Below are 116,930 nucleotides of genomic sequence, written 5' to 3'. Positions count from 1 at the left end.
CTGAGTACCTAGTAAACTCCAGGTAGGCCCATTTTTTTTCTCCTAAGACAGAGAAGTCTCTGACTCCTAGTCTACAATGGCTGATGTTCTACTGTTGTATTGGCGATGGGGGCAGACAGACATTCTGCACTGTGCTGCTGATCATTGCAGCTGTATGTGGTTGGCTCCCACCAGAAACAGGATTGTCACGCATATTGGGTGGTCAGAGACTACATCTCCCAGCATGCCCTGGGAACTCAACCCTCTAAAGTAGATGAGCGACGGGGTTACTATTATTATTATCATTATTATTATAATTTATTTATATGGCGCCACAAATGTTCCGCAGCGCCTTACAAGTAGATAAACAATTAAGTTGACCAGTGATACAGGACAAGGAACATGGATAATATACATTGCTACATTAGCGACCATAATACACAGATAAGCAACAGAGCAAAGCAGCCAAGTATTTGGTGCCTTAGTGGGGGGTAAGAAGTAGATGAAAGTAGAGAAGGAGAAGCACAAGAGGGTAGAGTATATGTGACTGTTGCTGCTACCATCCACTCTCCTCTGGTCTAAGGCCGCAGTAAATATGGCAGCTGCTTTGGGTACCGTATGCTGAATTCCTGGCTGTCCGTTGTAATTTCGAACGGGTGGTAACCATAGCTGCAATACACAAATTGGCAAATGTCAATATTTAGTTCAGCTAAACTAATTTTCATGTAGATGCAATTTCAGGATGGCACATTGTACAACGCAATCCTATTTACATACTGTCTTGCCTCTCTGACCTGTGTACTATATATACAAATACATGGTATCATGCAATTCTGAAAATAACACATTCAGCAGGGACACACAAGTAACATTGCAGCTGCAGGAAGAAGACATACATTAGAAATTTTTGCATGAGAGATGCAAAGATTGTATTAGTTAAAGCTGCAGAAACCTACATTTGTTCCAATTTCTCCTCTGTCCAGAGCCCTACCTGACCCACATGTCATGCACATTTTGTCACTCACTCACCTCTCCCAGCCTTCAGCAATAGCAGGGACAGGGGAAACCGCAGGATTTCTAGAGAGGGTTTTGTGAGTGCTTACAGCGAGTCTGGCCAGTCCATGAAGAGGGCATAATTAGCATTTAATCAGCTTTAGAATGAGTCATACAAAATGTATTGTGTGTTATAATTCCAACATATACAGGACCAGAGATCACTGTAAGCCATTGGATGTCTGGGGGAGCAGCAGAGGAGGCTAGAACTGCCCTGGACATATATGTACATATTGGTCTCTTTATGCACTGGCTGATAGTATTAATAATTAACCATATAGATGGACTATAACAATGCACCCCTAACAGTGCATGTTTTCCAGATCTCCTAGTTGGTGCACAGGAGTTTTCATTACTGTTTGACACATGTGGTGATAATTATTTCATTTTGTCATACTGAGGAGAACATGCAGTACTAGCAAAATTGTATTCTACAGTATTTCTAGTCTGGGCTGGAGAGGGGGGCTTCCAGGCAACCAGGTTGCAGCTTAGTTAATAAACCTGTCAAATTCTGAGATCAGATGCAGTAGCTGTGGTGTTAGTAGGAAACATTTACGTTTTACGGACATATTCAATTAGGTGCGAAAAGCCGTTTTCGGCAAAAAAGTTTCGCTGGTGACGTTATTTCGTCAGGCGAAACTTATCCCCGTATTAAATTGTGGCGACTTTTCGCCGGTGCGGAAAGTCAAGCTATAGGCGAGAACAAAATTCGCCCATGAAATCAGGCTGAAAAAAAGTGTAGAATTGTGGTTTTGGTGTGCAAAGGTGGGGAAACCACCCTGCACCCTTGGGACAGGTTCCCAAAGGTTACCTCCGTCAAATAAATCCTAAACATTTTTTAAGAACACCCCAAAAATTAACTTTGAAAAAGGGGTAAAAAAAAATCAAAGTTGGGGTGCAAACTTAAAAACTAGCGAAATAGACTTTGGGGGGGTCTGCAAGTATGGGGGAGATTCTTTTTTATTACAGGTGCTTGCTGAAGGTGCATTTTTCATGTTTTCTACAAGCTCACTTTTGCAAATTTTTTAACCATGCTTTCACCCATTTTCAAGTACCCCAAAATTTGCTGGGACTAGTTATTTTCATCAAAAAACCCTGCTAAATGCTATTCTTCACCACTTGTGCAAAGATGCTAATGAGAGCATTTAAGTACCCCAAATAGCTTCAGCAGTGCTATTCGGGGGCATCTACAATGATCCCCAATGTTAGTGCATCTTTTGGGGGGTAAATATTGTGGGGACCTCCAGAGAAAGGTGCATTGACTGATGTGAAAATGATCCTACTCTATCTGGATCAGCACCATGCAGACATGTATCATTGTTTGATAAGCAGAATGACAGGTAATTGGGTACTCACACACACATGCGCACACATGAGTTCACACCAGTGTCAGACTTGTGGATTTCCTCCTTGCGAGCACAACCTGCGCCATGCATCTTGCCGCCAGCACAACAAAAAGAGCATTGTAGGAAAAGCCCAAAAACAAATGGGGAAGTTGGTAGCAAAGAAATGGTCCAACAACCTCTATATGTACCCTTTACTGAGTTTGGTTTGGAAAGTATCCAATGGATTGGGGGCCGGAAGGGAGGGCCCTTTATATTTCATCTTTACTAGGACCCACAATTTCTGATGGCAGCTCTGGTAGACTCGCTTGAGAGAACATTTTATAAAGAAGACTAGACCTGAAATTTGTTCCTGCTCATTACTAGAAGTTCCAATTTAATTGAAGGCTAAGGGCTAGATTTATTTAGCAATAAAATTGTGGCAATAATACTCAATCCAGCAAAACGGCACTAATATTGTCTGGGTTGACATGTTGCATGGTGACATTATAAACATGTCGACATTCTGACCGAATATGTCAACATTCTGAATGTTCATATTCTAAACCTTTCAACATTAGTGTCAACATTCTGAATATTGAAATAGTATGTATATACCAAAATTAATATTAAATGCCTAATAAATGCCAATATATGTGATTGCACAAATTAATATACTGTACAACTTCACAATAGTTTACAAATGAATGTAAGAATCCTTACCAAAATTATATTAACAACTCCCTTGAAAATAATTAGTACTCACAAGGATCCAGTTGTTCTACAGACAGGTACAGGCAGGGGGGATTTATGAGAGGAGGTGTCAGTGTGTGCAATCTCCATGTGTTCTGTTCATGCGCATAGCTCCAGGCAATGGAAGGTGCAGGTTTGTCCCTAAACTCGCAATTATAATAAGGTGTGTGTCAGGATGCGGCCTGGGACCGGCCTTACTCACCACTGAGCTGGTGTCTTTAGGCTCCGAGGTGTTCAGACGCCAGTTGTAGTGATGGGTTAGGGCTGAGAATTCTCCCCGGGGTCCGCTAGGACTTCCATGCGTGCGTCCTGACTTCCGTGTTAGCGGGCATGTTGGTTCATTCACCTGATCAGTCTCCTCCAATGGCAGCCCTGCTGTCTCCCAGCTGATCTCATGATCCAATGACCAGCTGCCTAAGGGTATTTAGGTCCGACTCCTGCAACAGGAAGTTGCTGATCAACATCGCTGTATGACTGCACGTAGTCATTCCCTGTGACAACCGTCTCATGTTCCAGAGGCCGTATTACTTTCTTTGGTGTTCCTGGCTTCCTGTGTTTTCTCTGTGACCTCCGTGTATCCAGTTACTGTGTTCAATACAATTCATCCTGTGTGTCTCAAGTTGCACCTCCATGTATTCAAGTACCCGTGTTCAGTACAAGTTACCCTGTGTGTCTCAAGTCGTACCTCCGTGTATTCAAGTACCCGTGTTCAGTACAAGTTCTTCCTGTGTGTACAGGTACACACCACTGTGCATCCTTTCAAGTCCTCTGCCGGTGCGTCCGGAGTCACACTTTTGTATACAATATACACATCCTTGTGTACTATTTCAAGGTCATCTGTTTAAATTAATATATATAAGTGTTTTCTCAAATTTATTATGAATGCTTACTGGCTAAAACAACTACTGGTCATGAACAGAATCACGTCTTGCAGACAACATAAATACTAATATATGTTACACGCCATTGTTATGGATAAATATTGATATTTAGGATTTATACGTGGTGTGATAACGCTATTGATTACCATAAATGGGTACACAAAGGAAAGAAGTGTAAAGAAACCTTTATATGTATTGTAGACACCAGTGGATGTAAGCTTTATTGTGAGCGTCCTATGCTGAATTTGCACTTGTGGGTGACCTGCTATCAATAGATCAACACTAAACCCCATTCTCTATATGTGGAAGGGATCATTTTTGTGACTTTATATATGGACTTTTAAGATCACAGAAATACTACACTATTAGCTTTTCCTGTTCTCTATTATTTCTTCTTTTCATATATGGAAAAATCTATTTGAGAACATCAGAGAAAGAGATAAGAATTAAGAAGAATTACGGACAATACCAATCATAAGTATATATATTAATCCAATATTGAAGCGCTCGTTTCTATTTGCTTGTAAAATATTGAAACTGTAGCAACTTGAAAGACAGGAGATTATCACAGAGACTCTGCTATATATATATATATATATATATATAATAAATATATTGAAGAGAGTGTAACTCATAGATATCGGAGACATCCATGTAATACAATATGGACTGCAGACAACCTGACTAATTGATTATATATTATTAATCCCACTGACCAGCAGCAACAGGAATTGTTTTAAACCACTTATTTCAGACATTTCTTTCACATCTTTTCTCTATAAAACGTTTTTAATATTTCGCCAGAATAACTGTACACCATATTTTAAAGAGACTAATAAAGGTTATATTTTATTAATTTGTTCAGAGATTATAACATCAAGATGATAGATCTATGAATGTGCACCGGACCCCGTTTCTTAACTTTTTCTCTTGGAAATGATACATTGCTACACTTACAGTAAATAAGATGGTCTGGTGGCACCTCCATTTATACACACATATATATATATATATATATATATATATATATAATAAAATACCCTTTTAGGAGTTGAAAATAAAGAGGAGCATCATAGTGAATGAATGAGGATCAATAAATAATTCTCTGATAAGGAAAAAAATGTAATACAAAATAATATTGTCAGTGCGTTATCACCACAATTGTTTTCTTTTTCTTTACAAAAGAACCACAAAGTATTTCTTGGTGGTGGGTAAAAAAATAAACATAAAAAAAAATGCATTTGCTTTTCGTTCACTTTTTTGCAATTTCTTGACCATTTTGGGTACATTTGCTTTGCCATGTGAAACAATATTTACAAACTTAAATATAATTTATCTGGGTACAACAAAAATACTGATGTTGATGTGACCAGCCCCAAAAGTGCAAAGGAGTTAAATGGCTTTGCATGTTAGTAAAACTGTTTTATATTGCACTGTGTAAGGTCATTGTAGATTGCATGAGAAAATAAAAGGAATGTAGAGAAAGTCTTAGTGGGTAAATGATTTAACAGATTGTCATGATTGCTTCACCTCAGCCTGTCATTGGCAGATCTGCACGAAAGAGCATACTTTGCCCGCTGTCATAGAGAACACGGTTCCTTGTCTCTATTCTGTTTATGGTTATATGATACTGTGGCCTGGAGCACAATTACCTTCTTTTTCAGGAACGCTTGTATTTTATTACTTGTTTATCCAGGGCCTAATTCAGTGGTGCATGCAGTTGCGGCTGCTGCTGCTGCGTATTCTGCTGGAATCACGGGAGCGATAATATGGAAATGCTAGTTTCAGCCATATGTGTACTAGCGTGCGCCGGTATGTGCAAGCCCAGGGATTCCCACTTACAGTGCCTGCGCACACTGTATCACAGCCGGTGGTACTGAACAATCCACCATCGGCGCACCATTGCATGCACCATCGACACGTACACCTGTCCTATGGCAGGTGCAGTTTCTCTGTCTATACATTGCCTCTATGGCTGCGGCTGTGCGTCACTGACATGCTCACATGACAGATTGTATTGCATTCACTTCAGGCCACCTCCCAGTCACCAGACAGGAACACCCATCGCTTTGCCTGTCTGTTTCTGATACAAAACCACACAAATAAATCTCTTTATATATAATATATAATTAAATATCCTTTAAATATCAAAACCAATGAAACACTTTCCACAGTAATAGATGAGTAAACTATATAGAAATAGGTTTCGTGCCGGTAGATTTTTCTATCTGCTCGGTCTGTCCAGAACGTCACCTCCGGTTTACATTTATACGTTCCAGCGGGTGGAACGTATTGTAGCAATTGACTATGGGACTCTAATCCTTATGTAAGTAAGGTTTTTACGTTTCTTAATGCTGCTGATTAGAGAATATATGTCTGTTAAGACGGACGCTGTTCTTTAATTGATTGTTCCCCGCCCACAAGGGAAATTAAAGCCCCTTACACTTCTTTTGACCCCCTTTTGGTGAGGGAGCACAAGAGTTGAGGCTTTGAAGGGTGTTCTTTCCGTACACTAAGGATAAAGATACCTCTGTGTGTTTTTCTCACCTATATTTCTAGTGAGTGAGTTGGGTGTCCGACTACTATATTTGAATTTTCATCAAAATGGTACGACCCATTGTTCCTTTTTTTTTTTTGCTTTTTTTATATATATACACACGGACGGTACTGGGTCAAGAGAGAAACTCTGGAAGACTTTTCGGTAGAACATCATTTCATTATGAACATTGGGACTGTTGTACTATTTATTGGTGGATTTTTAGCGCCAGCCTCTGGTTACCAAATTGTAGCTTATTGTATGTTTTGGGGAGTTAGGTGACTCCCTGTGTTTCCTGTTGAGGCGGCTGCTTCACAGTGCACATTGGTGTGGTTCCCATTTTTCTTTGGTTCAATTATACAGAAATAGCAGCTACTTCCAATGATAGATTTGGGAATAAAATCCAAGAAATAAAATCAATTACAAATGAATAGAGAACTTTGCTCATAAAAAGTACCACATTGATTGGTATGGCAGAAACAGAATGGCAAGACACGCTATTTATGAGTTAAACAATGTAATGAATATGTTGTATCATACATGTCAAATCTAAAATTTGCAATAATCATTACAAATATATATTAACCTAAGAAAATCACAGTTGAGGTAATTAATACGGTTGATACACCTTTAAAAGGGTATGTAGTTGGCATCCCAGCATGCGGAATGCCGACGGTCTTAATACAAGCGCCGAAATCCCGACAGGTCAGGATCCCGGCACCAGTATCCCGACCGTCAGCATCCCGAAGGTAAGTATCAGGAGCAGGGGGAGGGTACCGTTAGCTAGTGGGGTTAGGCACTAGGGGGAGGGTTAGACACCGGGGAGGGAGGGTTAGCATTAGGGGGAGGGGAGTGGGAGGTTAGGTTTAGGGTTTTGGGAGGTTAGTTTTACGCACTAGGGGGGGAGGGTTAGGGTAGGGATTAGAAAATGACTCACCATTCACTCCTATGGATGTCGGGATTCTTGTTGTCGGGATGCCGCTGTCGGTATTCTGACTAGCGACATCCCAATAGCCGGGATATCATACCCAACCCCTTTAAAAGTAAAGCACGCTGCCAAAATTATTTAGCAATATAGAAAACGATTAACGGGGGGTGATTCAGCACTGGAAGGAATTGCAAAGCTGCACGCAGACAATGCAATTCTGTCCTTGCAAATGCAGCAGGAAGTGTATGACACCCCCTGCTGCATTTGCGATCCCAGCACTGTGACTGAGCTTGAAGGCTGGGATCACCATTGCGAACATTGGTGGTCGACGGCCACGATGGTGTGCCTCGGCTTACTCTGACTGGCCGGCTTGCGAGGCCAGGAAACTGCGTGCATCGATGCAGTCCCTGGCCTTGCCACTAATGGAAAAAAGGGATGGACACGCCCCCCGTTTTCGGGAACACCGGTTGACCCCGCTCCTGCACCACCCCTTAAATGCCTTTACCTGTCAATCAAGCAGAGGCATCGAAGGGAAACAGAAAATAAATATGCCCACGCTCGGTTTTACCCGTATTATACATGGTATCATCACTGATTATGAGAAAACGCTTCTATAATTGTCTCTCAGTGCTCATCAATCCATACCCGTGGTCAGGGGCTAATTAGTGCTGTATTTGCTGTTTTGTTTATTTTGTTTTATTTTAAGAAGATTTCCTTGTCATTGAAAGCAAATATTGAATTTCATCTGGCTGCACTGATAAATACTGATATTGTTAGCGAGTGTCTCCTCGGGTACCTTCCTTACTACATCTGGGCTCCTATATCCAATAAGTCCATGTGCCACATAAGGATGCAGTTCTTATATAGGTAGCTCTTGGTGGTCATAGGCAAAAGCAGGGGGGGTTTCCATCTGCCTGGAAACCCCCCTCCCCAGCCCACACCATGACCCCAATAGAGATAGTAATATAATAGATTGTTGCATGTTCTCAGTATAACAAATGAAATAATTAGCACCACCTGTGGATCTTTTGACATGTATCAGCCAGTAATAAATAACCTGAGCACCAACTAGAAGATCTGGAAAACATGCACTGTTAGAAATGCACTGCTATAGAGTCCAATATGTACATTATGTCCAGGGCAGTGCTAGGTTCTTCTGCTGCTTCTCCAGGCTCCCGGACATGCTCCAATAGTCTGGAATGATGCCCACATCTAAAATAAAAACATTCACCTCAGGCAGGATGGCTAATGGTGCATACACACGATCAGATTTTTCCTTCAGATATGAACGATAACGATTTAAAAATCGTTCAGTCGTTCATATCTGAAGGAAAATCGTTCATATCTGACATGCCTGAACGATGGACGATCAACGATGCGCGTTCCCGTTTGTCAGATAACGATATCTGACATCTGATGGGTTTGCAGTCAGACTAATGGAGCGTACACACGGTCAGATTTGTCAGACTTGTCAGATTTGTCAGATGAACGACTGAACGATTAAACAATTTGAACGATTTGGACGATTTGACCAAAGTTTTGAACGATTTGAACGATTGAACGATTGAACGATTTTTGACTGCATTAAAATGAATGGAATCGTCCAAGTCTGACTGCAAACCCATCAGATGTCAGATATCGTTATCTGACAAACGGGAACGCGTATTGTTGATCGTCCATCGTTCAGGCATGTCAGATATGAACGATTTTCCATCAGATATGAACGACTGAACGATTTTTAAATCGTTATCGTCCATATCTGAAGAAAAAATCTGATCGTGTGTATGCACCATTAGACGATTCCATTCATTTTAATGTAGTAAAAAATCGTTCAATCGTTCAAATCGTTCAAAACTTTGGTAAAATCGTTCAATCGTTCAAAACTTTGGTAAATCGTTCAAATCGTTTAATCGTTCAATCGTTCATCTGACAAATCTGACAAATCTGACCGTGTGTACGCTCCATTACTGACGCATCTAATGGCTTACTGTGATCACTGGTCCTGTATATGCTGGAATTATGACACAATACACTTTGTATGACGCTTATTAAAGCTGGATAAGTACTAATTCTGGCCTCTTCATGGACTGGCCACACTCACTCTAAAATTAAGCATTTGGAAACCCCCCTCTGGAAATCCTGTGTTTGCCACTGATGGTGGTGACTGCTTCTTTGCATTTCAGCTCATACAATCCACCAGTGACTTTTGTACTTCAAGAGAGTGACTTCCATATGTGATTATGCAGCTGTAACCCTAAACAATAACATTACCTTCAATTATTATGTTTATTTTCTGACAACAGATTGTTTTTTGTTTGTTTTTTAAACTGTGCATATAGAACAGAGTCAGAGTTGTTCGTTATTCTCATCGCTGCTGCGTCTTTGGACTTCTCTGGATCCACCAGTAGAAGTTGGTGGCTCAGTCCTAGGCCCACTGCTCTTCTCTATCTGTCATGTGCCAAATTGGTGGAATTAAAGAATATATTGGAAAGATAAATTGCCCTCTTCCTAATATAGGCAGGGGGAGCCCCTGCACCCGGTCCGGGACCTGCACAATTCTCACATTGGGCCTCATTCACAGATGTACAGCGGCTGTGCTAAAATATGTAAAAGATGCCCACTGCCAGCTTTTGTGATCCAATGGCTGTGTCCAAAGACGCAACAGCAAATCAAGTGCGTGGCCATTGGTTACTTAGGATGTCTGACAAAATAATGCAGCCAGGGGCCAATGAAGTTGCATCCAAGCACGCAGCCACTGGCTTTGGCATACCCAGAAAAAGGAGCAGGTTTTCTGGTTCTTCTGCCCGACTTGTTTTGGGGCTCTCCAAACAAAATTGCAGGATCAGATCTGCACATGTGCAGTGCGGCTCCTGGGCATGCGCAGATCTTCAATCATCAGAGATTTGCGTGAACATCGGAGTTCTGTAAATCTCTGAATCAGCTCCATTGTACGTGTGCTTTGAACTCAAATAAGCCTGGACTCCCAAACAGATTATTAAAGTATTAAACCCTTTCAGCTAATTTATATGTTAAAAATAACACCATATACACAACTTGCATAGTAAAGGATTGCTCAGATAATAAAATGAGAATCCAACCTCATCAATATCATGAACTAAATAAATTGCAATAAGGCTAGGCTCTAGAGAGCAAAGTAAGGAATCTAAATGGAAAAACTAACTCCAAAGTGTTCCAAATGTGAAATATACCATAGAGGGTCATAGATCAATTTAAAATGTCATATATAGCCCACTGGCACTGGTTAATTTGGATCCTTTGATGTACAGAACATGTTTATAAATCAATGTATGGGGATGACTAATAGCAAAAGCAGAGTTGGACTGGCACACAGGGGTACAGGGGAAATCCCCAGGTGGCCCCACTGCCTGAGTGCCCCACCTACTCTTTTAATGTCAGGTAATAGATAGTACAGTTGAATTATACATTGTTACACTATTACAGAGTCAGTTACCTGGTAGAGCAGGGACATGGATGAACAGATCATGCAGTGTACTATCCATGTTGTCTCCAGGCTACATCCTCTATAATGGTTAGCCAAGCCTCTGTGGTGGCTGGCAACACACCTCTAGAGGCTGGCCACACCCTTTAAGCATGGGCCCCTACCACTGCCTTCCCCCAGTGGGCCCTTCCTGTCTCAGTCCCACACTGAGCAGAAGTATTCAAAGACATATTAAGACAGCACACCATGAAAATTCAAACCATAGCAAGACCACAAACCAGGAAAATCAGAACCATGACAAGACAGAAAAATCAAAGCAGCGATTACCTAATAATATTATCAGTTATTTTGGTGTTATATGAAGTAGGTGAACTAAATTATTTCTGTAGTGGAGTAATTCAATCCCACAGAATACTCATTGGACAAGTCACTAAAATTTCATCTGGCCTTTTATCAATAAAAACTAGATTGTAAATTCAGTTGTTCAGTTTTGTAAAGAAAATGCTCCTGAGATTTATGAGTATTTATTATATAATAATAGTAAGTGAAGTTGAAGTGGAATCCGATAAGGTGTGTTAATAGTAGGGATGTGTGCCGACCCCCGTGATTTGGTTTTGGATCTGTATCTCCTACATGTTTTTGATCTGGATAGGTTTTGCCAAAACTGCCCTTGCGTGTTTTGGTTGTGGATCTGTATTTTTTCTAAAATATTATAAAAATAGCTGAAATCACATAATTTGACCTGTTTTTGTCCCTAGAGTATTATTACCCTCAATAACATTTATTTCCAGTCATTTCCAGTCAATTTTGACCACCTTACAGCTCACAATATTGATTTCATCCAGTTTAGGCCAAAAGGTTGCATCGAGCTAGCTGGCTGACTAAGCTAAACGACAGTAGTGGGCGGCACTAACATGTGGCAGTTCAGCTTCCAACATGGCACATCAGAAAACAAATGTTTTGTATTAATCAAGACTGAGGCAGTTGTAGTTGAAGGCAGGAAAAGGAAGGGTTGATTCGTAGTAAATTGAATCTAAACTTTGGATTCCGAAGCAAATTTATGAGGGATGAGGGGGGAGCATGGGTGAACAATATGACCCATGTTTTGCCCACAAAATCAACTTGGTGGATCAGAATATTATTTTAAATTAAAGGGGCACGCAGGAGATGCTGTCTGTGGCCATAAAAATTTCTGGACATTTTCAGCATTCAGCAACCGCATGTCGAAGACTTCAGTGGCTGTGGCAGTTAAATTACCAACATGGCACATCTAGGAAAGAGAATAGCACTGCAGTGGCAGACAGGATAGCAGTTTAATAAACTTTCTACTTCAGGGTCCATAGGGTATCCACAGGATACCTTAGGGTATAGGTGTGACGTCAGTTATCGGGCACCATAGAGTTAAGCTTTCAGCCTCCCAGGATGCACTAGGGTCCCCCTCCTATACCCCGCCCCCGAGCCAAGGCACCTCAGTTTAGTTTGGTGCCCGGCCGGAGTCGGGTGCACCTGTTGGAGTGGGGGCTAAGAAGAGCCCCTGAAGTTTTCCTGCATGCAGCTGTGGCTGCACATCTGGATGTACAGCATGGACAGTCAGTCCTGATGTCCATGCTGTCTTCCCTACACCCCCGCCGGTAACAGAACGCTGGTACTGATCCGGGGATGCTGGTGAGCATCTGGGGTCACAGCTAGCGGTGACCCCAGATGTTCCGGACCATGGCCGGAATCAAGGGGGACAGCAAGGTAAGCAGCGGGGTCCCGCGGTGGGTCCCCGCTGTTACATGGTCCAAAGTCCCCAGGCAGGGGGCTCCCTGGGGACTGGCTGCAGCGTGGAGCCAGGTATATAACCTGCGCTTCCACTATCCCCCTGGGACAGCGGACCGCAGCAGAGCGGTAGCGCTGCGGCGTCCCGGGGGTTAAATGCATGCCAGGGGAGCGCGCCTTCCCTGTCTCACAGCCGGCGCCTCCCCCGCTGCACACAGCCCTCTCTGCAACACACCGACTGGCCCTGTGGCAGCGCTTCTCCCCCAGGCCAGCCTCCTCTCTGCTCCTCGGCGGCCATCTTCCTGAACGCATGGTGAACGCTGCTGGAAGCCTGGACGGAGGCATCGTGGTCTGGGTCCCCCCGCATACCTCTCCTCCGCTGTGGTCAGGTCTGTGTATGCAGCGCTGTGTCCTACCAGACTCTGTGTTTGTGTAGTTGATTGATCAGCGCTGGTTAGTGCAGGAATTGATTTTCTTTGCATTGTATGTGACTGTGCTAGCGCTGCTACCTGTATCTTCTATTCTGTCAGCTTTATTACTGTCCCTGTTCTTTCTGCTAAGCCCTTGCGGTGCGGTGCTGCAGGGTGGTCTCTCGCCTCTTTAAAAAAACAATTGGTGAGAGGGGTCACATACTTTGTACCATCATGTCTGAAAGTGATTTTCCTCTCCGGCTACAGTGTACTACGTGTAAAGTACCTTTAGCGGAGGGGGAGGGTAGCGCAGAGGGCCTCTGCCGGCAGTGTTTGTCAATGGCGCGGCCTATTACGGTTACAGCACCGGTACAGGAGCCGCCCTGGGCTTGTTTCGCTCAGGCGCTTACAACCTTAGTGGGCCAGTTAGCTCCGCAGCCCGCGTTTACGCAGATGGGTTTGTCCCAGCAGTCAGTGGTGTCATCACCCATGCAGGGTTTCCCAAGACAATTGGTGGTACCCCGCAGTCTCCCTATTTCCCCTCTCCCGGTTTCTCAGGAGACGGCGTGGGTTAACTCCCTGACAAGTTCTGTACAGCACTTGTCGGATGTGTTGCAGGGGGAGGCTGTGATGCGGCCACATAAATGGCCGGTGGCGTCTCTGTCGGCTCCTTATGAGGATGACGAAGGGACGTCTGATGATGGGGAGATTCTGGATCCTTACGATCAGGAACCTCTCCATACTAAGGACGCTGATGCTAGGTCCAAGGTGTATATTCCTGGACTTATTCGGGCAGTCCGCACAGCCTTGGTGATTGAGGACGAAGTTCCCCCAGCGGCTAAATCCAAGTATGCCTTTTTTAAGGATGTGAAGGGTGACGCCACAGTCTTTCCTCTTTCGGGTCAGTTGGTGGACCATTTAGAGGAGGCTTGGAAACAGCCTGGCAAGCGATACCAGCCGCAGAGGCGCCTGGCGGTGGCTTATCCGTTCGCGGATAATTATTTTGCTAAGTGGGAATCCCCTCCACAGGTGGATTCTGATGTTACACGTCTTGTCCGTAGTGCCACATTGCCGATGCCATCCATGTCCTCCCTTAAGGATGCTACGGACCGCAAGGTGGAGATCTGCCTGAAGTCCGCTTATTCCCTTGCGGGGGGGGGCAGCGCAGCCGGCTATGGCCATTTGCTGGGTTGCCAGAGCGATGGAGCGCTGGGCGGATTCATTGGAGGCGTCTTTGATTCCGACTGTCCGGCCGATCAGGCGGAGTTGATTGGTAATCTCCGTGATTCGGCCACTTATATCAACGAGGCGGCCTTAGATATTAGTACCCTGGTGTCTCGAATTTCTTCAGCAGCGGTGGCTGCTCGTCGCACCTTTGCAACCTTTGGTTGCGATCCTGGAAGGCGGACGCTGATTTCAAAAAGGGTTTGGAGGCGTTTACCTTTAACGGAGAAGTTCTCTTCGGTCCAGATCTGGACAAGATTGTGGCCACGCTGGCGGCAGCCAAATCGGCATGTCTCCCGTCGGCCGCTGTTCCTTCTGGTTCAGGACCATCGTCCTTTCGGTCTTATAGGGCCCAGGGCAGGCCCAAACCACAGTCTTTTCCCCGACAGGCTGGACCCAAGAAATCGGCCAAGCCCCGGAAGCAGGCATGGAGTACCAGACATCCGGCCCCTAAGCCAGATGACAAGCCTGCTGCCTGATGGTCCGGGCCTCCCTTTGGGGGATCCCAAAGTGGGAGGCCGCCTGCTGCAGTTTGCCCAGTGTTGGTCGGTCACCACGACAGACACTTGGGTTCTCGAGGTGGTCTCCCACGGGTACGCCCTCTCTTTCCGGCACAGACCCCCGGCTCGATTTTTCACCACGGGTCTACCATCAGACCGGAACAAGGCACCGGAGCTGCGGAAGTTCTTGCACACTATGCTCCAGGCTGGAGTTATAGTGCCTGTTCCATTCTCCCAGAGGGGCCAGGGTTTCTATTCCAATCTCTTTTTGGTGCAGAAACCCAATGGGTCGTATCGTCCGATTCTCAACCTCAAAGCTCTCAACAAGTCTTTGCGGGTGCCGAAGTTTCGGATGGAGACCCTACGGTCCATCATTCTGGCGCTGGAACCTGGGGACTACATGGTGTCATTGGACATACAGGACGCTTACCTGCATGTCCCTATTCTTTGGCGCCATCAACAGTTCCTCAGGTTTGCAATCTGCAGCGACCACTTTCAGTTTCGGGCATTGCCTTTTGGCCTGGCGACAGCACCGCGTGTGTTCACCAAGGTGATGGCGGTCATGGCGACTTCTCTGCGGCTGCAGGGAGTCCGCATGTTGCCATACTTGGACGACCTTTTATTAGTGGCAGGATCTCTGGAGCTCCTTCTGCACCACTTGGACCTGACCATTGCGCTACTGCAACGGCACGGCTGGTTAATAAACTGGCAGAAGTCCACTCTGATCCCATCTCGGCGGATTCTGCACTTTGGAGCCTTATTGGACTCGGGACAGCAAAGGATCTTTGTGATGGGGAAAAGATCTCTGCTTTACAGTCGAGGGTGCGCAGTTGTCTGCACAGCCGCCGGGTGTCTCTACACTCGGCGATGAGGTTACTGGGCTCCATGGTGTCGGTGTTCGACATGGTGGAATATGCCCAGTTTCACTCCAGACCGATGCAGCACCTGATCCTGTCCAAATGGAGCGGGCTGCCTCAGTCTCTAAAGTCCCAGACGATGGTGCTCACCCCGGAGGTTCGCCTGTCCCTTGCCTTGTGGTTACAGACGACCCATCTCAGCAAGGGACGTCCGTTCTGGGTACCAAATTGGGTCCTGTTGACAACGGACGCCAGTCTTCGGGGCTGGGGAGCAGTTTCGGGTCCACACTTGTTCCAGGGCAGGTGGACTCCGACAGAAGCGGAGCTTCCAATAAATATCTTGGAACTCCGTGCAGTCTTCAATGCCCTCCAGCAGGCATATCGGGTTCTCCAGGGTCGCCCAGTGCAGGTCCAGTCGGACAACGCTACCACCATGGCCTACATAAACCAGCAAGGAGGAACCCGAAGTCGGGCGGCTCTCGTAGAGGTGTCTCGGATCCTGGTATGGGCGGAGCGCAATCTTCCGGCCATATCAGCTGTCTTCATCCCGGGAGTGCTAAATTGGGAGGCGGACTTTCTAAGTCGCCAGGACGTTCATCCGGAGGAATGGTCCCTGCACCCGGACGTTTTTCAACTACTGGTGGACAAGTGGGGTCTTCCAGAGATCGACCTCATGGCGCCCCAGCACAACAACAAGTTGCCGGTGTACGGGTCTCGCACAAGAGATGAAGAGGCATCTCTGGTGGATGCTCTGTCCGTCCGGTGGACGTTCCGGTTCGCTTACCTGTTTCCTCCGGTTTCCCTTCTTCCACGGGTAATCCGGAAATTCAAACAGGAAGGAGGGACACTCCTGTTGATAGCTCCCGCGTGGCCCAGACGGCACTGGTTCTCAGACCTTCAGGGTCTGTCCGTGGACAGTCCTCTGCGGTTGCCGCTACGACCGGACCTTCTGTCGCAGGGTCCTTGTCTTCACCCGGACCTGACTCGGCTGTCTTTGACGGCGTGGCTGTTGAGACAGCCATGTTGAGGGCCAGGGGGTTTTCCAGCTCTGTAGTGCGTACCATGTTACGAGCTCGGAAACCGTCTTCCACGAGAATATACCATCGCATGTGGCATACGTTCTTCCAGTGGTGTCGACCGAGAGGTTATGCACCGCGGGAGTTTCGTCTGTCTCGGATACTCGCCTTCCTACAAGCGGGACTAGACCATGGGCTTCGCCTTGCTTCTTTGAAGGTACAGGTTTCGGCCCTGTCTGTCTGGTTTCACCGTAGGATTGCTACAATCCCCGATGTGCGCACCTTTATGCAAGGTGTTCTCCGCATTCAGCCGCCCTTTGTTCCACCTGTGGCGCCTTGGGATTTGGCTGTGGTCCTGAGGGCTCTCCAGGGACCGCCGTTTGAACCACTGGGCTCAGTGGATCTTAAATGGCTAACAGCTAAGACTGTTTTCCTTCTGGCCATTGCTTCGGCCAGACGTGTTTCTGATTTAGGGGCTCTTTCTTGTAGACCCCCTTTCTTGATTTTTCATGGGAACAGGGCAGTGCTCCACACTCGGCCTGAATTTCTTCCCAAAGTTGTTTCCCAGTTTCATGTTAACGAGGAAATAGTTGTTCCGCCCTTTAACTCACCTGGCCTTTCAGTGAGTGAGGCCACTTTGGATGTTGTGCGGGCCTTAAGGACTTATGTTGACCGCACTTCATCGTTTAGGAAGTCGGACGCCTTGTTTGTCCTCTATGGCTTCCGTAAAAAGGGTTGGTCTGCTTCAAAACAAACTTTGGCAGCCTGGATCCGTATGGCTATTTTTGAAGCGTATCTTCATGAAGGTCTGCCGGTTCCTCCTTCTTTGAAGGCTCATTCCACTAGGTCTGTGGGTCCTTCGTGGGCAGCTCGACGTGGTGCCTCTGCAGTCCAGATCTGCAAGGCTGCTACGTGGTCCTCTGTCCATACCTTCGTGAGGTATTACAGGTTTGACACCTTCGCCTCTCAGGATGCTTCCTTCGGGTGGCGGATTCTCCTTTCAGCACAGGAGTGTCCCCACCCTTAAAGGATACTGCTTTGGGACATCCCCAAGGTATCCTGTGGATACCCTATGGACCCTGAAGTAGAAAATATGAGATATGGTAAGAACTTACCTTTGTTATCTCTATTTCTACGAAGTCCATAGGGTTCCACAGGACTTCCGCCCTGTCGCACCTGTGCTGCAGATGGGCTTTGTTCTGGTCACCGGTTTTTCCATCTCCCTCTGGTGAGAGTGTGATTCTTGTGTGTATCCAGATCTTCTTTCTCTCTCTTCCTTCTCCTCCTCCGGCCTATGGCTTGGTAACTAACTGAGGTGCCTTGGCTCGGGGGCGGGGTATAGGAGGGGGACCCTAGTGCATCCTGGGAGGCTGAAAGGTTAACTCTATGGTGCCCGATGACTGACGTCACACCTATACCCCAAGGTATCCTGTGGAACCCATGGACTTCGTAGAAATAGAGATAACAAAGGTAAGTTCTTACCATATCTCATATTATAAACTTAAAAATGTGTGGCAGCAATGCCTCAAACAGCACAAAATGCAAAGAAAAGAGGTGCAAGATGGAATTGTCCTTGGGTCCTTCCACCCACCCTTATGTTGTATATAGTAAACAGGACATGCACAGTTTAACAAACCAATCACTTCAGCGACAGGGACTGCCATTTGTGGCTGAAGCAATTGGTTTGTTTGAGCCCCCACAAAACAAGCTACCAATGGGCAGCTGACATTACTTGCAACGATCTCTCCATGCACAAACATTCTTCACAGAGGCAAGATGTTGTCGCCATCATTTGATTCTTCACTCTTAGTGTGTACATCATCTTCACACAATATTAATTTGTCCCCACTGGAATCCATCTTTACAGCCTCAGATACCTCTGTAATTTTTGGACGTAATTGGCGGTAATTTGGAATTTGTAGTTAATTTTGATGAACATCATCTTTTCCACATTTTGAGGAAGTAGCCTCCTATGTCGATCGCTGACAAGATTCCCAGGTGTGCTGAAATCTCTTTGAGTACACACTGGTGGGTAGGCAGCTCAAGTAAAGCAAAGCCAGTTTGTGTAAGGGCCTCCAAATTGCCTTTTTTTCTTGTCAGTAGTTAAATGGACTGTCTGACATGCCTATCTGGAGGCTATCATTAAAATAGTCCTCAACCATTTGAATGGTGACCATATCAGAATGAGTCATGGTAGAGGTCTCATTAATGGTAGGCAATTCTTTTAGATACGACGAGATGTCAAAACTTGACTCACCTGCATCACCAATGAGTCTTTTGGGAAAGTTTCGTTTTTTTCTGGCAGCTGCACTTGAAACTGAAGGAGGAACAATCGCTGCATCACATGCCGCTTGTAATTACAATTTGCTTACCAATGGCTCTTTGCATCTCTTCAGATCTGTGTCCATTGGTAAGAAAGACACAACGTATTACTTAAACCTAGGCTCTAGCACGGTCGCCAAAATGTATTGCTTTTATTGGAAGATCCTGATAACCCTTGGATCCTGGCGAAGCGAATAAAGGACTTGATCTACAAGTCCAACATACAAGGCACATTCTCCCTCCTTTTCTTATGTAATATTTCGTTGTGTAGCTTTGGATGGATTTTTGCTGTTCCTCCATCCGCTGAAGCATAGAAAGGGTGGAGTTCCACCTCGTAACTACCTCTTGCTTCAGCTGGTAACAGGGCAAATTCAAAAATGTTTCCAGGTGCTGCAATCTTTTACATACACCTGCTGAATGGCAAAAATGCCCAGAAATTTTGTGGGCCACAGAGAGACTACACGGCCCTGTCATTTAAAAAAAAAAAAATTGCACCACCAAGTTAATAGTGTGAGAAAAACATGGGACGTGTTGGAATTCACCCAACTGTAATGCTCTCACAATATTAGTGGCATTGTCAGAAATCACAAATCCCGAGGAGAGTCCAAGCGGGGTAAGTAATTTTGTAATGACTTCCCTCAGTTATTCTAAGAGGTTGTCAGCGGTATGCTTCTTAGTGAAACTGGTGATACACAGAGTAGCCTGCCTCTGAATGAGCTGCTTTTTCTTAGATGATGCTGCTGCTGTTGGTGCTGCTGATGTGGGCTGTTACTGTCATGTAATCTTGTGTTTGCCCTGTTCCACTTGTCCACATATCTGTGGTTAAGTGGACAGTGGGTACAACGGCATTTTGGTGGACACTAATTATGTTTTTTAATGTCCCTGTACAGGCTGGGAATTGCTTTTCTAGTGAAGTGGAACCTAGATGGGATTTGGTAACTGGGACACAGTACCTCAATTAATTGTCTAAAACCCACTGCACTAATGGTGGATAACGGACGCACATGTAATACTAGCATAGATGTTATGGTGTCAGTGACCCCCTGTGCAACTGGGTGACCACTGTTGTCATACTTGCTCCTCCTTGCAAAGGATTTTTTATGAACTACTACCATTAGTCTTCCTGGTCCCCTTCTTGAATGAAGATCCACTCCCAGCAGCAGCAGCAGGTGTACTGCTTAAGGATTCTTCTGAGGAATCCAGGATATGGGAGGACTGAGTTAGCCTTATCAAATTTGATGCACGACTACTGATCATGATTGAGGATATTGTTGATGAAGATGTTGGTAGTAAAGATGGCAGGTGCTTGGATCTAGCAGGGAGAAGGGAGATAACTGACGCGGGACTGTTTGTTGCTAGTTTTTTCACCAAAGTTTCTGAATTTCGCAAACAAATTTGATGGATGCGCTGTAGATGACGTAACAGGGAAGAGGTTCCTAGATAGTTAAGGTCCCTACCTCTACTTGCTCTGGTACAGATGGCTTGACAATTGTTGTCTGGATTTTGGGTAGAAATTATTCCACACATAAGTGGATTTTTTTTTTTATGTCCAAGCATGACAATGGTCTTTTCCTTATCATGGGCAACAACTGTTTCCACTGGGGCCTGATTTACACAAACAACATCCTCATCAACAAAATCCTCATCATCAGCATCCTCATTATGAACATCCTTATTAGCATCAGCTACACAAATATCTTCCTCATCCTGGTGCACTGCCACAGAAGCATTCTTGATTTCTATGTCAACATGTTGACTTTTGCTGCTCATCCCCACATTTGCAGAGGACGCACAAGTGATGGAAGGAGTCTCCTCTTTGAGTACAGTTTTGGAAAGGTCAGGCTTACACATGGCACCCGTCAACACACACATACTCTCCACAGGGATTTGTGACATTTCTGAGCGCACAGTTGGTTCGGTTGCCTTAATGATTTACATTTTTTTGAAATGTCTACAGGGAGAATGGCTTACATCATCATAAGAGGCAGAACCACCAGTCATAAATAAAGGCTAAGGCCTTAGCCTTTCCTTGCCACTTCGTGTAGTGAAAGGCATATTGCCAATTTTATGTCTTTCTGAAGCTAACTTTCCCTTTGATATTTTTTTTTTACCACTGTAAAAGATTGGTTCTTGTGACACTGTGCTACCACTTAGTGTCACAATATTGTTTATGAGTAAAACACTGCGCTACCACTTACAGTGTCTCAAGATTTTTTATGAATAAGAAAATAATAACACACTGCACTACCACTTACAGTCACAATATTTTTATGAATAAGAATAACACACTGTGCTATGACTTATAGTGTCACAATACGTGCATAATTCTGGCCGACAGTGTCACCGAACAATCATTTTTTTCCACTGGGGAAAAGCACCCCTGGATGAGGCAGCAGTCCGTTGATGAACAACACAGCACTCCTTTATGAACAACAAGGCACCCCTGCGGAGTGCGGACAGACCACCTGCAGAGTCCGAATTATGTGGATGATAGATTATGGTCTGGCCAGCAGTGTCATCGAACAATAATATCGTAGCTAGTACACACACAAAAAAATGGGAAAAAAATAATTTTTTTTTCTATTTGCTGGAATGATAAATATTATCAAATTTTAATTTTTTTTTATACTGAGGAAGAGCACCCCTGGCTTGATAGAGCACCCCCCCTGGACAACATAGCACCCCTTTATGAACTGCAGCTTTAGCCCCTCGATGGACAGGACAACACAGCAGCACCCCTTTATGGACAACACAGCAACAGCCCTTTATATACTGAGGCCCCAGCCCCTTGATTGACAGGACAACAGTAACACAGCAGCACACCTGATTACTAAAGCCCCAGCCCCTTTATGGACAACACAGCAGCAGCCCTTTATTAACTGCAGCCAGGGGCATTTTAAGAGAGGAGGGGGCCTGTGTGTAGGCCCCCTCCTCTCTCTGGTGGTGGCATGGTGCAGTAGATTCTGGCTTAGTGCCAGAATCTACTGTGCATGCGTGGATCTCACGCATGTGCAGTACTGCTGTCCCCTGGAAAATGGCATGAGCGCCATTTTCCAGGGGACAGCAGTACTGCACATGTGTGAGTCACCGGGATAATGACGCCGCCTTTTTACCAGTAATTTTTGCTGCTCTTCAGACTATGGACAGGTAAGTATAAGACTATATGGGTGCAGTATGTGCGGTGTGGGCCCCCCTGGACCCAGGGGCATGTGTGCCCTGCACACCCTGCACCCATTATATATACGCCCCTGACTGCAGCCCCAGCCCCTCAATTGACAGGTCAATAGTAATCACAACAAAACCATAGTGTTCCACACCGGCGCACAGGCACGTGTTCCACAAAGTTTTTATATGTGGATTCTTGTAATTTCCTACATAAATATATTCCACTTCAATAGCTCTTTCATAAGTGTGTTCCTCCAAGAGATATTTCTCAGGAATAAAATTGAAAGACAAGAAAAGCAAAATAGTGTAATTCTAAATGGTGATTAATTCCAATATTGTGCTCACATTTAATAGAATTTAAGCTTGCATATATCACCATATCCAAGGTGTATCCTTTATTGGAGCTTTAGAGTGACTTTATTGGTTCTTCTGATTTTCAATATTCATTTGGGATCTCAAAAAAAATAGAGACTAAAATAGTCCAATATTGTTTCAAAATAATAAAACAAATTAATTGTACATCACACTCACATTAGATAAAATAAAACATGCATATATCACCATGTCCATGGTAGCAGCAAGTGGTAATATTGAGACCTTCAGATTAGGGGTGTGCACCGGCCACTTTTCGTGTTTTGGTTTTGGATCTGGATCTTTCTTCGTGTTTTGGATCTGGATTGGTTTTGCCAAAACCACCCTTCCGTGTTTTGGGTTCTGGGTTTTGTGTTTTGGATCTGTATTTTTTTGAAAAAAAGCATAAAAACAGCTAAAATCACAGAATTTGTGGGTTTTTCTGCTCCTATGCTATTATTAACCTCAATAACATTAATTTCCAGTCTATTCTGAACACCTCACAATATTGTTTTTAGGCCAAAAGGTTGCACCGAGGTAGCTGGATGACTATGCTAAGCGACACGAGTGGGCGGCACAAACACGTGGCCCATCTAGGAGTGACACTGCAGTGGCAGACAGGATGGCAGTTTGAAAAACTAGGCCCCAAACAGTACATAATGCAAAAAAAAAAAAGAGATGCAAGATGGAATTGTCCTTGGGCCCTCCCACCCACCCTTATGTTGTATAAACAGGACATGCACACTTTAACAAACCAATCATTTCAGCGCCAGGGTCTGCCACATGACTGTGGCTGAAATGATTGGTTCGTTTGGGCCCCCACAAAACAAGCTGGCAATTAATCTGTCCCTGCACAAACTCTGGCTCTACGGAGGCAAGTTGTCATCCTCATCCTCCTCATCCACCGATTCCTCACCCTCTTCAGTGTTGTGTACATCCTCATCCTCACAGAGTATTAATTTGTCCCCACTGGAATCCACCACCACATGTCCCTCTGTACGTTCTGGAGGCTGGTCTACCTGGAAAAGTTGATAATTGATTTTGATGAACATCATCTCCACATTTTGTGGAAGCAACCTCCTACGCCTTTCACTGACAAGGTTCCCAGCTGTACTAAACACTCTTTGGAGTACACACTGGAGGGGGGGCAACTCAGGTAAAATAGAGCCAGTTTGTGCAGGGACCTCCAAATTGCCTCTTTTTCCTGCCAGTACAGGTACGGACTGTCTGACATGCCTACTTGGATGCTGTCACCGATGTAATCCTCCACCATTCTGTCAATGGTGACAGTATCATATGCAGTGACAGTAGACATGTCAGAAATTGTTGCCAGGTCCTTCAGTCCAGACCAGATGTCCAAACTTGGTCCTGCCTACTCTGCATCACCGCCAGCGTGTTGCTTAGGTTACCTAAGTTGTTTCCTGGCAGCCCCAGTTGCGGGGAAAATTAAGAAGGAGCTGTTGACATGTCACGTTCCACTTCACCTGACAGTGTTTTCACCAGCAGGTCTTTGCACCTCTGCTGGCTTGTGTCGGCCAGAAAGAGAGACATCACGTAGGCTTTAAACCTAGGATCACGCACGGTGGCCAAAATGTAGTGGTCTGATTGCAACAGATTGACCACCCTGGAATCCTGGCAAAGCGAATGAAGGACTTCATCCACAAGTCCCACATGCCAAGTAGAATCGCTCCGTCTTAGCTCCTCCTTCACTTTCTCCAGCTGCTTCTGCAAAAGCCTGATGAGAGGAATGACCTGACTCAAGCTGGCAGTGTCTGAACTGACTTCATGTGTAGCAAGTTCGAAGGGCTGGAGAACCTTGCACAACACGGAAATCATTCTCCACTGCGCTTGAGTTAGGTGCATACCCCCTTCTTTGTCATAGGTGGATGTATAGGCTTGAATGGCCTTTTGCTGCTCCTTCATCCTCTGAAGCATATAGAAGGTTGAGTTCCACCGCATCACAACCTCTTGCTTCAGGTGATGGCGGGGCAGGTTCAAGAGTGTTTGCTGGCGCTTCCGTCTTCGGCACACAGTCGCTGAATGGCTAAGTGGGCAAAAAATTTTCGGGCCACCCAAAGCATCTCCTGCATGCCCCTGATGTTTTTCAGAAAATTCAGCACCACCAAATTTATTGTGTAAGCAAAACATGGGATGTGCTGGAATTTGCCCAGATATAAAGCCCGCACAATATTGGTGGCGTTGTCAGATATCACAAATCCCCAGGAGAGAGTCTAAGTGGGGTAAGCCACTTGGCGATGATTTCCCTCAGTTTCTCTAAGAGGTTGTCGGTGGTGTGCCTCTTACTGAAATTGGTGATACACAGCGTAGCCTGCCTTGGAGCAAGCTGGCGTTTCTGAGATGCTGCTACTGGTGACACTGCTGTTGTTGCTGTCGAAGGTGATACATCTACCCAGTGGGCTGTTACAGTCATATAGTCCTTAGTCTGCCCTGTTCCACTTATCCACATGTCCGTGGTTAAGTGGACATTGGGTACAACTGCATTTTTTAGGACACTGAGGACACTTTTTCTGACGTTTCTGTACAGTCTCGGTATTACCTGCCTAGTGAAGTGGAATCTAGATGGGATTTGGTACCGGGGACACACTACCTCCATCAATTGTCTAAATCCCACTGCACTAATGTCGGATACTGGACGCATATCTAACACCAACATAGCAGTCAAGGCCTCAGTTATCTGTTTTGCTTCAGGATGCCTGCTGTCGTACTTCATCCTCCTCACTAAGGACTGTTTTAGGGTCAATTGTTTAGAAAAAGTAGTGGTGTTCCTACTTCCTCTCTGGGATGATGAATGACTCCCAACAGCAGCAGCAGCAGTAGGCATAGCAATGCAGGATCCTCCGGAGGAATCCCGGATAGAAGAGTCAGTCATGCCAGTGACATGGCCTGCAGGACTACTTCCGATTCTGATTAAGGATGAAATTGACGAGGAGGGAGTTGACGGTGTGGTTTGCAGGCGCTTGTATACAACAGGACAAAGGGATTTAGGTGTCCCTGGACTGCTTACAGTCTTAGCCAAAGTTTCTGAACTTGACAGTAACTTTTTATGAACGCGCTGCAGGTGACGTATAAGGGAGGATGTTCCTAGGTGGTTAACGTCCCTACCCCTACTTATTTCACCTTTACATATGGTACATATGGCAAGACAGTTGTCGGGATTTGGATAGAAATATTGCCAGACCAAAGAGGTGGAATGTTTGATCTTCTGCCCAGGCATGACCGTGATAGGCTTTGTCGAAGCTGAGACAAGATCAGCTTAAATTTAGATCGAAACGATGCCATCTTGCGAATGGAAGCCAGACTCCATCTTAAAAATAAGAATCTGCATTACGCCATTTTGCGAATTGCCGCCCAGCGCCATTTTAAGTTACAATTCACGAGCTCAGTACATATGGCAATGTTTTAATAATCATTTCAGAAACCATACCCTGATGTATCTTAGGACAACCTTGCATAAAAAATACCATAACAAACACAGTATTCACGCAGAGTCTAGAAAAACAGCTTCCTAAGAAAAGACAATACACCAGGAACTGTGGGTGTTTTTGGATGTAAAGGGAGAGACCCCACATGTGGACAGGTGTAGCTGTGGCAATTGTAATATGGCCCAGACACTTGAATTTGACTGAATGAACAATGGTAAGAAATCTGCTTGAAAATAACTGACACAGGTATCCTAATTAGGCAGAAGAAAGCTTTTAAACTCACTCTCAGACAGGATGGCACCAGCAATCGGCAGGGGGTCTCCACCCTGTTTGAGAGTGAAGCTCACTGCCCATAACACATTGCATTGCAGTTTAAAAATGTTAGTAAGGAGTGTATATATATATATATATATTAAATCCATCATAAATAGAATCACATGCATAAACACTGCACATTATGCACAGTTGCGCTGTTAACATGTCGCACATTAGCGAATGCATAATACCCCGCATGCGAACGCTGTTTATTAGCTTCATGCGTACGCATCTGCCCCAAGTTAACTAGCGTCTTTTCCCAAACCCCTAACACTTACACACTGCACATTCACGTAAAAGGTTCCATAGCTTCAAAGTATAAGATTCAAGTTTTATCCATTTATTACTAATGCTGTGAAATAAAAGATTATTTGGTATCTAAGGTTTAGTACATGATAAGCAAACAGTGTTTGGTGTTGTACTGATCTGCACTTTCTCAACAGCTTTCCGGTATCATTGGTGAGAAGATCGCAACCTGCATTCTCAACTTATGAACAGTAGAGAGTTAAAACGCTAAAATGTACTTTGTAAAATTAACAGCTTAGATTTGATTGCAGGGGGAATAGAGGAGACAATAGGCTGTCGGAAGCTGATCTGTGTCCATTTGAATCGACCTGTTAAATGTCCTGTAACAGAAGCACCATGATGGAGAACCAATAGGATCGCAACAAACCTCTCTATTGTATAGTCTATTTCTGTAAGGGTATATATATGTGTGTTCTGACCCCAGTCTTCAGTCTTCATGCTGATGCTGTTGATGGAGGTTTCTTGTTGATGCCGGAATGTGGTCCCAGAGCGCGTGCGTATGTATAACTGTACCTTGGGTCTGTATAATTTCTTTGTGCTAAATTGTACTTAGATCACAGCGTGTAACTATCTGTACTTTGCTTGAATAATACTTTGTGCTTTGGAAACACATGTTCAAGGTCTGAAGGCTTTTATTTTACTGTATGACTGCGTACGCAAATAGCGTCAATTTTAGAAGGTATAGGCAGGTTTTTAGAAGGTATAGGCAGGAGTGTATAGAGGTTTAAATTAAGTATCCTTAGTTGGGGGCTCATCGAGTGAGGTCACTTACCAATTCACACGATAAACATACGGTTATCCATCTCTCACCAAAGGGTGGAGTGGCCACACGCAGGGTTTACCTGCAACCACTTGATGCTGAGAGATCGCTATCCGTTATCGTGTGAGTCAAAGTATGCTGACTAGAATCCAGGGACAAGAAAGGAAAAAGTTTGTTTTCCTTTATTGATAGAATTTCACGCTAAAAAGGGTGCCGCAGTAGAAAGTGTGGAACTGTGAGTATTTGTTTAGGGTGTAACAACGGACCTAAATGTTAAGGGTATCGTAGGACCCTTAAGTGCTAGGCGCAGGAGTTGGCCTAGTAACTCGGTAGCAGCTTACCGTTTACTTTACACAAGGCAGGTGTATGGGTTGTTATTTTTGTTAGGGTTCGGCTCCCAGTGTGATTATAGTATTCAGTAATCAATGTGTGTGATCTGTTAGGCTTATTTGAGCACTATAATTGAACCGCATAGTTTTGGGATAAACTATGATTGTGAACTGGTGAGAGGGTGGACGAAATCAACTGCCCCCTTGCAGTTGGAAAGTACTCAAAAAGGGATTACTGCGTGGAAGCGGCCTTTCTTCCATAGGTGAGTGGAGGCATCTTGAGGTCTTCCATAGGGTTCGTGGATACATCCTTTTTCCAAGGCATCCGCAGGTAAGTGAAAGTATCTTGATTGTCTTTCACCAGTTTAAATCTTTATTGAAAAACGTAGGAGTTGTCCCAAAATGGGAGCCATGCAAACAATAGAGATGTTAGACAATGATGTGCTGCTAATGGAAGCGCCGCTTGGATTGGCCCGTGGTATTATGCATACTAAGGGCCTGATTCAGAGCCGGATGCTATTTGCGCTCGCTCGTTCAGAAAAAGGGGCCGGATATTTAAATAGAGCGCTCGCTCTTTGCGGTCTGTTGACGCCTCTATGTCTGAATGAGCGAACGAAACATGCGCTCGCTATTTTTTTAAAACGCCCACTGGCCGCTCGCATCCTACGTCATCTCCGCTATTTATTAGATTAATCGAGTACATCGAAAGGCGTCTGAACTGCTCGCAGTGCTTGTGGTTGGATTTTCCTACCGCAATCATGCGAACAGTTCAGGCTAAGAAACAACCAAGTGACGTGGTCGATGACGCTGCTTTGTTATGCACACCCTTAAAACACCTGTTTTGACCGTTTGGCACGCCTGCGTTCGGATCTCCACTCCCCGTTTTCAAGCACCTTCCCCTGTTACCACCCACAAACGCCTCATTCTGTCACTCAAATTAGCAGGCATTCGCTATTTTGCGAGCACACAATTTCCGACCGCAATGACTGGTTCGCACATGCGTATTACAACCCATACACATGCGCAGTTGTGCGAACATCGCCCAGAGCGAACGAGCGGCTGCTTACGAGCGGCTCTGAATCAGGCCCTAAGTACGGTGCTTATGCAATAAGGTATTGTGACGTATGGTTTAAGATAACGATGAAGAGTGTTAGGCCGTTCCCCAGAATTGGTAGTTTTGATAAAGATGTATTGAATAATGTCTGGGATCACATCAGCCTGATGCGTTCTCGAGCTAAAAAGGTAAAACATGCCGCCCGTAATGAATGTTTAAAGTTGTGGCAGCATGAAGGGGATGCATGGTTTAAAAATGTGCAAGTGACGCAAACTAGCGTTGCGAACGCATTGCCAGAAAGTACACCCACAGCTCTAAATTGCAATGCGTGCGAGCCGCAAAATGTCATGCACGTGTGGCAAGGTAGCGTTGCGGAAGGTATTGCCAGTAGTTCACGCACACCACCATCACCTTATGTGGATGGGGGTGCAGGTACAGTTATTGATAAAACCCATAAACATGTAAAAAGCAATTTGTACCCTCTCTTAAGTTACCATAAGGAAAATGTTTATGCTGTAAACATGTTAGATGCTGCACCACGACAAGCACAAATGGTGCCACTATCTCCATCAGTAACAGCACGGGAAGTGTTATCATCCTCTGCACCCGTAGAGGAAGTTGTTAATACTATACGTTGCAGCAACAGACTAAACCCCCAGCCAGGTAATAAGGTCAAAGGTAGCAGTGCGGCCGGTCTGCATCCCATCCGGACAATAACTGTTCCGAATGGGAATGCGGATGCGAACAGAGTAGTGCCCACAAGGGAAGTAGTAATGCACTGTCCTTGGACAAGAGCAGAGCTAAATTCCATCATAAATGATTTCCCCGATCCCAAAAAGGAATTAGCCAAATGTCAAGATTTTTGAGAAATTTGGGTAGTTCCCACGAGCCAACTAACAAAGATTGGTAAGTAGTGTTAAGGGCTTGTCTTCCACGCAATATCGACGTGAGAAAATTTAACACAGATTGTGTATTGCTAATAATTAAATAGTTTGAAGCTGATTGAGAGGTGCTTGTGTGTGTAGTTTGAGAGGTGTTTGTTTGAAGTTGATTGAGAGGTGCTTGTGTGTGTAGTTTGAGATGTGTTTGAAGTTGATTGAGAGGTGCTTGTGTGTGTAGTTTGAGAGGTTTTTGTTTGAAGTTGATTGAGAGGTGCTTGTGTGTGTAGTTTGAGAGGTGTTTGTTTGAAGTTGATTGAGAGGTGCTTGTGTTTTTTTTGTTATTTTTTTTTTGTTTTGAATTTATTTTGGTAGTGGTTTTTTATTTTTATTATTATTTTTTGTTGTTTTATTTTTTAGGCTTGGTTTTTTTTTTGTGTTCCTTTCTTTTTGGTTGTTTTTTTTGTGTTCCTTTCTTTTTGGTGGTTCTTTTTTTTGTGTTCCTTTTTTTTGGTGTTTGTTTTTTGTGTTCCTTTTTGTTTGGTTTGTTTCTTGTGTTCCTTTTTTTTGGTGGTTCTTTTTGGTGTTCCTTTTTATTTTTTTGTGGTGTTGGTTTTTGTGTTCCTTTTTTTGTGTGTGTTTTGTTTTTGGTGGTGGTTTTGGTTTGACAAATTTGATTGCTTTGGACTTTGAAAAACCCCGTTAATTTTTGTGCTTGATCCGGTGACTTGATTGGTTTGGTTGGCCGGGCTTTTGTCTTCTTCCTAAATCCAACGTTATTCAAAGAATCAAGTAAGTGTGCCAGCCTACTGCATTTTTTTGGGGGGGGATCAACAATCCTAAAAATCGTTCATTTTTTGTTAATTTTTTTAAAAAAAATTTAAATATTTATTAAAGGTGTTTAACACTCCATTTTGGACTTGAATTAGGTAAGTGTCTATTTATTCCAACCTACACTTATTTATATTTTTTTAGGAATTTTTTAAAAAAAAATTTGGGGAATTTTGTTTATTGATCTATTTTTAAAATGTAAGTTTGTACATTTAACAACAATTCATATTTGCGAGTTTAAAAATTAAGCATGGTTTTAACACTAAAAGTAGTAATATTGGTTTGACCTCAAAAATTTTTATATTTTTTTGTTATTCCCTCTCATTTTAAAATCGTACAACAAATACACATGTAGTGATTTCCGAAGATGGCACTGCCCGACCCTGTAAGAATATGCACCATTATTATAAAGCTAAGTATTTTTGCACAAAATATCAAAATACTCTGCAGAACCAATTAAAAATATTAATTTAACTTTACAGAGCGATGTTGGACAGCTAATAGTGGCCATGTTGACCCCCACCAACCTTCCTCAGCCTCCTCCTGGGCATAGGCATAGGAGGCGTGCAAGGGCCAAGATATATAGAACACATGTCACCCTTTTTGGAATGCCTGATGATGTGGTTGTAACAACTTATCGCCTGCCTCCAAATATTATCCTAGACACTCTTTCAATAATAAAGAATGATCTAGAAAGTCAGATTAACATTCCTACAGCAATCTCACCATTTACACAGTTGTTGGCGGTGTTACATTTCTGTGCCTCAGGGTCCTTCCAAACCACTGTGGGGCTGGTGGGTGGCCTCTCCCAGCCCTCATTTTCATGGATCCTGAGGCGTGTGCTAGATGCATTTTTCAATCATCTAGCACATTTTATTAGTATGCCTTTGGATACGAAAGCCCTTGATGTGGTAAAGCAGAAGTTTTTTGAAATTGCAGGCTTTCCACACGTCATAGGGGTAGTGGATGGCACTCAGATAGCACTTCAGCCCCTGCATGCAGGGAACAAATATATAGGAACCGCAAACATTACCATTCCCTAAATGTAATGATGCTATGTGATGCCTCCCTCCAGATCCTCTCCCTGAATGCCAAATTCCCAGGCTGCAGCCATGATGCATATGTGATCCAGCATTCAGGGATTTGGCCCAAATTAAGCACACTGCAAGCTGGTGACACGTGGATTCTTGGTAAGTAAAAATCCAGTATGTATTTCTAGTAATAGTGTAAACAGGTTCTCATGGTAAATGTATGTATCTTTTGGTGTCCCATTTCCATCAGGTGACAGTGGATATCCTTGCACGCCCTGGCTGCTGACTCCTTATTTGACTCCCACACCAGGGCCCCAAACTCAATATAATGCCGCGTTTACTGCCACCAGGCAGATGGTGGAGCACTGTATCAGCCTTTTAAAGGGCCGGTTCCGGTGTCTCCATCTCTCCGGTGGTGCACTCATGTACTCGTCGGATATGGTTTCTCGCATTGTGGTCCTGTGTGGGATTTTACACAACATTGCAATAAGGAGTCAAGTACCCATGCAGCCAGAGGAGGCCTTGCCAGAGGATGGCCCCCCAGAAGAAGGTGTTGTGATGCTGTCGGGGGGGCCAGACGCGATGATGTCGTTTCACATTTTTTTAGGTATGCATATTTACATTTTTTGGAAAAGAAAATACAATTTTGCAAAATGTATTTTAATGTGTACCTTTTTCTTTTGTTTTCTTTTCCTACCAACAAAATCACAACACTTTCCAAAACCTGCTAAAAAATGCAACCCATTGCCAATACCCTGTATGTTTTTGGACAACTAACACATTTTGCACGGATATCCCCCAACATGTTTAGTTAATTTGCCTTTTGTTTTAGTAATTGATGTTTTCCATTCCAAAATCTGTTTGTTTTTTACTATAGTTGTTTATGTTCGACTAAGCCAGATGTTTAATTTGCACAAACCATGAGGACATTTGTTATGTGTGAATCTGTTATGATTTTTTTGTTACCATTAAAAGCCTGTTGGCAACATGTTTGTTATGTAATAAATGTTTTAAATGAATTAAAAATGTTGTTGTTTGTTTGTTTTAAAAAATTGTAAGCCATTTTGAGGTGTATAATGTATGCCAACACATAATTGAAAAATAAATAACATTACTGCAAATGTTCTTAAGGTTTACTAATACATTTGTTTTAAGTTCTTACACTATGGAAAGGCACCCACCTTTGGTCCTAAATTTTTTGACATGCAGAATTACACCCTTTAATGTGTGGCAAAAAAGAGGACAAATGTTGGAAATAACAAAACTTTACTATTATTTTTTTAAGTGTCATAAAAATTTAAAAAACAAAAATAAAAAAACTACACATCCTCCAAACGCCCCACTAATCTTTGTAGGCAGCAGTCGGCCTGCAATAAATAGCCCAAGGTCTCTCACAGCTCCTCCCGAATTTCCCTCAGGATGTGGGTTAGATCTGTGGAAAATATAAAAATTTTGAGGATTAAATACTTCATTACAATTAGAAACATTTGAACATTACACATTATTCAATGTACCAAAAAGTGTTTAAACACACTGATGTTACGGTGTGCTTGAAAGTATCAGACACACAACATTATTAATAGGTTTGTACTTTTCTGTTGTTCAACTAATTTGAAACCCTAACTATGTGGCATAAGCCATTATCCACTATGATGATGTTACAAATAATGGGAGGTGTATTCTTAAGTCATGATGGCCAGATCCTTAAAACACAATGCACGTATTCACTTCTAGAATGATGTTGATAAACCAAAAATAGAATGTGTTGGTTTGCTATGTAAAACATCACTTTGCCTAAGTACATTAGTACATTTTAAACATAGTGTACACAACATCAACAAGGGTAGTCTGGTTCCTAGCACCTTGCCAAGTTTGGTGACAGATTTTTTTACATTGTAAAATACTAATCCAAATGTAATCATTATTTCCTAAAACTCCAAAACATTTTTGAAAAAACAAAAAACCTATATTTTTGAGATCCCCAAATCAAAAAAAGGGCCAGCCACTAAACATAAGGTCGTAATTCTGAAAAACAGCATTACTGCGCAATGATGTTGAACCCCATACAGCAAATTTTCAAAACAACAAAAAAAGGTCAGAAATTTGTACAAATACATGGATAACAACAACACCCCAAAAAATGTAATTATAAAAACATACCCTGAGAGTGTTCCGACACAGCAACAGATGGTGCCGGAGATCCTTCGGGTGAGGGAGAATATTCGGGAGTGGGGGGAATGGTTGAAGGGGAAATGGAGAAGGAAAGATCACAGGGAGGGGAGATTTGCAACATTTGGGATGAGTGGGCAGGGGAGGGAGGAAGACTTGGGGAGGATTGGTAGAGGGAGGGAGGGTTACTGGGGGAGTATGGTGGTGGGGAGGGAGGGCTGGGTTGAAGAGATGCAGGTGAGGGCTGCTGGTTTACAGTAGCATGCCTTTGCACTCGGCGTGCCCTTCTCTGTCTCCGCTGGGCTTCTAAAATGTAAACATAAAATCAAAAAAATTAAGTTTCGAATTTTGGTTACACCATACAAGTACACATTCTGTACAATAGAGACAACATACAGGAGGGTTTTTTAACATTGACTAAAATAATTGGCAAAGGAACATACATTTTTAACAGTCCACTAATTAATACTTTTAAACAAACGCATACTTACGTCTGCGTATTTGCGCCCGCAAATTCATGAGGAGCACAGGCGACCGGCGGCCCAGGTCCGACCAGCGCCTCTCTAATTGGGCAATGTTTCGCCTATACCCCGCAGATCGGAGGGCTCGCCTCACCTCCGCATAGGCCGCCCGCTTTGTGCGATTCGAAAGAGCAACACAGCCTGGGTAATACGCCTGTCCATGATGTTTACCAGGACAAGCAATTCTCTCCTGGTAAACGCTGCGGCTCTCATGATGGCAATGGGCGATTTTACAGAAAACATGAAATATACATGGGGTACAAAAAAGATGATTGGCTAAAATATTTACACTTTCCTCAAAAAAAACACTATTGGCCAATCCTTTAAACATGTGTCCCGAAAAATAAGGTCACTTTTGATTGGCTACAACACGCAGTGTGCAATTGCAAACATAAGAGTGCTAATGATCCTAACGCAAAATGCACATGCATTTATAAAGTTAACACAATTAGCAAACGGACATTCATAGTTAATAAACCTTACTTTGTTTTTAAAATTGTGTGAAAAAATATGAACGGAGAAAACAACCACAAAATGAACAATAAAGTTTATTGACACATGAGAAAAAACTCGTTTGAAAGAACAGCACTTAATTAGATAATTGCCAACAAGCTAATAACAAGCTGATCGATAGTCCATGTAAACATGACATGTGACCATCAAAACAGCACATACGGCCGCAAACATCAGAACATAATTAGCATACAGCAACTGACAGCGCCTGACTACAATTGACTCGATCGTTCGTTCAGATCAGTCGGTGCTAGAGGAGGTGCAGTGCTAACGAATGGGCGTCACTTTGTTTATGATCGCCCTGCCGTACGATCGGATTTTGTGGTCGTTGATCGTACGACCGTGCGGCCGCAACGACCGACTCTGAATGAGGTCCTTAGTCTCTTCCTCAAAGCCCGATCGTGTCATACACACAGAGGAATCAGTGCAGGCTTTCCTTAAGCTTAAGGATAGTCTGTCAAAAGCACCTGCATTGGGAATACCTGATTATGAAAAACCTTTTGATTTGTATTGTACGGAAGCCGATGGTTGTGCTGCAGGTGTCCTCACACAAAAACACGGTGATGCCAGTAGGCCCGTAGCATACTACAGTGCCCAATTGGACACTGTGGCAAGATCACTCCCAACGTGTTTAAGAAGTGTGGCAGCAACGGCTCTATTGGTGAGTAAAAGTGAGGACGTAGTATTGGGCCATGATATGATTGTCTATACTCCCCATGCTGAACTCTGCCAAAACCAGACATGTTTCTTCAGCTAGGTTTACCAAATGGGAACTAGCTCTAATTGCACCTGCAAACATCACTGTTAAACGATGCAATACGCTGAATCCAGCAACGTATTTACCATATGTACAGCATGATGTACAAAGGGTGGAAGGAGACTAGTTGCTGGCGGGAAGTGAGTTCATTGGACATAATGATACACACGATTGTATGGAATATCTGAATCAGACCTTTACTGCTAGACCTGACATATGTGACACACCTTTAGAGAATGTGGATGTGACATTTTACACGGATGGGAGTTGTCATAGACAGACAGACACAGGTGAATTATGTACAGGTTATGCTGTTGTAAATGACACAGACATCATAGAAGCTGAACCCCTTGGTCCTCCTCACTCAGCCTAGGTGGCAGAGTTGGTAGCACTAAAAAGAGCGTGTGAACTGGCAGCAGGCAAATCTGCTAACATTTACATGGACTCTAGGTATGTGTTCGGAGTGGTACACGATTTTGGAGCTCTATGGCGTCTGAGAAATTTTATGTCAGCAGCATTCCAGACATATAAAACAAAAACTAAAAGCAATCCAACTGCCCAAAACGGTGGCAGTAATTAAGTGTAAAGCCCATACATGTGAGGATGATCCGGTGTCACTGGGCAACAACAGAGCAGATGAAGCTGCAAAATGGGCAGCAGGGTTAAAAATAAACATACCAACGGAACAAATTATGTAGTTTCAAACAATTGATATGCTGAAATTAATTGCAATGCAAAGTTTGTGTTCAATACTGGAAAAGTCAGTCTGGAAGTCCAAGGGATGTGGGCAAGAGTCCTTCGGGCTCTGGAGGGACGGACAAGGTAAGCCAGTAGCCCCCAAGGCATATTACCCCAGCCTGGCTGAGGCAGCACACGGTCTGACTCATCTGGGAAAGCAAGGTATGTGCAAATTCATAAGAGCATACTGGTGTGCACCGGGTTTTTCTTCACAAGCAAGAGAGCAATGTCCTGTCTGACCTGCTTGAGGAAGAACATAGGGAAAGCGATCTCTACCGAACCATCCCACATTCCACCGACTGACGGACCTTTCCAGGTAATACAAATTGATTTCATCCAATTACCACCCTGCAGGAATCTCAAGTATGTATTAGTGTGCACTGATGTGTTTTCCAATTGGGTTGAGGCCTACCCAGCGGCCACTAATACTGCTGCGTTTACTGCCAAGAAAATTGTACAGGAGTTTGCATGCAGCTATGGTATCCCTAAAATTATCGAGAATGACAGGGGTACTCATTCAACAGGTGATGTTTTTCAAAATATGTGTAAACTGATGGCTATTAATAGTCAACTTCACACCACTTACCTACCGCAGGCCAGCGCCAAGGTAGAGAGGATGAACGAGACTATTAAAAATAAGTTAAGTAAAACCATGGCAGAGACGGGACTTGGATAGCCAGAAGCATTACTGTGGTCCTACATAGTATAAGGACCACTCCTAGACCCCCTCTAAATCTGTCCCCCTTTGAAACACTGTTTGGTAGACAACCTCATTTGATTATAAGTCCACAGGAAGACTTGAAGGGTAACAACGAGGTAACTGTAAGGTATCTTATATCAATGAGTAAACAGTTAAAACAGCAACAGCAGAAACTGAAATTGCTGTCCCATGATATGCCTGAAACTAACTGTCATGATGTTGAACCTAGAGAATATGTTATGATCAGAAATTTCTTGCATTCAGGTTGTTTGACTGATCGGTGGGAAGGCCCGTACCAGATGTTGCTGACAAGTACCACATCCTTGAAGGTGGCTGAGAGAGATACCTGGGTCCATTCCACTCACTGCAAAAAGGTCAACCAACCGGTGGAGAAACAAGGTGGAGACAAGGCTGATAACGTGGACCTGTCGATCGCGAGCTTGTTCCGGGAGGATTAAAAGGTTGTAGTGAGATACCTGAACTAAAAGAAATTTGCAGATCTTTGTTGTGGCAATGGACTGGCCTGCTGTGTTCATTTTCATATTCTCTTACAGAGTTTTCACCATTCTGGTTGGTTCGGGGATGTCCGGTTTCCGTGACGGGGGACCGATAAAGGAGATGGTAGCTGATAGCAGTGCTGATGGAGTGGAGTCAGAAGGAGGAGTGCTATGCCAATCAGGGGAGTGTCTGACCAATCTTAGTACTGTAATTGTTAAGAGAGCTGCTATTCCGGATACTCGGGGACGGTGGAGGTTTATCGTCTGAAGATTCCTGTATTTGTGAGCTTTGTGGGTCCCTAGTTGATAAGAACTGTATCCAACGGTGCCAGCCTAAATATAACCCGTACTGGGGTGGGTATCCTTTAGAGGATTATCATAGCATGGTAGGCAAAGTATTAAACCAGACTGATTGTTGGGTGTGCTCACACATGCCACAAGGTCAGCATAATGTAGGGTTGGTCCCATTTCCACTGAATATCATGGAAATTTTAGAATTGCAAAAAGGGAAAACATTGGATGGAAAATTCCTCTCATCCAAACCACCTCATTTCAAACTCTTTCAATTCCAAGTAGATAGATCACTTTTGTGCTTAAACATAACCAACCCCAATAAAGCCGGGAGTTGGGAAGTGACGTGGAATAATCAGGCGATGACCTTCTCACTGAGAGCTGATAATGAGTCTATGAATCATTATCTGTTACGCTCAATTAGATCTAATGGGAGACATTTTAGGTATCGGTATACATTAAGTTCCACCAAAGAAATTATTGGTAAGGTACCAGATGGATATTGTGCTAAGATAATACAACCAGAAACTTGCATGTACCAGATGGAAGAGCCTGAGATAGGATTATTTGCAAGGGAAATGTGTTTAATGATAATGATGCATACTATTCCTTATGTTCTCCCCGATAATGTATATTTTATATGTGGAAGAAAAGCGTATAAGTGGCTCTCCCCGAGTTCCGAAGGTTTGTGTTACCTGGGAAGAGTAGTCCCAGGGGTTATGACCCTCACACATGTTGAAATGCTTGGTATTCATAAAAACACACCATCACCATATCTTCACACGCAGTATGAACACAGAGGCAAAAGAAATATGATACCTGGTGACGTGCATAAAGCCACTCAGTTAATTAGTGAGACAACTGGCTTTCAAGTTTTAGTAGTGTCGAAGCTGAGTAATGGGCTCAGACAAGTTCAGTTTAAAATTGAATCGCAGTGATGCCATCTTGTGACGCAGCTAAAGGTTGTCATACAGTTGTGTGGTAGTCGCATTATTGTGTATGCGTCTGGTCGCACAATAGCGTATACGTACTTCCAGTTGTGCTGCCACGTGTTTGAACAAAGCCGTTGAGGTTTACATTTTTCAGTTATTATCAATATCTGGGTTAACGTGTATTTTTCTGCACAGGAAAAAGTGTGTAACAGTGAGTGTTTTGTTGGTAGGGGAACCTTGTTCCCTGCAGTTAAAGGTACCGTATGACCATTAAGGGCTAAGTGCTAGTCACTCGGTAAGCAGCTTTACCGTTCCATACACAGTAGCAGGTGTACATGTTGTCTTTGTTGTAGAGAGGTGCATGGAAGTGGCCGACATATAAACTTCCATAGGTGTGGAAGCTGCCTTACTAAATCTTATCAGGGTGTGGAAGTTGCCTTTTTCAAATCTTATCCAGGTGTGTGGGCGCCGCCGACTTAAATCATCCACAGGTAAGTGAAAGTATCTTCATTGTCTGTCACCAGTTTAAATCTTCATTGAAAAGCGTAGGATTTTGTCTCAGAATGGGAGCCGCGCAAACAGTAGAGATGTTAGACAATGATGTGCTGCTAATGGAGGCGCCGATCGGATCGGCTCGTCATATTATGCATACTAAGCACGGTACTTATGCAATAAGGTATTGTGATGTATGGTTTAAAATGACGATGGAGTGTTAGACCGTTTCCCAGAATTGGTAGTTTTGATAAAAATGTATTAGATAATGTCCGGGATCACATCAGTCTGATGCGCTCCTGAGAGAAAAAGGTTAAATATTATGAATGTCTAAAACTGTGGCAGCATGAAGGGGATGCATGGCATAAAAATGTGCAAACGACGCAAACTAGCGTCGCGAGCACATTGCCAGAGAATACATCCACGACACTAAATTGCAATACGGGCGAGCCGCTAAATGGCGCGCACATGCGGCAAGGTAGTGTTGTGGAGAGTATTGCCAGCAGTTCACGCTCACCTCCCCCACCTTATGTGGATGGAGGTGCAAGTACAGTTACCAAAAATACTCATAAAAATGTAACAAACAATTTGTACCCTCTCTTAAGCAACCATAAAGAAAATGTTTATGATGTGGATGATGAGCCTATTGTAATATCCGCCATTTCCCATGCTGTGCAGATGATAGATGCTGCATCACCACAATCACGGGTGGTGCCGCCATCTCCATCGGTAACAGCAAGCGAAGTGTTAACACCCGCTGCACCCGTAGAGGAAGTTGTTCATACCATATGTAGCAGCAGCAGACTACACCCCCAGCCAGGTAACCAGGTCAAAGGTAGCAGCGCTACCGGTCTGCATCCCATTTGGACAATAACCATTCCAAATGGAAATGCAGATGCGAACGGTATAGTGCCCACGAGGGAAGTAGTATTCCCTTGTCCATTGTCCTTGGACAAGAGCAGAACTAAATTCCATCATAAATGATTTCCCCGATCCCAAAAAGGAACTAGCCAAATGTCAAAGATTTTTGTGAAATTTGGGTAGTTCACATGAGCCAACTAATAAAGATTGGCGTGTGGTGTTAAGGGCCTGTCTGCCATGCAATACCGACGTGACAAAATGTATCACGGATTGTGTATTGGATGGTGACGTTCCCTTAACCGACCAATTAAATCAACGTAACATTTCCCGCATTGTAACTCAATTGGGTATATATTTTCCGGTAGTAGTTAACTGGAATAAAATTTTCAATATTAAGCAAAAGGAGAGTGAAACTGCAGAAGATTATTGCGATCGGGCTCTGCAGGCTATCACCCAGTACACTGGGATAGAGGATATTAAAGATAGCACTCACCACAGGGGAATGATAGTCACGGTACTCGTGGACGGTCTGAAAGAGAGTTTAAAAACTCGGGTTCAGACCTCACAGCCTGGCTGGCAGGGACTCACAATAGATGCCCTCATAGAAACCGCCATCGAACATGATAAAAACATCTCAAAGAAGAGAGAAGCCCAGAGAGAAAAAACTTATGGCTGTCAGTATCCAAGCTCTGGAGGGAATGACGGTAACATCACAGCCAACAGACACACTTGCACTTGCACACACACTCACATCTGAACAAGTATGTGCCCTCACTAACCCCACACATCAACAAACACAACTCTATCCCACTAACCTGACACAACCACAGGTCCCATACTACTCACAAACTTCTTATCCCCCACAATACCCTTACCCTCCCTATCCTTACTCATATCCACCACCTTTACCCTCTGCTCAAACTTCACAACAACATGTCTTCACTCGATTCACGAACATGTTTTAACTGTAAACAACCAGGACATTTAAGTAGAAACTGTACAGTAAAAGAGTAGGAACCCCAAATCAGAGACCTGGATATCCCCATTAGGGATATGCAGAGAGGCCAGCAAATGTCCAGCAGGCACCAGCTCCAATTGTGGCCGTAAATGCTTTATTGGAGAATGGTAGCCAACGCTAGGGGTCAGGTCATACCTGTAATCTACAGATAGTCAGGTTAACGGGAAGTACTAGGAAAGAACCGGTCATGATGGTTGATGTAGCTGGTACTGAATATCCTTTTCTTGTAGACACAGGGGCGACCAGGTCAGTGATAAAATCTCCCGTTAATTTACAGGTGACCAACGAGACAGTACCAACAATGGGTGTAACAGGTAAAGTGGAACATTATCCTTTAACAAAGTCCACAGAGGTTACTATAGGGCCGTTGCATACCAGGCATTCTTTCCTCCTGGCTGCTGCGGCTCCTACTAACCTGCTGGGCAGAGACTTGTTATGTAAGATGGGATGTGTTATATATTGCACCCCTGATGGTGTATTTTTAGATATCCCAGAGAGAGTTGCACATGAGGTGCGGGATATATTGAACACTCCCCAAAGGATAATGTATCACTCTACAAGTTTAAATGAAAATCCATCTCAGATAAATGAAATGTTGTCCCTAATTCCAGATTCCCTTTGGACTAAAGATGGACAGGACACTTGATGAATGGCAAACGTAAGCCCCGTAATGGTAAATTTAAAAAGCAGTAGGCAAGCTCCAAAAATTTGCCAGTACCCACTAAAACAGGAGGTAGAATTAGGGGTTTTCCCAATAATCGAGCCATTATTGCAACAGGGAATTTTAGTTCGTACAGCTAGTGTAGCCAACAGTCCCATCTTTCCGGTAAAAAAAGAGTGGTGGGAGGGGTTATAGGCTGGTACAAGACCTTAGAGGTGTTAATAAGGTAGTAGAGAGCCAATTCCCTGTAGTGCCAAATCCAGCTGTCATTCTGATGCAGATCCCACCAAATGCAACCCACTTCACTGTCATTGACCTCTGTTCTGCTTTCTTCTCTGTGCCTCTCCATCCTGACTGTCAGTATCTATTCGCATTTACATACAGAGGTTTACAATACACATGGACAAGGTTTCATAGACAGCCCCAGTATCTTCTCCCAGGCATTGCACGACTGTTTACAATCTTTTCAACCTGCCAATGGATTTGTTCTAATTCAATATGTGGATGGTTTATTGCTATGTTCTGACTCGTTTATGTCATGTTTGAATGATACTAAACTTTTGTTACTTCATCTCTCGCAAACAGGACACAAGGTGGCTAAGGACAAACTACAGCCGTGCCAATCCAGAGTAAAATATTTGGGACACTGCCTAACCCAGGGGTTACGACATCTTACAACAGATAGAATCCAGGCCATACAAAACATGACACTGCCGCAGAATCAACAGCAAATTCGTACCTTCTTGGGAATGTGTGGATACTGTAGAATGTGGATCCCAGGTTTTCTATTTTGGCCTTACCTTTACAGGAATTAGTCTCTTCCTCAAAGCCCGATCGTGTCATACACACAGAGGAATCAGAGCAGGCTTTCCTTAATCTGAAGGATAGTCTGACAAAAGCTCCTGCATTGGGAATACCTGATTATGAAAAACCTTTTGATTTGTATTGTACGGAAGCCGATGGTTGTGCTGCAGGTGTCCTTACACAAAAACATGGTGATGCCAGTAGGCTCGTAGCATACTACAGTGCCCAATTGGACACTGTGGCAAGATCACTCCCCACTTGTTTAAGAAGTGTAGCAGCTACCGCTCAATTGGTGAGTAAAAGTGAGGACGTAGTATTGGGTCATGATATGATTGTCTACACTCCCCATGCTGTATCTGCTCTGTTGAACTCAGCTCAAACCAGACACGTCTCTTCAGCTAGGTTTACCAAATGGGAACTAGCACTAATCGCTCCTGCAAATATTACTGTTAAACATTGCACTACGCTGAATCCAGCAACATATCTACCATATGTACAACATGATGTACAAAGGGTGGAAGGAGAGGAGTTGCTGGCGGGCAGTGAGTTCAGTCTACATAATGATACGCACGATTGTATGACATATCTGAACCAGACCTTTACTGCTAGACCTGACATACATAACACACCTTTAGAGAATGTGGATGTGACCTTTTATACGGATGGGAGTTGTCATAGACAAACAGACACAGGTGAATTATGTACAGGTTATGCTGTTGTAAATGACACAGACATCATAGAAGCTAAACCTCTTGGTCCTCCTCACTCAGCCCAGGTGGCAGAGTTGGTAGCACTAACTAGAGCGTGTGAACTGGCAGCAGGCAAATCTGCTAACATTTACACTGACTCGAGGTATGTGTTCGGGGTGGTGCACGATTTTGGGGCTCTATGGCGTCTGAGAAATTTTATGACAGCAGCAGGCACACCAGTTGCACATTCCCGACACATAAAACATCTTTTAAAAGCAATCCAACTGCCCAAAGCGGTGGCAGTAATTAAATGCAAAGCCCATACATGTGAGGATGACCCGGTGTCACTGGGCAACAACAGAGCTGATGAAGCTGCAAAATTGGCAGCAGGGTTAAAAATGTTTTCTCCAACTGAAACAATTATGTCATTCCAAACAATTGATATGCTGAAATTAATTGAGATGCAAAATTTGTGTTCAACTCAGGAAAAATCCATCTGGAAGTCCAAGGGATGTGGGCAAGAGTCCTCCGGGCTCTGGAGGGACGGACAAGGTAAGCCAGTAGCCCCCAAGGCATATTACCCCAGCCTGGCTGAGGCAGCACACGGTCTGACTCATCTGGGCAAACAAGGTATGTGCAAGTTGGTGAGGGCATACTGGTGCGCACCAGGTTTTTCTTCACAAGCAGAAAAGATATCAATGTACTGTCTGAGCTGCTTGAGAAAGAGCATAGGGAAAGCGATCCCTACCGAACCGTCCCACATTCCACCGACTGATGGACCTTTCCAGGTGATACAAATTGATTTCATCCAATTACCACCCTGCAGGAACCTTAAGTATGTATTAGTGTGCACAGACGTATTTTCTAACTGGGTTGAGGCCTACCCAGCGGCCACTAATACTGCTGCGTTTACTGCCAAGAAAATAGTCAGGAATTTATATACAGGTACGGCATCCCTAGAATCATTGAAAGTGACAGGGGTACTCATTTCACCAGTGATGTTTTTCAAAATATGTGTAAGCTGATGGGTATTAATAGCCGACTTCATACCCCCTACCGACCGCAAGCCAGTTCTAAGGTAGAGAGGATGAACGGGACTATTAAAAATAAGCTAAGTAAAATCATGGCAGAGACTGGACTAGGATGGCCAGAGGCGTTACCTTTGGTTCTACATAGCATAAGGACCACTCCTAGACCTCCTCTGAATCTGTCCCCATTTGAAATATTGTTCGGTAGACAACCTCATTTGATTATAAGTCCACAGGGAGATCTGAAGGGTAACAACAAGGTAACTGTAAAGTAATTTATATATATGAGTAAGCAGTTAAAGCAGCAGCAGCAGAAACTGAAATTGTTGTCTAATGATATGCCTGAAACTAAGTGTCATGATGTTGAACCAGGAGAATATGTAATGATCAGAAATTTCTTGCGTTCAGGTTGTTTGACTGATCGGTGGGAAGGTCCGTACCAGGTGCTGCTGACAAGTACTACATCTTTGAAGGTGGCCGAAAGAGATACCTGGGTCCATTCCACTCACTGCAAAAAGGTCAATCAACCGGTGGAGAAACAAGTCAGAGACAAGACTTATAGTGTGGACCTGTCGCTCGCGAGCTTGTTCCGGGAGGATTGAAAAGGTTGTAGTGAGATACCTGAACTAAAAGAAACTTGCAGGTTTTGTTGTGACAATGGTTGGGCCTGCTGTGTTCATTTTCATATTCTCTTTTAGAGTGTTCACCATCTTGGTCGGTTCAGGAATATCCCGTTTCTGTGATGGGAGACCGATCGAGGAAATGGGAGCTGATGGCAGTGCTGATGGAGTGGAGTCAGGAGTGCAATGCCAATCAGGGGAGTGTCTGACCAATCTTAGTACTGTTATTGTTAAGAGAGCTGTCATTCCGGATACTCGGGGACGGTGTGGAGGTCTATCGTCTGAAGATTCCTGTATTTGTGAGCTATGTGGGTCCCTAGTTGATGAAAACTGTATCCAACGGTGCCATCCTAAATATAACCCGTACTGGGGTGGGTATCCTTTAAAGGATTACCATAGCATGGTAGGCAAAGTGTTAAATCAAACTGATTGCTGGGTGTGTTCACATGTGCCACAGGGATAGCATAATGTAGGGTTGGTGCCATTTCCGCTGAATATCACGGAAATTTTAGAATTACAAAAAGGGAAAACATTGGATGGAAAATTCCTCTCATCCAAACCACCTCATTTCAAACTCTATCAATTCCAAGTAGATAGATCACTTTTGTGTTTAAACATAACCAACCCCAATAAACCCGGGAGTTGGGAAGTGGGGGAATAATCAGACGATGACCTTCTCACAAAGAGCTGATAATGAGTCCATAAACCATGATCTGCTGCGCTCCATTATGTCTGGTGGGAAACATTTTAGGTATCGGTATACATTGAGTTTCATCAAAGAAATTATTGATAAGGTGCCAAATGGATATTGTACTAAGATAATGCAACCAGAAACTTGCATGTACCAGATGGAAGACCCAGAAATAGGATTGTTTGCAAGGGAAATGTGCTTAATGATAATGATGCATACCATTCCTTATGTTCTCCCTGATAATGTATATTTCATATGTGGAAGAAAAGCGTGTAAATGGCTCTCCCAGAGTTCCGAAGGTTTGTGTTACCTGGGAAGAGTAGTACCAGAAGTTATGACCCTCACACATGTTGAAATGCTGGGTATACATAAAAACACACCGTCACCTTACCTTCACACACAATATGAACACAGAGGCAAAAGAAATATGATACCTGGTGACGTGCATAAAGCCACTCAGTTAATCAGTGAGACAACTGGCTTTCAAGTTTTAGTCGCATTGGATCCCACCAGGATCGCTCGGGGTACATAAAATTTTAGATATATCCAGGAACTTGCTAAATTGATAGATAATATCACCGAGATGTACAATGACACATTCAGGTATACAGGGAGAGAATTACAAGCGTACAAGAAAGTGGTGCAACACAGGCTAGTGTTGAATTATTTAACTGCTGTCACTGGAGGGTACTGCGTAACTTTGGCCACCCAATTTGGAGTGAAGTGTTGCACCTATGTCACCAATGATACCAGCGACCCCAAGGAGGTGATAGACCGAAAGATGGATGAAATTCTGCAGCTAAAATGGGAAGTTTGGAAGAACCATAATGCTTCATTGGCTGAAGTGGAGAAGGTAGAGGAGTGGGTTTCATGGTTGAACCCAGCGAAATGGTTCTCAGGCCTAGGGAAATGGGTCCAGGAAATGATCGCATGCATAGATAAACTCCTGATCCTCATACTGGTTGTCATCATAGTAATTGGCATATGTGTCCGGTGTGTTCCTACTGTGGTGAAGTGTGTAAAATGTAAAGATAAGGTAAAATGAAAGAACAAAATTATGATGGTGGTCAGCAATGACAATATGAATACTGGGGTGAATATAGAACTGCATTACAACCCTGAACTAGGAAATACCATCATATAATGTATTATATTTAGACGTGCATAAAATGTATTATTAAAATATTTTAAAAACACCTCAAATAATGTAAGTCCCTATTCCCCCTCAAGACTGCCTTTATAGGATGGATGCATCCCCACATCACTCCCATGATTTTCCAAGATCCGTGGTGTGCGTATAATGGTAGTTTTATGTCCCCTCCCAGAGACACATTATTGATGGATTCAGAACCACCTTGTGCCATCCCATAATAACATTAAATAATATATCAAAATGTAAGCCTAAATATTTGTAAAACCAGAATGTGATAGCATGTTGTTCGCTATCAAAGGGTGGACTGTCGAAGCTGGATAATTGGCTGAAACAAGATCAGCTTAAAATTAGATTGAAACGACGCCATCTTGCAAATGGAAACCAGACTCCATCTTAAAAATAAGAATCTACATGATGCCATTTTGCGAATGGCCGCCCAGCGCCATTTTAAGTTACAATTCACGAGCTCAGTACATATGGAAATGTTTTAATAATCCTTTCAGAAACCATACCCTGATGTATCTTAGGACAACCTTGCATAAAAAATACTATAAAAAACACAGTATTCACGCAGAGTCTAGAAAAACAGCTTCCTGAGAAAAGTAATTAGAAAAGACAATACACCAGGAACTGTGGGTGTTTTTGCATGTAAAGGGAGAGACCCCCACATGTGGATAGGTGTAGCTGTGGCAATTGTAATATGGCCCAGACACTTGAATTTGACTGAATGAACAATGGTAAGAAATCTGCTTTAAAAGAACTGACACAGGTATCCTAATTAGGCAGAAGAAAGCTTTTAAACTCACTCTCAGACAGGATGGTACCAGCAATCGGCAGGGTGTCTCCACCCTGTTTGAGAGTGAAGCTCACTGCCCATAACACATTGCATTGCAGTTTAAAAATGTTAGTAAGGAGTGTATATATATATATATATATTTTAAATACATCATAAATAGAATCACATGCATAAACACTGCACATTATGCACAGTTGCACTGTTAACATGTCGCACATTAGCGAATGCATACTACCCCGCATGCGAACGCTATTTATTAGCTTCGTGCATATGCATCTGCCCCAAGTTAACTAGCGTCTTTTCCCAAACCCCTAATACTTACACACTGCACATTCACGTAAAAGGTTCCATAGCTTCAAAATATAAGATTCAAGTTTTATACATTTATTACTAATGCTGTGAAATAAAATATTATTTCGTATCTGAGGTTTAGTACATGATAAGCAAACAGTGTTTGGTGTTGTACTGATCGACTCTTTCTCAACAGCTTTCCGGTATCATTGGTGAGAAGATCGCAACCTGCATTCTCAACTTATGAACAGTAGAGAGTTAAAACACTAAAATGTACTTTGTAAAATTAACAGCTTAGATTTGCATGCAGGGGAAAAAAGGAGACAATAGGCTGTCGGAGGCTGATCTGTGTCCATTTGAATCGACCTGTTAAATGTCCTGTAACAGAAGCACTGTGATGGAGAACCAATAGGATCGCAACAAACCTCTCTATTGTATAGTCTATTTCTGTAAGGGTATACATATGTGTGTTCTGACCCCAGTCTTCATGCTGATGCTGTTGATGGAGGTTTCTTGTTGATGCCGGTCCCAGAGCGCGTGCGTATGTATAACTGTACCTTGGGTCTGTATAATTTCTTTGTGCTAAATTGTACTTAGATCACAGCGTGTAACTATCTGTACTTTGCTTGAATAATACTTTGTGCTTTGTAAACACATGTTCAAGGTCTGAAGGCTTTTATTTTACTGTATGACTGCCTATGCAAATAGCATCAATTTTAGAAGGTATAGGCAGGTTTTTAGAAGGTATAGGCAGGAGCGTATAGAGGTTTAAATTCAGTATCCTTAGCTTTTTCATCCCACGGACAATAACTGTCTCCCCCGAAGCCTGATTTAAACAAACCACATCACCTTCAGAATCCTCCTCGCCAACTTCCTCCTCAGCGCCAGCTACACCAGAATCCTCATCCTGTTGTACTTCAACAGTGACATCTTCAATTTGCATATCAGCAAGTAGACTGTGGGTGCTCCTTCCAGCACTCGCAGAGGACGTGCAAATGGTGGAAAGAGCCACCTCTTCCCGTCCAGTGTTGAGAAGGTCAGGCATCGCAACCGCCACCACACTTGGGACCTCATTCAGAGTCGGCCGTAAGCGGCCACTCGGTCGTACCATCCAATGTTTCCAAACCACGCATGCGCACGGTTAGTTGTGCGCATGTGCGTACGAGGCTTTGAGATCCAAAATGCTGTAGATCGTATGGCTTATGAGCAGGAAGTGGCTTCCGAGAGTTGAATGACATGAAAGGCCGTTTGTGGGTGTTGACGGGGGTGGTCGTCTGAAAACGCAGACGTGCCTCAGCGTTTTGAGGGCGTTTTAGGGGCGTACATAATTTACCTGCTACGACTGACATAGAAGGCCGGAAGTAGTAAAACGTCACTCTGCGAGCAGGTTCGAGGCCTGGCTGATCGTACAGCTTGAGGTTGGGTACGTGCTCTCGCAAGCCCCAGAGTACAATCGATACTATCGAATGTTATTGATGTTAGGATTGATATTTCTATTTTGAGCCACACAATGCAAGCAGCTAATAATAGTTTGTTGAAGCTAATAACACTTCTAATTGGCTTGTAATTGATTCAGCTGCGTTAGCATTAGCGAATAATAAGAATAAATAAATTTCATGGGGATGGCTTATTCTATGCGTTTTTTTGTTAATTATAACATACATTTAACAACAACACAACATTATTATTCCAAAATCCGGGTTTAAAATCTTTTTAATTTACAAACGCACTACCAGTAAAACATCAGCATGAACTAAATGACATTTGAACAATACAACACAAGCGGCCGCAACCATTAGAAGAAAATTAACATACAGCGACTGACAATGACTGATAACGATTGACTTGATCGCTAGCTGCTATCACTCACTAGCTAGAGGAGGTGCATTGTTCATGTATGGGCGTCACTTTGGTGGCGACCGACCGGCCGTGCGATTCTTTCCTTTTTCAGTTTCTCGGTCGTTAGGCGTACGACCGAGCGGCCGCTTACGACCGACTCTGAATGAGGTCCTTGGATTCTCCTTGGGTATTTCTGATATCTTCTTAGAACGCACAGTTCTTTGCTGTGCTTTTGCCAGCTAAACTCGTTTGATGATTGTAATGGGAGGAGGGCTTCCATCGTCATGTGAAGCTGAACCACTAGTCATGAACATAGGGAAAGACCTTAGCCGTTCCTTGCCACTCAGTGTCGTAAATGGCATATTGGCAAGTTTACATTTCTCCTCAGATGATTTAAATGTTTTTTTGGGGAGCGCACTTTGGGGGTTACACCACCCTTTAGCAGACTTATGACATAGGTGCAAGCTTGGCACTGCTCCTTTGTTGATGCACGTGCAGCTACAGTGCGCACAATTCACAACACAGAGAAGAATTTTTTATTTTTTTTTAAGTGCACTTTGGGGGTTACACCACCCTTTAACAGATGAGCCAGCTGGCCCTTTACTTATGACACAGATGCACGCTTGGCGCTGCTCAGTTGTTGATGCATGTGCGGCTACAGCGCATACAATTCACAACACAGCAAAGAAGAATTTTTTATTTTTTTGTAAGTGCACCACCCTTTAACAGACGAGCCAGCCGGCCGTTTACTTATAACACAGGCGCATGCTTGGCGCTGCTCCTTTGTTGATGCACGTGCGGCTACTGCGCATACATTTCACACACAAACACAGAAAAAAAAAGAATTGTTTATTTTTTGTGGAGTGCACTTTGGGGGTTACAACACCCTTTAACAGACTTATGACACAGGCGCACGCTCGGTGCTGCTTCTTTGTTGATGCACATGCAGCTACTGCGCATACATTTCAAACAAATACACAGAAAAAAAGAATTGTTTATTTTTTGTGGAGCGCACTTTGGGGGATATACCACCCTTTAACAGACGAGCCAGCCGGCCCTTTACTTATGACAAAGGTGCACGCTTGGCGCAGCTCCTTTGTTGATGCATGTGCGGCTACAGCGCACACAATTCACAACACAGAAAAGAAGAATTTATAATTTTTTTTGGAGTGCACTTTGGGGGTTACACCATCCTTTAACAGACGAGCCAGCTGGCCCTTTACTTATGACACAGGCGCACGCTTGGCACTGCTCCTTTGTTGATGCACGTGCACACAGGGCCTGATTCAGAGCCGCACGTAAGCGGCCGCTCGTTCGCTTCGAGCGATGTTCGCACATCTGTGCATGCGTACGGGTCATAATGCGCATGCGCCAACCAGTCATTGCGGTCGTAAATTGTGTGTTCGCAAAATAGTGTGTGCCTGCTAATTTGAGTGACAGGATGAGGCATTTGTGGGTGGTAACAGGGGAAGGTGCTTGAAAATGGGGAGTGGAGATCCGAACGCAGGCGTGCCAAACGGTCAAAACGGGCGTTTTAAGGGTGTGCATAATTAACAAAGCAGCGTCATCGGCCACGTCATTTGGTTGTCTCTTAGCCTGAACTGTTCACATGATTGCGGTAGGAAAATCCTACCACAAGCACTGCGAGCAGTTCAGACGCCTTTTCGATGTACTCGATTAATCTAATAAATAGCGGAGATGACGTATGATGCGAACGGCCAGGGGGGCGTTTTTACAAAATAGCGAGCGCATATTTTGTTTGCTCGCTCAGACATAGAGGCGTCAACAGACCGCAAAGAGCGAGCGCACTATTTGAATATCCGGCCCCTTTTTCTGAACGAGTGAGCGCAAATAGCGTCCGGCTCTGAATCAGGCCCACAATTCACAACACAGAAAAGAAGAATTTTTTTTTTTTTTTTAAGTGCACTTTGGGGGTTACACCACCCTTTAACAGACGAGCCAGCTGGCCCTTTACTTATGACACAGACGCACACTTGGCGCTGCTACTTTGTTGATGCACATGTGGCTGCTGCGGATACACTTCACACAAAAACACAGAAAAAAAGAATTGTTTATTTTTTGTGGAGCGCACTTTGGGGGTTATGCCACCCTTTAACAGACGAGCCAGCCGGCCCTTTACTTATGACACAGGCGCATGCTTGGCGTTGCCCCTTTGTTGATGCATGTGCGGCTACAGTGCATACAATTCACAACACAGAAAAGAAGAATTATTTATTTATTTTTTAAGTGCACCACCCTTTAACAGACGAGCCAGCCGGCCCTTTACTTATCACACAGGCGCATGCTTGGTGCTGCTCCTTTGTTGATGCACGTGCGGCTACTGCGCATACATTTCACACACAAACACAGAAAAAAAAAGAATTGTTTATTTTTTGTGGAGCGCACTTTGGGGTTACAACACCCTTTAACAGACTTATGACACAGGCGCACGCTTGGTGCTGCTCCTTTGTTGAAGCACGTCACACAAAAACATAGAAAATAATTGTTTATTTTTTGTGGAGCGCATTTTGGGGTTACGCCACCCTTTAACAGACTAGCCAGCCGGCCCTTTACTCATGACACAGGCGCACGCTTGGTGCTGCTCCTTTGTTGATGGACGTGCGGCTACAGCGCACACAATTCACAACACAGAAAAGAAGAATTTTTTTATTTTTTTTGGAGTGCACTTTGGGAGTTACACCACCATTTAAGAGACTTATGACACAGGCGAATGCTTGCCGCTGCTCCTTTGTTGATGCACGTGCGGCTACAGCGCACACAATTCTCAACACTGAAAAGAAGAATTTTTTAATTTTTTTTAAGTGCACTTTGGGGGTTACACCACCCTTTAAGAGATGAGCTAGCCGGCCCTTTACTTATGACACAGGCGCACACTTGGCACTGCTCTTTTGTTGATGCACGTACAGCTACAGTGCACACAATTCACAAACACAGAAATAAATGTTTTTTTTGCACTTGAGGGGAGCACCCCTGATGGACAGATCACCCCCTGGACAACACTACAGCACCCCTTTAGGACTACAGCCTTAATGGGACACTGCACAACACAGTCCAGCCAGCCCCTATAGACTTTGGAGTGGACACAGCCCCTATGGACAACTGACTGCACAACACAGCCCAGCCAGCCCCTATGGACAACAGCAGCACAACACAGTACAGCCAGCCCCTATGGACAACAGCAGCACAACACAGCCCAGCCAGCCCCTATGGACTTTGGAGGAGTGGACACAGCCCCTATGGAAAACAGCAGCACAACACAACACAGCCCAGCCAGCCCTAATTCCCACTCTCCCTCTTCACTGTCCACAGCCGGAGTGAGAAATGGTGCCGACGTGGGGACATTTTATAGAATCCAAAACCCGCGAGATCCGGAAGGCGGGATGATGACGTTTTGCCTCGATTTCAGTTCCGAGTCAGGCGGGAAAATCCGAGCCGGACTCGGTTCCCGGGTCAGATCGTGGGGGCTCGGGGGGGTTGGATTCCAGAAATCCGAACCCACTCATGCCTACTTCAGATGGAGGTCCTAGAAATTGGAGTTCACAAGTCCTGGAAACCTGTTTCTCCAATCTCAAAAAAATGGATGCCACACTACCACTGATAAATCCTACAGGAAACCTCAGCTTAACGCGTTTCAGACTCTTAATGGTCCTTCTTCAGAAGCAGATCCCAAATGAATATTGAAAATCGGAAGAAATGATTTACAAGAATCCACATATAAAAACTTTGGGGAACACGTGTCTTTGCGCCAGTGAGGGACACTATTGTTTTGTTGTGATTATTGTTGAAGTTTGGTGAAGGCTTTATTTTTGTGTTACACAGGCAGCTTGGTACTTTTTGTTTGCGCACTTTGGATCTTATTATTGAAATTGACAGGACAACAGTGACACAGCAGCACACCTTTATGTACTGATTTCCGAGGCCCCCCTTTATGTACTGCAGCCCCAGCCCCTTAATGGACAACACAGCTGCAGCCTCAGCCCCTGACAGGACAGCACAGTGACACAGCAACACGTGCACAGACAGAGCACGTCTGTTCTGTGCTCTCTCCACAGCCAGAATGAAAATGGCGCCAATCACCGGGACCTTTATAGAATCCAAAGCCCGAGAGACTGTGAGAGCGGGAGGATGATGTTTTGTCTCGTTTTCGGATCTGAATCAGGTGGGAAAACCCGAGCCAGACTCGGATCCTGGCTCGTATCGCAAACATCAGGTGGGTCTGGTTCTCTGAGAACCGGGCCCGCTCATCTCTAGTTAATAGCTGCATGCATGCTTGGTCGCCAACCTGGATTTAAAGAATGATAGTCATGGCCTTTTATGCAACAAAGTTCCTTTTCATGTTTGGTACTAATCTTATTATCTATTTAACTCTCCAAGCTTCATAAGATAAGATTTGCTGAAAAGTATTTGTTTAAGTTGTGAAAAAAGTACTTTGTAACTAAGTTAAATCAACATGATCTGATATGAATTGCAGTGGTCCAAGGTCTGCCTGTTGTGTTACACATAACATACGTAGATGCTTCATCTTAGCAACAGAGGGTACCTGGAAGTTCATTTTAATGTAGGCATGTATGTGGATGTAGTGCAGCTTAGATACAGTTTTGGAGGCAACTAAAAGAATAAATGTAGGGGTCACTTTAATTTCAATGTGCCGCAATATTTGGCAGTTACAACAGCCACTACATCCTACGCACCTAGCTATTGTGATCGGGACTGCGATCTCAGAGACTACGCAGACCCCTTGCAGAGTGACAGGAAGCACCATTTGTGGGTGGTAACGGGTTGATCGGGGAAACGCAGGCATGCCAGTGCGTTTGCATGCCGTTTCAGGGGTGTGCATATTTTAGCCACTATGATGCCATACGCAGTGTGAGGTCTCATAGCATGCGTGGTTGTTAGTAATTTATGAGCCTTGGGTCAGGCATTGTGCAAGTGTGCGTGAGGCTGCGATGGTACTTGATTGTACGGATGGTTTCACTATTCTGCTAAACATTACAGATGTGTGTAAGGTAAAGTGGACGTCCTAATGTTGTGCTGAGTTTGCAATGCGATCGCAGTGGATTAGCTTGCTGTCACAGTTGAACTGCGAGCATATGCAATATATCGATCCGTAGTGAAACAGGCCCTCTGTCAGCTTCTCTACCATTCCTGTGTATGAGCCTCCACTTATGAAAATATCTACCAGGGTTGGTGTTAAAAAACATTGGTGTTTACTAGAGATATGTGCGGACCCCACACAATCAAACGCAATCTTGGCAAAGCTCATAATAAAAAGTTGTGCACAATAGAATTGTCCTGTGCCCTCCTGACCACCTTCATGTTGTATATTAAAAAGGACATGCAGTTTAACAAACCAAGCACTTCAGCGACACGAACTGCCACTTTTGTGGCTGAAGTGGGCTTAAGGTGGCTAACAGCATTTTTATCATCTTTACAGTTGGAAGGGGATACAGGCCGCAATGGCGGACCTGATATTACCGGCGCCGAAATCCTGACGCCTCTCACAATATCGACTGTCGGGATGCCAACAGTAAGTAGTGGGGTGGAGGGGTTAGGTTTAGGGGTTAGGGTTAGGCACTAGGGGGAGGGTTAGGCACTAAGGGGGGAGGGTTAGGTTCAGAGAGTTGGGAGAGGGAGATTAGGTTTAGGCAATAGGGGGGAGGTTAGGGCTAGGCACCAAAGAGGGAGGGTTAGGGTAGGAAAAGGGTTAGCATACCGAACAACAAGGGATTCTGACAGCCAGGATCCCGACTTCCGACATTCGATACTAGGGATGAGCGGCTTTGGATTTCCAAAACACCCTGAGCCCCCCGATCTGAGCTGGGAACCAAGTCAGGCTCGGGTTTTTTCCATCTGGCTTGAATCTGAAATCGAGGCAAAACATCATCATCCCGCTGTCGGGTTTTTGATTCTATAAAGGTCCCGCGATCGCCCCGATTTTTTTCATTCCAGCTGTGGAGTGTGCATGCAGAGGGAGGGAGCTATTGGCTAGTGTTGTGTGATACATTACATACTGGGCTGGATGGCTACTGTGAAGAGGGAGGGAGCTGGGAGCTGTTGCTGACACTGGCTGGCTACTGTTGTCCATATACATAGGGGCTGGCTGGCTACTGTTGTCCATATACATAGGGGCTGGCTGGCTACTGTTGTCCATATAGGGGCTGGCTATTCTCCTGTCCATAGGGGCTGGCAGAGGCAGGGAGATGTTGGCTACTGTACCGTTGCTGACACTGGCTGGATGGCTACTGTTGTCCATATACATAGGGGCTGGCTACTGTTGTCCATATAGGGGCTGGCTGTTGTCCTGTCAATAGGGGCTGGCTGGCTGTAGTGGTGTGTTCAGTGGGAGCTCGTCCTTAAGGGGTGCTCTCTTCAGCTACCACCAGTGTTAAAAAAATATATATATTTTCTGTGTGCGTGCTGTGTTAGCCAGCCACACCTGTCATCGGTGTAGGTAGGTGCGCAGAGGTGCTGTGCTTCTATCAAGGGGCTGCTGCCCAAAAATACAAATTATTTTTGCAGGGGCTGTCCTGTGCGGAGCAGGGCTATGCTGCCCAAAAATACAAATCATTTTTACAGGGGCAGTCTTGTGTGGTGCAAGGGTACGCTGCCCAAAATACAAATAATTTTTACAGGGGCTGTCCTGTGTGGTGCAGGGGTACGTTGACCAAAAATACAAATAATTTTTACTGGGGCTGTCCTGTGTGGTGCAGGGCACGCTGCCCAAAATAAAAATAAGTTTTACAGGGGCTGTCCTGTGTGGTTCAGGGCTATGCTGCCCAGAATACAAATAACTTTTACAGGGGCTGTCCTGTGTGGTGCAGGGGTACGCTGCCCAAACTACAAATAACTTTTACAGGGGCTGTCCTGTGTGGTGCCGGGCTATGTTGCCCAAAATACAAATAACTTTTACAGGGGCTGTCCTGTGTGGTGCAGAGCTATGTTGCCCAAAATACAAATAACTTTTACAGGGGCTGTCCTGTGTGGTGCAGGGCTATGCTACCCAAAATACAAATTATTTTTACAGGGGCTGTCCTGTGTGGTGCAGGGGTATGCTGCCCTTCAAAAAAAAAAAAACCTTTTACAGGGGCTGTCATGTGTGTTGTGGTATAGGCCGCTGCCCTTCTTCAATTTTGTACAGGTGCTGTCCTGTGTGATGCAGGGGTATGCTGCCCCTCAAAAAAAATAAACTTTTACAGGGGTTATTCACTCCTTAAAAATAATGCACTCCATAAAAATAACGGAGGATAAAATAGGGGAAGATCAAGAACCACTTCCTCCTAGTGCTGAAGCTGCTGCCACTAGTCATGACATAGACGATGAAATGCCATCAACGTCATCTGCCAAGGCCGATGCCCAATGTCATAGTAGAGGGCATGTAAAATCCAAAAGGCCAAAGTTCAGTAAAATGACCTTAAAAAATTAATTGAAATCGTCTGAGGAGAAACGTAAACTTGCCAATATGCCATTTATGACATGGAGTGGCAAGGAACGGTTAAGGTCCTTCCCTATGTTCATGACTTCAGGTTCAGCTTCACATGATGATGGAAGCCCTCCTCTTCCCACTAGGAAAATGAAACGAGTTAAGCTAGCAAAAGCACAGCAAAGAACTCTGCATTCTAAGAAGATATCACAAATCCCCAAGGAGAGTCCAAGTGTGGCGTCAGTTGCGATGCCTGACCTCAACACTGGATGAGAAGAGGTGGCTCCTTCCACCATTTGCACGCCCTCTGCAAGTGCTGGAAGGAGCACCCACAGTCCAGTTGCTGATATTCAAATTGAAGATGTCACTGTTGAAGTACAACAGGATGAGGATATTGGTGTAGCTGGCGCTGAGGAGATGTCACACTCTGCTCAAATTGTGTGACTTTCATTACCATTTGCTGCAGGTCAGTATTTCTGCCTGACCTTGTTCAAGAACCATGACATCACTGACATCACCATCATGCATTATGTCAGCTGCTAGCATTCCTCCAGTGGGAGTGCTCCTGCCTCAGCTGACCTAACCAGCCTATCAGGGACTGGCAGCAGATTCATATCCCCTGTGAGAACTCACACTGGTGTCAGAGCAGAGTTGCTTCCTAGAGTTCAGTTCTTCTAACCTGTGGCTCCTTTGTGCAGAATACCATCACTGCTATCTGGCTCATTATCTACAGTTCCTGTGTCCTGATCTATGTGCTGCTGTATTCCAGATTAGGAATCTCAAGCTGTTCCTGTGAACTTACTCAGAAAACATCAGTTTCAGCCTGTTATCCAGTTCAGTGCAATCACCAGCTGCACTGATTAGAGGATTCCTGCAATCAGCCTTTGCAAGTTTTCTTCTGACCCTGGCTTTGTTTTTGACCTGCTTCTGTCTAATCCCTGGTACTGCATTTGGTAATCTGGTTTGACCTCGGCTATCCTCTGCGACCTGCACACATCTGCTCCCTGGTACCTTGTTGTCCGTTTGGTTCTGACCCGGCCTATTCACTACGCTGAAAGTCTTCTCGACTCCATCAAGAATTCATCAGTGCCTATATAAGGGAACCTATTCTGAGGGCCACGACCTGTGTGTCGGACGCAGCCAAGCCCATACCCTCTTGCGAGGGTCCCTGGTGAACACTGCCGGCACATTAGACTCCGCGCCTCAGAAATAGGTCACGCCAATCCCCAAATACGGGTTGCATCCATTTACCATCCGAGAGTTGTGACAGGAGGAAGTTGCCGAGGAGGATTCTGATGGTGATGTGGTTTGTTTAAATCGGGCACCGGGGGAGACAGTTGCTGTCTGTGGGATGAAAAAGCCCATCATCATGCCTGAGCAGAAGACCAAACATTCCACCTCTTTGGTCTGGAAATATTTCTATCGTAGGGGCGTTAACCACCTAGGAACATCCTCCCTTATACGTCACCTGCAGTGCATTCATAAAAAGTTACAGTTCAGAAACTGTGGTTAAGATAATAAGCAGTCCAGGGACATCTAAATCCCTTTGTCTTGTTGTATCCAAGCACCTGCAAACCACACCGTCAACTCCCTCCTCGTCAATTTCCTCCTCAATCAGGATCGGAAGTAGTCCTGCAGGCCATGTCACTGGCATGAATGTCTCCTCTCCTATCCAGGATTCCTCCGGAGGATCCTGCATTGCTACGCCAACTGCTGCCGCTGCTGCTGTTGCTGCTGGGAGTTGTTCATCATCCCATAGAAGAAGTTGGAACACCACTACTTCTTTTACTAAGCAATTGACCCTCCAACAGTCCTTAGCGAGGAGGATGAAGTACGACAGCAGTCATCCAAAGCGGATACATCAGAAAGTGTCCTCAGTGTCCTGAAAAATGTGGTTGTACCCAATGTCCACTTAACCATGGACATGTGGACAAGTGGAACAGGGCAGACTAATGACTATATGACTGTGACAGCCCACTGGGTAGATGTATCACCTTACGCAGTAACAACAGCAGCGTCACCAGTAGCAGCATCTCAGAAATGCCAGCTCGTTCCAAGGCAGGCTACGCTGTGTATCACCGGTTTCAGTTAGAGGAACACCACCAACAACCTCTTAGAGAAACTGAGGGAAATCATCGCCCAATGGCTTACCCCACTTAGACTCTCCTGCGGATTTGTGATATCTGACAATGCCACCAATATTGTGCGGGCATTATATCTGGGCAAATTCCAGCACATCCCATGTTTTGCTCACACAATAAATTTGGTGGTGCAGAATTTCTTTAAAAATGACAGGGGTGTGCAGGAGACGCTTTGGGACTTTCACCATTCAGCGACTGTGTGCCGAAGACTGGAGTGCCAGCAAACACTCTTGAACCTGCCCCACCATCACCTTAAGCAAGAGGTTGTAACGTGGTGGAACTTAACCCTCTATATGCTTCAGAGGATGGAGGAGCAGCAAAAGACCATTCAAGCCTATACATCCACCTATGACATAGGCAAATGAAGGGGTATGCACCTGACTCAAGCACAGTGGAGAATGATTTCCATGTTGTGCAAGGTTCTCCAGCCCTTCGAATTTGCCACACGTGAAGTCAGTTCAGACACTGCCATCTTGAGTCAGGTAATTCCCCTCATCAGGCTTTTGCAGAAGCAGCTGGAGAAAGTGAAGGAGGAGCTAAGATGGAGCGATTCCGCTCAGTATGTGGGACTTGTGAATGAAGCCCTTCATTCGCTTTCCCAGGATTCAAGGGTGGTCAATCTGTTGCAATCAGACCACTACATTTTGGCCACCGTGCTCGATCCTCGGTTTAAAGCCTATGTGGTGTCTCTCTTTCTGGTGGACACAAGCCTGCAGAGTGGCAAAGACCTGCTGGTGAAAACACTGTCAGCTGAAGCGGAATGTGACACGGCAACAGCTCCTTCTTCATTTTCTCCCGCAACTGGGTCTGCCAGGAATCAACTTAGATATCCTAACCTACCCACTGGTGGTGATGCAGGGCAGGCAGGACCAAGTTTGGACATCTGGTCCATACTGAAGGACCTGCCAACAATTTCTGACATATCTACTGTCACTGCATATGATACTGTCACCATTGACAGAATGGTGGAGGATTACATCGGTGACAGCATCCAAGTAGGCATGTCAGACAGTCCGTACCTGTACTGGCAGGAAAAAGAGGCAATTTGGAGGCCCCTGTACAAACTGGCTAAGTTGCCCCCCCTTCAGTGTGTACTCCAAAGAGTTTTTAGTGCAGCCGGGAAACTTGTCAGAGAAAGGTGTAGGAGGTTGTTTCCATAAAATGTGGAGAAGATGATGTTCATCAAAATGAATTATCAATTTTTCCGGGAAGACCAGCCTCCAGAAAATACAGAGGGACCTGTGGGGATGGATTCCAGCAGGGACGAATTAATACTCTGTGAGGATGAGGATGTACACAACACTGACGAGGGTGAGGAATCGGTGGATGAAGATGAGGATGACATCTTGCCTCTGTAGAGCCAGTTTGTGCAGGGACAGATTAATTGCCAGCTTGTTTTGTGGGGGCCCAAACGAACCAATCATTTCATCCACAGTCGTGTGGCAGTCCCTGGCACTGAAATGATTGGTTTGTTAAAGTGTGCATGTCCTGTTTATACAACATAATGGTGGGTGACAATTCCATCTTGCACCTCTTTTTGTTTTTTGCATTATGTACTCTTTGGGGCCTAGTTTTTCAAACTGCCATCCTGTCTGCCACTGCAGTGCCACTCCTAGATGGGCTACGTGTTTGTGCTGCCCTATTGTGTCACTTAGCATAGTCATCCAGCTACCTCAGTGCAACCTTTTGGCCTAAAATCAATATTGTGAGGTGTTCAGAATAGACTGGAAATTAATGTTATTGAGGTTAATAATAGCGTAGGAACAAAAAAACCCAAATTCTGTGATTTTAGTTGTTTTTATGCTTTTTTTCCAAAAAAATACAGATCCAAAACCCAAAACACGGAAGGGTGGTTTTGGCAAAACCAGTCCGGATCCAAAACACGAAGAAAGATCCAGATCCAAAACCAAAACACGAAAAGTGGCCGACGCACACATATTCCATACCCAACCCTTTGGAAGATGTTATTATCATCCTCAGCCTTAACCTCATAAGTGTTAATATTATCATCATACAATAGTAGCTCATCCCTAATGGAATCCACCATTATCAAAGTCTCTGTACGTTGTTGTAATTGGTGGCAAAGGTCTTCCTCATAGAATTTGTAGTTCATTTTTATGAACATACATTTTTAGGAAGTAGCCTCCTATACCAATACTCCAAGGTTCCCGAAGGTGCTAAACACTCTTTCCGAGTACACACTGGAGGATAGGCAGCTTAAGTAAAGCAAAGATAATTTGCACAAGGGGCTCCAAATTCCAATTTTTACCTCCCACTATTCAAAGGGACTATGTAACATGCTAATTTGTGCACTCTCATTGAAATAACCCTTCACCATTCTATTGATGCTTTCTGTATCAGATTGAGGTCATGGTCGCGGTGTCAACATTTTTGGGCAATTCTTTTAAAACTGACCAGATATGATAATGGTGTTTCACTCTGGTGACTCATCATTATCATCAGTGGGTCTTGGAAAAGGTCAGTTTTTTACTGGCAGCTGCATTTGCAGAAGAAACTGAAGCAGGAGGCGGCATCCTGTCATGTGTTACTTAAATTGATTAATTGCTTGCAAGGAGCTCTTTGCATCTCTTAAAGGTGTGCACACACTAGACGATGTGCTCACGATGTCATATCATGAGAGATTTCCCTTGAACTCTCCCTGGCAGCTCCCCGTCACTCCAGGACATGATATGGTGGTAAAAAGTGTACAATCTGACCAACGACCTAGCCATCTATTGTGCATTGTTAATGTTCTCCAAATCATTAGATTGTGCATGATATATCGTTAGCTTGCCAAACACTTGATGATGACTTTCAAGATTTCAGCAACATTTAACTAGTTGGCGGGCCTAACTAGGGGATATATAAAGCAGACTTCATTTTAGCTCTGTGCACTTCTGCTCTGTGACTAGTGAGGCTTGGTTTATACCTGCTGAATGCTGTATATTGTTATTGTGCTCTACCAGAGCCACCGCTGCTGCTTCTACACAGCAGTGATCACTAGTGTCCAGAGCTGCTGCTGCTGCTTCTTATGGAAGGGGGTGGGGCCGGTTGCCCAATCACTGCTGGCCACAGTGATAGGGCCACAGCAGCAGCTGTGGCTACATGAGCCCCAGCTACTTCCTCTATGGAAGTGGGCCGGGAGGGGGGTGACGACGGTGCCTGATCACTGTGGCCAGCAGTGAACGGGACACAAAGGAGGGGGAGCCGCTGGTGTAGAGGGACCAGAAGGTCCCTCTGATATAGGGGGCTGTGGGCAGATTAACTTCCCATAGCCGCCTAGTGGCAATTTTATGATAGGTCGTATCACGACCATGTCAGGGAAAGCCCAGTCTGGTATGGTCGTATCTGATATGACCGTGCCAGGCAAGTGGTTAACAAAGTGTGTTTTTGCTGCATTCTTTCCTGTATTCTATGGTGATGGATCCCTATCGCTATAGAGTTTTGCTAGCCTATGCTGGGGATAAGGTGGTGAAGGAGAGGGCCCAGCAGAAGAGGAGAGCATGCTGGAAGAAGGAGTGGCTGCTGGGATACTCGCTCTCACATGTCCCTGCTGATGGAGATTCTGGAGAACAATCCGGACTACTACAGCAACTTCCTGCGCATGGATGATGCCTCCTTCCAGGAGTTGCTGCATCTGGTGACCCCCTATATCCAGAGGCAGGCTACTAAGGTGTGGAGGGCCATCCCTGCTGAGGAGAGGCTGGTGGCTACCCTGAGGTACCTGGCTACAGGAAGGTTCCTGGCTGACTTGAAGTTTGGGTCGCTCATCTCCCCTCAGGCTTTGGGTGTCATAATCCAGGAGACCAGCAAGGCTTTTGTCAAAGTTCTGCAGTACCAGTTTTGCAAGGTAAGAAAAAACACACTACCCATAAAATTTCTTTCGAAAAAAATTTTTTATATTATTTTTGGAAATGTAGAAAACAAGTGTAAAATACACTTTAAAAACAGTGTAAAAGTTGTTGCCAACATGTCTTTATGACAACATTATAAAATTGGCATTCCAAACATGGAAAAAAACAACTGAAAATGCATTTTTTTACTGTATATGCATTTATAATGTAAAAGGCAATTATCAACAAGTTTTATCAGTACCAAAACTATTCTACTCTATGAAATATGGTGAAATACTTTCCACTTTGACTGGTATCTTTCCCGCAGTGATGTGCGATGATGTCTATGGCTGGGGAGGAACCCATGTATTATATTACACACAGGTTTTATATCAAAACTCTGGAGCATGACAGGGAGTATGCACGTCCCCGCTGTCCAGGTTCTCACAGTTTCCCCACAATCCTCTCCAGAATCAGTCAAAAGGAGAAAAGGAAAAATAACAATGTATAAGTAGGGTAAAATGTGGTGGACAAATAGAAGTAATCACTACATAACATAACACCCCTAGAGACAGGGCCGGATTAACAATGGGGCGGGTGGAGCTGCAGTTCCAAGCCCCACCCATGAAAATAGGCCTATGCCCAGGAGCAGACAGGATCGGGTGACTTGTAAATGATTTGGTGGTTTTGGATGCGGCCACATGCTGCATCATTTATTTGCCGCATTTGGCCAATGCATCAGCTGTGTGTGGCTACGTCCAAGACTGTGCTGTAGGGAAACTCTATTAGCTGGCAGTGCACCCAACTGTCACCAGGGGGCGCTGTACAGATTTTTGTTTTATTTTTATTTATAGTTTAAAATTAAAGTAAAATTGGTTCGGGCGCACTTATGTCATGATCCGCGCTAGCAACCCGATGCCCACTATATTTTTGGATCTCTTCAGCTGCAGAGGGGGTTATGCAGTGGTTTTCATGACCCCACCTCCACTCCTGCACAACTAGCCTGCAGCGTCTAATTACACTCCTGTACTCCCCTGCGCATTGAACAAGGCAAAGGTAAGTATGTGACAGCTGTAGCTTCCTTCCCCTTTTCTATTTCTCTCCTTTCTCTCTCAGCACCTCTGCCCCTTTCCAGCATGTTAAACTTTCTACAATTTTCTAGACTATGGGCCTGATTCAGAGCCGCTCGTAAGCGGCCGCTCGTTCGTTCTGACCGATGTTCGCACATCTGCGCATGCGTACGGATTGTAATACGCATGCGCGAACCAGTCAGTGCGGCCGAAAATCGTTTGTTCGCTATATAGCGAATGCCTGCTACTTTGAGTGACAGGAGGCGTATGTGGGTGGTAACAGGGGAAGGTGCTTGAAAACGGGGAGTGGAGAACAGAACGCAGGCGTGCTTAAAGGTCAAAACGGGTGTTTTAAGGGAGTGCATAATTAATCCAGCAGCGTCATTGACCACGTCACTTGTTTTTTTTTAACTCAGAACTGCTCGCAAAATAGCGGTTGAAAAAAACAACCACAAGAATAGCGAGCAGTTCATACGCTGTACGATGTACTCGATTAATCTAATAAATAGCGGACATGACGTATGGTGCGAGCGGCAAGGGGGCGTTTTTTCAAAATTACAACCGCAAGTTTTGCTCGTTCAGACATAGAGGCGTGAACAGACCGCAAAGTGCGAACGGTTCATTTGAATAGCCACCCCTTTTTATAAAACGAACGACCGCAAATAGCGAGCGGCTCTGAATCAGGCCCTATGCCAGCCCCCTGCCCTTTTCCTGCCTACGCCAGCCTCCTGCCCTTTTCCTGTCTATGCAAGCCTTTCTGCTCTTTTCCTGTCTATACCAGTCTCTCTGCCCTTCTCCTGCTTATGCTAGCCCTTCTTACTTTGCCTAAGCCAACCTCACTGCCCATTTCCAACCTATGCCAGTCCCATTGCCCTTTCCCTACCCATGCCAACCTCTGCCATTTTCTTGCATATGCCAGTCTCTGTCCTTTTCCTGCCTATGTCAGCCTCCTGTCCTTTTCCTGCCTATGACAGTCTCTCTGCCCTTTTCCTGCCTATGCCAGTCTCTCTGCCCTTTTCCTGCATATGCCAGCCTCTCTGCTATTTTCCTGTCTATACCAGTCTCTCTGCCCTTCTCCTGCTTATGCTAGCCCTTCTTACTTTGCCTAAGTCAACCTCACTGCCCATTTCCAACCTATGCCAGTCCCATTGCCCTTTCCCTTCCCATGCCAACCTCTCTGCCATTTTCTTGCATATGCCAGTCTGTCCTTTTCCTGCCTATGTCAGCCTCCTGTCCTTTTCCTGCCTATGCCAGTCTCTCTGCCCTTTTTCTGCCTATGCCAGTCTCTCTGCCCTTTTCCTGCATATGCCAGTCTCTCTGCCATTTTCCTGCATATGCCAGCCTCTCTACCCTTTTCCTGCATATGACAGCCTCTGCCATTTTACTACATATGCCAGCTTCTCTGCCCTTTTCCTGTATATGACAGCCTCTGACTTTTTCCTGCATATGCCAGCCTCTCTGCCCTTTTATTGCCTGTCCAGACTCCCTGCCTTTCTGTCTGCACCAACCTCTCTGGGCATCCTTTCTGTTGCTCTGTCTGAACCAGCCATTATGATCCTATAATGTCTGTATTAGCCTTTATGCCAGGTACCCTTCTGCACCAGCCTCCCTGCCCTTACCTGTCTGTGCCCATCTCTTTATACTTCAACTGTCTATGCTAATCCTTGTTTGTGCAAGCCATTCTGTTCTTCTCTGCTGTTATTCTCCCATCTGTGCTTGCATCTCTGCCATTCCCTTGTCTGTGCCAGCCTCTCTGTTCTTGATCTGGCTTTGTCAGACTTTCTGCCCTTGCACCGTCTGTGCCCACCTTTCTGTTTTGTCCCATTATTGTATCTATTTCTCCCAACCACATGTTCTGCCACTTGCCCAACCACACATTATTCACCTATACCCCTCATACTTTTTCTCTTGCCCTGCACCTTCTTCTTTCACCCCTTCTTCCCACCTTCTTTCACTTATGCTGAAGTCATCCTGCTAGTGGCTGATCGGAAGCCAAGTAGACGAATGGAGCGACAATCGTGTCCAATGCTACATTACTGAACTTGATGATGACAGGTAAGCGCAATTTTATGAGTGTTATAGTTTTTATTGAGCAACTGAAGCAAGTGATTAGAACATTTTTAATCTAAGTGGTTGATTGAAATAACTCGCTCCCGCAAGTTCAGGAAGTATGCCGCAACCCACAGGGCTGCATACAAAAATTGCAGAGTCCAGGGCGAGATCAGGCCACAAGGGGAGTAAGTATGGCGGTTGTTGCTGGTGTTCTTCTCCGTTGCAACAGCAACTTGCCCCCCTCATATATAATTAAATTGCAGCTGAGTGATACTGGGCAGAATAAAAAAAAAGTTTTATTATTTATTTATTTTATTTTTTAAAGCACCCTTTTTATTTTGTAAATTATATTGAAAAAAACCAAAACAACTTTTCTTTCCATTTTTTTTGTGTGAATCTGCTACTGGAAACCCAAGCCCTGTGTTACCCAACACAGCCAGATTAACCATACCTAGAGGAAACCTGGGGGCTTATGTAATAGGTAACGAGCTGTAGCCCCTGCAGGAACTTCTGCAAGTCTTACCATTTTTTAAAGCAGCAATAATTTTGAAGACAAAACCAGCTTGGTTTTGCCTTTAGAATGATTGCCGCTTTGAAAATATTGGAAGACTCGCAGGGGTTCCTGTAGTGGCTGCTTGCAACCTATTAGATAAGCCCCCTAGAATGACTGACGAGGTGGTAGGAGGTGGTATTTACTAGGGATGGCCATTAACCATCGATGGTTAACAACCATCAGTGGTTAAACACCAAATAGTCAATGGTTTTGTCATCGCAGAGCAGAGGGCAATGTTTTCTTTTTTTCCTGTACGGCATAGGGCCATGAAGCTTATCACCTGCCCCCTGGCCATGCCACTAATCCCAGCCCCCTTTTCTGATTGGTCTGCTATTGGGGCCACCTCTAACAGGTGTCCCTAAGAACATCCAGAGAGATGACTGAGCCGCGACAGTGGGGGGAGGAGGAGGACAGCAGGGAAGGGTGGAGACTGAGGAGACCGGGTCCGTTAAACTAGTTTGTGTGTGTGTGTTGCCCCTGTGCAAGCCACACCCCCATATCACTAATCAAACTCTCCACAATGCTGTGTGGATAATCTGTCCCTGAGAGAAGTGGCTTCTTTGCTGCCCTTCTTGACACCAGGCTATCCTCCTGTGTCATGCCAACAGTAAAGCATCCTGAGAAAATTCATGTGTGGGATTGCTTCTCAGCCAAGGGAGTGGGCTCACTCACAATAATGCCTAAGAACACAGTCATGAATAAAGAATGGTACCAAAGCATCCTCCAAGAGCAACTTCTCCCAACCATCCAAGAACAGTTTGGTGATGAACAATGCCTTTTCCAGCATGATGGAGCACCTTGCCATAAGGCAAAAGTGATAACTAAGTGGCTCGGGGAAACATAAGAAGTCACTAATTTAGTTCTATTGGACAATTCTCGTTAGTGTTCTGCTATAGTCTGCAGTTGTGGGACTACTCTATTGTTTGTTTTAAATTGATTCTTAAGGTTTGGTGTACCTGGCATTAGGACCGAGTCGCAGACTGAGGCGCAGGATACTTCCTAAACCTTTGTATGACAGATGATTGCGCCCTTTTCACTTTTGTTAATGTATTAATGTTTCTTGATTATAAACCTACCAGAAACCCTATAGAACACTGCTATAGGAGAGGCAGCCATTGGTTTTTGATTTATGTTTTCTTTTTTTATGGAATATTTTTTACTTAGGGTATTAATGTGTGGCAGCTGTTGCGGAGTCATCTGATGAAGCGGTTCCTGTGGTGAGTACGTTACCCCTAAACCTAACCCTCCTTCTAGTGCTTAACCAACTCTCCTGCTGCCTAGCTCTTCCCCTAGTGCCTAACCCTAAGACACCCTCCCGCAATCAGGGCCCTAGAGAGCCGGGCCGGTCCCAGGTACAGAGGGGGTGTGGTCTATCGTGGAAGGTGTGGCCACGCCCCCTTGAGAAAAAAATAAACACACTTTTGCAGCACTGTGCGCTGGGGAGGGGGGCGCTGTGAGCCCTTCAGCCTGGCGCAAAGCCAAAGCTCCCCCCCACAGGCATAGGAGACTGCTGTGGTTGCTGCTCAGCAGCCATGAGCAGTCTCCCACTGCAGCTCAGCACACGCCGTGTGCTGGGCTGCTGTGATGGAGAGAGAAGGGAGGGGTGCGTGGCCGGACCCGGGCCCCCGCCGGGCTCCTCATGAATCCCGCGCCTGGGTAAATAGTACTCACTTCCCCCCCATCTCGGTGCACCTGCCCGCAACCTAATGTTAACCCTCTGCTGCTGTAGCCTAACCCTAATGTCTGCATTATGCATAATGTCAACATTTCAGATATCGACATTATAACTGTCAACATTTTGTGAAGAAAATAGAAATAACACTTTAATGCCTGGATGTGAATTTTGCTGTCACTCTTCTCTCTTCAAACAAAGGCAGGCTGCTGTATGAGCCTCAAGTGACTTCATGGAAATTAAACTGATTATGAGCCCAAACTAGAGGAGAGCCAATCCAAAGGGAGGAGCATGTGAGCAACCTCACGTGTAGTGCTGCCTGCATGCCCTCCCTCATTATGTAATAACTACGCCACGAAGCCAGGTGGCCAATCAGGAGCCGAACTGGGCAGAACATAAACAGTGTCCACAAATGTCCAGGGCGCCGGGTCCATTTGAGAGCACAGACCACCAGTAGTGCGTGAGAACAGCAGCTGGCGGTGGTCACCCCTATCCCACTTCCCCCGAGTCACTGTGTCAGCTCTGTGTTGTGGTAGTTTTTTTGACATTTTCAGGTTAGCTATATCAAAGCATTTATTATGGTTTTTGTCGATTTTTTTTTTTTTCATCAAATTTTATAGTTTTATTCCAAATTCTACAATTTATTGCTGATTGAATCTGTCGCCAAAGAATCACATTAATATCTTAATTAGTTTTTGAGATATTCAAATTCAAAGAGCATTTAGGCAAAAAGGGACTAAGCAAATTGCATATATATCATCATCATGCTGATATAATGTTGGACCTGTTTTATATGGAGGCCTGGGGCTGTAGAACCATCTGCTCCATTTTAAATCTGTTCCTGTATGCTGGATAGAAACAAATATGTTTATCATAGAAAATATAAACCTCCAAATGATATTTATTCACATGCCCTGTACTTGTAATAGTAAACAATCCCTTGTTATTCTAACTATTCTTTAGGCCTTTCATGCAGATAACTATTGTTGACCATGTTAACCAATGCTAAGTTTGACATTAATTCAGTAAATATGATTGCCTTCTAAATAACATATTTATGTTATTTTTATATACGGCTTGGTTAATTAAATGCTCCCATGAGCTACAGCTGTTTCCTGTTTGGTTAATCATTCGGGTATATAAGGCCACAATGTTCAGTGTACTGACATACGCTTCTGATAAATTGTGGGACCCTACCACAGCGAAACAAATTAAGCAAGTCCTAATTGGTCACCTTGGACGCGTTGGACCCACAAATAATTACTATCCGGTTCAGTTTACATCACGGATTTCATATTCCAGCAACATATACCATCAGCCACCACCTTACTGCGAGACCATCTTGCTAAATAAGGCTGTAATGACATTCTTCGTCATCAAGCTGGTAATATCTCGGCTGGTTATTTATCTGGATCAGTTTTCACATTATGCAAAATTTAGACAGTTTTAAACTGTCCCATTGGCGACAAGTTCTATACAGACTATTTGATTCAATAGTGGTCCTGACCTGTATCTTGGTGTCCTCCTGTTTATAAATTCCATTTATAATAGGGTTGGGTTTGATATACCAGCTGTCGGGATGCCGCTGTTCAGAATACCGACAGCGGCATCCCGATAGCCAGAATCCCGACACCCATAGCCACACAAGGTATGTATTTTCCCTACCCTAACCCTCCCTCCCCGGTGTATAAACCTAACCTCCCCCCCTCCCTGCACCCTAAACCTGACCTCCCCCTCCCTGCACCCTAATCCTAACCCTCCCTCCCCGGTGCATAAACCTAACCTCCCCGCACCCTAAACCTGACCTCCCCCTCCCCGCACCCTAATCCTAACCCTCCCTCCCCGGTGCCTAACCCTAACCCTTCCCCTAATGCCTAAACCTAACCCCGTTACCTAACGCTACCCTCCCCGTGCAGCCCGATACTTACGGGATACTGGTACTTGTGGGGATTTTGGCACCGGTATTTACATTGTTGGCATCCTGCACGCCGCGAGGCCGACTACATCTCTTATAATATTGCCTTTAGCATCTATTTTACACCCATTTGAGTATTTTAGCATTAAAAGATTTACATTTTATTTAATGAAGCCATATACATTTTTTATACTATTTATCATTTGAATTATCATTGGAATATAATATACAGATTATTTATTAGTGCTGTTCTTCCTTTACCCTATTATTTATGATTTATTTTTTTTTGGAGTCTGACATCCGCCATTTGAACAGTTGCTTGCTCTGACAGCACCAATCTGGTCACTTTTGTACACCAATTTTCTTTAAAAAAAAACTCAAGTTTTTATCAGATTTTATTTTTTTATCACCATCCTGAAATGATGAAGCACAGCAAATCTTACCCCAGTGACATTATCAATGGTGATACACTCTTTTTTATCAAACATTTTGTAATGACCCAGTATGCCCTGTGTTTGTATACATAGATCTCTGTATCATTAAGATTGTGCAATGCTTTATCTAAGCAGCAATTGCACAGATTCTTAAAATGGAAAGAAAAAAATAACATATAATATTGTATGTGCCATATGTAAAACATGGATTTGTATCGCTGCAATACCTGTAAAATTATTGCCACCCATGCTATAACCGGCGGTGACCCCTTGATGTATAGAATAAAGCCATATCGCTGGTGACAACATCTGTTTTCACCAGAGATGAGGTTCAACCTTTAACAGATAGACTACTCGGTTGCTATGTTGTGATTTATCTCAGGATGATGATAACTGGAGAAAACTTATGAAAAATGCTTTATTTATTTATTTATTTTTAAAAAGCATTTTTAATTCTGTAATAGTTTTTCAATATATTTTTATTGCTAAGTGGAACTGAACTGGGAGCACATGTCTGGGGTTGCTCAGCTGCCTTGAGAGATTTTAATGTTAATGTTTATATTAAAAAAATTGCATTATTAATAAGTGCTTTTCTATAGTTTCTTTAGAGGTCTCTTTTTAAAGAGACCTCTAAAGCTGCTACCTTGTGTGAAAGCAGCCCGGTGCCAGGAACATCTTAGGGGGGTCAGGGGCAGAACTATGGGAGACAATGAAGGCATCTGCCCCTGGGCTCCAGCATTGAAGGGGCACCTCCTCCATTGCCCTCAATATATTCACCCCACTTAGGGCTGTAGCTATGTACCCGGAGTGTACTGTTATGGCCGCTTAATACATGGCACCTCTTCCTGGCTGTGATGGGGGGGGGGTACCAAATTATAACTTGCCTCCGGGTGTCTGGGATGAACTTACGCCACTGGGGGGGGTATTCAATTAGTTGCAAGAATAGCAAAAATCCTGCACCTACGCACTTCCAGAGTATGACAAATTTTTCCTAAAATCATTATTTTTAGGAAAAATGGTCGGGAATTGCTCTGGGACCCCTGCGGCACACCCCTAATGACTAATAAACTATTGGAAGTTTCCAAATAGCTTAATTAGTCATTAATTACTTTCCATCCGAGGCAGTGTCTTCTCCCTCCAGTGTTGGGACCCAGTCTTCTGCAGCAGCAGGTTGTGTGTGTGTGTGTGTGACTCCCGTTTGTGTGTGAGCCCACCTGGAGGCAGCAGCAGAGAGAACTACATCTCCCAGCAGCCACCTCCCCTCCCAGCAGCCCCCTGTCCTCCCAGCAACCCCGCCGACTCCCAGCAGCCACCTCCCCTGTGTAAAGATAGATGGGAGATCAGTGGCAAACACAGGATTTTGAAAGGGGGTTTTCCAAATAATTGGTTACAGAACCAATGACAAAAACGTCTAACCAGAATAAGCCAGCAACATTCACTTTCTTGTGTACTTCAAGTGTTTTAATATAAATAACAATAAATAATATATATAACAAGGCATCTTGGCATAAAACTTGCTTATGCACAATGTGTAACAGTATGTCTGAACAAACTTAACGTACCAGTGCAATTTACGCCACACAGTAGTCCCTTATTCATGTTATGATACACAGTAGTGCCCCTTTTACACAATGTAGTAGTGCCTCTTATACAATGCCCACAGCAGTAGTGCCCCTTATACAATGCCCACAGCAGTGGTGCCCCTTATACAATGCCCCCAGTGGTAATGCCCTCCATTAGTAGTGCCTGCATTAGTAATGAACCTAGTAGTAGTGCCCCCAGTAGTAATTACTCCAGTAGTAATGTCCCCATTAGTAATGAACCTAGTAGTAGTGCCCCCAGTAGTAATTCCCCCAGTAGTAATGTCCCCATTAGTAGTGCCCTCAGTAGTAATGCCCCCATTGGTAGTGGCTCTAAAAAAAAAATACAATTAAAAATACAAACACAAAACTTATATTAAGCCCCGCTCCTGCGTCCGCTGCCATCCGGTCCAACCACTCGTCGGATCTATGGGAGAGACGCCATGATGTCTCTCCCATAGTGCCCACTGCGGGAGCCGGAAGCAGGAGCTCAGGAGTGAGCTCCAGCCTCCGGCTGCCGCTGCGGGAACGGAGCCGGGTTCCCGCTGGTAACAAAATCTCAGCGGGCGCACGGCAAATTGACCGTCCCTGCAGTGGCTGGAGGGGGGTGCGGGTAGATGGAGTTAAGGGCAGGGGGGGTTCTAGGTACTCCAAAACCCCCCCAGCGTGCACGTATGGAGATGACCGGGAGCCGTGTAGACCACAGGAGACCACCTTAGAAGTAAGTAGGGTATTTTTTTTTCTCGCGCCATGTGGTGTTTAGTGCTGAAAACCCAGCGTGCATTTTATTTTAATTGAATACTGCAGGTATTGGGACCGCGCATACCTGTTGTATTACAAGATTGGGAGCGAAGTCTGCGTGATTTTTTGCGGAGGAAACCACGCTCCCAATTAAATACCCCTCTTAGTGTTTCACCGATTGCTGAGAAAAGGATAACTTTCCTATTTTGAAATAGTGCACTGTGTATAGACATACATACATAAAAAAATTGTCCTCAAACATACATCATATAGAATTTTTTTTACTTTTGAATGCCATCTCAGTAATAGATCATATAAATATCACATTGTACATAGGGGCTGGGTACGAGATTCGACTCCCTTCCTGGTGCCTAAACCTAACCTCCCTCCTAGTGCCTAAACCTAACCTCCCGCACCCTAAACCTAACCCTCTCCCCTTAGTGCCTAACCCTAACCCTACTCCTAGTGCCTAAACTTAACCCTCCCCCTATCCCCAGTACTTACCATCGGGATGCCGGCGGTCGGGATTGTGACCGGATCCCGTACATAGGAATGACTCTATGTCTACAATGTTGCATATCTATGCCCATTTTAGTAAATTTAAATAACAAACCTATATGTACTGAATAATGTCAGACATAGGGGGGTATTCAGTATTGGAGCGAAAAGTCTGTGTTGGACTTTTCGCTCCACATCGGAGGTTTTACGGGGATAAAGTATCCCCGTATTCAATTTGAAAGCTGCGAAAACGGAACATGGCGGAAAGGTAAGTATCAGGGAAAATTCGGGAAAGCATCCAGGGACCCCCCTAATGATGTCCTGACATGGGGGATCATTATGGGTACCCCCGTTTTGGCCTGAGGAAGGTAAGTATGGTTTTTTAAATAGCCGCAGCAGGTGTTTTTTTTCCGACAGGGAAGAAGGGGTGAAGAAGAGCACTTAGCTTTTTTTTTTACAAAAAAAAAACTAGGTGAATCAAATTTGGGGTACATGAAAATGGGTGCAAGCCTATTTTTAAGTTCCTAAGGTGCATTTTTTAAATTCTACTACTTCTACTACTAAAAACTACTTCCCGCAATGAAGAAAACACATGCCGCATACTTGGGAACCCTCCCTGAATTTCGTTAGTTTCAAACTTGTTCCCCATATTTAATGTTTTTTTTCACCCCAAATTTAAACTTTATTTTTGGGGGTGTCCCAATTTTTTAAAAAACTTTTTTGGACACAGATCTTTTTTAGGGGACTCTCCCAAGGGTGCAGGGTATTTTTTTTAAGCCTGCACCCCTAAACCCCAATTCTGAACTTTTTTTTCGCCACCTATTCACTGGTGAAAAGTTATCCTAATTTTTTTTCAAAGACTTTTTGCACCGGCGAAACGTCTTTGAAATTGAATACGGGGATATTGAAAATAGGCGGAGATAACGGCTGTTTCGCTTCAAATTGAATATGGCCCAATGTGAACATACTGGATGGCCCATTGTACAACCTTTTTCCCCTCTGTGTCACCCCTGTCTGTCTTTTTGGCCCAAACCCTTTATAGGGGTTGGGTACGGGATGCCGGCGCACGGGATCCCGGCAGTCAGAATCCCAACACCGGCAACCATACCCCAAACCCTAACCCTCCATCCCCAGTGCCTAAACCTAACCCTCCCCCTTTAGTGCCTAAACCTATCATCCCCTGCACGCACCCTAAACCTAACCCTCCCCCTTCGTACTTAATCCTAACCCTCAGCCTAGTGCCTAACCCTAACCCATTGCCCTAATCCTCCCCCTAACCCCAGTACTTACCGTCAGGATGCCGGCACCGGGATTCCGACCACCGGCATTCTAAGCTCCGGCATCCCGCACGCTGGGATTATAACTACATTCCCTTTACACTGTAAGCTCTCACAAGCAGGGCCCTCTTCCCTCATGTGCTTTTCCTTCCCTGACTTGCACCATCAATTCCTCCCCACTGCCTACCACGACAACAAACCCTTAGGTTCTGCTTCCCTGTCGCTTATTATCGTTATCGTTGATCGTTTTTGTGTTAAAAATGGATGATAAAGTGGACGACTGAACGACAACGATATCGTTATCGTTCAGTCGTCCACTTTAATCGCCCAGTGTGTACGCACCTTATGTCACTTTTTTCTTGTTTTCATGCTGTTTTTGTTTATGTACTTTGTAAGAAGCTGCGGACCCCTTGTGGTGCCATATAAGTTAATAATAATAATAATAATATGGGGCATATTTAAGAAAATATATGTAAATGCCCTGTAACCTACAGTTCCTTAGTGACACTATTTGTAGCGATTCTAGTACAGGTTTCATGACTATTTATCACTGCCCCCACCGATTTGCAGCTGTTCCAATGAAGTCCAACACGTGTGCTTTTGTCGCGATTAGTACAAATGAAAGTTTACGCTGCCAGGATCTGTCCTGACAAGGTTGCTGGGAATGTATAGGGAACAGGAGTAGGTGAAAGATGGCATTAGTTACCATAGTCACGCTGCAAAATGTTTAGATTTTGGGGCATGATAAATAGCACAATAAAATATCTTACATTAACAGACATAAAAGAAAATAGCTTTGCTACTTAATTTAGTGGTAATCATGGTTATTGATTGCCATGTATGAAGGACTTGATAAATAGACCCCTTAGAAGCATAAATCTCTCGCTTTCAATTCTGTCATTCCAGCCGCTACGTATCACTGTAATGGAATATTAAATGAGCAGCATAATTCTTGTACAAATGCCCACAGGTTCTTATACGTCACAAGATAGGCATGCCAAGGTCATAATATAAAAGGCGGTATTACAAAAGAAAGGCAAGGGAATTTTCTGTTACTCCTAACACAAGTTTGTTTTTGCACAGATATACTATTGAGAAAATCCATTTCTTCTTATAAACATTTCCTGACACAGGCTTTAACACCTTGCCAAAAACTGATCATGCCAAATATCACAAAGCACATGCTAAAATGATTAAACTCCATTTTTCCCACTCCGCAGGCACATCCTACTCTACTCCCTGATTGTGAAATCATAGCATAACAACTATAACCAGTGCCCAGTGTGAGAGCTGCCAGCGCATAGGAACAGCACAGAGTATCACTGCTTGCTGGAGAGAGGAGGGGTGAGTACCAGACCTTAATAATTAAGTATGCCTGTCTATAGACAAACATTATTTTTAATTGGACAAATATTTCAAAGCCATTTATGTAATGGATCATATACTGTAGATATCACTTGTGCACTTAGGAATGACTAAAAAAAATAACAAACTTGTCCACAACACTGGGAGAACACTTGTACTCCTTAACAAAAAGTCAGACCTAAATAATAACCTTATTTTCCCTGGATTTGACAAGAGTACCTGAAAATCCCTGCATCAATAAGGTTCACTTACTATACTATAACATAAACTGAAAGAAAAAATAACATCAATAGGTAAATATTACATGTCTACAGTGATTAGTTATAAAGTTTAGTACTACTATCTATTTGCTATAACTTAAGGTGCATACACACTGGGCGATTTTCACCCTGAACGATATCGTTGAACGATTTGGACGATTTTTGATCGTTGAACGATCAACGATCATTGATCGTTCAACGACTTTATGCAAACGATTTTGTAAACGATTTTTAAACGATTTTACAAATGATCAACGATCAGCGATATCATTCAGATTAATAATAATAATAGAGGCTTTATTATTTTTAATGTAAAAAAATGTGGGCAGGGCTATCATGAGGTGATAAAATTGTGTCGGCCATTTTAAAATCACTGCATTTATGCTCTGTGGCTAGTTTGGTTTGGTGTATTCCTTGCTGAACGCTGTTGCTTAGCTATTTGCTGTGGTTTGTTTTTGCTTTGGCTTTAAACAAACTGTCTGTACTATCTGTCGTGATGGATACGTACCGTTATCGATTGATGGTTGCTTATGCAGGAGTGGTGGTGATAAGTGACCGGGAGAGGACTGAGAAGAGGAGAAGGCTTCGTTCATGCTGGACGAAGGAGTGGTTGCAGCAGAGGGATTCGTTCTCTCATATGCCGCTGCTCATGCAGATTCGCGAGAACAACCCGGATGACTTCCGGAACTTCTTGCGAATGGACGATTCAACATTTCAAGAATTACTGGCCTTGGTGACTCCATACATACAAAGGCAGGACACCAGGTTGCGTAGAGCCATTCCTGCAGAGGAGAGGCTCATTGCGACCCTGCGTTTCCTGGCTACAGGGAGATCTTTGGCCGACTTGAAATTCGGGACTCTCATCTCACCGCAGGCTTTGGGTCTTATTATTCCGGAGACCTGCAAAGTCATCTTTTACGTCCTCAAGCCGGAGTACTTTAAGGTATTTAAATTTTAATAACCCTGTCACAAATCTCCTAAATCTGTCACTTCTTTCTAAATGTATTCAAAAATGTGTTAATATAGGTGCATGCCCGTTGTATGTCCCTGTTACTGCTCCCTACTATATCTCCTCCCAAATGTATATATATAGCTGTTTAGCCATCCTCTGTCTTTGCTGCTGCTGCTCCCAAATTATATCCCGATTATATACCCCCCAAACGGCAAGCGTTCTCCCCTCTCTCCCGAGCACCACAGGCTTAAACTGAAGCCGGGGCTTATCCCCATACCCCTGGAGTGGCTGGTATGGCGGTAATAGGGGGACCAAAATAATGTCAAACTATTGTACTTTACAGTGGAGCTACAAGTGCCAGCATGCCTGCCATTTTGCACTTGTGGAACTACAAGTGCCAGCAGACATGCGGCACCTGTAACTTCACTTTACATTTCAAAAGTTAAAAAGAGTCAAAACACACACCGTGTCAACTTATATTTTATTACACATACCTACCCATTCACACATACTTACCTATACCAGATGTTTGGTCCCCTTGTCCACGTAGTATTTCCCAAAAACATGGCCCTGCAAGAAAGATTTCATACTCACCTACATCCAGCGCTGGTCTCCATTATCTTGGTTTTGTTAAAAGTAAAAAAAAAACCTTACACAACCCACGGAACACAGCTATCTGTATATGTGTTCAATCAAAAAAACTATTGATTTGAGGGTCTCATTCAGACCCTCTTGCGAGTGCAGGACGCTCGCAAGCAGGTCGATGGTACCCAAATGTGCATGCGCACGATGGAGGCTGCTGTCGTGCACATGTGCGAGACCCGTTGAGTGACGGCGAAGCTGTTGCTCGGGGTCTCGCACCAAAGGGGGCGTGCTGTCGATGGTGAGTGACAGCATGCCCCCTTTGGTGGGCGTGCCTGCCAGACGGACGCGTTCCCATGGGAACGCCTACCGTCTGGGTCCGGCCCCACTGACTTCACAAGTGATGTCAGTGGGAGTGTTTTTGGCTCTGATAGAGCCAAAAGCACTCCTGGGCTTGCGGCAGGGAGACCCTACCGCAGGGTCTCTGTCGCAAGTCCGATGGTCGCGATGGTCTTCACCATTGCAACCATCATCATGGACGCTCGCTATAGCTGTGGGTGGTAACCCACAGCTATGAGAGCGTCCATGAGGCCGCTCCATTTTTAGGTGGGACGCCCCTGATTCAGAGCGAGCACTCTGGTCAGAGCGTCCGGCTCTGAATCAGGGCCTGAATACGGTGTTATAGCAAAACTAGCGAAAATGATGTCTTGCATTCAACATTTTAACTTCAGATAATTTTTAACACCAAAATAAATACCCCTTATAAATGTATTAATGTAATGTTTAAAATGTTTTTTTTTTTTTTTCTGTTTCTAGTTCCCTTCGACTGTTGAGGAATGGCAAGTTATTGCCAACGAATTTGAGACCCGGTGGAACTTCCCAATTGTGGCGACGCCATAGACGGGAAACACATCCGGATAACACAACCTGCAAACACTGGATCTATGTACTTCAACTACAAAGGATTCTTTAGTATGGTTATGATGGCGGTCGTGGATGCCAATTATAAATTCATGTTTGTTGACGTTGGCAAAAATGTAAGGTCTTCTGATGGTGGGTCTTTCCGAGAGACCGTCTTTTTTTAAAGACTAATGAAGAATCAGCTAAACATTCCTTCGGGATCGCAAACGAAATATGGTTTAAATTTTGTTTTCGTTACCGATGAGGCATTTTGCCTTAATGAAAATTTAATGAGGCCTTTTCCTCAAAGGGCATTAACACCTGAAAAAAGAATTTTTAACTACAGATTATCGCGTGCGAGGCGCACTGTTGAGAATGCCTTCGGCATAATGGCGAATAGGTTTTGCATTTTCCATACTTGTATAAATTTCCGGCGAGACAAAATCGAGTGGCTTGTCTTGGCATGTTGTGCCCTTCATAATTTGCTTCGAGCCAAAAGAATTGGACAACCGCCTGCCACAAACTCATTGCCTGTCAATATTGACCATAGTGAGGAAAATATTGTCCTCACATCTCTAAATCCCCCAAGATTTCCCTCTGCGGCCTCTGCCCGGGCAAAAGAGGTCAGAGAGAAATACTTAAATTATTTTAATGGTGAAGGTGCCATTTCATAGCAGGTTTAAACATAATCTGGAATTATGTTTCTTGATGTTTTTAAAAACTGAAAAATAATAAAAAAAATTTCACCTTGTGTTTATTTTTCATGTTAATATTTAACATAATTTTTTGCAAAATTAGAATAAAAAATACTTTAGTAAACCGAATTTTAACAATGAAAGTTAACTATTCAGTTTTAGGGGCCAAATTCAGAGGCGGTCGTATAATGCAAGCTTTCATTCTGAAACAGGGCGGCGGCTTGCATCCTGAACGGCCGCCTCCATGTCGCCGGTTAGGCTGTGGGTCAACATCCACCGCTGTAACGGCCGCTATTGGTGATGGTTGCAATGGTCAAGACCATCGCGACCATTGGGGGTAATGACTACACCTTAAGGTAGGGTCTAATCAACCTTAAGCCCCCGAGCAAGAAGCTCTCCAGTGACATTACTGATGAAGTCAGTGGGGCTTCCCACCAAACAGCAAGCGTTCTGGCAGGAACGCTGCCGTTTGGCCAGGCACGCCCCCGTACCACCAAACAAACGTAGCAAACTGTCACTCAACATCGACAGCTTGTCCCGTCAGCTAGGAGACCCCTAACGACGGTTCACCTTCTGAATCAGGGCCCTCCTACCTGTTTTAGGAGCGTCCTCATGGACGCTCGCATAGCTGTGGGTTAAGAAATTTAAAAAAATCAAATTATAACATCAATAAAAACATTTAAAAAAAATGCTGTAATAAAAAGGCTAGGTTGATTTGAAAAAAATTTTTGTAAACAATAATAATTCACAAACCTGCAAAAAAAAATTTTTGGCAATAAAAATATATTACATATTTAATGTTATAGTTAACACATGCGTAAATTATATTCAACATAAATAACCCACACCCACATTTCTGATGCCATAAACAATAAAAAAAAAAAAAAACAACAGGGATTAAAAAGTCAGAATCTTTATAGTTGTAAAAAACCCTTTACATTTACCCAACCTTACCAATCCTTTAGCGTGCATAACCTGAAGCTCCCCCTTTCCCCAGCCTTACCCTATACCTCCCAACCCCCCTCCCCTCAGAAACCCTTAACCAATCATTTTCCCCCCACAACTATCCCTGCCCGGCTTAGCAGTGACAGGGATACCATGTGTCTGGACTCATGCGTAGTTAAGGCATCGGGATTACGACGCCTGGCTTTTATCCACTGCAGGGTTTAAACATTTGGAAAGGCGAAGGTTGGCATTCCAACCATCGGCCTCCAGACCGATTACTAATTAAAAAACGTGACAAAATTTTGATTTTATTTTTAAAAAATAAATAAAAAAAAAAAACTTACAGAATCCTGACTCATGGTGTCCTGTGGTACCACATCTGGTGACTGTGGCACCAGCGAGCTCCGGGAACCTTGACTTGGCTCTTGATCCAAGGTAAACAGCAGCAGGTCGTAGTACCATAGCGATGGCTTTCTCACCTCAGCTGCCCCTGCTCCTGATCTTTGCGAATCCAAGTATTTTTTGTGTTCCTTCAAAAACACGGTTCGCAGACCCTGTATTCTGTTCTTGACCCATTCAATGGTCACAGCAGGTTTATACGCTGTACTGTATTGGCGTATTTTCTCAAATGCCTCATTTTTCAACACTCTATTCATGTAGTCTTTGCCTTTCAGTCTCCAGAGGCACTCATTAGCTTGATATAGCTCAATGAATCCTGTCCAAAAAACAGTGTCTTTGGATGAAGGCATATCTGAAAATTAAAAAAAAAATAAAAATAAATATAAATTATTTTTTTTATGAGACAAAATAAATATATGCCCCCAGTATAATTGCAGCCCCCCCCCCACCAAGCACATGCTGTGCAATGGCCCCATTAGTCATGCTGCCCCCCCCCTCCCATGCTGTGCAATGCCCCCATTAGTCATGCTGCCCCCCCTCCCATGCTGTGCAATGCCCCCATTAGTCATGCTGCCCCCCCTCCCATGCTGTGCAATGCCCCCAGTATAATTGCAGCCCCCCCAGCACATGTTGTGCAATGGCCCCATTAGTCATGCTGCCCCCCCCCTCCCATGCTGTGCAATGCCCCCATTAGTCATGCTGCCCCCCCTCCCATGCTGTGCAATGCCCCCATTAGTCATGCTGCCCCCCTCCCCCCTCCCATGCTGTGCAATGCCCCCATTAGTCATGTTACCCCCCCTCCCATGCTGTGCAATGCCCAGTATAATTGCAGCCCCCCCCACCCAGCACATGCTGTGCAATGGCCCCATTAGTCATGCTGCCCCCCCCTCCCATGCTGTGCAATGCCCCCATTAGTCATGCTGCCCCCCCTCCCATGCTGTGCAATGCCCCCATTAGTCATGTTGCCCCCCCCTCCCATGCTGTGCAATGCCCCCAGTATAATTGCAGCCCCCCCCAGCACATGCTGTGCAATGGCCCTATTAGCCATGCTGCCCCCCCTCCCCCTCCCATGCTGTGCAATGCCCCCATTAGTCATGCTGCCCCCCCTCCTCCCATGCTGTGCAATGCCCCCATTAGTCATGTTGCCCCCCCTCCCCCCTCCCATGCTGTGCAATGCCCCCAGTATAATTGCAGCCCCCCCCCCACCCAGCACATGCTGTGCAATGGCCCCATTAGTCATGCTGCCCCCCCCTCCCATGTTGTGCAATGCCCCCATTAGTCATGCTGCCCCCCTTCTCATGCTGTGCAATGCCCCCATTAGTCATGCTGCCCCCCCTCCCATGCTGTGCAATGCCCCCAGTATAATTGCAGCCCCCCCCAGCACATGTTGTGCAATGGCCCCATTAGTCATGCTGCCCCCCCTCCCCCCTCCCATGCTGTGCAATGCCCATTAGTCATGTTGCCCCCTCCCCCTCCCATGCTGTGCAATGCCCCCAGTATAATTGCAGCCCCCCCCACCCAGCACATGCTGTGCAATGGCCCCATTAGTCATGCTGCCCCCCCCTCCCATGCTATGCAATGCCCCCATTAGTCATGCTACCCCCCCCTCCCCCTCCCATGCTGTGCAATGCACCCATTAGTCATGCTGCCCCCCTCCCCCTCCCATGCTGTGCAATGCCCCCATTAGTCATGCTGCCCCCCCCTCCCCCTCCCATGTTGTGCAATGCCCCCAGCATAATGCTCCCTTTACTTATGCTGACTCTTACCTAATAATGACCCCAAAAACATTGGTGGACAGTGGGGGACTTTACTTACCTTTTTTTTTGGCAGGACCACGCGCAGCAAACTTCCTCCACATAATACAGCTGTAATGGCTGTGTCTGGCTCTCCGCGCGCCGCAATATCGTTATCTTTATCGTTTGATCGTTTGGCAAAAAACATGTACTACATGCCGAACGATTAAACGATAAAGATATCGTCCTAATCGTGCTGCAAGTACCCGCGATGAACAATGTCAAAAACGACCAGCGGGAGAGCACATCGCTGGTCGTTTTTGACATTGTGTTTAACGATTTTTTACGATTTTTGAACGATCAAGCGATTACGATATCGTAATCGCTTGATCTTTCATTAAAATCGCCCAGTGTGTATGCACCATTATTGTGTGACTTTACAACTACTTAGAAAACCTGACACATACAGTCAGGTACATAAATATTGGGACATTGACAGAATTTTCATATTTTGGCCTCTATTCACCACCACAATGGCTTTGAAATGAAACAAACAAGATGTGCTTTAACTGCAGACTTTCAGATTTAATTTGAGGGTAATTACATCTAAAACGGGTGAACAGTGTAGGAATTACAACGGCTTCTATATGTGCCTCCCACTTTTTAAGGGGCCAAAGTAATGGGACTATCAACTCAAAAGCTATTTCATGGACAGGTGTGGGCTATTCCCTCGTTATTTCATTATCAATTAAGCAGGTAAAAGGTCTGGAGTTGATTCTAGGTGTGACATTTGCATTTGGAATCAGTTGCTGTCGACTCTCAATATGAGATCCAAAGAGCTATATGTGATTTATTTCTTTTAAATGACCCATCCATGTAGACTGAATCGAAATGATGTTACTAAAGTGCTGTTCTACTTTAAGAGTGAGTCACAGTTACATCATACATGCCTACTCTCCCGGGAATCGCGGGAGGCTCCCGATTTTTCGGGTAACCCCCCGCGATCCCGGAAGAGTAGGCATATCTCCCGCATCCCGCCCACTTCCTAGTGAAGTGGGCAGGATGTGGAGATTTTACTTGAAATTATCGGGTCCGTCGGGAAGGGGCGGGGCTAAATTAGGCAAATTGCGTCATTTAGCCCCGCCCCCTCCTCACGGACCCGCGAATCACGGGGGTTTCCTGTAAAGGGGGCGGGGCCTAATGCCATCTATCGTCTGGCCCCGCCCCCCGAAGAGGAGAGCAGCAGGTCCCCTCCTGCTGCTCCCTGAAAGCTGCCCAGCAATGTAGGTAAGTATGAGTTACATGGATATTGTTCATGCACCATGAAAAGCTTGCTTAGGTTCATGGTTATTCACAGAGGCCAGCAAGAGTCTGCAGCATGCTCTGAACTTATGAGCACTTAGTAGGGTTGCTACTAGACCCCCCACCCTCTTATTTTATAGTACCTTGGTTAATTTTATGCCCAGTACCTTTCCATCTCAAGAGATCCAATGCAAATTACCTTATAATTGTCTTTTATTCTCTGCACATATTTAATACTGAAATCCACAATTTTATACATTTCATGTAGTTTTAGGGGTAAATTTACTAAGAATCGAGTTTGGTCGAGTTTTTTCGTTTTTAAACTCACTTTGCTTCATCAAAACTTGGGTGAGTTTTCCCTTTAACAACTCGCAAATTTACTAAGAAGTGAGTTTAGGTGAAAGTGAGTTTTTCGATGGTGAAGCAGATCGAGTTTTTTCCTCCACATTGCGAGTTTCGTGGAGAGTTTAGAGGAGATTACTCACCTGAGATTGCAGTGTTTTCTCTCTTTCATACTCACTCGAGCAAGCAGCCTGTTAAGTAATGTCATTTATCCTCTAGTCCAGGGGTGGGGAACCTTTTTTCTGCCGAATGCCATATTGATATATATAACATTATTTGCGCGCCCGGTGCCGGCCATACCCCCTTCGTGTGACATCACATGGGGGTGGGGCCACAATAACCAGTGATTACAGCAATGCCCAGAGCATCCTCAGGATGCTCCGGGGGATCTGTAAGGGCAGCAGTGTGACCGACTGAAGCATCCTAAGGATGCTCCAGGTGGCACTGCTGCACAGATTCTGGTTGCAGGGTGCCATTCTAGGCACCCTGCTAGCCAGATGAGGCGAGCAGAAAAAAAGTCGGAGGGCCAGACCAAATCATTCCGTGGGCCATATACGGCCCCTGGGCCTGAGGTCCCCCATCCCTGCTCTAGTCTATGGAGTATTAAGAAAAGTAATATTTTTCATTTATTTATTGTTATCCTCTGCTTATAGCAAACCATGTTTTGTATGGCTCATAAAGCTCTCATTATATTTTACAGCAGTAATGATGTGGCTCCCTCTGCTTGTACTGTTGGGCTTGATCTTCTTGTACAGATGGTACAGAAAGAGTCAGATACTGGAGAATCTCTCAGATAAATATGTCTTCATCACTGGTTGTGATTCTGGATTTGGGAAACAATTAGCACAACAGCTGGACAGACGTGGCCTGAAGGTTCTGGCTGCTTGCCTGACAGAGACAGGGGCTAATGAGTTAAAAAAGGAGACCTCCAGCAGACTGCAAACTGTGATCCTGGATGTTACTGACAGCCAAAGTGTAAGCTCTGCTGCCAAGTGGGTTGTAAATGTAGTTGGTGATAAAGGTAAGATTTTTATTTATATACATAGACAACGTGAATCTCTGGCAAAAATTCTAGATTAAACATAAAAAGCACAAATGACTAAAGTGCAGATAGGAAAGTGGGATATTACTCTGCTATTTGAATATCATTTAGCAGAACATTAAGATAAATGTAACCAAACTTTGTGGAATTAAATCTATAAAATATTGGAGGAAACAACGTCGCAAGATAAAAATTAGCAATGAGGCCCATAAGGGCGTATTGGGATTCCTGGATAACCAATGCAGTCGGAACGCAGAGCATCTAAATAATGATTCTCAGTATTTGCAGGCAGGAGTAGTCTCAACTAATTTCACAGTACCATGATTGGGTCATGCAATGAGACAACATTGAGGCAACCACCACCAAATTATGCATCTGCACGGAGTACTAAGTGAACAGAAACAGGATATAATAAACTATAAAGGTATACATGTACCCCAGTTGCTGGTGTGGGCATAGATAAGTTAGGTCTAGATGGTACCTTATAGTTGAGACGACTGCATCATGAAAAGAAAGGGCGGGGGAGGAGGTTGCGCTAATCAAGTAGTGTCAGGTGTCAAGTTGCTGTTGTGTAAATGTAAACACTAGCTGGGCTTAAATGAAAAATCATATAAACAATTAAACATCAGCAAATACAGCGCAAACTTAATATATAACCTCATATATTACACTCTGACGATAAAATGGTGAATACTAAAATAGTAAAATAGTTTATTTAAAAGTACAAAAATCACTGTCATTCCAAAACAAAAAGATTGTGCAATCTTGATATATTATATATCTGGTGCATACACACGGTCAGATTTTTCTTCAGATCTGAACGATAACGATTTAAAAAATCTTTCATATCTGAAGGAAAATCTGACATATCAGACATGTTTGAACGATGAACGATGCGCGTTCCCGATGGTCAGATAATGATATCTGACATCTGATGTGTTTGCAGTCAGACTTGGACGATTCCATTCATTTTAATGCAGTCAGAAATAGTTCAATCGTTCAAATCTTTTGTAAAATCGTTCATCTGACAAATCTGACCGTGTGTATGCACCATAAAACCTAATGCCGGTATACAATCAGGACAAAAACTACAAATAAAGAACATGTGAAAAGGTCTTCTAAGTTCGGAGATGTCCAGTGCAATCAACGTGTTTCGCCTGGGGGCTTTGTCAGGATTGATAGAGCGCATCAAGCCCTGAAGATCTGTTTACCACTCAGTACAGACGTACTGGGCTGTGTCTGCCGGCAGACCCTCAGTGCACTGCTACGTCCAAAGAAGGACCACATAGGACAAGAGTCAAGTTAAGTAATAGCACGTATTTACACTCCAAGGGTGACCTTTACACTTACTTATTTGTGATTGTAGCCAGCCAGTGGACAGGGTGGCTTTATCACATCAGACGCTTATCCAAAGACTTTCATTTTAAGGATTGCCATCCACCCAGGGGCATATTAAGAGTGGAGGGGGCCCGTGTGCAGTCTTCGTCCAGGGCCCCCTCCTCTCTACCCAGCGGACCGGCAGCAAGCACAGCGCCGCCAGCATCAGTAGGCTCTGGGCACTAGTCTGTGCCCAATGTCTACTGCGCATGTGCAAGTCACTGAGAAAATGGCTTGCCTGCCATTTCCCAGCGATTTCCCCACTGCGCATGCGCAAAACGAGGCTTCGATACCTGACACGGGACTTCGGAGAGGTAAGTATTAGAAAATATGGGTGCAGGGTGTGAAGTGTGGGCCCCCTTGGACCCAGGTGCCCGTGTGTCATGCACACCCTGCACCCATTATAAATACTCCCCTGCATCCACCTATAAAGCTGTCAGTCAGTTTGGACTATAATGACCACAACTTGAAAAGGTGAGTAAAACGCCATCAGTGTGTCACTGTTTTCTCCAGCTATTAACCCCTTACATGATGAGGAGTCTTTAACCACAAACAGGTGTGATCCCGCACTGGACATGTCTTAACTTGGAAGACCTTTTTACATGTTGTCTTTTATTTATAGTTTGTTTCGTCCTTATATAAAATACTAAGATTGCACAATCTTATGTTTAAAAATTACAGTGATTTTTGTATTTTTAAATAAACTATTTTAGTATACAGGGGCAACAAAACGTAGGGTTCCCCTGTGGGCACCCACAGGAAAAAATATAAAAATAAACACTCCACACCCTGATTCAGAGCGTGCACTCGCAAATAGTGAGCGGCTCTGAATCAGGCCCAGTGTCTTTTTAATGGTAGAAGACCCTTCACCTTAGCATATGTGAGGTTAGGCCGGGACACACACAGGCACATAACAGAAAATAAGCAAACAACATAAAAATAAATGTCTCAGCACTCCTTGTGCTCATATCTGTGAACCCTCCAGGTCCTGGCACCCTAATGCTCACCACCACCACCAGCCTATCGCCTGGCTAGTTTATCCAGCATTAGGAGCAATGAGCAACAGGTGTGTGAGAGTTTTAAACCCTTCCTGTGCTCTTGGCTCTGGGCGACCTGGAAAACAAGGAGTTCCATATCTCCACTTTGAGCTGTGCAGCCCAGAAAACCCAGAATTCCAAACTTCTATTGTAACTGCAGAATGTGCTGGTCTTGTTTTCCTCTCCCTTGGAGGGAGCTTATCCCACCAGAATGTGGGTAATTCAGGTGAGAGACCACCCCTCTCACCACACTGTACAAACCATGTTGCAATGCAAGGGGTGCAAATACATACATGTTTTTGCATGTTTGGTAAATACCCAGGAAAGCTGCCCAGAAATGCTGGACAGCTTTATATTTACACAGCAATTTAGATTTCATTTCATACACACCCCTCCCAAATCTAAATCTCCCATAACATTTTAAATCTGCCCCACCTGCAGTGCAAGGTGCAAAGTTTCTTGCTCTTTCTTACTCTGGGTCTGATTCAGCACGGATCGCTACTGCAATCACATATATGTAATCCAGGGCCGGATTTCCCACTAGGCTACATAGGCGCTCGCCTAGGGCCCGTTTGCTTGAAGAAATTTGCCCGATCACATCGCTCCCAGAGGACACTGCGAGAGTACCGCGGTCCGCTGTCTGCATGGTGCTCTCTCGGAGAGTGCATGTGAACAGACTGCCATGTGCTGCAGCCGCCAGCGCATAAGGGACGGGTGTGTGCACAGAATTGCTGATGCTGTCACCAGGTCTGCGACCCACCCCACACGATGTTAGGCTGCACTGCACTGTGAATAGGCTGCTAGTACTGGACACGCAGGCAGTATAGCAGAAGCTGCACTGCAGCCTCGGCTCCATCCTGCTCCTTGCCTTATTCAGCTCCACCCCCGTCACGTGATGTGTGCAGGCCCGGCGACGGGGGGCTAGGGGCACTGCCGCACCGGGCCCCGAGATTCTAGGAGGGCCCCACAGACAAATACGTTGAATTGCTGGCTGATGCTGCGATGCAGGGTGCACTGCAGGCACCCTGCCGCGCGCGGCGGCGGCATTGACAGCATTGCTGTAATGAGTCAGACTGACTCATTACAGTACCTGCCTCGGGCCATAGCAAAGAAGGGGGGTGATCCGACCCCCTCCTCCCCTCTTTTCCCATCCCGGCTTCTCCCCTTCTCTTACCTTCACCTCAGTGCAGTTGCCGGGGGTCTGACGTCACACTCTAGTGACCGACCCCGGCGCAAAGAGTTGAGTGTTGCAAGTGGCCTGTGTTTCCCCCTCTCCACGAAGTCCTGGTCTCCGTTACTTTGCCTGCTGTCCGGGAAGTTACGTGCTGCAGAGAGGTCAGTTCAGTGTCCTCCCGACGTAATTTCTATGTGGGGTGTTGTGTTTTTTTTTTTTCCTTCTCTTTCTTTTTTTGATCCCTCCTTGCTCTTATCTCTCCTAATAATATGTGCCTAATGGATGCTGGGTTTTGGGTTACCACTCCACAGCCATCTCTGCACTGATCAGTCACATTTAAAGGGGCTGTGTGACAAGAAACACAAACAATTGATCGCCTTGCAGGAGACCAAACAAACACTAGGCTGGGGTGTGTGTACTAGCGAGGGCTTCCCTAATGTGGCTGCTGGTGATACCAGAGAGCAGCAGCATACTGCACTGCAGCTAGTGAGCTACAACAATCCCCAATATGTTCAGCCTGGAAGTGCCAATGTCATTGTGTAACCAAATAATAAGAAATCATTAGCCCAGCTCTGGGGAAGCCTGCTTTTCCAATGACACTACAAGTCTCAGCATTCCCAACCAATCTACAGATAAAAGTGGTGTGGACAAAAGCCAGATGTGAAACCTATACATATATCCAAATACTGTATATGATATACTCAGCTGATTATATTGAGGCTGAATAGAGTAAAAGACCAACAGAAAAAGTGTTTTATTTCAGATACATGGCCAATTACCTTGATACATAATCTATACACATAGAATGCTGGTCTCTCTCTCAAACCCCCGACCCTGTACTGTATTAATGATTATCCCATTCGATTAACAATTCACCAATCACTTATGATATGGCTGCTTCCAGTCCCAACAAGACTTTTATGCTCAGATGCTCACACACTACGGATATCAATTAGACATGTTTTTGGATTGGATTTCACAGAGAGTGGTTTATTAAATGTTGGTAATATAACATTCTGTATCCCTGTGGCATAGACTATTTTAATATATTTCTCTCTCTTCTTTTCATCCCACCCCCCTTTCCTACCTTCTCCCTCTATTTGTCCCCCTTTACCCCCCGTTTCCCTCTGTTTGTCCTCCTTTCCTCCTATTTCACTCTGTTCCTCCCATCTCCCTCTGTTTGTCCCCCTTTCCTCTTATCCCACTCTGTCCTTTCCTCCATCTCCTTCTGTCCGTCCCCCTTTTCTCCCCCTATCCTATACTCCCATCTCCTCCTATTTTTCCCCCTTTTCCCCTGTCCCCCTCTGTTTATCCCATGTATATATAAATATAATATATACATTATATAATGTGATCTAGTAACACCTACTGTAATAACTGTGCATATATTACAGTCAGTGTTAAGATCCCCACATCATATTACTGAGTATGTATATATATATATGTGTATCTTGCTCCAGCGGAACCTATTGTAATATATGGACAGAATTGTTTGAGGGAAGGGGGCCCCAAACAGGTATCTTGCCTAGGGCCCCATGAAATCTAAATCCGGCTCTGATGTAATCGCACACAATGAATCTACAAAAATATGCTAAAGTCTTCCACCACTCAGCCAGCATAGAGATGCCCACTACCGCCTTCTCACATCCGTATTACCTCGCAGTCCTGCGTATACATCAGTAACATGAGAACATCAACCCCTCACGCACAATTACAGCAGGTCTGACCTGTCTCAGAATTTGAAGTCTCGACGCACGCAGTGAGCATGCGCAGTGCGGTGCATACGCAAGCGCAGTACACAACAATCGGCCGATCTGCGTACGCTGCTGCAATTGTGATCCATGCTGAATCAGGCCTTCTATTCTGAAATCTGTATCAGGCTCAAAGTCCATATACAGTCAGGTGCATAAATATTGGGACATTGACAGAATTTTCATATTTTGGCCTCTACTCACCACCACAATGGCTTTGAAATGAAACAAACAAGATGTGCTTTAACTGCAGACTTTCAGATTTAATTTGAGGGTAATTACATCCAAATCAGGTGAACGGTGTAGGAATTACAACGGTTTCTATATGTGCCTCCCACTTTTAAAGGGGCCAAAAGTAATGGGACAAACTAAACAATCCTAAATCTAACTTTCACTTTTTAATACTTTGTTGCAAATCCTTTGCAGGCAATTACAGCCTGAAGTGTGGAACGCATAGACATCACCAGACGCTGGGTGTCAGCCATGGTGATGCTCTGCCAGGCCTCTACTGCAAATGTCTTCAGTTCCTGCTTGTTCTTGGGGCATTTTCCCTTCAGTTTTGTCTTCATCAAGTGAAATGCATGCTCAATCGGATTCAGGTCAGGGGATTGACTTGGCCATTGCATAACATTCCACTTTTTAGCGTTAAAAAACTCTTTGGTTGCTTTTGCAGTATGCTTCGGGTCATTGTCCATCTGCACTGTGAAGCGCCGTCCAATGAGTTCTGAAGCATTTGACTGAATATGAGCATATAATATTGCCCGAAACACTTCAGAAATCATTCTGCTGCTTTTGTCAGCAGTCACATCAATAAATACAAGGGAACCAGTTCCATTGGCAGCCATACATGCCCACGCCATGACACTACCACCACCATGCTTCACTGATAGATGGTATGTTTTGGATCATAAGCAGTTCCTTACCTTCTCCATACTCTTCTCTTCCCATCACTCTGGTACAACTTAATCTTTGTCTCATCTGTCCATAGGATGTTGTTCCAGAACTGTAATGGATTTTTTAGATGTTGTTTGGCAAACTCTAATCTGGTCTTCCTGTTTTTGTGGCTCACCAATGGTTGACTTTGACACATATACACCTACCTCCTGGAGAGTGTTCTTGATTTGGCCAACTGTGAAGGGGTTTTTCTTCACCAGGGAAATAATTCTTCTGTCATCCCCCACAGTAGTTTTCCGTGGTCTTCCCGGTCTTTTGGTGTTGCTGAGCTCTCCGGTGCGTTCTTTCTTTTTAAGAATGTTCCAAACAGTTGATTTGGCCACACCTAATGGTTTTGCTATCTCTCTGATGGGTTTGTTTTGATTTTTCAGCCTAATGATGGCTTGCTTCACTGATAGTGACAGCTCTTTGGATCTCATATTGAGAGTCGACAGCAACTGATTCCAAATGCAAATGTCACACCTAGAATCAACTCCAGACCTCTTACCTACTTAATTGATAATGAAATAAAGAGGGGATAGCCCACACCTGTTCATGAAATAGATTTTGAGTTGATAGTCCAATTACTTTTGGCCCCTTAAAAAGTGGGAGGCACATATAGAAACCGTTGTAATTCCTACACCGTTCACCTAATTTGAATGTAATTACCCTCAAATTAAATCTGAGTCTGCAGTTAAAGCACATCTTGTTTGTTTCATTTCAAAGCCATTGTGGTGGTGAATAGAGGCCAAAATATGAAAATTCTGTAAATTTTCCAATATTTATGCACCTGACTGTATCTCATTTATTTAACATATAAACAATGACTATTAAGAATTGTGCAATACAATGGGATGTAGTCAGGATCCTGACCGTGAGAATACCGGCTCCAAAATCCCAACGGTCATCAGAATACTGGCTACAGAATACCGACGGTCACAATCCCAACAGTGAGTATTAGGGTTATGTACCCAACCAAAAATAATACAGTAAATGAACAGTGCCAGATTAAGATCCATATGGGCCTGGAGCCAGTGGCGTCACTGGGGTCGATGACACCCACTAAGCCAAATAGACCTCTGCACGTGCCAAAGACGTGTGTGCCCAAAAAACTCAATCCACTCTTCCGGCTCCTCCTTAGTGTGAAACCCCAGTAGAAAGGTGTGGTATGTTGTAAAATCTTACCAAATCAGAATGAATCTCTTGGTTCTTCTTAGTTCATCAGAGAGGTAAGGAGGGGGGGATCAGGCATAAATGGTCACCAGTGTTGCTTCAAATAAGAGTTGCAATTTATTGAGAAGATTTGAATACCCAGCGCTAAACCTCTCTAAATGTATAAACTCCACTTAATTGGGCCTTTATCTGGAATACGCGTCTTATGTGCCTAATCCATGTAACATGTCATATAGATGGTACCAACAGATCTGTCCGTGTTCCGTGTCCTCTGGTCGGTGGTTGCGGGTGCCCGGCTTCGGTATCTGGACGCTCACGTGATCAATCGTCGCTCTGGTCTCAGTGTACAGTGCCTCGGTGCGTGGAATACCAGGGATTGGTTGCTTACATAGTCATTCAAGCACTGCTGATTCTGTTTAACACAGGGAACACAATGCTGTACAAACGCTAATTATTCATCGGATGTCAGATACTTTTACACAATGAGTAGGCACTAGCAGTATGCTTTTAGTATGCCGGCAGACGGGATTCCGGGCGTCGATATACTGACGCCGTAATCCCGATGCCCGGCATAATGCCAATGACGATATATCCAGAAAAGGATCGGGATACCAACCCCACCAACCTGAAGGTAAGAAGATGGGTAAGTGGTGGGGGTAGGTTTAGGCACCCCCTCGGGGAGGGTTATGCCATGGGGGAGGGGGTTAGGGTTAGACACCATAGGGGGGAGCTTAGGGTTAGGCACATACCAGGGAGGTTTAGGGTGCGGGAAGGGGGGGGTTAGGGTTAGGCATCACTGGGTTGAGGTATGGGTAAGGCACCCCTTTGGGGAGGTTAGGATTAGGCACCACCAAGGAAGGGTTAAGGGGGGGCGAGGGGAAGGGTTAGGGTGCTTACCGCCCCTGTCGGGATCCTGGACGATCGGGCTTCCGGCGTCGGTATTTGAACCGGCGGCTATTTAGAAATTACTTTAGTTGGTACCAACTTAATGAACAAGGTCATTTAACTGCTGACAGAGAATAGGCTACAGATCGTTGCCTGGGTTGTTTTAATTTGATAGAAAACTGTTCATTTATAGTAGTCTTAAATGCAATCTGATGCTCGGATTTAGTCCTGTTACGTCCTGCAAATTACTTCAAGAACTCTAGAAGGAATTACAATTTACCAGCACTGAGACATTGTACTATGCAGTAATTGCTGGCTAGATCTCTGTAGTAGTTTATGTAACTTTTACTCCTTTGGTTACGAGGAGCTGGATTAATTACAAATATCTGAGGGACTAGAAAAAAGGTATATTTGAAACAATAGAGAAGAAAATCTTATTATCCCTTACTGGCGCTAGTCTCTTTCTTTTGGACTCTGGTCCTGATTCGGAGATGTATGGAATTGTAGAGCCGCACACAAGCAGTGGTGCAACTCCGTCCATCTATAATGCAAATGCAGCAGGAGGTTGTAGGAAACGACCTCACTGCCCACCCCTTAGCTCACTCCCCAAGCACAGTTCCCACTGCCTTATTCCACCTCACTGCTCACCCTGCAGCTCACTCCCCACCACAGCTCACACTGCCCAATCACACTTCACTGCTCAGCTCACACTGCCCCATCACACCTCACTGCTCAGCTCAAACTGCCCCATCACACCTCACTACTCATCCTGTAGCTCACTCCCCAGCACAGCTCCCACTGCCTTAACCCACCTCACTGCTCACCCCACAGCTCACTACCTACCACAGCTCACACTGCCCTATCACAACTCATTGCTTACTCCCTAGCACAACTCCCACTGCCTTATCACACCTCACTACTCATCCTGTAGCTCACTCCCCAGCACAGCTCCCACTGCTCCATCACACCTCACTTGCTCATTCTGTAACTCAGTCCCCAGCACAGCTCCCACTGCCTTATCCCACCTCATTGCTCAACCCACAGTTCACTCCACACCACAGCCCACACTTTCCCATCACACCTCACTGCTCACCATGCAGCTCACTCATCCCCCCCACAGCTCACACTGCTCACTCCACAGTTCACACTGCTCCATCACACCTCACTTCTCATCCCGTAGCTCACTCCTCAGCTCCAACTGTCTTATCCCACCTCATTTCTCAACTCACAGCTCACTCCCCACCAGTCTACACTGCCCCATCACACCATACTGCTCACCCCGCAGTTCACTCATCCCCCCCACAGCTCACACTGCCCTATCACACCTCACTGCTCACCCTGCAGCTCACTCATCCCCCCCCACAGTTCACACTTCACAGCTCACTCCCCAGCACAGCTCACACTGCCTTATCCCACCTCACTGCTCACCCCGCAGCTCACATCCCACCACAGCTCACAGTGCTCCATCACACTTCACTGCTCATCTCATAGTTCAATCCCCAGCATAGCACCCACTGCCTTATTCTGCCTCATTGATCAACCAGCAGCTCACTCCCCACCACAGCACACACTACCCCATCACACCTCACTGCTCACCCCGCAACTCCCTCACGCCCCCTACAGATCACACTGCCCTATCACACCTCACTGCTCAACCTGCAGTTCACTTGACATCACAGCCCACACTACCCTATCACATCTCACTGCTCACCCCACAGCTCATGACTCAACCCCCCACAGCGCACACTGCCCTCTCACACCTCACTGCTCAACCTGCAGCTCACTCACCCCTCCCCCAACCCACAGCTCACACTGCCCTGCCACACCTCACTGCTCACCCTGCAACTCAATTCCCTCACACCTCATACTGCTCCCCTCACACCTCATACTGCTCCCCTCACCCCTCATACTGCTCCCCTCACGCCTCATACTGCTCCCCTCACACCTCATATTGCTCCCGTCATGTCTTAGAGCCTCCCTCCTCATGCCCTTGACTTCTCCCAGCACCCAAATTAATTTCTCTCATTACCCGGATTTCCCAGAACCTCAATTCCACCCCTTCCCACACACACACAACAGTTACAATAATTATATCCCAGCAATCACACACAGAAGCTCACATGCAAGTCAAAAACACCACACACCTGTTTGCCTCCACTCTTTCTTATCTTACATATAGCAGAGAACAGTGTTGACAGCTGCTGCTCCTCCTCTCACTCTGACAGCAGAACTGCTCACTCCTGTGTAGCCCCGCCCCCTTGATCAGACTTCACCCTTCCTCCATCTCTTCTCCAGATCACAAACTTCTTACAGTCCTCATTCCTGCTGCAACAGCATCCCAAAAAGCTCCCGCTAGGAGCTGCCTGGGAGCCAGTTACCTGCCCCCGACCAGTCCATCCTTGGACCGGGTGGGCCTATTTACACCCGGCCCTGTAACGGAATGTAGAGTAATGAAACCTTGGCCCTGGGAATGCTTCTTTGCATGCGGCTCCTCCCCTGCAGCCGGAGCTCACTCATCATGAGGTCTCTCCCATAGTGCGGAGCGTAAGAACCTGTCGGCCGGCGGCAGGTGCAGGAGCGGGGCTTCAGGTAAGTACAGTGCTGTGTCTGTGTGACATAATGTGTAAGTGGCATTACTGTGGGCATTATGTGGAAGTGGCACTACTACTGTGGGATTTATGTGTATAAGGGGCATTACTGTTGGCATTATGTGTATAAGGGACACTACTGTGGACATTGTGTGTATAAGGGGCGCTACTACTGTGGGTATTATGTGTAAGGGGCACTACTGTGTGGCATTATGTGTTTAAGGGGCACTACTACACGGCATAATGTGTATAAGGGGTACTACTGTGTAGCGTACTGTGAATAAGGGGCACTACTTGTGACTAACGTGAATAAGGGACACTACTATGTGGTGTAATGTGAATCGGGCATTACATGCAGTGTAATGTGAACAAGATTGTGTTACTGTGTGGCGTAATTTGCACTGGGGTTACTATTGTGTAACCATGCACCTTCCTAGTGAGACCACACCCCTTTAGCGCACGCTGCCCCTTTAAAAATTATGGGAGGGAGGGTGCAAATTTATAATTTGAACACCCTAGCACTGGCCTTGCCTCTGCTATGTCAAATAGAGTAACAAATCCAGTTTCATTGCTGCCTTTGTTTTCAAACTATTCCTTACTTGCTTTGACATACCCAAATGTGAAGGGATGCCAATAGAATGCATCCTAGTTAGAGTCTGGTATACTATAATATTTGAGCTCTTAAATCAAAATAAAGGGGTTACACTGAGATTTCTCGAGCCTGGGATTTTCACTGCATGAAGCCTGCAGTCCTGGAACTAGGTCAGGCAGGTAGTATTGTAAGGGGTTGCTTGATGTAGATTTAAAGTTAACACATTAAGGGTATTTGCCAAAAATGTAGAGTAATCAGGTGCACTCTGTATACATTTGATAGATTGTATTTAGTGAAGAAAAAGGTTTTAGAAACCTTGGGCCTGACTGAGATGCGATTTCACATGGATCACAATTTGCGAAAATATGCTGTTTCCAAAGCTTACTCGAGCATAGGGAGACCCACTGCTACCGTCTCATATATGTCCGATAACATTGGTAACATCGACGCAGTTCGGGCAGCCATCCTGCATATGCGGCAAGTCTGACCTGTCTCAAACACAGCATCTCTCCTGACATACAGAGAGTTCTCATGCTGCTAAGGAGATTTCAATGGCTAATTTATGCATGCCCATGAAGCGGCGTTTAAACAGACAGACACCCCTGCATTTGCCTAACCACCATCCGTTACCTCCCCCAAACGCTGTCTAGAGATGTGTCCACATATATCTATCCTCCGTGCGCTACAAGTAACACTACATATAACGCAGGAGCTCCGTGTGACTCTATAGCACTGTGAGTCTTGTTGTGCACCTTTCTGCCTTCAAAGGAGTCTTATTTGCACAACAATGCAAATAGAACGCACAAGCAGTTTCTGCTGATTAAAATGATATGCGGCATGCCTATGTTCTGTGTGCGACTATGGGTGTATCTGCATGCAAAATGCTATGCTACAGTGTTACAGCCACTGACACTGTAATGTAGCAGTTCGCATGCAGATGCACACAGAACATAGACATGCCGTATATCATTTTAATCAGCAGAAGCTGCTTGTGCTAAGGTAAAAAGTCGCACAAAAAGAAGCTCGGCGCTTCCAAGTCACTCCACGGCATGGCGCGACTAAAAGGGCTATTTAACGTGCAAGGAGGCGATGTATAAGGACACATCTGTACCTGTCACTTAGCTTGCGATTGAATCCTATGTGCTAGTGTATTCACAAAACAATCGCTGCACTAGTGCATTGCGGCACGTAGGTACAATGGCAAACAATCGCTCGATCTGCGTAAATATCAGCATTGCATAAATCTCTGAATCAGGCCCCTTGTAGAGAAAACAAATTGTGATTCTAGACTTTGTTAATTGTTTCAGTAACCATTTATATTTTTCACCGGCAGGTCTATGGGGACTAGTAAATAATGCTGGCATTTTAATTCCTTTAAGTCCAAATGAATGGTTAAAGAGGGATGACTTTCGTAAAATCCTGGATGTCAATATCCTGGGGATGGTCGATGTGACACTCAATCTGCTTCATCTAATCAGAAAATCCAAAGGCCGTATTGTCAATGTGTCTAGCATTGCTGGAAGGCTGTCACTATGTGGAGGTGGTTACTGTATATCTAAGTATGGAGTGGAAGCTTTTTCAGACAGCCTGAGGTAACCAACTTATTTTGTGTATCTGCAAATATCCACTAATTATGATTTTTCCAATATAAGTACTAATTCAACAATGCAAATAGAAACAAATAGCTTGGATAAGCTTTACTGTGAATATGTGTGTGTGAGGGCCCTTGTCACATACTTGCCTATTCTCCCTAATGGTCACTGAGACTCCCTGAAATAGCAGCAATCTCCCTAACTTCCTGAAGAGTCTAGGGGGTAAATTTGCTTAGCTGAGAGTTTGGGAGAGTTTGGGTATCTTTTCCCACTCTCAAATTTACTAATGTCAAACTTGGGAGAGAGATCTCCTTTGCTACGGGAAAATACTGGAGAGTTAGCAAACTCTCTTCAATTCACAATCGGCAAAACTCGAGAAACTTTTCACTAGTGAAGATAGGATTCTGGTATTTACCAAGCAGAGAGTTTCTAAACTCTCATGAGATGGGAAAACATGGGAACTGTCAGTAGCCGAAGCCAATCAGCGGCCGTTCTACAGTTAGCGCGGCCGCTGATTGGCTGTCGGGACTGCAGAGCCCGTGCAGTCCCGTCAGGAGGTATCAGTATGTGTGGCAACACACCTACTGATACCGGGTGCGTGGATTGGGAAACTCGTTTTTTTTTTTTTTTTGCAAAGTCCATGGATTACTGCGGAGACCAGTGCCAGGATATAGGCAAGCATGCAATCTTTTTTGCAGGGCCAGTCATTAAGGATTCTACTGGAGAAGAGGACAGAAGCATCTGGTATAGGTAAGTATGTGTGAATGGGTAGGTGTATGTCATAAAGTTATACTTGGCACGGTGTGTGTGTGTTTTGTATTTATTTAACTATTTTACAGTGGGGGTACAGGTACTGGCCGCTTGCTGGCACTTGTAGTTCCACAAGTGCCAAAGGGCAGGCATGCTGGCACCTGTAGTCCCACTGTAAAATACAATAGTTTACTTATATTTCCCCACTTTATTACCGCCGTACCCAATGCTCCAGGGGTGCGGGGAAGAGCCCCGGGCTTCAGACCAAGCCTGGGGTTAAGGGAGAGGGGGACCCCTTTTTGGGGGGGTTCACACCTCCCCTGAGATCCCCGGCTTGGCCTGACCGGCTTGGGCTGATAATGCTTTGGCCCCGGAGCCTCGGTGAAAGGGTCTACAGGCTGTGGCATTGCAGCCTTGCCGTTTTGGGTCCGGTGCTGGTTTTAAATATAGGGTGTACCCCACACATTTTTTCCCCCCTATATTTAAAACCAGGACTGGCCCTGCAGCCTGGTGTTGGTTTCTAAATTACGGTGGAACCCTACACATTTTGTTCCCCATAATTTTAGAAGCCAGGACTGGTTGGCAAGTCGGGCTGGTTAAGCTTTGGAGGGGGTGCTATGTCATATTTTATTTTAACTTTTAACCTGTTTTTTTACAGGCTAGAACACAAGCAGCAAATAATAATAAATGATAATGATCAACGCTTGTATGATATCTAACATATATTATAGAGCCATATTATGAGGTCACACATATTTAATATCCAAAATTACTAAACAGTAAAATACACAGTGTTATCCATAATCTAAAACTTATAGAATAAACATAGTATGAAAGGGAGGAAGGGCAGAAGAAAACCATAAATGATACATATATATGAATAGTAAAGTAAAAAAAACTTAGAAGGTCTTCTAATGTAAAAAAATTGTAGCAAATTGAAAGCTAAAAAAGAAAACTAAATCAATCCAAGATGTTGCAAAACATAGCAGTCAATTCTAATTAAAAACCTTTCTGTTTAAAAGTATGAATGTGATCCCCACAATGAAGGATTCACTGTAGAAATATAGCAGCCAGCACATAAAGTCATAGAGTGTAGCCCGGGTAATCCTGAAAACATGCAGTGTATGCCAAAAAAAATGGACTATGCAAGCAGGACTTAATTGAATCGTTGTTTAATGGGGAAATTCCCAACAGTCAGTACCAAGGACTTGGATATCCAATATGAGTATGCCAGCATGCATATATATAGTCCCTCTTACGGTATAAACCGCTTGGTAAATGTGCCTGCATCTAATAAAAATAAGGCAAGTGTGCACCACCTGGCGTTAGCCGTGTGCCAACTCACTTCACTGCGGTCTTGAAATGTCTGGACCCTCCGTCCGAGCGTCCTCGGAATCTGCAATAGAGGTCCTCCTGATAGATGGTTGCTAGTCCTCCGGCCGGGTGAAAGCACAATTGGAGAGTTAATGCCGCTTAGTTCTTGCCGTGATAAGATGAATTGATGTGGGATCCTTAACGTGTTTTGTCACAACCCACCTGACGTTTGCTGTCGCAGTCTAACACAAGGATGCCTCCTTTACCTTACACACATCTGTAATACTTTGCAAGACTGTGAAACATCGGTAAGATCGAGTACAATCGCAGCCTCACGCACACTTGCACGAGGTCTGACATTACTCAGGAATTATACAAAAAACAGAGTTGCAGATGCACTATGCGATCATTACTGTATACATTTAAATTTATAATATAGAATTTCAGAGGTAGTTTGCATATCAATGGCCACTGATACGGGCCTGCCCACCAGCGTCAAGGTCACCTCATTGAGCAGGTCCCTAACACTCTGGGGTTAACATGTGGGACGCAGGGCACCCCGAAAGTCAGCTCAGCCAAAGACCTTCCCAGGGCATCACACAAAAAAAAGGGTGACAGTGAAGTGTTAAAGTATCAGGTGTGTGAAATAATTAACAAGTGTTATAATAATGATAAGGGTAGAATATGTGTGAAAAAATACATAAACAATAAACAAACATGAAAGTGATATACAAAGTGACTATATGTATTAAATGGTGATGCCCTGGAGAGGTCCAGCCGGAACAGCTCAGGGGGCCCCACACCCAAACGCTCACCCCAAATAAAGACGGCCATGCTGAGGTCCTGGGGGTTTTCCAGCTCTGTGGTGCGTACCATGTTACGAGCTCGGAAACCGTCTTCCGCGAGGATATACCATCGCGTGTGGCATACGTTCTTCCAGTGGTGTCGACTGAAGGTGTGATTTGGTGCCGGGACTCGCAAATGTAATAGCCTGTGAACTTTTGAGCTCGAGACTACAACATTATGTGAATGTGTGTGAGTATTTCCTATGTAAACACACACCTTTTAATGTGACTAGCATTAAAAGGTGCGAATTATATAGAAGTCTTCACAGATCAGTGAGATCCATGAAGGTTTCTGTCGATTAAAAAAAAGAAGTTACACTAAAAAAAATAAATTTAAATGACGGGCCCCCTCTCCCAGAAGCATAACTAGCCCTGGCTTTGCAAAGCCTGTCCTGGTTCTAAAAATACAGGGGACAAAATGCGTAGGGATCCCCTGTATTTTAAGAACCAGCACAGTGCTTTTCTACTTCAGGGTCCATAGGGTATCCACAGGATACCTTGGGGTATAGGTGTGACGTCAGTCGCAGGGCACCAAAGAGTTAAGCTTTCAGCCTCCCAGGATGCACTAGGTCCCCCTCCTATACCCCGCCCCCGGGCCAAGGCACCTCAGTTTAGTTTGGTGCCCGGCCGGAGTCGGGTGCACCTGTTGGAGTGGGGGCTAGAAGAGCCCCTGAAGCTTTTTCTTCATGCAGCTGTGGCTGCACATCTGGATGAACAGCATGGACAGTCAGTCCTGACGTCCATGCTGTCTTCCCTACACCCCGCCGGTACTGATCCGGGGATGCTGGTGGGCGTCTGGGGTCACAGCTAGCGGTGACCCCAGATGCTCCGGACCATGGCCGGATTCAAGGGGGACAGAGGTAAGCAGCGGGGTCCCGCGGTGGGTCCCCGCTGATCACATGGTCCTAAGTCCCCAGGCAGGGGGCTCCCTGGGGACTGGCTGCAGCGTGGAGCCAGGCGACCAACCTGCGCTTCCACTACCCCCTGGGACAGCGGACCGCAGCAGAGCGGTAGCGCTGCGGCGTCCCAGGGGTTAAATGCATGCCAGGGGAGCGCGCCTTCCCTGTCTCACAGCCGGCGCCTCCCCCGCTGCACACAGCCCTCTCTGCACTGTGCTGACTGGTCCTGTGTCAGCGCTCCTCCCCCAGGCCAGCTTCTCTCTGCTCCTCGGCGGCCATCTTCTCTGCAACGCATGGTGAACGCTGCTGGAAGTCTGGAAGGAAGCATCGTGGTCTGGGTCCCCCCGCATACCTCTCCTCCGCTGTGGCTCAGGTCTGTGTATGCAGCGCTGTGTCCTACCAGGCCCTGTGTCTGTGTAGTTGAGTGATCAGCGCTGTTAGTGCAGGAATTGTTATTTCTCTGCATTGTATGTGACTGTGCTAGCGCTGCCTGTAACTTTTCTTCTCTAAACTGTCAGCTTTATTACTGTCCCTGTTCTTTCTGCTAAAGCCCTTGCGGTGCGGTGCTGCAGGGTGGTCTCTCGCCTATTTAATACTTAATTGGTGAGAGAGGTCACATACGTGGTGCCATCATGTCTGAAAGTGATTTTCCCCTCCGGCTACAGTGTACCACGTGCAAAGTACCGTTAGCGGAGGGGGAGGGTAGCGCGGAGGGCCTTTGCTGGCAGTGTTTGTCCATGGCGCGGCCTATTACGGTTACAGCACCGGTACAGGAGCCGCCCTGGGCTTGTTTCGCTCAGGCGTTAACAGCTTTAGTGGGCCAGTTAGCTCCGCAGCCCGCGTTTACTCCGATGGGTTTGTCCCAGCAGTCTGTGGTGTCGTCACCCATGCAGGGGTTCCCACGACAATTGGTGGTACCCCACAGTCTCCCTATTTCCCCGCTCCCGGGTTCTCAGGAGCCAGCGTGGGTTAACTCCCTGACGAGTTCTGTACAGCACTTGTCGGATGTGTTGCAAGGGGAGTCTGTGATGCGGCCTCATAAAAGGCCGGTGGCGTCTCTGTCCGCTCCTTATGAGGATGACGAAGGGACGTCTGATGATGGGGAGATTCTGGATCCTTACGATCAGGAACCTTTCCATACTAAGGACGCTGATGCTAAGTCCAAAGTATATATTCCTGGACTTATTCGGGCGGTCCGCACAGCCTTGGTGATTGAGGACGAAGTTCCCCCAGCGGCTAAATCTAAGTATGCCTTTTTCAAAGATGTGAAGGGCGATGCCACAGTCTTTCCTCTTTCGGGTCAGTTGGTGGACCATTTAGAGGAGGCGTGGAAACAACCTGGCAAAAGATACCAGCCGCAGAGACGCCTGGCGGTGGCTTATCCGTTCGCGGATAATTATTTTGCTAAGTGGGAATCCCCTCCACAGGTGGATTCTCACGTGACCCGTCTTGTCCGTAGTGCCACATTGCCGATGCCATCCATGTCCTCCCTTAAGGATGCTACGGACCGCAAGGTAGAAATCTGCCTGAAGTCCGCTTATTCCCTTGCAGGGGGGGCAGCACGGCCGGCTATGGCCATTTGCTGGGTTGCCAGAGCGATGGAGCGCTGGGCGGATTCATTAGAGGCTTCTTTTGAATCCGACTGTCCGGCCGAACAGGCGGAGTTGATTGGCAATCTCCGTGATTCGGCCACCTACATCAACGAGGCGGCTCTAGACATTAGTACTCTGGTGTCTAGAATTTCTTCAGCAGCGGTAGCTGCTCGTCGCACCTTGTGGCTGCGATCCTGGAAGGCGGACGCAGATCCAAGAAAGGTCTGGAAGCGTTGCCGTTTACCGGAGAAGTTCTCTTCGGTCCGGATCTGGATAAGATTGTGGCCACGCTGGCGGCAGCCAAATCTGCTTGTCTCCCGTCGGCCGCTGCTCCTTCTGGTTCTGGACCATCGTCCTTTCGGTCATCTAGGGCCCAGGGCAGGCCCAAACCACAGTCGTTTCCTCGACAGGCTGGCCCTAAGAAATCGGTCAAGCCCCGGAAACAGGCATGGAGTACCAGACGTCCGGCCCCCAAGCCAGATGACAAGCCTGCGGCCTGACGGTCCGGGTCTCCCCTTGGGGGATCCCAGGGTGGGAGGCCGCCTGCTGCAGTTCTCCCGGTGTTGGTCGTTCACTACGACAGACACTTGGGTTCTGGAGGTGGTCTCTCACGGGTACGCCCTCTCCTTCCGGCACAGACCCCCGGCTCGATTCTTCACCACGGGTCTACCATCAGACCGGAACAAGGCTATGGAGCTGCGGAAGGTATTGCACACTATGCTCCAGGCTGGAGTTATAGTGCCTGTTCCATTCTCCCAGAGGGGCCAGGGTTTCTATTCAAATCTATTTTTGGTACAGAAACCCAATGGGTCATATCGTCCGATTCTCAACCTCAAAGCACTCAACAAGTCTTTGCGGGTCCCGAAGTTTCGGATGGAGACCCTACGGTCCATCATTCTGGCGCTGGAACCTGGGGACTACATGGTGTCATTGGACATACAGGACACTATGGCGGTCATGGCGGCTTCTCTGCGGCTGCAAGGAGTCCGCATGTTGCCGTACTTGGACGACCTGTTATTGGTGGCAGGATCTCCAGAGCTCCTGTTACACCACTTGGACCTGACCATTGCCCTGCTGCAACGGCACGGCTGGCTAATCAACTGGCAGAAGTCCACTCTAATCCCGTCTCGGAGGATTCTGCATCTTGGAGCCTTATTGGACTCGGGACAGCAAAGGATCTTCGTGACGGAGGACAAGATCTCTGCTTTACAGTCAAGGGTGCGCAGTTGTCTGCACAGCCGCCGGGTGTCCTTACACTCGGCAATGAGGTTACTGGGCTCCATGGTGTCGGTGTTCGACATGGTGGAATACGCCCAGTTTCACTCCAGACCTCTGCAGCACCTGATCCTGTCCAAGTGGAACGGGCTGCCTCAGTCTCTGAAGTTCCAGACGATTGTGCTCACCCCGGAGGTTCGCCTGTCCCTTGCGTGGTGGTTAAAGACGACCCACCTCAACAAGGGACGTCCGTTCTGGGTTCCAAATTGGGTCCTGTTGACAACGGACGCCAGTCTTCGGGGCTGGGGAGCAGTTTCGGGTCCACACTTGTTCCAGGGCAGGTGGACACCGACAGAAGCGGAGCTTCCAATAAATATCTTGGAACTCCGTGCGGTCTTCAATGCTCTCCTGCAGGCACAGCGGTTTCTCCAGGGTCACCTGGTGCAGGTCCAGTCGGACAATGCTACCACCGTGGCCTACATAAACAGGCAAGGAGGAACTCGCAGTCGGGCGGCTCTCGTAGAGGTCTCTCGGATCCTGGTTTGGGCGGAGCGCAATCTTCCGGCCATATCAGCGGTCTTCATCCCGGGAGTGCTAAATTGGGAGGCGGACTTTCTAAGTCGCCAGGACGTTCATCCAGGGGAATGGTCCCTGCACCCGGACGTTTTTCAACTACTGGTGGACAGGTGGGGTCTTCCAGAAATCGACCTCATGGCGTCCCGGCACAACAACAAGTTGCCGGTGTACGGGTCTCGCACAAGAGACTAAGGGGCGTCTCTGGTGGATGCTCTGTCCGTCCGGTGGACGTTCAGGTTCGCATACCTGTTCCCTCCGGTCTCCCTTCTTCCACGGGTAATCCGGAAATTCAAACAGGAAGGAGGGACGCTCCTGTTGATAGCTCCCGCGTGGCCCAGACGGCACTGGTTCTCAGACCTTCAGGGTCTGTCCGTGGACAGTCCTCTGCGGTTGCCGCTACGACCGGACCTTCTGTCTCAGGGTCCTTGTCTTCACCCGGACCTGACTCGGCTGTCTTTGGCGGCGTGGCTGTTGAGACGGCCTTGCTGAGGTCCTGGGGGTTTTCCAGCTCTGTGGTGCATACCATGTTACGAGCTCGGAAACCGTCTTCCGCGAGGATATACCATCGCGTGTGGCATACGTTCTTCCAGTGGTGTCGACCGAGAGGTTATGCACCGCGGGAGTTTCGTCTGTCTCGGATTCTCGCCTTCCTGCAAGCGGGACTAGATCATGGGCTTCGCCTTGCTTCTTTGAAGGTACAGGTTTTCGGCCCTATCTGTCTGGTTTCACCGTAGGATTGCTACAATCCCGGATGTGCGCACCTTTATGCAAGGTGTTCTCCGTATTCAGCCGCCCTTTGTTCCACCTGTGGCGCCTTGGGATTTGGCTGTGGTCCTGAGGGCTCTCCAAGGACCGCCGTTTGAACCACTGGACTCAGTGGATATTAAATGGCTAACAGCTAAGACTGTTTTCCTTCTGGCCGTTGCTTCAGCCAGACATGTTTCTGAGTTAGGGGCTCTTTCTTGTAGACCCCCTTTCTTGGTTTTTCATGGGAACAGGGCAGTGCTCCGCACTCGGCCCGAGTTTCTTCCCAAAGTTGTTTCCCAGTTTCATGTTAACGAGGAAATAGTTGTTCCGGCCTTTAACTCACCGGGTCTTTCCGTGGGTGAGGCCTCTTTGGATGTTGTGCGGGCCTTAAGGACTTATGTTGACCGCACTTCTTTGTTTAGGAAGTCGGACGCTTTGTTGTCCTCTATGGCTTCTGTAAAAAGGGTTGGCCTGCTTCAAAGCAAACTTTGGCAGCCTGGATCCGTATGGCTATTTCTGAAGCTTATCTTCATGAAGGCCTACCGGTCCCTCCTTCTCTGAAGGCTCATTCCACTAGGTCTGTGGGTCCTTCGTGGGCAGCTCGACGTGGTGCCTCGGCAGTTCAGATCTGCAAGGCTGCTACGTGGTCTTCTGTCCATACCTTCGTGAGGTATTACAGGTTTGACACCTTCGCCTCTCAGGATGCTTCCTTCGGGCGGCGGATTCTCCTTTCTGCACAGGAGCGTCCCCACCCTTAAAGGATACTGCTTTGGGACATCCCCAAGGTATCCTGTGGATACCCTATGGACCCTGAAGTAGAAAATATGAGATATGGTAAGAACTTACCCTTGTTATCTCTATTTCTACGAAGTCCATAGGGTTCCACAGGACTCCCGCCCTGTCGCACCTGTGCTGCAGATGGGCTTTGCTCTGGTCACCGGTTTTCCGTCTCCCTCTGGTGAGAATGTGATTCTTGTATGTGTCCAGATCTTTGTTCTCTCTCTTCCTTCTCCTCCTCCGGCCTATGGCTTGGTAACTAACTGAGGTGCCTTGGCCCGGGGGCGGGGTATAGGAGGGGGACCTAGTGCATCCTGGGAGGCTGAAAGCTTAACTCTTTGGTGCCCTGCGACTGACGTCACACCTATACCCCAAGGTATCCTGTGGAACCCTATGGACTTCGTAGAAATAGAGATAACAAGGGTAAGTTCTTACCATATCTCATATTTTTTGAGCCGGTCCTGGATGTGAAAATACAGGGGACAAAATGAGTAGGGATCCCCTGTATTTTCCATAACCAGCACCAGACTCTTTCTAGCGGAGGAGTAATGCCACAGCAAGGGGAACCCTTTTACCAGGTCCACCGGCCAAAGCATTAAACCTGACCGCTAGTCAGCCCAGGCCGGGGTTCCCTGGGGAGATGGGGACCCCCCAGTAAAGGGGGTCCCCCTCTCCAGGGCAACCCAGGCTTGGGCTGATAGTCCGGTGCTGTCCCTTGGCACCCCTGGCTGGTGGGTGCCAGATTGATAGTGTAAATGTGGTGTGTATTGTAGCCAATGATGTAACCGCACGGTTAATTGAGGTGAATATTGTGGCTACATCATTGGCTACAATGCAGCGGTTCCCATTATAGACTTCAATGGAGATTTCTCACCATTCTATGCTCCGAAAGGAGCAGTGAAGCCGCTTGCGGGGGCAGCTGACATAGCTAACATACTAGGGACCTACCCTAAAGAGGTTACCTGGATATGGTGGGTAGGCCCATAACCTTGGCCATGATTATGCTTAAAACCTCTATTGATTGCAAAATTTTATTGCATTTATATATTATCAATATTTTGGAGTTGTGCACCTGAGATTTGTCTGTTTCTGTGCCTGCAATTAGTCTCATCAGGTAGCACCTCCCATTATATATATATATAGTCAGGTTGTGCAGTCCTGGAATCTTTCCCATATACTCCATTTAATGTGCTTTATTGCACTTCTGACGGAAAGGAGACACCCTCAGTCTGGATTATATATTCGGGTTGTGCAGTCCAGGAATCTTTCCCTGCTACATATGGAGCATGGCTGCCTGCTGTGCGTCAGTGATACCAATATCGGATGGATATGAGAAGGCAGCAGTGGGCGTCCCTATTCTCGGATGTGTTTTGGAAAGCATTAGCATATTTTAGTAACTGCCATCCGTTAGCGATTGCAGTTGTGATTGCATTTGCGTCCGCTGCTGAATCGGGGCCAATGTCACTAATTCTATATTTGAAAATGTTATTTTCTGCTTAACACTGTAATATTTCTGATTTTACTTTTGATTAATAAAAAATGTTTTAATTAGTTTCCAAATGGTAAGATAGAGTGCACTCCTACAGTACCTCACTTCTGCGCTCTTCTGGTTTACCTAGCAATGAAAACACACAAGATACACTCCATAAATGGGCGTAGATTAAATCCTGCATCACCCCCCATATGTGCAGTATATATGTTTTACCATTTGTTACTTTTCTGTTTTGTTTTCCTCTATTTTGTAGGCGTGAGCTCAAACCGTTTGGAGTGAAAGTCTCCATCATTGCTCCTGATTTTTTTAAAACATTAATTCTGGATTCAGGGCGCCTTAAAGAAAATGTCTCAAATGTTTGGAAGAATACGCCCCAGAATATACAAAATGACTATGGGGAGAAATATTACGAAGGCTGTAAGTAAATATATATCATATATTAAAGCATACCTGCCAACATTCTAGGGGGCTATTTTGACACAGCCCCACTACACAATGCGGAGGATCGCGCCATCACACACACACCCCCGGGCGTTTCGGGAGAGGAGGCAAGTACATATTAAAGTGGCGTTTGCTCATGAAAACATATAATAAAATTTGAGCTAAGATATGTCTGGAACAAATTACGTGTCACAAGTATAAATGTACTGGTATTTTACTAAACTTTTGCTATGGGGCCTTCAAATACCTAGTTACGCCCCTGCATGTGCAGAGCGGGTGCTGCGCCTGTGCAGACTACCAACAATCGGAGATGTATGAAAACCATCTCTGAATTAGGCCCATGATCTCCAACAGCCAATCAGCAATACATACACCTATAAAACATATGCAGAATATGCCCATATCTTACACAAGACACTGCAAAAACTGTAATCCATGCACTCATTATTTCCCGCAATGATTATTGCAATAGTCTCCTTACTGGTTAATAATAACTCTTGTTGGTCTTATAAAAAAATTACGTATTCTCTACAGTTTTCAAATTCTCTACAGTTTTCAAAAATCTAACATTAATAGCATAGCATTAATAAAAATGTAATTGCAATGTACAGTCAATAAGAGACTTTTGTTGATAAAATTAATTTATTACTCTGTACCACTTCTTCTCTCTGCCATAAAAGCTTTAGGCATAGTTATATTAGCTGTTGTCGGCAATAGATCATGAGACACTGATGAAGACACAATGAACTATAAGCTAGAAATGTAATGATGCTACAGGATGTTTCTCAGCAGATCATAAGTGTGATTTACTAATACATTACATATTCATACAATTAATAATCATGAGCATTCATAGTTGCCCTGAAGCGGGTTATCTTCATGATGGCATATAAAATGGTGAATATAAAATAATATATAGTTATATCGCATAGAAAGTGTAACATTATTAGTTTTATTATGTCTGTTTAGATATCTATTTACTCCCCTGGCTGTAATGGGCAGGTTTGACTTGATACAGCTCAAGGCTGCGAAGGGCGAGTCCTACTGGCACTGCAGTTAGCGTTACAGAAAAACCCCACTGATCACTGCCAGCGTCATCAGTTTTCATATACTATGGCAGCCAGTTGCACCTTGGAATACCATGTTGTGTGCATGTGTCCAGGGCTGTCGAGAGCTGACATGGGCCCTGGTGCTGGGAGCGTAGATAACGCCCAGAGGCATGGCCATGCCCCCTAAAGAAATTAGGAAATACAATGCATGCGGTGCAACGTGAAGCAAAAGGTGACATTTATCCACCTCAGCAGTGCTGCAATGGGGTACAATATCCCCCTCAGCAGCTGACCAGGGCCAACAAGCCAGGCCCCGGTAAGCAGTAACCTTGGCACCTCTTTCATGTTCCCGATAGGCATTAAGTGCTTCTAATGTCTGAGATAGCGAAAAGCTCTTTCAAGTCTCAGGGCTCCCTTTGCCTGGATTGTAAAAATGTGGGGTCACCTTTGTTTGGAATGGAATCAAAATGCAATGAGCCAAAAGAGGATCAGCAGCAAAGAGCAAAAATGCTATAGCTACGAAAAGGTTAATGTGGAACTGTGTAAAGGTAACAGGTATTCTATACGTGAACAACACACATTGGCTTTTGAGGGTAAACAGTGTAAAGGTAGGTAGCAGTGATTGGTAGGAACACTGGCTGTCTTTCTGTGATCTTTAACAGCCAGTTGCCAATTGCAATTGACTTTTGGGGACAATCTCACAACATTTCTACCAATGACTGCATTGGCAACCTCCATTACCTCTTGCCAGGTTTTGCTTCTGTTTGTGATGAAAGTGATGGAGGAGAGAAAACTTTCTGGTGCTCACACGACTCCATGGACACCACAATGGACAACATGAACCATAAAAGAATCTAAGTAGCCTTGGGTTCCATTGATACATATTACTGAGAGTATGGTTTAAAAAAGGCATTATTGCCAGACTTCCTAAAATATATCACTGACATGCCACACACATATTGAATATTGGAGTAAAATGAAAACTTTATCTAACCAATGCATTTTCTCTACAGATTGTAAATTCATCGATCAGATCTGTTCCCTGAGCAGCGCCAAACTCACAATTGTTACAGACTGTATGGAGCATGCCCTTACTGCAGTACATCCATGGACACGATATTCTGCTGGTCCACGTGCCAAATTCTTCTACATGCCTCTATCGTACCTTCCCACTTGTGTGGCAGATTACATGATTAATTAATTCTTCCCCAGATAGACTTTAGTGAGTCAGATGGATACATAACAGAATGTCAAATCTTTCTTAAAATAGCCACAAAACAGATCATGTCTAGTGGATTTCAGTACATAAAAACATTTGTAACAATTCCTGACCAAGTCAATAAAATTTATTTACCAAAGCATGTTTACCGTGGCAAGTTGGAAGGGTGAGAAACTCTTATTTAGAATCACACCAATATAGCAATGACTTAAAGATGAAAAAAAATACTTTCATAATTCACTTTTAGCGGTTTTGTAAAAGCAAATAGGGCCTGATTCAGCAGTGCACACAAGTGCAGTGATGATCGCAGATTCTCGATTATCGGGAATCTGCGCTTGCGCAGGACCCATTCTGTGAATGTGCAGAACGGGTCCTGCGTAGTCGCACGAAGCCCCATCCGTGCCTCTGATAGACAGAGGCATTTAAGGGGTGGTGCGGGGGCTTCCGGCGTTTCCGTAAATGGGGGGGTGTCTGTCCCATTTTCCGGGAGTGGCAAGCCCAGGGGCTGCGTCAACCGAGCCTGAGGCTTACTCAGCTGGCTGGCAGCCCGGTGACGATGGTGATCCCAGCCTGCGACCTCAGTCACAGTGCTGGGATTGCAAATGCTGCAGGGGGTGTCATACACCCCCTACAGCATTTGCATAATAGCAAAGATGTAATTGCAAAGCTGCCTGCGTGCAGCTTTGCAATTCCAATCCTTGCTGAATCACCCCCTTTGACCACTTTTGTCACATTTTGTTTGTTACTTATATGAAATACATGAACCACTGTATTAAAAAGCAAGCCACCATTGTTTATCAATGACTATCACTGAGTAGAATAATATACATAAAATAACTGGAAGGTTTTGTCTGGAAAGAGTTCTTCTACATGTTTGGCTTAATAAACAGTTGGTTTAAGGGTTCTTGGAGTGATTGGCTGAGAAAGGACCACCGTTCCTTTAACTCCTTCAATGTTAAAGAGGAGTAGGACTTATCCTCCACATATACTTCTAAAATGTTAAGGATTAGTCCACTCATCCTTAGCACTCATGGGATTCAGGGTTGTTAATATAACACTCACTGTTCCTGTATTGAAGGGACTGTGGGCATTGGAGGCCAGAAGAAGAGGTAGCGTCTAATGACATCATTGCCTGAGGTGTAATGATGTCACAGATCGCCTTCTGGTCAGTCGTACACTACACCAGAAAATCAAGGAATGGGGTAAAACACTAAAAGTTTCAATCTCCCCAATTTTAGCACAAAGAAACGGGCAGCCCTGTTTGAAAGAGAGCAGTCCCCTCTTTAAATTTGTACCTTTAGAAGGTTTTGTCTGTACTCATGTGTAATTACCAATTACAGCTACACTACTGAAAGCATTAAAGACTTTCCAGGGATTTGAAAGTCCCCTCTTTCAAATAATGAGGGGATAGTAGTCATTGGCTTTTAACTACCAGACAATGACACCCTACGCTACCTCTTAGTACTGTAGCTCTGTTCTGCTGGTAGCTTACAAAAATAAGGGAATGTGCTTTCAAATTGGAAGCGAGAGTGCCTGTTGCATATTTGTACTTCTGCACATCATACACCACATCTAAATATGGAGTATGGGATACTCTTCTTTTGCAAAGACCTGCAGTTTTTCAGAACGTTTTGACAAACATGTTCTGTTGTGCCAGGAAATTACAGTACATTTCAGTCTTGGGTTAGATGATAAGTGGCACTCATTTACTATGGTAGTCTGCCTAGTAACAAGGTGGTATGCTTCGCCGGGCTACCCTTATTATTCATACACATTTTATTCAATGCATTCAAGACAGTACAATCTAGTGGATTTTTTATTATTATTACGGTATTTTATTTAACGATGAAAACCTATTTTCACAGTCCTACTTTGTGCTGTTTTATAAATGTCGATTTATGCCAAAGCAAGCTCCACAAAAGTTTTGATTGCTTGTGTGTAGCAAACTAAATACATATATTTGCTTTTTTAATTTTCTTGCATTTCAATAAAAATAATAAAAACTTTGTCCATTTTAATAGATTTTCTTTGCCATGTCAGGAAGCATAAGCAAACTAATGGTATTTTCTGAAATGTCTTCTGACAAAAAAAGGTTTCATTTGTGTAGGGGGTACTGCATACACAAAGTACTGAATGCTGAACGCAGATTCCCAATCACACAGAACCGGTCCTGCGTGATTGTACGCAGAGTGGCAGCAGACTGTAAGCGACTGACAGTCTGCTGTCGTTTGGGTGCGGGGCAACAGCCTCCATTTTCCTACACGGAGGTGTGTCGCTGTCGTTGGGGGGTGAAGGAAGAGGCCAGCATTTCCGTCGGCTGATGAAGATTTCCTGGCCCCTCTCCCTCATCTGCGATGGCCGACCTGCATGATCTCTTGGTCATTCAGCTGGCTGGAGGACACGCAGATGTTCCAATGCTGCATTCATGGACGCACCTCAGAACATTAATGCATGCATTAATAACGCCTCCTGTTGTATTACCATAATTACAAGGACGGAATTGTAAAGCTGCTTGCATGCAGCTTTGTAATTCTATCCACTGCTGAATCTGGCCCTATATTCAGTAGCAGCAGTAGATTTACTAAAGCTTCTAAAACAGACAAGTGGTGATGTTGCCCATAGCAACCAATCAGATTCTAGCTATAATTTCTCTATTGTTTTCTAGAAAATGATACACAGGATCTGATTGGTTGCTATGGGCAACATCACCACTTGTCTGTTTTAGAAGCTTTAGTAAATATACCCCTCAGTCTTTTAGCGATTAAACACAATATTATAGACAGTCACTCGTGATATACTGCAATAAGCTTGGTTTCTTAAATATAGCAATGCCAAATATGTTTATTTAAAACTGTAATACATGTAAGTATGTATATTTCATGAGTCTCATTTTTAATTTTGGGGAGACCTTGGTTTGTTTAAAGTTTAAACTGTCTCCACATTTGTGAAGGATAGAAAGGGCAAGCACCTAACGTATTTAGAGAACAACAAATATATTTAGAAACTGCCAAGTGCTTGCGTACCAAAGTATAAAAATGTCAGGCTTAGCTGTTTTTTATTTGTGTAATGACAGTACTGGCTTTTCTCCATATGGATTGTTACCAGTTGTCAGCTCTACTCCCGATCACCCATCTGTTGCTGCCTCCCTGCTGCCCTAGCTAGCTCTGCCCCTCGTCCCTATTCTGCTGAGGACGCATGTGCATGGATATTTGTATCTGTTCATCAAACATTATAAAATACATTTTACAAATGTCTAATTTTAGCACTGGATATTATTTAAAGTACTGTACACTGACTGTATATAGATGATGATATTGGTACTTGCCTACAGTATGTAGAGCTGATCTATTGTATCTTAATTTCTTAATTTTTATACCTATTTTTATTTTGTCCCCATATGAATTGTTAAAAGTGTGTGTGTTTGTGTAGATAGATATCACTTTTTTTTTAGGTATTTCTGTATTTAAAAACGTATATGTATATGCTTTTAAAATATTTTAGTTTTTTTAAATATGTCCTGCAAGACTTGATCCCCTGCTTAATATTAATACAGGACCCATTAATATAAAAAGGATCCTTCACAGTCCTTCAAAAATATGACTGCCGCCATATTAAGTGACAATAAATTTGGCTACGGTGTGCTGAATCTAACCCACCATAACATGGTTGCTGCAGCCCATACACACTCTGTTATACCTAGCAGTAGGCTCCTGCTCGGTGGTGGTGCTGTAGCAGATATCAGAGTTGCAAATATAGCTTGAGGTTCTGAGTGGAATGGGAACTCAAACCTAATATTGCATTCGGAATAGCTGAGCAGGAACAAATTAGACAGCACTGCTGACAACTTTCATTTGCTTCTGACTTGACGTGTGGTTTTTTGAACCAGAAATGGTGCTAACTGACTCTACTCTCATGAGAATTAGGAATGGCCATTGAATAATTTTGACAATGCCACCATCACAACATGCTTTGCAATGTCATGTAACCATCACAAGATAACCATCGATGGTTTAACCAAAAATGGTTATGTGGTGCGTCAACAGCAGAAACTTGCACATGCCCAAAGATGTTGTGCTGCAGAAACTGCTTCCACGTGTCTTCAGATGTATTTAAGTTATGAGAAGGGGGCATGCAATCGTTGCCAACCATTGCAATCTCGGCATTGAATAGAAACCCATTTCCAATGCACTGGAAACATTGATGGTTAGCAACCATCAGCAGCCAATGAAATAATATTATTCTTTACAGTGGGACTTCAGGTCTCAGCAAGCCTGCACCGCTGCACTTGTGGAACCACAAGTGCCAGCAGGCCGCTGCCACCTGTACCAACACTGTAAAGAAAATATTTTAGAAAAGACAGTACACAGACACCGAAGGATTTAACGATTTATTACACACTACATACTTACCTGCCCCATGGCGCTGGTCGGTCACCCCTTCTCCAAGTAGATATACAGATGGCTAGGGAAAAAAATATAAACTAAAATTATTATGCAATCGCACTGACACAGAAACACTGTAAATACATAGTGTACTTTGCAGCACTTCCCAGAAAATGACAGAATCCACACGTGGGTTCCTGCACCTTGGTGCTGCCCCCCCCTCCAGAATTTTTAGTAATTGAATGAGCTCAGAGGTCCGGGGGAGGGTGACCCCATGCCATTTTTTTTTCTAGTTTTTAACCTTTTATTTAACTTATAAACACACACAGAAACACTGCACAGATCACTGCACTGATGTGTAAGGATAACCTCACGTGATCATCCAGAAACCTCCGGTCATGTGATCTCAACTCACGTGTCACAGAGTCTGGACACTCATAACATCTATTTATTATGCGTCGAAGCTGAATAATTAGCTAAGACAAGTTCAGGTTAAAATTTAATGGCGGCGACGCCATCTTGCGACTGGCCGCAAGACGCCATCTTGAAAATTAGATCGCAAGATGCCATTTTGCGAATGGCCGCCTAAGCGCCATTTTAGATAAACTCACATTTTAGTACATGTGGCGATAATACTAATAGCACCATGCGTTTGCATCTTTCACCATTTCTCATACACACATTAATACACACAATTGCGCAGTTAACTAGTCGCATATTAGCGAATGCATAGGACTTTGTATGAAACCGCTGTTTTATTAGCTTTATGCGCACGCATCTGCCCCAAGTTAACTAGCGTCCTTATTTCAAACCCTGAATACCCACACATTACATATTCACACATAAGGTTCAATAAGCTCTAAAGTATATGATTTAAGTTGGTTCAGTTAGTTTAAATGCTGAGAAATAAAGATATATGATAACTAAGGTATTATACATGCTAAACAAGTCATGTTTGGAGTTGTACTGATGCGTATCCTTTTTACAGTATTCCGGTGTTATCGGTGGGGAGATCGCATCATGCATTCCCGAGTTATGGATCGCAGAGCCTACAAGCAACAAAATGTATATTTTAGAAACAACTGTTAGGATGATACAGGAGGCGTGAAGAGGAAGACCCCCAGCTGTTAGAGGCAGGGAGAGTCTGTTTGAACCAGCCTGTTAAATGTGCTGTAACAGATGCTTCACCCCTGAGAACCAATGATATCAGCAACAGACTTCCCTATTGTCCTGTATATTCTGGGGGGTATAAATATGAGTGCAAGAACGCTGGTTCTGAG

General features: G+C 44.9%; 2 protein-coding genes and 1 pseudogene across 3 annotated transcripts; 2 read left to right on the top strand and 1 right to left on the bottom strand.

Annotated features, from left to right (window-relative positions):
- Positions 1-32,757: 32,757 nt before the first annotated feature.
- On the bottom strand, positions 32,758-88,516 carry LOC148523541 (uncharacterized). Its single transcript, XM_088473120.1, has 4 exons — positions 88,138-88,516; positions 80,777-81,183; positions 33,626-33,940; positions 32,758-32,897 (listed from the first exon to the last, which is right to left on the bottom strand). Exons 2-3 carry the CDS (start codon positions 81,179-81,181, stop codon positions 33,887-33,889), a joined length of 459 nt encoding a protein of 152 aa, XP_088329246.1. The 5' UTR covers positions 81,182-81,183; positions 88,138-88,516; the 3' UTR covers positions 32,758-32,897; positions 33,626-33,886.
- Positions 76,017-113,036, top strand: LOC148523540 (retinol dehydrogenase 7-like). The gene is made up of 5 exons (XM_088473119.1): positions 76,017-76,077; positions 84,909-85,229; positions 98,094-98,352; positions 108,813-108,976; positions 111,063-113,036. Exons 2-5 carry the CDS (start codon positions 84,914-84,916, stop codon positions 111,248-111,250), a joined length of 927 nt encoding a protein of 308 aa, XP_088329245.1. The 5' UTR covers positions 76,017-76,077; positions 84,909-84,913; the 3' UTR covers positions 111,251-113,036.
- Positions 76,855-78,977, top strand: LOC148523542 (uncharacterized; annotated as a pseudogene). The gene is made up of 2 exons (XR_015878448.1): positions 76,855-77,301; positions 78,709-78,977. The product of XR_015878448.1 is annotated as an uncharacterized LOC148523542 (transcript).
- Positions 113,037-116,930: the final 3,894 nt, after the last annotated feature.

This window comes from Taudactylus pleione, unplaced genomic scaffold (genome assembly GCF_031769625.1).
Source record: "Taudactylus pleione unplaced genomic scaffold, aTauple2 ptg000130l, whole genome shotgun sequence".
In the NCBI taxonomy this organism is placed as follows: domain Eukaryota; kingdom Metazoa; phylum Chordata; class Amphibia; order Anura; family Myobatrachidae; genus Taudactylus; species Taudactylus pleione.
Note: the sequence above shows the minus strand (reverse complement) of the source record. Positions and strands in the feature narration are given on the sequence as shown.

Excerpts from the sequence above, each read along its gene's own strand:
- LOC148523541 (XM_088473120.1), bottom strand. The coding sequence starts at position 81,181 with ATGCCTTCATCCAAAGACACTGTTTTTTGGACAGGATTCATTGAGCTA. Across the intron at positions 33,941-80,776 it reads ACACCATGAGTCAGGATTCT|AAGCCCAGCGGAGACAGAGA; the intron begins GTAAGTTTTTTT and ends TTTACATTTTAG.
- LOC148523540 (XM_088473119.1), top strand. The coding sequence starts at position 84,914 with ATGATGTGGCTCCCTCTGCTTGTACTGTTGGGCTTGATCTTCTTGTAC. Across the intron at positions 98,353-108,812 it reads GCTTTTTCAGACAGCCTGAG|GCGTGAGCTCAAACCGTTTG; the intron begins GTAACCAACTTA and ends TCTATTTTGTAG. Across the intron at positions 108,977-111,062 it reads GGAGAAATATTACGAAGGCT|ATTGTAAATTCATCGATCAG; the intron begins GTAAGTAAATAT and ends TTTTCTCTACAG.